The sequence below is a fragment of the Bos javanicus genome, chromosome 11 (assembly GCF_032452875.1).
Source record: "Bos javanicus breed banteng chromosome 11, ARS-OSU_banteng_1.0, whole genome shotgun sequence".
NCBI lineage: Eukaryota > Metazoa > Chordata > Mammalia > Artiodactyla > Bovidae > Bos > Bos javanicus.
This window is the reverse complement of record NC_083878.1, coordinates 93,418,214-93,528,171: the sequence shown is the minus strand read 5'-3', so window position 1 is coordinate 93,528,171 and position 109,958 is coordinate 93,418,214. Positions and strand designations below refer to the sequence as shown.

General features: G+C 40.6%; 6 protein-coding genes across 6 annotated transcripts; 3 read left to right on the top strand and 3 right to left on the bottom strand.

Moving 5' to 3' along the window:
- Positions 1–19,383: 19,383 nt before the first annotated feature.
- Positions 19,384–21,472, top strand: LOC133256570 (olfactory receptor 1B1). Its single transcript, XM_061431362.1, has one exon. The coding sequence runs from the start codon at positions 19,661–19,663 to the stop codon at positions 20,612–20,614; it is 954 nt and encodes a 317-aa protein (XP_061287346.1). The 5' UTR covers positions 19,384–19,660; the 3' UTR covers positions 20,615–21,472.
- Positions 21,473–34,091: 12,619 nt separating this feature from the next.
- LOC133256623 (olfactory receptor 1361-like) lies at positions 34,092–35,368 on the top strand. The gene has a single exon (XM_061431398.1). It carries the CDS (start codon positions 34,385–34,387, stop codon positions 35,366–35,368), a length of 984 nt encoding a protein of 327 aa, XP_061287382.1. The 5' UTR covers positions 34,092–34,384.
- Positions 35,369–43,058: 7,690 nt separating this feature from the next.
- LOC133256569 (olfactory receptor 1Q1-like) lies at positions 43,059–44,461 on the bottom strand. Its single transcript, XM_061431360.1, has one exon. It carries the CDS (start codon positions 44,001–44,003, stop codon positions 43,059–43,061), a length of 945 nt encoding a protein of 314 aa, XP_061287344.1. The 5' UTR covers positions 44,004–44,461.
- Positions 44,462–54,260: 9,799 nt separating this feature from the next.
- LOC133256568 (olfactory receptor 1361-like) lies at positions 54,261–58,170 on the bottom strand. Its single transcript, XM_061431359.1, has 2 exons — positions 58,161–58,170; positions 54,261–55,287 (listed from the first exon to the last, which is right to left on the bottom strand). The coding sequence occupies exons 1-2, from the start codon at positions 58,168–58,170 to the stop codon at positions 54,347–54,349; spliced, it is 951 nt and encodes a 316-aa protein (XP_061287343.1). The 3' UTR covers positions 54,261–54,346.
- Positions 58,171–71,824: 13,654 nt separating this feature from the next.
- LOC133256621 (olfactory receptor 1J4-like) lies at positions 71,825–72,769 on the bottom strand. Its single transcript, XM_061431397.1, has one exon. The coding sequence runs from the start codon at positions 72,767–72,769 to the stop codon at positions 71,825–71,827; it is 945 nt and encodes a 314-aa protein (XP_061287381.1).
- A 5,178-nt stretch (positions 72,770–77,947) lies between these two features.
- Positions 77,948–107,226, top strand: LOC133257507 (olfactory receptor 1J4-like). Its single transcript, XM_061433444.1, has 2 exons — positions 77,948–79,119; positions 106,184–107,226. The coding sequence occupies exons 1-2, from the start codon at positions 78,598–78,600 to the stop codon at positions 107,132–107,134; spliced, it is 1,473 nt and encodes a 490-aa protein (XP_061289428.1). The 5' UTR covers positions 77,948–78,597; the 3' UTR covers positions 107,135–107,226.
- Positions 107,227–109,958: the final 2,732 nt, after the last annotated feature.

The following is a 109,958-nucleotide window of genomic DNA, read 5'->3' as shown; positions in this document are numbered from 1 at the left end:
CTTTCCCATTACTGTTGTACATATATCCTTCCTGCCTCAGCAAGTTATTATTTGAGAAGAGAAGATGGAAACAGAGACACAGATCCAGCATGACATGGACAGAGAACGTCTTTATTTTATATTTTTTACTATATGCTAGGCCTCCACCTTGTGGATTCTAACACTGTTGTCTGTGTATGTGCAAATGTATTTATTTTTAAGTGTGAATTTGTCCCTAGAACTATATCAACAATAGACACAGATGCCCAACTTACCTGATCATTAAGAAACACTTCTTGAATCTGAGTGATTCCTTTGCGGGTATCTGCAGGGCTCTTCCCATCTGATGAACTATAGTGACAAGCTCCGTGCCTTTGTCCTGTGCCCTGTCTTCAAGTCCCTAGAGTTCAATTTGGAAAACAAGTAAAAGGCAGTCAATTTCCTCAATTATATTTGAGAAAGTAAGGTATTCCTCTAAGGAACCAAGCAAATGTTTCATGCTTTCTTCTCCAAGTAGCCCTGTCTGTCCCCATGTTTCTGAAAATCCTTGGCATGCCTGTACTTTTCTGGAAAAGGAAACAATCGACAACATGAAAGGCAATTTATGGAATGAGAGAAAGCATTTTCAGCCATATCTGATAAGGAATTAATATCCAAAAAATGTAAGAAACTCACAGAACCTAGTGGTAGAACCCCCAGATAACCCAGTTTTTAAATTGGCAAGAGATTTGAATAGGCATTTCTCCAAAGAAGTCATCCAAATAGACAACAAGTAGAAGCGCTCCACTACAATAATCATCAGTGAAATGCAGGTAACAAGCACAATGAAATATTACCTCATGCTTATTAGAATGGCTACTATCCAAAAGACAAATGACAGCTAGTGTTGGTGAGGATGTGGAGAGAAAGGAACCCAAAACACTTCTGGTGGGAATGTAAATTGATATAGTCTTTATGAAAAACAGCATGCAAGTCCCTTAAAAAGATTGAACAATCTCATTTCTGAGTATATGGCCAAAGGAAAAGAAATCAAAATCTCTGAGATGACTCATCACAAATGAACATTTCATGTTCATTTCAGATTTATTTACAATAGCCAAAATGTGGAAACAAACTAAATGTCCGTTGATGGATGAATAGAAAAAGAAAATGCTATATATATATATAGCTATCTCACATTTATGTATTTAAGTTAAAGTTGAAAGTGAAAATGTTAGTTGCTCAGTCATAATCAACTCTTTGTGACCCCGTGGACTGTTGCCCACAAGGCTCCTCTGTGCAGGAGACTTCCCAGTCAAGAATACTGGAGTGGGTTGCCATTTCCTTCTCCAGGGGATATTCCTGACCCGGGAATCAAACCTGGGTCTCCCACATTGCCAGCAGATTCTTTACAGTCTGAGCTCTCAGAAGCTCAAGTTACAGTTACATGTTCCTTCCTGATCCCCTATTGTACTTTATATACAAAAAGAGCTGAAAAAGTTTCTTCAGTGTTTTCAAAACAATTAGCCTAGGAGATAAAAGTGAAAAGCAGTGGAGGACTTGGAAAGATGAAGAGATTTTATGGAAGATAAGAGGGATTGGTACCTTCTCTGAGGATGTATTTCCAGGAAGGATATAGTTGTAAGATATATAAGGAATTTGGTGGAATTTCAGAACAAAAACATTGTCAGAACCCCAAGAAATTGACCTTGTCTGGTTAGAGCAGAGAGAAAAGGAATATTCTTGAACTAGCAGGACACTGAATTCCCATGTGGAAGATAATGATTTAGTGGAGAAATTGGATTCAGACTGACGTTTTGAGCTAGTATCAGCATACTGTCTCCAAACTGGGAGGCAGGAATGAACCTCTTCCTTTTTATAGTTTCAAACATCCATATGTTCAGTTCAGTTCAGTCGCTCAGTCGTGTCTGACTCTTTGTGACCCCATGAACCGCAGCACACCAGGCCTCCCTGTCCATCACCAACTCCCAGAGTTTACCCAAACTCATGTCCATTGAATCAGTGATGCCATCTAACTGTCTCATCCTTTGTCCTCCCCTTCTCCTCCTGCCTTCAATCTTTCCCAACATCAGGGTCTTTTCAAATGAGCCAGCTCTTCACATCAGGTGGCCCAAGTACTGGAGTTTCAGCTTCAACATTAGTCCTTCCAATGATGCAGAATAATGCCAATGAAACTCCCCTCATTTGTAACTGTACTTCTCTTTTAATTACATGACACTTGACATTATGTTTGATCTTTAATCCTCACTAGAATGGAGGATCTATTAGGGGTACAATTCATTATTTTTCACTGGTATATCCTTAATACTCATCAGAATGCTTTACACGTAAGTGAAAGTGAAAGTCACTCAGTCATGTCCAACTCTTTGTGACCCCATGGGTTATACAGTCCATGGAATTCTCCAGGCCAGAATACTGGAGTGGTAGCTGTTCCCTTCTCCAGGGGATCTTCCCAACCCAGGGACCAAACCCAGGTCTCCTGCATTGTAGGTGGATTCTTTACCAGCTGAGCCACCAGGGAAGCTCATCCCTACACATAATAGGTTATCAATTTAAAAAAATACAAGAATGAACAATAAGGTCCTACTGTAGAACACAGGAAACTATATTCAATTTCCTGTGATAAACCATAATGAAAAGGAATATGAAAAATATATGTTTATAACTGAGTCAAATTTCTGTACAGCAGAAATTAACACAACATTGTAAACTGACTATACTTCAATAAAATTGAAAACAAAATGTCAAGATGAGTGAATCATTTAGTCCATAGTCGAAGTAAGTAGGTTTTCAGGTAAATGAGAGCTGCTTTTTCCTTAATTTCCAAGAGTATCTTGAGCATGAGTAAGTTGAATAATGTCCTTATGACCAAGTCTTTATATTTAACAAGAATAGATTCCTTTAAAAATTAGTAAGAGAAAGATTGGGAAATTGGAGAAATATGTTCTTACAACTTCACTTAGCACAGTCATAGGAAAGAGCTAAAGTTGGTGGTTAAGAAGATAGGTCTGGTTTCAGATATGCTAAGAACTGAATTGTTAAAATTTAACAAAGACATTTATTTATATAGCAAAGAGTAAAGAAATAATTAATAGTAAGTTTATTAGTAAATTTATTAGCATATTATTTTAACTCTACAATTTTAATGGAGCTACAAATTAAATTCAAACCAAGAGTTGTAGACACATTTCAAATAAGAACACTCATTAAAAGACATACGGTGTTTCAGTTCAGTTCAGTTCAGTCACTCAGTCATGTCCAACTCTTTGTGACCCCATGAATTGCAGCATGCCAGGCCTCCCTGTCCATCACCAACTCCCGGAGTTCATTCAAACTCACGTCCATAGAGGCGGTGATGCCATCCAGCCATCTCATCCTCTGTCATCCCCTTCTCCTCTTGCCCCCAATCCCTCCCAGCATCAGAGTCTTTTCCAATGAGTCAACTCTTCGCATGAGGTGGCCAAAGTACTGGAGTTTCAGCTTTAGCATCATTCCTTCCAAGGAACATCCAGGGCTGATCTCCTTGAGGATGGACTGGTTGGATCTCCTTGCAGTCCAAGGGACTCTCAAGAGTCTTCTCCAACACCACAGTTAAAGAGCATCAATTCTTCAGCGCTCAGCTTTCTTCACAGTCCAACTCTCACATCCATACATGATTACTGGAAAAACCATAGCTTTGACTAGATGAACCTTTGTTGGCAAAGTAATGTCTCTGTTTTTCAATATGCTATCTAGTTTGGTCATAACATTCCTTCCAAGGAGTAAGCGTCTTTTAATTTCATGGCTGCAGTCACCATCTGCAGTGATTTTGGAGCCCCCAAAAATAAACTCTGATACTCTTTCCACTGTTTCCCCATCTATTTCCCATGAAGTGATGGGACCAGATGCCATGATCTTCATTTTCTGAATGCTGAGCTTTAAGCCAACTTTTTAACTCTCCTCTTTCACTTTCATCAAGTGGCTTTTTAGCTCCTCTTCACTTACTGCCATAAGGGTGGTGTCATCTGCATATCTGAGGTTATTGATATGATGTTGTTTAAATGAAACCAAATGAAAATGGTGGCACTAATAGTGGAGATTTTAAATTTAGGTCCAGTTCTGAATGTCTGTGAAGACTGTGGAGAACCTCAATTATCTACTTTTGAAGTATTTCAACAGGAATAAGAATTCTTAGGTACTGCTTCCTGTGATTAAGGACTTGTTTTAAGCACTTTACATAATCTCATTGATTACTAATTAATGACTTCATGAGGTATGAACTGTTATTACCCTCATTTACTGTTGAGAAAACTGAAGTCTGTATAGGTTAGAACATTTGCCCAAGATCACATAGTTGGTAAGGGATAGAGGTGGGGTTAAAAGTTCCCAGTCTATTAGCCTAAACACTAAGCTACCTTTCATAGTACTAACCCCAAAGTGCTATTGTGAGTACAAAATGAACAAAATACGTAATAGTTTAGCATGGTGTCTGTCACATAATCAATACTCAACATATTAACCAGTATTTTGTTATTATTCTGGTGGTTTATTTGCTAAGTCATATCCAACTTTTTGTGACCCCATAGACTACAGCAGACAGGCTCCTCTGTCCTCCAATATCTCCCGGAGTTTGCTGAGATTCATGTCCATTGAGTTGGTGATACTATCTAACCGTCTCATTCTCTGCCACTCTCTTTTCCTTTTGCCTTCAGTTTTTACCAGGATTTTTTCCAATGAGTCAGCTCTTTGCATCAAGTGGCCAAAGTATTGGAGCTTCAGTTTCAATGTTATTATTATCCTCTCACAGAGCCTTTTCTGTCCTTGAGAGATATGTTCCTTTTTCACCTTGGTCAACTTACAACATGTCATCAACCAACTCTTCTCCAGCACCCATCCTTCACAGACCTGATGATCAGTCTCCTCTAGCTTGCCCGAGTTCTGAGTTTCTTTCTGGCTGTTTTGACCACAGGAATGCTGGACTCAAAGTGAGTCCCAGTTTGTGGAAATTACAGCCTAGTGTAATGGACACCGAGTGTAATTTTCGCTTGGAGCAAGTTTTTGACTTCTGCATGGTGATCACAAGCTATATAGCATGTTCTACAACTTGAGGAAAGAAGAAATGTATATTAGCCCCTGATATCTTTCCAGTCCCCAGGGATTTAAGCAATATACATTAATCTACTGATGGTCACTTTTGGATCACTTTTTGGTAAATCATCTAAAACAGTAGTCATCAAACTTACGCAATATACAAATTCCTTTCAAATGAAAAAATTCTCTTGGAATCCCTGGGTTAACATGTTTTGTTGTATCAGCATCATATGAATGAACAGAAAACTATAAGCCTTAATGCTGCTGCTGCTGCTGCTGCTAAGTCGCTTCAGTCGTGTCCGACTCTGTGCAACCCTATAGACGGCAGCCCACCAGGCTCCCCTGTCCCTGGGATTCTCCAGGCAAGAATACTGGAGTGGGTTGCCATTTCCTTCTCCAATGCATGAAAGTGAAAAGTGAAAGTGAAGTCGCTCAGTCGCGACCGACTCCCAGCGACCCCATGGACTGCAGCCTACCAGGCTCCTCCGTCCATGGGATTTTCCAGGCAAGAGTACTGGAGTGGGGTGCCATTGCCTTCTCCAATAAGCCTTAATAAATATACTAATATACAGTTTTAACTTTAAAACTTCAACACAGATACAAACTAAATTTAAGCCAAGTATTGTAGATACATTTAAAATAAAAGGACTAATTAAAAGACATATGATGTGTTATTTAAGTGAAACTACATCAATAATAGGGGCATTATCAGTGGGGTCTTAAATTCAAGTACGGTTCTGAACTTAAATCTTCCTGGTTTTTAATTTTACCAATACTGTAAATGCAGATAGAGATTTTTATATGACAAAATGATATTAATAATTTCAAATCTTTATACTAGTTTCAGATAAAACCAGGTGCTTAATTAAACTTTCTAGTAATCAATCATATAAAATCAATTGTAATGAAGGTCAATCGACAACTTTTAGTGGAAGGTAGGTATGGGTTGCACTATTACATAAATCCACATTAAATAGTATCCAATCTAGTTATTTCTGAAATCACAGAAAATAGCATCTGGTTTTATCTTTATTTATGGAAGATACTGAAAAACACTTTCAATTTCAACATAAAATTTTCTAGTTGACTCTCAAATGAAATAAATAAATATTAGAAATGGTAACAAAAATTAACTCATAACAAATTAAAATTCTTATAATTATTTCCCTTTTTCTTTAAATTGGAATGTGTAAACTAGGAAATACCTTTTTTACTAATAGGTTCAGAAGAGTAAAAGTTGTGAATTAATTTCTGTCACTCTAAATTGCTTTCTTAATGCTAAATCAAAATTTGAATGACTTAAAAAAAGTTAACATTAAGGACTTATTTTATAAAATGTGTTTCAATTCCAATAGTTCAGTCTTTAAACTTAAATTGTTCAACAGCCATACTATTAAAGATGTTGGGCAATTATTTCATGCTTACATTGGGACAAGCCATTTTAACGGTATGTAGAATTACTTAACAACATCAAAATTGGGTGACCTCATTTTTATCTTATTTTGTTGTAATTTCCATTAGAAATAAATAAATGAATACAAGCTCTGGAATTTCATTAGTTAGGCTTCTAAAAAGAGGCCTCCAGAGTCCAGTACGTTGCTTGCTGCCAGAGATCAAAGCCCGGTCCTGAGTCTCCGACTCTAATGATTTAATCAAGTGGGCATTGTGTCTGTTCTGTCTCACTTACATGAAAAAGATTAAAGCACCATGAAAGTGTGTGACTGTGTATTTTATTATTATAAAAGCTTCAATAATACACTGATTCCTCTTTCTTATGGATTATGGATGTTTAAGTAACTTAGTAATAAGATTGGAGAATGAGTTAACTAATTCTTTGTGAAGGCAGAGGAAGTAATGAGAAAAAAATTCCTTAGTCCCATCAATATTTACTCTTGGTAAATACTCTGTTGGAGAATGACAGGCAAGATAGGGCATTTTTTTTTGAGGGGGGGGGAGGGTGTAGGGAACCAGGGTGAATGAGAGAAGAATTGTCACTGGCTGGTCATTTATCCAGCCACTCTTTCTTGAGTACTTGTTTTGTGCCAGATACCATGCTAGACACTGGATACAGAGGTGAATTAACCACAGCCCTGTCCTTCCAGGAGCACAAAATCAAATGGAGGAACTGAGGTTTTCAAAGTGCATCCTACCAGCCTGGAAAACCTGAATTCACTTTGGTTGTGTAACACCCACAGTGATTGTAGCAGTAGTGGTGGTGGCAACAACAAGAACAATTATTATTTGAGCTTTTTACTACATGACAATCTCTATAATCAGAACTTTATATATAATATTTCAATCTTTAAAGCAATCACTTACTTAAAAATTGGGTGTTATTAGCACTTTCTACGGAGAAGGCAATGGCACCTCACTCCAGTACTCTTGCCTGGAAAATCCCATGGACGGAGGAGCCTGGTAGGCTGCAGTCCACGGGGTCGCTGAGGGTCGGACACGACTGAGCGACTTCACTTTCACTTTTCACTTTCCCGCATTGGAGAAGGAAATGGCAACCCACTCCAGTGTTCTTGCCTGGAGAATCCCAGGGACTGGGGAGCCTGATGGGCTGCTGTCTGTGGGGTCACACAGAGTCGGACATGACTGAAATGACTTAGCAGCAGTAGCAGCACTTTCTACATAAATAGACTAGATTTAGTGAAGTAAAGTGAAAGTCGCTCAGTTGTGTCTGACTCTTTGTGACCCCGTAGGCTGTAGTCCATGCAATTCTCCAGGCCAGAATACTGGAGTGGGTAGCCTTTCCCTTCTTCAAGGGATCTTCAAACCTAGGGATCTAACCCAGGTTTCCTGCATTGCAGGCAGATTCTTTACCAGCTGAGCTATCAGGGAAGCCCATTCTTTGAAGAAATGCTTATTCAAATTTCTTGCCAATTTAAAAATTGAGTTATTTTGGGGTTTTGCTACTAGGTTTTGTGAATTTCCTATATTTTTGGATTCCTTACCAGCTGAACCACAAGGGAAACCCAAGAATACTGGAGTGGGTAGCCTATCCCTTCTCCAGTGGATCTTCCTAACTCAGGAATCAAACTGAGGGCTCCTGCATTGCAGGCAGATTCTTTACCAATTGAACTATCAGGGAAGCCCAGACTAGAGTTAAGAAGTGTTAATAACTGCAAATGCACAAAGTTTGTAAGTGGTATATCTCAGAAATATAGTTACTTCTATTTGTCTCCAGTAGGTGCCCAATATGCTACTGGAGATCAGTGGAGAAACAACTCCAGAAAGAATGAAGGGACGGAGCCAAAGCAAAAACAATACCCAGCTGTGGATGTGACTGGTGATAGAAGCAAGGTCCGATGCTGTAAAGAACAATATTGCATAGGAACCTGGAATGTCAGGTCCATGAATCAAGGCAAATTGGAAGTGGTCAAACAAGAGATGGCAAGAGTGAATTAGACATTCTAGGAATCAGCGAACTGAAATGGACTGGAATGGGTGAATTTAACTCAGATGACCATTATATCTACTACTGCGGGCAGGAATCCCTCAGAAGAAATGGAGTAGCCGTCATGGTGAACAAAAGAGTCCGAAATGCAGTACTTGGATGCAATCTCAAAAACGACAGAATGTGCCGAGGTCCAGCCCCGGCTGATCCAGGGAGTTCGAAGTGGGGACAGCATCAGCGAATACACTGGCTTTAATTAGATATTAATTAGAGATATAAAGAGTAGTCAAATGAGGATAGCTCAGCAGGAAAATTCAGTGGAGAAAAGAGGCTGAGTAGCTTGGTTTACGCAGGAAACCAATAAAACTTCAAGACAAGAAGTTTGCACCACTTACGTAGGCCGCAGGCGTCCTTCCGTTCTCCCGAAGGAGAGGAGACACTGAGGCCTCCCCAGTCGGATCTTAGAAGCCCAGGCATAATTAGTAAGCATGGTGGGCTCTGCACTCCAGATGGAGACTCAGCCAGAGTTTGAGAGAGAAAGACATGGGGAGACCAGTATTTCGAGGAACTGATCCCAATTCTTTATTTTCCAGGGTCTGTTTTTATACACTGAGATGTTATACAAAAGTCACACAGGGACAGCAGTCCTGACTTTTATTAAAGTCAGGTGCTTCATACAAATGTACACAGAGGTCTTAGGGGTGTTACATCATCTTCTGGCCAGGGGGGCCTGCTGACAATTTATGACCCTCTCCTTGTGACAGCAGTCAGTCAACCAGGACACTATTTCTCCAGGGGTGATTATTCTTAAAACAGATGCCACCCAAATAAAGTTACATTCCTATAAGGTGAGGGTGTAGTGGGTTTTAATTAAGGAAAGAATTTACTTAGCCTAAGGTCCAACGTGATTAATATCAAAGGTTAATACTTATTTCTTCTATATATTCATTACTGTGTATAAGGGCAGGGTATGTGGAGACTCAGCAGTAAACATTGGCTCAACAAATGAAAAACCCTTCACCAATACAATTTCTAATCAGCCCACTATACTTATACTAATATTTTTCTAACTTCTCTAAAGAACCTGTTTTTAGAAGGTTTAAAGCATCTCGTGCCTCTCACAGTTGGGAGGCTGTGAGCAACCACATGTGGCTGGACAAGCCTGTCAGGCAGGCTAGAGAACCTTCAGAGGAGTTTGTAGGTTGAAACACTCCTATCATACCCAGGAATTATTATTAACTGGAGCTCTGAGTTAACTCCTTCTCCAAAAGAGGTGGTGGGGGACAGCCCCCCGTAAAGTCAGAGGTGTAGGTGAGCACAAAGTAGTAAAGTAGGCAGGCTCTGGTTATGGGGGTAGATGCTTGAGAATTTCCAGGGGGACTCCTGAGGCTCGATTCCGCCTTTGCGTATGTTGAGCCTCCTTCCTCATGACCTTTGCCACGGGCAGAGTGCCTCACGCTGGCCCCCAACAAGAATGATCTCTGTTCGTTTCCAAGGCAAACCATTCAGTATCACAGTAATCCAAGTCTATGCCCCAACCAGTAATGCTGAAGAAGCTGAAGTTAAATGGTTCTATGAAGACCTACAAGACCTTTTAGAACTAACACCCAAAAAAGATGTCCTTTTCATTATAGGGGACTGGAATGCAAAAGTAGCAAGTCAAGAAACACCTGGAGTAACAGGCAAATTTGGCCTTGGAATACAGAATGAAGCAGGGCAAAGACTAATAGAATTTTGCCAAGAAAATGCACTGGTCATAGCAAACACCCTCTTCCAACAACACAAGAGAAGACTCTATACATGGACATCACCAGATGGTCAACACCGAAATCAGATTGATTATACTCTGCAGCCAAAGATGGAGAAGGTCTATACAGTCAGCAAAAACAAGACCAGGAGCTGACTGTGGCTCAGACCATGAACTTCTTATTGCCAAATTCAGACTTAAATTGAAGAAAGTAGGGAAAATCACTAGACCATTCAGGTATGACCTAAATCAAATCCCTTATGATTATACAGTGGAAGTGAGAAATAGATTTAAGGGCCTAGATCTGATAGATAGAATGCCTGATGAGCTATGGAATGAGGTTCGTGACATTGTACAGGAGACAGGGATCAAGACCATCCCCACGGAAAAGAAATGCAAAAAAGCAAAATGGCTGTCTGGGGAGGCCTTACAAATAGCTGTGAAAAGAAGAGAAGTGAAAAGCAAAGGAGAAAAGGAAAGATATAAACATCTGAATGCAGAGTTCCAAAGAATAGCAAGAAGATATAAGAAAGCCTTCTTCAGCGATCAATGCAAAGAAATAGAGGACAACAACAGAATGGGAAAGACTAGAGATCTCTTCAAGAAAATCAGAGATTCCAAAGGAACATTTCATGCAAAGATGGGCTCGATAAAGGACAGAAATAGTATGGACCTAACAGAAGCAGAAGATATTAAGAAGAGATGGCAAGAATACACAGAAGAACTGTACAAAAAAGATCTTCATGACCCAGATAATCACGATGGTGTGATCACTGACCTAGAGCCAGACATCCTGGAATGTGAAGTCAAGTGGGCCTTAGAAAGCATCACTACAAACAAAGCTAGTGGAGGTGATAGAATTCCAATTGAGCTATTCCAAATCCTGAAAGATGATGCTGTGGAAGTGCTGCACTCAATATGCCAGCAAATTTGGAAAACTCAGCAGTGGCCGCAGGACTGGAAAAGGTCAGTTTTCATTCCAATCCCAAAGAAAGGCAATGCCAAAGAATGCTCAAACTACTGCACAATTGCACTCATCTCACATGCTAGTAAAGTAATGCTTAAAATTCTCGAGGCCAGGCTTCAGCAATATGAACCATGAACTTCCTGATGTTCAAGCTGGTTTTAGAAAAGGCAGAGGGACCAGAGATCAAACTGCCAACATCCACTGGATCATGGAAAAAGCAAGAGAGTTCCAGAAAAACATCTATTTCTGCCTTATTGACTATGCCAAAGCCTTTGACTGTGTGGATCACAAGAAACTGTGGAAAATTCTGAAAGAGATGGGAATACCAGACCACCTGACCTGCCACTTGAGAAACCTATATGCAGGTCAGGAAGCAACAGTTAGAACTGGACATGGAACAACAGACTGGTTCCAAATAGGAAAAGGAGTATGTCAAGGCTGTATATTGTCACCCTGTTTATTTGACTTATATGCAGAGTACATCGTGAGAAACGCTGCATTGGAAGAAACACAAACTGGAATCAAGGTTGCTGGGAGAAATATCAATAACCTCAGCTATGCTGATGACACCACCCTTATGGCAGAAAGTGAAGAGGAACTAAAAAGCCTCTTGATGAAGGTGAAAGTGGATAGTGAAAAAGTTGGCTTAAAGCTCAACATTCAGAAAACGAAGATCATGGCATCTGGTCCCATCACTTCATGGGAAATAGATGGGGAAACAGTGGAAACAGTGTCAGACTTTATCTTCTGGGCTCCAAAATCACTGCAGATGGTGACTGCAGCCATGAAATTAAAAGACGCTTACTCCTTGGAAGGAATGTTATGACCAATCTAGATAGCATATTCAAAAGCAGAGACATTACTTTGCCAACAAAGGTGCGTCTAGTCAAGGCTATGGTTTTTCCTGTGGTCATGTATGGATGTGAGAGTTGGACTGTGAAGAAGGCTGAGCACCGAAGAATTGATGCTTTTGAATTGTGGTGTTAGAGAAGACTCTTGAGAGTCCCTTGGACTGCAAGGAGATCGAACCAGTCCATTCTGAAGGAGATCAGCCCTCGGATTTCTTTGGAAGGAATGATGCTAAAGCTGAAACTCCAGTACTTTGGCCACCTCATGCGAAGAGTTGACTCATTGGAAAAGACTCTGATGCTGGGAGGGATTGGGGGCAAGAGGAGAAGGGGACGACAGAGGATGAGCTGGCTGGATGGCATCACTGACTCAATGGACATGAGTCTAAGTGAACTCCGGGAGTTGGTGATGGACAGGGAGGCCTGGCATGCTGCGGTTCATGGGATCACAAAGAGTCAGACACGACTGAGTGATTGATCTGATCTGATTTGTCTCCAGAGCTATAATTTAGGCCCTTACATCATGCTTATTATATCACAGGAAGAAAATACAGTGATGACTGAGTGAGTGATTTGGGTGATGAGACACAAGAGTCTGCCGTTTGTGTTGCCTGAACATTGATCAAGTTGTCTCCCATCCCATCAGGATCAGTGGCATGAAGTTGTTGCCAGGGACTTGAAGTGCATTTAGCCTTCCCTTGAGAGTATGTCCATACTTTCTTGCTCTCTGCAATGGCAGGGAATATACCTCACTTCCCCCAGGTGGCTCTAGAGGAGAGGTCTCTAGGGCCCCAGAATCTCTAAATCCCACCTCACCTCCCTAGTCCTGACTTCCAGCCCCATACACTGATCTGTTACTCAGCACCATGGCCAGATCCCTGATCTCTGACAGAAGGCTGAAGCCACAAAGTCCAGGGTCAAAGTCCTTTCTTGCCAGGTGACTGTGTGAGCGGGAAAACTAGCCCGTTTTCTCCTGATCAATTCTTATCTTTCTATATCAGTAACCCCTCTCTCACTCTGGACACATTCTGTTTAACATCATCCCTTTTCCTTTATGTTCTCACAGCCATTCCCTTCTCTCCTCACCATGACAATCTCTCTCACTGGCCCTCCTTTCTGTTCATTCCCACTTGATGTTCCGTTTCTCACACCTGCCTACTCTTCTCTTTCATTTGAACCATTTCATGACCCCCCTCCATTCTGCTCTTCTATTCTTTTCACATTTCCACCCTTCTCCTAGTGGTCATCCACATGTCTTCCTCCTTTCTCCTCCAAATCTTTATTTTTGCTCGTTATCTCTGTCCCAATCATTAAAAAGTTTCCCCTCCTTAATTGTGTTTCTCTCTCTTCTCATTTCAAAAGTTCTTCCTCTTATTTCCTCATTTTCTTTCCATTCACCCATTCACTCTGTACACTCTTTCCATCTTATGTTTTCATCCTCCCTTTCCCACTACTTTGCATTCTTACTTTGTTTTCCATTCCCATTAATTCTTTCCTCTATTGCGTCTTCATTTCTATGTCTCTGACACTTGGCATTCCTTTCAATCATCTCTTCATGGAAACCACACAATTATTTTTAGAACTATGGAACGTCAAGGAACAAAAGTTTAGAAGAAACTCCAATTTGAGAGTAAATTCTGCTTTTCAATAATTATGTTCTGACTTTTTGTCACATACATGAAGCTTATATACAACATGCATGTATGTACCCACACATGCACACACATAGTTACTTATATCACATTCACTTTATTCATACAGAATGCCAGCTGTTCACTGAGTAAAATGGAGGACAGTTTTGGTATCAACTAGAAGAGGCTTCCCAAGTGGTGCTAGTGGTAAAGAACCCACCTGCCAGTGCAGAAGACATAAGAGACACAGGTTCTATCCCTGGGTCGGGAAGATCCCCCGAGGAGGGCATGACAACCCACTCCAGTATTCTTGCCTGGAGAATCCCATGGACGGGGGATCCTGGCAGGCTACAGTCCATAGGGTTGCACAGAGTCAGTCATGACTGAAGTGATGCAGCATGCAGAAGAGTTTTTATGTTACACCCTGCTATGATTTTGCTAACTCCTAGGAATCTCTTCTTCACCTCAGCCCATTCCTGACCTCACCTAAGGCTGAGACCGGACCTGCTCCAAATAAGCACCACAAGCCCCTTTGCTTATGTTTGTCACTTACCACACTGCTTTTCATCCAATATTGGTCTTACTTCCTTTCCATACTGTGGTTTCTTCATGACAGAGCCTGTGTAGCTTGTCTTAATGTCCCATCAGAGCAAAGAAATATTTCTATAATACCCAAATTAATCAATGAGTGGATGATAAGTAAATGATCTTCTGGATCATGTGATTACCTTCTTCCTTTGATATAGCCAAAATTATTTCCTGGGAATTACAGGAAAATTCAGGTATTCAGATGAATCTTTTAAAACCCAACTCTTCTGTTCTCTCTCTTCTCAGACATTTCCAAAGACACAGATTACAGTTGCCCATCATTGTTTAAAGTAACAACTGTGCTTTGTGAGAAAAGTAGTCTTGGCAATTGCTATTATAAATTATCAAAAGTCTCCAATGTGGATGATTTGTAGTAATTTGACCTGTATTTTATTCCCTGTTCCATATACCCCCTCATTTTGTGCTTTTTTTGAATGGTTCTTGTGTCTCATGTTCTCTTCCAATCCTCACTGTTCTCTCTAGTTCCTTCATCTATATTCTTAGTCCTCCCTATATACTCTGCTTCATTATGAACATGATTTTTATCAGAACTATAGCGTGGCTCCTCTAGCTCTTTACTGTAGCAGTGAGGTCAGCTAGGTTTGGAGACATGGATTTATGAATAGTCAGTATTAAGTTGGTCAATAAGGCTCTAGGACTAGACATGTTTTTTCAGGTTTGTTCTTGGGGACCCTTTCTGGTGAAGGGAATGGGAAAAGAGAAAACAAGTAGATAGAAAAGAACCAACCATTGAGAGAAGCAAGATGAAATTCATAGTTTTGCAGCAGTAAGATTAGAAGAGAACAAATGCCAAGAATATGGGGGATGGATAGTAGTTAATAATGCCATAAGTAGAGAAGGAAAATAAAGAAGAGTTGAGAGAAGCAATAGTCAGGATGTCCGATTCTCTGTGTTAAAATTTCAGCTCTGTCATTGAGTAGCTGTGGAGCATTAAAGCTAGTTTACTTAATTTCTCTGCCTCAGTTTCCTCATCTGTAAAGTGAGGAATAAAATAGTGTCTAATACAGTACATATTTAATAAAATCACACATGTAGAGTGCAGTGTGCTGTTTGGCATATAGCAAGGACTCCAGACATGTTACTTATTATTCCCACTATTACTACTAACACTAACATTGTTAAATATCATTGTATATGGTGAAGATTGTTCACTGATAACCTTGGCAGCAAAACTTTGACTGAATTATTTTGTAGGTAGACTATAATTATACTAAATGTATGACATGGAGCAAATAGTTGATAGAGCATAAGATATGAATTACAATTTAAAAACACTAATTGGCATTTTATCATATTCTAACAACTGTGCGAACATAGTTTCTATGTCTATTTTGTGGTAAAGGAATCTGAGACTTGGACAAGACTTGGACAAGTCAAGACACCTGGTCATGTAAAAGAGTTAGTAACTTGGAGCACAGCAATATAAACTTCTGTCAGCCTAGGCCCATACTCTGTATAGCAGAGGCAAATACACATCACAGCAAATGGTTAAATGCATCGTGGTGTATCCACACAAAAGGCTGTTACGTAGCAATGAAAGACAAATGAACAGCTATAGCCAATAATTTTGGTGAATCTAAGTAATATAATATTAAGGCATAAAATCAGATAGCCACAACTTACTTAAAGGTTTTTACTCTTTTACCAATTTCAGATCATCTGAAACTTAATAATATTCTTCCTGGAATACTTATAGCAGATATATAGCAAATATAAGCATATATTAACAAAAGAAAGAGGCAAGAGGAGACGGGAGTGACAGAGGATGAGATGGTTGGATGGCACCCCCGACTCAATGGAGATGAGTTTAAGCAAGCTCTGGGAGATGGTGAAGAGTAGGGAAGCCTGGTGTGCTGCAGTCCACGGGATGACAAACAGTCAGACATGACTGAGCGACTGAAAAACAACAACAAAAGCCATGTTGGTTAGATGAGGAAAGAAGTGGGCAGATTTGAGCAGGCTGCTTTGGAGTTGAGATTCAGGAGGTTGGTTATCTTAGGTGAAGAGTGACAAGAAGAGGTGATGGATAATGTTCATAGAAGTAAGTATGATTCATCATCAATATTCTAGTTGCTGTGTTGAATAGTAAGTTAATGCTCATTTAATCATACTCAAAGCCAAAGGAGCAAGCAAGAATGTGATGCTCAGACCAATGAATAGGCTATAGCATCAACCAAATGTTATGATTAACCTAGTCCTGAGTTCCTGATGCCAGACGAACATAGGCAGTGATGATTCCTCTACCTGAGTTTCTTACAATTTGGCTAAAGATTTCTCCCCGCTATTATAAGAGTCCTGCCTAAAAATTTTCTCTCACTCTAGATCTCTAGAATCAAACTCTAAACAAAGAGCTTCAATCAGAAAATCACTGTAGAACTTATTAGAGTGAGAAGAGAAATAGGAATGGTAATTGGAAACATGGAATATACCTTAGATTGGGGAAAAACAATTTGGGGAAACTTTGTGGTTCATTGGCTTATTGTAGGTCTGACAGTTACAGTGCACATGTATTGTGACATCTTTTTTTTCCATAAGGTTTTGGAAAATTATTTTGAAGCTAAACCTGAGTCTCTCAGTTCTAAGATGAATATTACCCAGTTTTGGATTCTCCATGATATACTGGCTTGAATGTCCTGATGCTGAGTGTGTGATTTGACTACGGTGGATGTTATTTTGAGTAGAATGATGTGCTTAGTCTTACGATGGAACGAATAAAGAAAATATAGGAAAATACTCTCATATCTCAGTTGTTATCCTTGCTTTTACTCTTTATATTTTCAATTGGAAAAGTTTCACAATACAGAAAAATATAATGAGACCAAGACAATGAAGTACATACACTTAATATCTAACTTTAACAAAGCTTAACATTTTCCCTTTTTGGTTTCAATTCTTATTTTGAAAATATCAACTGTTATGGATACAATTAAAACCCATACTACTTGTTTATGTTATCCTCTATCCTTCCTCCTTCCCCAAACAAGGCACCCACTATCCTAAATAAAGTAGTCATAATATATATTATATCTGTTTTACAAAAATAACACAGTATTTTCACATTTGAAAAATTCATATCTGCCGTACTTTTCTAACATCCTGAACTGGCAGTTTTCAGTTAATACATGTTGAAGACTTAAGCTTATTGATGCATGGGTTCTGGTTTCAAGTGCTGTGTAACATGAGTAGACCACAATTTAAAAAATATATATATATATAATATGCAGAGTACATCATGAGAAATGCTGGGCTGGAGGAATCACAGGCTGGAATCAAGATTGCTGGGAGAAATATCAATAACCTCAGATATGCAGATGACACCACCCTTATGGCAGAAAGCAAAGAAGAATTAAAGAGCCTCTTGATGAAGGTGAAAGAGGAGAGTGAAAAAGTTGGCTTAAAACTCAACATTCAGAAAACTAAGATCATGGCATCTGGTCCCATCACTTCATGGCAAATAGATGGGGGAACAGTGGAAATAGTGGCTGACTTTATTTTCCTGGGCTCCAAAATCACTCCAGATGGTGACTGCAGCCATGAAATTAAAAGACGCTTACTCCTTGGAAGGAAAGTTATGACCAACCTAGATAGCATATTGAAAAGCAGAGACATTATTTTGTCAACAAAGGTCTGTCTAGTCAAAGCTATGGTTTTTCCAGTGGTCATGTATGGATGTGAGAGTTGAACTATAAAGAAAGCTGAGCACCGAAGAATTGATGCTTTTGAACTGTGATGTTGGAGAAGACTCTTGAGAGTCCCTTGGACAGCAAGGATATCCATCCAGTCCATCCTAAAGGAAATCAGTCCTGAATATTCATTGGAAGGACTGATACTTAAGCTGAAACTCCAGTACTTTGGCCACCTGATGCAAAGAGCTGACTCATTTGAAAAGATCCTGATGCTGGGAAAGATTGAGGGCAGGAGGAGAAGGGAATGACAGAGAATGAGATGGTTGGATGGCATCACCAACTCAATGGACATGGGTTTGGGTGAACTCTGGGAGTTGGTGATGGACAGGGAGGCCTTGGCGTGCTGCGGTTCATGGGGTCGCAAAGAGTCTGACACAACTGAGTGACTGAACTGAACTGAAAATATATATACATATAGTACAGTATTTAGCTGAATAATCCATCATTCACTGAGAATGCCTTTTCAATTCTAAAAATTATGAGTTTGTTTTGGGGCCACTTTCTGTATTCCATAGGTCCAGTTAGCCACATTTTATTTCACAAAGTGAGTCTCAAAATGCTTCTAAGAACTAATCTCATAGAGATTTAATTATTTGGTCACAATGTTATATTAAAAATCGATAATGAAAAGATAGTTTAAGAAAACAAGTTTGGAAATGAAGATACATCTAAAAATGTTATTTAAGGCCTTAATGAACATTTGGGGAGGGTCCAAGTGCAATTCCTGCCAGTGCATGGAGAACAATTTGAGAAGGCTGTATTTCCAGAATATGTTGGAATGAGATTATGAGTTTTTCTTGGGATAACTGGATCCAAGGAGGGTGCATGAGCTGTGTTATCTTGAAAGGCTTCTAGTTTGGATTAGACAGTCTTAGACTATTAAATCTGGAGGGGTACAGTCTAATGTCAGTCCTGAGGGGGGGTTCCAAGGGATGAGCAAGGGTTTGAATTAGTCTTTTCTGGGAAGAATGCAGCAATCGTTACCTGTGGCTGCTCTCCGGTGGGCTCATATGATGCTCCAAGAGGAAGATTTTATAGGTAGGTGATTACTGTAAGGGAAAAGAACTCAAGGAGTGATTGGATATGGGGAGATGATGGAGACAGTCCCCCTGTTTTTGGTTTGGTCCATCAAATGGATGAAAATGATGATGCTGTTAACCAACCAAATCAAATAAAAGGGAAAAACAAGTTAGTTCATGACAACCTGAAGCAATTTTGCTACAAAAACCAACTACTTATAAAGATTCATTTCTTTATATGTTACATATTAAATAATACATTATGTTCCTTACAGGTTCATACAAAGAAATCATGAAGATGGCCAGGTGATGAAGTGTGACTAGAAGATGAGGAGCTAGAGACAGTGAGTATAGAAATTTTTTTGTGAAGTTTGTCACTGGAAGGAGATAAATAGTAGTTGGATGAAAAGATAATATTGAATGAAGGGTTTTTATAGTACAAGGAACTTTATCAGGGTATGTGGATTACGTAGAAGAACCCATTAGAGTGGACGGCAAGGAAGAAGTAAAGGAAAAAATGCTATAACAAATTCAGGGAGTAAAGTCATAGACTTAGTAAGGGCTATAGTGCTCAGTTGAATTTAAGTCCTTAAGGAGCTTGAAGAATGTACATAAATTAACTAAAATTGTTATGAGCTGTAACCTATGACCCACGACTTGGTTTTTGATTCAAACTCTTTCAGGTGGGCTCTTTGTCATTCATCATGGGCTGTGCCCCTAATGCTTCACATTCTCCAGTTTTCTTGCTTCTCATGTTCTCAGGAGCTGAAGTCCCTCCCATTGTCCTCTTTGTCCTGTTCCTGGCTATTTACCTGACCACTATGATGGGGAATGTGACTTTAGTGCTGCTCATCTCCCGGGACTCCAGGCTCCACTCACCTATGTACTATCTGCTCCGTGGTCTCTCAGTTATAGACATGGGGCTGTCCACAGTCATTCTGCCCCAGTTGCTGGCCCATCTGGTCACTCATGACCCAGCCATTCCTGTTGCCCGCTGCCTGGCCCAGTTATTCTTCTTTTATGTGTTTGGCGTTACAGACACACTTGTTATTTCTGTCATGGCTCTGGATCGATACATGGCCATCTGTGACCCTCTGCACTACCATTCAGTGATGAATCGCCAATGCTGTGCCCGCTTACTGGCCTTCTGTTGGGTGGTGTCTGTGGTGCACACCATGCTGCATGTGGGACTCCTGTTGCCTCTTTCCTGGGCTGCGGATGCCGAAGGCAACGTTCGCCTTCTCCACTTCTTTTGTGACCACTGGCCACTTTTGCGAGCCTCTTGCTCTGACATCCATCGCAATGAGCTGGCCATATTCTTGGAGGGAGGCTTCCTCATGATGGGCCCTTGTGCCCTCATTGTACTCTCCTACATCCGCATTGGGGCCACCATCCTACGTTTGCCCTCAGCAGCTGGTCGCCACCGTGCAGTCTCCACCTGTGGGTCCCATCTCACCATGGTTGGCTTTTTCTATGGCACCATCATCTGGGTCTACTTCCAGCCTCCTTCCCAGAACTCTCAGGATCAGGACATGGTGGCTGCTGTGATGTACACGTCCATTACGCCTTTGGCCAACCCTTTTGTGTACAGCCTTCGCAACAAGGATGTCAAGAGTGCATTCCATAGGCTGCTTAGAGGAGAGAGGGTGGCCTCCTGATTAGCCTGATGCTTTTGAACTGCAGTGTTGGAGAAGACTCTTGAGAGTGCCTTGGACTGCAAGAAGATCAAACCAATCAATCCTAAAGGAAATCAACCCTGAATATTCATTGGAAGGACTGATACTGAAGCTGAAGCTCCAATACTTTGGCCACCTGATGTGAAGAGCCGACTCATTAGAAAAGACTCTGATGCTGGGAAAGACTGAAGGCAGGAGGAGAAGGGGGTAACAGAGGATGAGATAGTTGGATGGCATCTCTGACTCAATGGACATGAGTTTGAGCAAGCTCTGGGAGATGGTGAAGGACAGGGAAGCCTGTCATGCTGCAGTCCGTGGGATTGCAAAGAGTCAGACACGACTGAGTGACTGAACAGCAACAACAAAGAGCCGTATTGATTAGATGAGGAAAGAAGTGGGCAGATTTGAGCAGGGCTGCTTTTGGAGTTGAAAGCAGGGAGTGGCCCGGGCAATTTACGGAACTCCAGTTTTAGTTCTTATTGGTCTGATGCTCTGACAGCTGTGAAAACTCCCACATTCATGCCACACATGCTCAGGGCTTCCTCATCAGCAAACCTCCAGAATTTTCCTTCTGGCCATTTATCTTCAGAGGATAGAAATGTGTCACTAAGTCTGAGTTATGTAATTCCAGTTGCAGAAATATGGGAATAATGTTGTGAAATTCTGAGCTAAAGCAAAGACAGTGAAGTTAATTATAGTCACATTGAATTCCGTGAGCTGGTTTGTGGGGCGTAGGTTGGTGTATGTGAGAAAGTTAGTGGAAGAGAAGTTTAAGTAAATAGAGATGTCAATTTCTTACCTTTTTCATTAAGTGAGCAAATATATGCCCAGAAGTGAGTGTGAAACGGGGGCTATGATTCTATTATTCCACACGTGAGCCCCAGTTTCCATGGGCTTCTCATGGTATGAATGTCTTATTCTGATGTATGTGAATTCTGTTCTGTATATTAATATTTTCAGTTAATTTTAATTTACATTTCTTAAAGTAAAATATATGAAGAAAATGCAAGCTAAATACTTTGCTGCATAATACAAGAAACAGTGAACTATTTCAACAATAGATAAAATAAATTGGTTGTACTTAGATTTTTGAGAACTAGACATTGACCTCTATTTTGTGATCTCTTAAATTTACAGTGATAAACAAAACACTTAAAATTGATATATAATTAACATATGGCATTGTGTAAGTTTAAGGTGTATAATGTGTTGATTTATTACATTTATATACTGTAGTTTGATTACCAGTATAGTTACAGCTAACCCCTCTAGCATATAATTATCATTTCTTTTTTGTGGTGGGAACGATTAAGATCTAGTTGCTTAGAAATTTAGAAGTTTATGATACAGTATTGTCTATATTTAGTCTGCTGTGCATTATTTCCAAGACTTATTTATCTACTAGTTGTAAGTTTGTACCCTTAAGCAACATCTTCCCAATTCTACCCTTACGCCCAACTCCTGGTAACCACCATTTTACTCTGTTTTTGTGATTTTATTTTCTTTAGATCCCACAAATAAGTGGTATCATACAGCACTGTCTTTCTCTGACTTATCTAATGTAGCATAATGTCTTCATTGTTCACCTGTGTTTCCACAAATAGGATTTCCTTCTTTCTCATAGCTGAGTAATATTCCACTGTATATTTGTATCACATTTTCTTTACCTGTTCATCCATTGATTGACACTTAGGTTGTTTCCCTATCTTGGTTATGTCGAATAATGCTATAATAAACATGGGAGTTCAAGTATATACCCAGAAGTGGGATTGCTGGATTGCATGGTAGTTATATTTAAATTTTTTTTTGTTTTCCATAGTGGCTATACTAATTTATATTTCCACCATCAGTGCCCAGGAGTTTCCCTTTTCTCCACATCTTGGCCAACACTTGTCTTTTTGATGATAGCAATTCAAACATGTGTGCGGTCCTGCTTCGTTGTGGGTTTAGTTTGTATTTCCCCAATGGCATCCCTGATAACTCAGTTGGTAAAGAATCTGCCTGCAATACAGGAGACCCTGCTTCCATTCCTGGGTCAGGAAGATCTGCTGGAGAAGTGATAGGCTACCCACTCCAGTATTCTTGGGCTTCCCCTGTGGCTCAGCTGGTAAAGAATCTGCCTGCAATGCAGGAGACCTGGGTTCGATCCCTGAGTTGGGAAGATCCCCTGGAGAAGGGAAAGGCTACCCACTCTAGTATTGTGGGCTGGAGAATTCCATGAACTGTATAGTCCATGAGGTCACAAAGAGTCGGACACGACTGAGTGACTTTCACTTTCACTTTCAATGATTAGTGATGTTGAACACATTTTCATGTACTTTTTGGCCATTTGGATGTCTTTTTTAAAAGAATCTACTCAGACCTTATGCTTATTTCTTAATCAGATGTTTTTGGTTGTTGATATTGAATTCTGTCAGATTATGGTTTGCAAATATTTTCTCCCATTCTGTACATTGACTTTTCATTGTTTCTTTAGCTGCACATAATCTTCTTAGTTCGATGCAGTCACACTTGATTTTTTACTTCTGCTCTTTGTGCTTTTGTTGTCATATACAGTTGCCCAGATCAATGAAGGACCTTCTTCCCTATTTTCTTCTAGCAGTTTTACGGTGTCAGGTCTTATGTTTAAGCCTTTAATCCACTTGAGCTAATTTTTGTGCATTGTGATGGATAAGGCTTCAGCTTTATTATTTTTTAATATGTGTTTGTTCAGTTTCCCCAACATCATTTGTTGAAGAAATGATCCTTTCTCCACTGAGTATTCTTCATTCTCCTGTCAAAAACCAATTGACAGGGATTTCCCTAGTGGTCTAGTGGTTAAGAATCTGCTTTGCAATGCAGGCACGGGTTTGATTCCTGATTGGGGAGCTAAGATCCAACATGCCATGGAGCAACTAAGCTCTTGGCAACTACTGAGCCCATGTGCCACAACTAGAGAGTCTATGTACTGCATCAAAATGCCCTGCATGCTGCACCTAAGATGCATGCAGACGAAAGGAAAAAAAAAATCAATTGAAAAGATAAATAGGTCTTTTCTAGACTCTCAACTATATTTTATTGGCTTATATGTCTATCATTTTGTATGTATCATATTCTTTGTTAAATGTATTTTTCACAAAGTGTTTATTTATTTAAATTTTTAGCTGCATCAGGTAGCTTGTTTGGGATCTTAGTTCCTGGACCAGGGATCAAACCCAGACCTTTGGCAGTGAAAGTATGAAGTCTTAACCACTGGACTTCCATATTATTTTCATTGCTGTAGTTTCAAAATAAATTTTGACATAGGAACACATGACTCCTCTGCCTTTGTTCTTTAGTTTTTTTTCAAGATTGTTTTGGGTACCCATGGTTCTTTGCAAGTCCATATGAATATTAGATTTGCTTTTCTCCATTTCTACAAAATAGTCTGTTGAGATTTTTATCATTGATTTTATAAGCCAATCTGTGAAGACTTGAATAAAATTGCATAATTCGTTGGACGATGGGTCAGGTTGCGATGAAGGACAAGCACTGTAAGCCAGGAGACTTTGAATGCCAACAGAGGCATTTGGAACAACAACAAAAAAGAAAGAAAGAAAGAGGATGAATCTCCAGGGGCAGTTTCTCCTTCAAAACATGAAAAAACTGGCAAATATTGATTTGGCCAAAACATTCATTTGGGTTTTTCAATAAGATGTTACAAAAACCTAAATGAACGTTTTGGCCAACCCAATGCCATCAGAATCAACCTTTTCAGAACTCTAGTAGGTGAAAAAGATCTTCACGACCCAGAAAATCACAATGGTGTAATCACTCACCTAGAGCCAGACATCCTGGAATGTGAAGTCAAGTGGGCCTTAGGAAGCATTACTACGAACAAAGCCAGTGGAGGTGATGGAATTCCAGTTGATCTATTTCAAATCCTAAAAGATGATGCTGTGAAAGTGCTGCACCCAATATGCCAGGAAATTTGGAAAACTCAGCAGTGGCCATAGGACTGGAAAAAGTCAGTTTTCATTCCAGTCCCTAAGAAACGCAATGCCAAAGAATGTTCAAACTACTGCACAATTGCACTCATCTCACATGCTAGTAAAGTAATGCTCAAAATTCTCTAAGCCAGGCTTCAACAATACATGAACTGTGAACTTCCAGATGTTCAACCTGATTTTAGAAAAGGCAGAGGAACAAGAGATCAAATTGCCACCATTCGGTGGATTATTGAAAAAGAAAGAGAGTTCCAGAAAAACATTTATTTCTGCTTTATTGACTGCCAAAGCCTTTGACTGTGTGGATCACAATAAACTGGACAATTCTGAAAGAGATGGGAATACCAGACCACCTGACCTGCCTCTGTATGCAGGAAGCAACAGTTATAACTGGACATGGAACAACAGACTGGTTCCAAATAGGAAAAGGAGTATGTGAAGGCTGTATATTGTCACCCTGCTTATTTAACTTATAGGCAGAGTCAGTTCAGTTCAGTTCAGTTACTCAGTCATGTCTGACTCTTTGCAACCCCATGAATCACAGCACACCAGGGGTCCTTGTCCATCACCATCTCCAGGAGTTCACTCAAACTCATATCCATCAAGTTGGTGATGCCATCCAGCCACCTCATCCTCTGTCATCCCCTTCTCCTCCTGCCCCCAATCCCTCCCAGCATCAGAATCTTTTCCAATGAGTCAACTCTTTGCATGAGGTGGCCAAAGTACTGGAGTTTCAGCTTTAGCATCAATCCTTCCAAAGAAATCCCAGGGCTGATCTCCTTTAGAATGGACTGGTTGGATCTCCTTGCAGTCCAAGGGACTCTCAAGAGTCTTCTCCAACACTACAGTTCAAAAGCATTAATTCTTCGGCACTCAGCTTTCTTCACAGTCCAGCTCTCACGTCCATACATGACCACTGGAAAAACCATAGCCTTGACTAGATGGACCTTTGTTGGCAAAGTAATGTCTCTGCTTTTCAATATGCTGTCTAGGTTGGTCATAACTTTTCTTCCAAAGAGTAAGCGTCTTTTAATTTCATGGCTGCAATCACTATCTGCAGTGATTTTGGAGCCCCAAAGATAAAGTCTGACACTGTTTCTACTGGTTCCCCATCTATTTCCCATGAAGTGATGGGACCGGATGCCATGATCTTCGTTTTCTGAATGTTGAGCTTTAAATCAACTTTTTCACTCTCCTCTCTCACTTTCATCAAGAGGCTTTTTAGTTCCTCTTCACTTTCTGCCATAAGGGTGGTGTCATCTGCATATCTGAGGTTACTGATATTTCTCCCAGCAATCTTGATTCCAGCTTGTGCTTCTTCCAGCCCAGCGTTTCTCATGATGTACTCTGCATATAAGTTAAATAAGCAGGGTGACAATATCCAGCCTTGACGTACTCCTTTTCCTATTTGGAACCAGTCTGTTGTTCCATGTCCAGTTCTAAAAAAGTGTTGCTTCCTGACTTGCATATAGGTTTCTCAAGAGGCAGGTCAGGTGGTCTGATATTCCCATCTCTTTCAGAATTTTCCACAGTTTCTTGTGATCCACACAGTCAAAGGCTTTGGCATAGTCAATAAAGCAGAAATAGATGTTTTTCTGGAACTCTCTTGCTTTTTCCATGATCCAGCGGATGTTGGCAATTTGATCTCTGGTCCCTCTGCCTTTTCTAAAACCAGCTTGAACATCTGGAAGTTCACAGTTCACGTACTGCTGAAGTCTGGTTTGGAGAATTCTGAACATTACTTTACTAGTGTGTGAGATGAGTGCAACCGTGTAGTAGTTTGAGCATTCTTTGGCATTGCCTTTCTTTGGGATTGGAATGAAAACTGACCTTTTCCAGTCCTGCGGCCACTGCTGAGTTGTCCAAATTTGCTGGCATGTTGAGTGCAGCACTTTCACAGCATCATCTTTCAGGAATTGAAAGAGCTCAACTGGAATTCCTTCACGTCCACTAGCTTTGTTCATAGTGATGCTTTCTAAGGTCCACTTGACTTCATATTCCAGGATGTCTGGCTCTAGGTGAGTGATCACACCATCATGATTATCTGGGTCGTGAAGATCTTTTTTGTACAGTTCTTCTGTGTATTCTCGCCACCTCTTCTTAATGTCTTCTGCTTCTGTTAGGTCCATACCATTTCTGTCCTTTATTGTGCCCATCTTTGCATGAAATGTTCCCTTGGTATCTCTAATTTTCTTGAAGAGATCTCTAGTCTTTCCCATTCTGTTGTTTTCCTCTATTTCTTTGCATTGATCACTGAGGAAGGCTTTCTTATCTCTTCTTGCTATTCTTTGGAACTCTGTATTCAGATACTTATATCTTTCCTTTTCTCCTTTGCTTTTCACTTCTCTTCTTTTCACAGCTATTTGTAAGGCCTCCCCAGACAGCCATTTTCTTTTATGCATTTCTTTTCCATGGGGATGGTCTTGATCCCTGTCTCCTGTACAATGTCACGAACCTCATTCCATAGTTCATCAGGCACTCTGTCTATCAGATCTAGTCCCCTAAATCTATTTCTCACTTCCACTGTATAATCATAAGGGATCTGATTTAGGTCATACCTGAATGGTCTAGTGGTTTTCCATACTTTCTTCAATTTAAGTCTGAATTTGGCAATTAGGAGCTCATGATCTGAGCCACAGTCAGCTCCCGGTCTTGTTTTTGCTGACTGTATAGAGCTTCTCCATCTTTGGCTGCAAAGAATAGAATCAATCTGATTTCGGTGTTGATTATCTGGTAATGTCCATGTGTAGAGTCTTCTCTTGTATTGTTGGAAGAGGGTGTTTGCTATGACCAGTGCGTTCTCTTGGCAAAATTCTATTAGTCTTTGCCCTGCTTCATTGCGTATTCCAAGGCCAAATTTGCCTGTTACTCCCGGTGTTTCTTAACTTCCTACTTTTGCATTCCAATCCCCTATAATGAAAAGGACATCTTTTTTGGATGGTAGTTCTAAAAGATCTTGTAGGTCTTCATAGAACCGTTCAACTTCAGCTTCTTCAGCATTACTGGTTGGGGCATAGACTTGGAATACTGTGATATTGAATGGTTTGCCTTGGAAATGAGCAGAGACCATTCTGTCGTTTTTGAGATTGCATCCAAGTACTGCATTTTAGACTCTTTTGTTGACCGTGATGGCTACTCTATTTCTTCTAAGGGATTCCTGCCTATAGTAGATATAATGGTCATCTGAGTTAAATTCACCCATTCCAGTCCATTTTAGTTCGTTGATTCCTAGAACGTCGACGTTCACTCTTGCCATCTCCTGTTTAACCACTTCCAATTTGCCTTGATTCATGGACCTAACATTCCAGGTTCCTATGCAATATTGCTCTTTATAGTATCAGACCTTGCTTCTTTCACCAGTCACATGCACAGCTGGGTATTGTTTTTGCTTTGGCTCCATCCCTTCATTCTTTCTGGAGTTATTTCTCCACTGATCTCCAGTAGCATATTGGGCACCTACTGACCCGGGAGTTCCCCTTTCAGTATCCTATCATTTTGCATTTCATAGTGTTCATGGGGTTCTCAAGGCAAGAATCCTGAAGTGGTTTGCCATTCCCTTCTCCAGTGGGCCACATTCTGTCAGGCCTCTCCACCATGACCCGCCCATCTTGGGTGGTCCCACAGGGCATGGCTTAGTTTCATTGAGTTAGACAAAGTTGTGGTCCTAGTGTGATTAGATTGACTAGTTTTCTGTGAATATGGTTCCAGTGTGTCTGCCCTCTGATGCCCTCTTGCAACATCTACCATTTTACCTGGGTTTCTTTTACCTTGGATATGGGGTATCTCTTCATGGCTGCTCCAGCAAAGCTACCCCACCCCAAGGAGCGGTGGCTGTGCGGGCGCAGGAGGGCCAAGAAGAGCTATATGCTGAGTACATCATGAGAAATGCTGGGCTGGATGAAGCACTAGCTGGAATCAAGATTGCTGGGAGAAATATCTATAACCTCAGATATGCAGATGGCACCACCGTTATGGCAGAAAGTGAAGAAGAACTAAAGGGCCTCTTGATGAAAGTGAAAGAGGAGAGTGAAAAAGTTGGCTTAAAGCTCAACATTCAGAAAGGAAAGATCATGGCATCCGGTCCCATCACTTCATGGCAAATAGATGGGGAAGCAGTGTCAGACTTTATTTTTGGGGAGCTCCAAAATCACTGCAGATGGTGACTTTAGCCATGAAATTAAAAGATGCTTACTCATTGAAAGGAAAGTTATGACCAACCTAGACAGCATATTAAAAAACAGAAACATTACTTTGCCAACAAAGGTCCATCTAGTCAAGGCTATGGTTTTTCCAGTAGTCGTGTATGGATGTAAGAGTTGGACTATAAAGAAAGCTGAACACTGATGAATTGATGCTTTTGAACTGTGGTGTTGGAGAAGACTCTTGAGAGTCCCTTGGACTGCAATGGGATCCAACCTGTCCATCCTAAAGGAGCTCAGTCCTGGGTGTTCATTGGAAGGACTGATGTTGAAGCTGAAACTCCAATACTTTGGGCACTTGAAATGAAGAACTGACTGATTTGAGAAGACCTTGATGTTGGGAAAGATTGAAGAAGGGAGGAGATGGGGACAAAAGAGAATGAGATGGTTGGATGGCCTCACTGACTCAATGGACATGAGTTTGAGTAAACTCTGGGATTTGGTGATGGACAGGGAGGCTTGGCGTGCTGCAGTCCATGAGGTCACAAAGAATGGGACACAACAGAGCAACTGAACTGAACTGAACTGGACTGAATAGGTGAAAATGAAAGTGAAAGTCACTCTGTCGTGTCCAACTCCCAATAGATTATATAGTGCATGGAATTATCAAGGCCAGAATACTGGAGTGGGTAGCCATTCCATTCTACAAGGGATCTTGTCAACCCAGGGACTGAACCCTGGTCTCCTGCATTGCAGGCAGATTCTTTACTAGCTGAGCTATCAGAGAAGCCCCGAATAGGTAAAGGTTTACATCAACAAAAACACATCACCAGGAAAAAAATCACTGAAACAAGATAGAAGATCTTTATGGAATTTTTTTTTCCATTTTTTTTAATTTAATTTTTTTAATTTTTTAATTTTTTTTTTAAATTTCAGGTATACACGTGCTCCCCATCCTGAACCCTCCTCCCTCCCCCCTCCCCATACCATCCCCCTGGGCCGTCCCAGCGCACCAGCCCCAAGCATCCAGCATCGTGCACTGAACCTGGACTGGCATCTCGTTTCATACATGACATTTCACATGTTTCAATGCCATTCTCCCAAATCTTCCCACCCTCTCCCTCTCCCACAGAGTCCATAAGACTGTTCTATACATCCTTTATGGAATTTTATAAATTTCCCAACCCAACCCATGGTTGGTCTTGGTCTCAACAGTCTGCATTCCCAAGAATCTCCCCAGTATTCATCTCAGACTTTCCATTATGGTGCTCTACATCATTCTGTTTTTTTTGTACACACAAATGTGTTTAAATCAAGTATTCTGAGGCTGAGAATTCTGAAACAGAGAGCAAAGTGGCTAAATGAAATCCATCAAAAGAATGCAATCAGGTGAGGGCAGGAACTGAGAAAGTCATTGATGAGCAGAATGGAGCCATTATAACAATTGAAGTTGTCCCACTGCTGTATCATAAAGCCTCATGTCTTGCCATTAATTCAGCTGAGTTAAAATGTTGGAATTAATAACAAACATTCGATAATTATAGAGAGGCTAGGTTAGGAGAGATGGCTTCTTGAGATGCTGATATGGGAATCGAGTTCCCCTTAAGGTTTTCCTTGTCTAACTGTTGATGTGATACAAGGCTACTGCGCCCCCTAAGGGGTAGACCTTCCCTACAGACACAGTTGTTTTTAGATGCTTTATGGTCTTAGCCTCAGTGAGATTTAGATATAAGGAAGAAGGAGGAGCCACCTGTGCTACCATCCCAGTTGATAAAGGGAGATACAAGGGCTCAGCCCATTCTAAATAATATTTCATCTGAACAAAATTGGAGTCTCCTGGGGTTGGCAGAATCCCAGAATGAGTGCATGTAAGTGGTGCTGCCTCACTGGGATGAGCTGTTCTATAGAAAAGCTTTTATGAAAAATGACAAAAAGGGAATCCCTAGTTTTATGAGAATGTGGAGAAGAAACACAGTTTCACCCAAATTTTCTAACCTGAGTGTACATTAGGTACAGAGAAAAGGTGAGATTTAGGTTACATTGTGCCCTAAGAGTAAACAGAAAGAGAATAGGAAATAAGTAAACACATAATCCTCTTGTAGAAAGCAATGTGATTCTGATACCCCAAATACCCAAGAATAGAGTGAGGTTCAAATGTCGTAGTCAAAAAAAGCAATGAGATGGAGGAATTGACAATGATGACACAGAAAGATATGTTTTTGAGTGAAAATAATAAGGCTTAGCAGAGAAGGCAATGGCACCCCACTCCAGTACTCTTGCCTGGAAAATCCCATGGATGGAGGAGCCTGGTAGGTTGCAGTCCATGGGGTCGCGAAGAGTCAGACACGACTGTGTGACTTCCCTTTCACTTTTCACTTTCATGCATTGGAGAAGGAAATGGCAACCCACTCCAATGTTCTTGCCTGGAGAATCCCAGGGATGGGGGAGCCTGGTGGGCTGCCGTCTCTGGGGTTGCACAGAGCCAGACACGACTGAAGTGACTTAGCAGCAGCAGCAGCAGCAATTAAGACTTAGATGGAGAATATAGTCATGTAATTGGAGAGGGTATGGACAGACATTTCAGCCCCCAGGTGCAAGAAATGTGGGACAGGGGACCTAATTTATTTTGTGAGAATATTGAAGATATATTCTTGGGACAGAGAAAAAGAGGTTCAGATTTATACATCTCAGATTCAACCTTTGTGATTCAACACAGGGGAAAAGACTAGAAATAGAATTTAAATCAAGAAGATATTATGTAAAACATATCTGTAACATTCAGATGTTGATAAAACAGGGAAGACTATATGTTCCTTGGTACTTTCATTAAAGAAGAAAGACAAGAATAGCACAATTGGAGTTTGACACTCTAGCTCTCTCCTTTCTTCAGGACTCTGTATGTTCCTAAAGTACAGGTGGGAACTGGGAAATCTGAGATGTTTTTCTGTCCCATTCCAGGAATTCTCCCTTTTGTTTTGTTTCTCTCCCAAACTTCAGTTTAGTTTGGTTTTGAGTTGTTTAAATCTATATATGTGTATTTCTTCACCTCTCTCCTAAACAAACTACTCCTCTCTGTGTCTTCTAGAATCAGCATCCTTGATAACTCCAAGTTGTCTGAACAGGATCCACAGAGCTCAGATTCTGATGAGAATAATGTTAAAATACTGGAAAATAACCAAGATATAGAGATGAGTATTGAAAAAGTCAGAAGAATACTACCACTGCTTATGACTGTTTTTGCATATAATCGGTTTTCAGATACAGTTTTGCTTTGCTTGAGAGAAAATGGACTCTATATTATTACATTTTAATCCTCATGATGGATAAATTTATACTCTTTGACACTCTTTCCTTCTCAAAGATGATTTTCTGTCACCCTTTCCCCATGAAGGGACTTTTTCAATACTTCTTCCTTCCCATATTTTTTTTTTTTCTCTCACCTTCTTCTATACCTCTAGTAGGTGTCTATGTGTGATCACTGGCTTGAATGTATAATAGAATGATTAGAGCATATAGTTTGAGCCATATCACTGACATGGAAAAGGATAAATGGATAAATAAAGACAAAAGAACAGACACTGGAAAACATAAGTTTTCTTTATCTTTTAAGCTCCTGTGAGCTTTTCTTTAAAGAAAGCACCAAGAGAGATGCCCTTAAAATGGTTTTGGTTCTTTATCTTAATGTTAGGGATATTATCTTTTGGTGCATGGAACACTGGACTCACTAAAGAATAAATGAAACCATTACACATGATTTGGCACTGCCATGATAAATATTTACACAGTTATACTAATCTTAATGTTGATACTGATTTTTAGCATTTTTGGAAGACTTAACTATGCCTACAACCCATAATTTGTATGTTTTCAATCTTGACAATATGCAAATAAAGATATAGCTTTCCAAAGTTTGGAGAGGGGTGCAGAGGTGAGGAAGATAAGTGGAGTCTGAAGTTGATGGACTGTCGATTGAAGCAAATCATTTAAAAGCAGAAAAGCAACAAATTGAAGAGCTAAAATATCATCAAAAAATCAAGGAAAAGAAGGAAGAGTGGTAATAATGTAAATAAGATAAAACTTTGTCTTTTATGATAAAGAGCCAAAAGATTATCTTTAATTATAAAACTGGCACATAAGTTATGTACCACTTTATTTAGAAGCAGAGAGGTGTGAATCACCAGAAGAGGTCAAACTAAATACACATGTGTGTAAATATAGGGTAAGAGACCTCTGCTTTTTAGTATATGTTCTCTTGCACTCTACTATTTTAAAATTATTTTATTCACATTCATGAGAAAATGCTGAAAATATATAAATATATCCTTGCCTCCTAAACAACCTCAAAATGTTACCTCTTTGATGTACTGCATAAATCTACCTATAGGAAAAACCTGAGCTGAAAAGTCACAAAAATCTCATCCACTAGCAGATTATATTATTCCTTGAAAATAAATCATTAACAAAATCAACAATTATATTTATCATTGCATCTCATCCCAGGTAAGTTCCTTTGACTTAATGGAATAAGCGCTCTCCTGTGGGGGGAAAAAAAAAGTTGGGTTTCTGGACATGCAAAGCTAGGACCAGATCTTAACTTCAGTGCCCCAGCAAAGATGTAGAGACTCAGACATCTGACCAGGGTCTGAGGATCTTTCCCTTCTCCTTCCAACTCTGAGAAATGAAGTGTTGAGGCTGATAAAACTACACAGTAAGTTCCCTGCATATGAACCTTTAAGCTGTGAACTTTCAAAGATGCAAATGTGCATCTGGTTCCAGCAAGGAACCAGAACTTGGGCCATCAATGTCAGGCGTGAGTGAAATTGCAGCATGCCCTCCATCTCCTGTTGCTGATGATCCTTCTGTTCTTCATCTCCCACCTCATCTGCCTCCTCAAGCCAGTAACTCTTCTTCCTGTTCAGTTGATGCCAGCCCTTGTATGCTAGCTGTTGTACTGTACTACTACACTTTTTAAGGCGCTGTATTGTAAGATTTAAAATGTTTTATTTATTTATTTATTTATTTTAATGTATTACCAACCTATTGCAGTGCAGTGTTAGGTAGCCAATTGTGTTAGTTGGGTATCTAGGCTATGTTGAACTTATAAATGCATTCTTGGAAGGGAACTTGTTTGTATATAAGGGGCTTACTGTACAGGATTAAGTCCAGGCTTTAGATCACATAAGACCTTCAGTAGAGTATTCTTTTGGCTTTAACTTTCTCACCTATAGTTAAGTGGCTGAAAGCAGCTTCTACCATGAGTGACTGTTGTGAGAATCAATTGCCTGATATTTAGAATGCACACAGCAAGCACCAAAGACATTATACGTTCAGTGATGACTTACTTGTTATACAGTGAAGTTCAAAAAGTCCAGGAATGTGTGTGAGTTATCCTGTTGTCATTAGTATTAGTCAAATTGAGAGACTGTAAGTGGTCAATACATGAACATGGAATACACTAAAGAATGGGTAGGTGAGTGGATGAATAAGAAATAATGGCCTGGGAAAAAAATTAAAGAGAAAAAAATTCATTTTGGAAAACTAGGGACATCTGCACAAGAAAAGATGTTTCCTGCAAGCTATCTCTGAGTAAATTTCAACCTTATCTGATCTTAACACTTGCTCTTTGTGGGTGATGTGGATTGAGTCTTATGGCCGCTAGAAACAGGACAGAAGTAACAGAATTTGTTTTATTGGGCCTGTCCAACTGGCCAGAGATGCAACCAGTCATTTTTGGGACTGTCCTTCCCATGTACCTCGTGGCAGTTATGGGCAATGCTCTGTTAATGATTGCTGCCCTCTCAGACCCTAAGCTTCAGACCCCCATGTACTTCCTGCTAAGCCAACTTTCCTTCATTGACATCTCTCTGACAACCATCACTGTTCCCCAGATGCTGGTGCACACGCTGTCTGTGAACAGAACCATCTCCTTTAACTGCTGCATGCTCCAGCTCTTCTTTTTTATGGCTGTGGGCAGCATGGAAGGCCACTTGTTGGCTGCCATGGCCTATGACCGCTATGTGGCTATCTGTGACCCCTTAAGATACTCTGCCATCATCAGCCATCGCCTCTGCTTACGCATAACGTTGACCTCGTGGGTGGTCGTCAGCCTCAACAGCCTTCTTTATAGTGTGTTGGTCACCCGCTTAACTTTCTGTGGCAACCAGGTCACCCACTTCTTCTGTGACATCACACCCTTGCTGAAGCTCTCCTGTACCCGGCCAGTGGTCAATGAGATGTTAATATTTACTGAGGGGGTAGCCGTGGTGGTCAGCCCCTTCTTCTTTATTTTAGGTTCCTATGCCCGCATTGGTGTGACCATAACGCACATGCAGTCAGTTGCTGCCCTGCGTAAAGCCCTGTCCACCTGTAGCTCCCACATCCTGGTTGTGCTGCTCCTGTACGGCTCTGTGATCTGCGTGTACCTCCGGCCATCTTCCAGCTACGACTTGGACCAGGAGCGTCAGGTGGCCATCTTCTACACAGTTGTAACCCCTATGCTAAACCCACTGATCTACAGCCTGAGAAACCAGGAGGTGAAGGGTGCCCTGCGAAGGCTTTTCAGGAAGCTCTGTATCCCAAGCAACTTCCAGCCTGGTTCCCAGGCAAACAGGGAATGGCAGCACAGCTCCTGAACCCTTTATGTAGTATGGATATTTTAACAATATTCATTCTTTCAATCCATGCACATGAGGTTGTTCCTTTGATTTGTGTCTGTTTTCTTTCATCAATGATTTATGGTTTTACTGTACAGATTTTTCAGCTCCTTAGCTAAATTTATTCCTAAGTAGCTGGTTCTTTTTGTTGTTATTATAAATGGGATTGTTTTCTTGTTTTTCTTTTCAGATAGATTGCTCTTGTTGTAAAGATACACATCCCTTTGAGAGATAAAGGAGGTAGTATCCATAATTACACTGAAACAATAGAATCAAGGAGTTCTTTTGTGCAAACCTAGATCTCTCAGAAATTATTTTCCTTAAAGAAGTCAGAATGAAATAGAGTTCAAAAGCCCAAGGGAAAATGCTAGAGCTTGTTCGAAGGTAGTATAGTGTAAGTGCTTAAGGGAGTGGATTTTGGAGACAGAGTGAATTTGTGTCTCAGCTCTGTCATTACTTCTGTGGGATTGTTTTGTGCCTATGATAACCAGTGAGCTGGTCAGGCCCTTTTGATTCTTACTAGGATTGTAAGGCACCCTCAGCAGCTCTTTGGGGAAATTTGGGGAGAGGAAATGTTTATTACTCACAGGTCCTGGAAAGGACAAGCACATCTTGGGCCACCCAGTGAGGTTGTGGATAGAGGGAGAGAGTGTGGGCTTGGAGTTCTGCTTTTATTGTGGATGAAAATAAGGGATTCATCTTCAAGGTTCACTGTTTAATGGATGGATTTAAAACCCAAGAGTTGGAATTTCAATCACAGGAAGAATAAAATCAAGTGGCCCAAACAAACAGTTAATCTGAATCAACCAAGATCTCTAAACCAAGGAGGTGGGTTTGGCTGGCAATGTGTGAGGTAGCCTTTGAAATGCATGCTTCCTCAATCAAAGCCTATGTCAGGCTCTTGCATCACAAAAAGAAAAACACAGTGTTTATTTGTTTATTTTTGTTTGTTTTTTAAAATTAATTAATTAATTAATTTTACTTGAAAATATTGTATTGGTTTTGCCATACATTGACTTGAATCTGCCATGAGTGTACATGTGTTCCCCATTCTGAACCCTCCTCCCACCTCCCTCCCATCCCATCCCTCTGGGTCATCCCAGTGCACCAGTCCCAAGCACCCTGTATCAAGCGTCAAACCTGGACTGGCGTTTCATTTCACATATGATATTTTACATGTTTCAATGCCATTCTCCCATATCATTCCACCCTCTCGCTTCCCACAGAGTCCAAAAGACTGTTCAATATGTCTGTGTCTTTTTTGCTGTCTTGCATACAGGGTTATTGTTACCTTCTTTCTAAATTCCATATATATGCGTTAGTATACTGTATTGGTGTTTTTCTTTCTGGCTTACTTCACTCTGTATAATAGGCTCCAGTTTCATCCACCTCATTAGAACTGATTCAAATGTATTCTTTTTAATGGCTCAGTAATATTCCATTGAAACACAGGGTTTAAATGCTTATCATCTTTGGCAATTATTCAATTACTCTCTGCCTCAGCTATCCATTTATAAAAAGAGAAATAGTATGTATAATTAAGGTTTAGGGTTCATAAGGATTTGATGAGTACAATATATGCAAAACACCATAACAATGACCAGTCCACATTAACTACCACATATGGGTTTTCTATCATTATTATTATTACTTATTATTAATAGCATACACATGAAGAAATGATGGGAGAAAAGGACAAAGAATGGCTAGATAAGGGTTTGCATATCTGTATGTATCCAAAGACTTTATGAAATGAGAGAAAGGCCAGAAAGTAATCTGCTCCAGTTTTTTATAGACTGCACAGCAATTCATAGTATATGTGTTGAATTAGTTTGGATTTCCTTCAAAGTCCTAAATAAGAAACAATCCTAAATCTCAGTGGCTTATAACAACAGGCTTTTATTTCCCAGGCAAAAGTCTGGAGGCTGAAAGGGCCAACCATGCTTTAGACCCCAGGTCAAGTTCAGGTCTGTTCAATTTATTTCTTATCCTGAGATCCAAGCTAAGTGGCCCTAACTACACAGGGTGAGCTTTTCTTTTTATGATGAAAGCAGAGCTCACGAGGGCAAACCAAATCTTCTAAACCCATTCAAAGCTCTTTATCTGAAGAAGCATTTGTTATCCCTGTTCATAGACTATGGGCTAAAGTAAGTCCATAGTCAAAGGGATGGAGATGTGTATTCGGTTCTCAGTGAAGCCAAGGCAAGGATATGAAGGGAAGGAAGAAGAGATAGATACTATCTAACTACTAAACATGATAGTGTTACTGTTAGTTGCTCAGTCGTGTCTGACTCTTTGCGACCCCATGGGCTGTAGCCCACCAGGTTCCTCTGTCCATGGAATTCTCCAGACAAGAATACTGGAGTGGGTAGCCATTCCCTTCTCCAGGGGATCTTCCCAAACCAGAGATCGAATCCAGGTCCCCTGCATTACAGGCAGATTCTTTACCATCTGGATCATGAGGGAAGCCCCAATATTCATTGGAAGAACTGATGCTGAAGCTGGAGCTCTAATACTTTGGACACCTGATGTGAAGAGCCAACTCATTGGAAAAGACCCTGATGCTGGGAAAGACTGAGGGCAGGAGGAGAAGCATGTGACAGAGGATGAGATGATTGGATGGCATCACTGACTCAGTGGACAAGAATTTGAGCAAACTCCGGGAGATAGTGAATGACAGGGAAGCCTGGCTTGCTACAATCCATGAGTCACAAAGAGTCGGACATGACTTATCGACTAAATGACAACACTGGACATGACAAAACAAAAATTCCATTAGTATGCATGAAGATTGTTTCTAATTTTTTACTATCATAGATAATAATATACTGAACCTAAATATATGTGTGTATTTACACATAAAATATATGTTTATTCATTACATATGCTTATCTGTGTGATAAACTCCTAGAAGAGGAAGATATCTAAATACAAAATTTTTGATGGAATTGCCCAATTCTCTCCATTTCTTCAAAAATATTGTTTAATTTACTCTCTTGACCATCTCTTCATCTTAAGAAAATTCTTCCCATGGGAGCAGGGGGGATTCTTAGAAGAGGTTAGAGTGCTAAAAAGTGAGGCTAATCCATGGGTAAAGAATGGAGATTAGTAACAAAACTAAAGGCAGAGAAGGAGGAAGGTGGGGCTGGAAGGCAGGAAATGGAATTCAGAAAAAAATTTTTGGGGTATATAAGATACTTACTGGCAAATGTTAGTTAACTAACCACAAGTTGGCTTTATCTTTTATCATTTTATAAGTGCCACGGCTCTCAAAATCACTGCAGATAGTTACTGCAGCCATGAAATTAAAAGATGCTTGCTCCTTGGAAGAAAAGTTATGACAAACCTAGACAGCATATTAAAAAACAGAAACATTACTCTGCCAACAAAGGTCTGTATAATCAAAGCTATGGTTTTACCAGTAGTCATGTATGGATGTGAGAGTTGGACTATAAAGAAAGCTGAGGGCTGAAGAATTGATGCTTTTGAACTGTGGTTTTGGAGAAGACTCTTGAGAGTCCCTTGGACAGTAAGGAGATCCAACCAGTCCATCCTAAAGGAAATCAGTCCTGGGTGTTCATTGGAAGGACTGATGTTGAAGCTGAAGCTCGAAAATTTTGACCACCTGATGCAAAGGACTGACTCATTGGAAAAGACACTGATGCTGGGAAAGATTGAAAGCAGGAGGAAAAAGGGACAATAGAGGATGAGATGATTGGATGGCATCTCTGACTTGATGGACATGAATTTGAGCAAGCTCCGGGAGCTGGTGATGGACAGGGAAGACTGATGTGTTATAGTCCATGGGGTCGTAAAGAGTTAGGCACAGCCGAGTGACCGAACTGAACTGATGGCTCCCATTACCTTGGAAGATTTATTATCCTGGTGCAAAGACTAAGGCGGTATACCTTCTCCATCCCATTTCAATGGTGTAAGTTTTGACCAAGCCTTATATATATATATATATATTTTTTTTTTAATAAGAAGCCCTTATTCTAGCTCATTACACAAAAATTATTACAATTTTATTTCCTTCTTGACTTTGTGCCTATAACAATCCATATTCTATGATAGAAACTTTATCTAGACAGATGGATTAAATTGACTTGTATTTGTGACATCTGCTTCATGTCATGGGAGGCCACTTTCACTTTTCCTTTTGATCCTATACCCACAAAACTGAAGAATCAATATTACTGTTGGCCACACCATGCATCATGTGGGATCTTAATTCCCCAACCAGGGATTGAACTCTGGCCCCCTGCCTTGGGAGCACAGAGTCTTAACCATTGGCCCACCTGAGAAGCCCAAGAATCAACATACTGGTAGACATCTTGGCTCTTGGACCTGTTCCCCATGTCCAGCATTGATTGGTCAGCAAAAACATCGTTGTTGTTCAGTTGCTAAGTCATGTCTGACTCTTTGCAATCCCATGGACTGCAGCACACCAGGCTTCCCTGTCCTTCACTATCTCCCAGAGTTTGCTCAAACTCATGTCCATTAAGTCAGTGGTGCCATCCAATCATCTCATCCTCTGTCACCCCCTTCTCCTCCTGCTTTCAATCTTTCTCAGCATCAGTCTTTTCCAATGAGTTGATCTCATCAGGTGGCCAAAGTGTTGGAACTTCAGCTTCAGCCTCAGTTCTTCCAGTGAATATTCAGGACTGATTTCTTTTAGGATTGACTGGCTTGATCTCCTTGTGGTCCCAGGGACTCTCAAGCGTCTTCTCCAACACCACAATTCAAAGGCATCAATTTTTCAGCACTCAGCCTTCTTTATAGCCCACCTCTCACATCTGTATATGGCTACTGGAAAAACCATAACTTTGACTATATGGACCTGTGTCAGCAAAGTGAATGAAACTGGAACACTTTCTAATACCATACACAAAAATAAACTCAAAATGGATTAAAGATCTAAACATAAGACCAGAAGCTATAAAACTTTTAAAGGAGAACATAGGCAAAACACTCTCCGACATACATCACAGCAGGATCCTCTATGACCCACCTCCCAGAATATTGGAAATAAAAGCAAAAATAAACAAATGGGATCTAATTAAAATTAAAAGCTTCTGCACAACAAAAGAAACTATAAGCAAGGTGAAAAGACAGCCTTCAGAATGGGAGAAAATAATAGCAAATGAAGCAACTGACAAACAACTAATCTCAAAAATACACAAGCAACTCCTACAGCTCAATTCCAGAAAAATAAATGACCCAATCAAAAAATGGGCCAAAGAACTAAATAGACATTTCTCCAAAGAAGACATACAGATGGCTAACAAACACATGAAAAGATGCTCAACATCACTCATTATCAGAGAAATGCAAATCAAAACCACAATGAGGTACCATTTCACGCCAGCCAGAATGGCTGTGATCCAAAAGTCTACAAGCAATAAATGCTTGAGAGGATGTGGAGAAAAGGGAACCCTCTTACACTGTTGGTGGGAATGCAAACTAGTACAGCCACTATGGAGAACAGTGTGGAGATTCCTTAAAAAACTGGAAATAGAACTGCCTATGATCCAGCAATCCCACTGCTGGGCATACACACCGAGGAAACCAGAATTGAAAGAGACATGTATACCCCAAAGCTCATCACAGCACTGTTTATAATAGCCAGGACATGGAAGCAACCTAGATGTCCATCAGCAGATGAATGGATAAGAAAGCAGTGGTACATATACACAATGGAGTATTACTCAGCCATTAAAAAGAATACATTTGAATCAGTTCTAATGAGGTGGATGAAACTGGAGCCCATTATACAGAGTGAAGTAAGCCAGAAAGAAAAATACCAATACAGTATACTAACACATATATATGGAATTTAGAAAGATGGTAATGATAACCCTGTAAGCGAGACAACAAAAGAGACACAGATGTATAGAACAGTCTTTTGGACTCTGTGGGAGAGGGAGGGGGGATGATTTGGGAGAATGGCATTGAAACATGTATAACATCATATAAGAAACGCATCACCAGTCCAGGTTTGATGCTTGATATGGGATGCTTGGGGATGATGCACTGGGATGACCCAGAGGGATGGTATGGGGAGGGAGGTGGGAGGGAGGTTCAGGATTGGGAACACATGTACATCCGTGGTGGATTCATGTTGATGTATGGCAAAACCAATACAATATTGTAAAGGAATTAGCCTGTAATTAAGATAAAAAAAAAAGTGATGTCTCTGCTTTTTAATATACTGTCTAGGTTTGTCATAGCTTTCCTCCAAGGAACAAGCATCTTTTAATTTCATGGCTGCAGTCACCATCTGCAGTGACTCTGGAGCCCAAGAAAATAAAATCTGTCAGTGTTTCCACTGTTTCCCCATCTATTTGCCATGAAGTGATGGGACCGAATGCCGTTATCTTTGTTTTTTGAATGTTGAGGTTTAAGCCAGCCTTTTCACTTTCCTCTTTCACTTTCATAAAGAATCTCTCTTTTTCTTCTTCACTTTCTGCCATTAGAGTGGTATCATCAGCCTTGTGGCAAAGGACTTTTCATAACTCAGTGAGGTTATTAATCATGCCATGTAGGGCCACCCAAGATGGACAGGTCATAGTGGAGAATTCTGACAAAATGTGATCCGCTGGAGAAGGGAATGGCAAACCACTCCAATATTCTTGCCTCAAGAACCCCATGATCCATGAAGCAACCCCTTCATGGATCACAGCAAATACATAGTAATAGACTAATTCCACATTTCAACTACAGAAAAGATTAGGAGAACCCTGAGACAGAAAGAGGTTAAGTAATCCCAGAATAATGCAGCTCATCAAGGTTAAGGAAGTGCAAGTTGGAGAGCTGTGACAGGTGATCAGTTCTGAAGCAACTGTAACTCCCGGCCCTACAGTGGACATTTGTCACTACGTCCCTCTTCCGATTCCAGAGGAGTTCCCCCATTTCTTTTGTCTTGGTGGGAAGCAGAACCTCCCTTATTTTTATGGAAAATAAAAGTAGCAGTATTTTTCCAGTTCCCTCGGGAATTAGAGCTTGGGTGAGTGACCAAGACTTGGCCAGTCAGACGCACCACTTTATATTGAATCTAGAGGTGTTGATGCAGAGAATAGGAAGTGAATGCTCTTTCTGGAGGTGATCACATCTGATTTTCAGGCCCCTAAGGGCTAGGCCAGTGACTATTTCTGGTAATGTTGGTGGGGATTCAAGTGGCATTGAACAGAGTTTGGTAGCTACAGTGGTGACCTCATCATACCAGTTCTGGGATGTGATTTTGACTATGGTTCTGCCTGTGTGACCTTTCTTATTCTTGTCCATTTTGCTGAACTTATTGGCTTAGCCTTCTTGGAAATTCATGAGTTTCACATATGCTTTCAATAAACTTGTTTCCTCCACGAATAACCAGAATTAGTTTCTGTTGCCTACATCTAAGAACTCTGAAAGTTACAATCCTGGTGTTAGATATCATGCCCACAGAACACCATCAGCTGTAATTAAAATCATGTCACTGATTTACACTAAATACATAGCTCCATGTACTTCGGGTTTAAGAAATATTTCTAGGCAATATCCATTGAGAAAACTGTGATACATACCTAATATTTCTGGGAAGTTCTAAAGGAAACAGACATTTGAAGGACGAAAATCTTTCATAGATAAAGCTTGAACTCATAGATAAAACTTGAAACTGTGTTTTGGGGTTTTATCTAAATGAAGAGGTCCAGATCCTGTTCATCCATTTCCTGAAGGCTCCCTTGACATCCTTGTTCCTTAGGCTATAAATGAAGGGGTTCAACATGGGGGTCACTACTGTGTACATGACAGTCAGGATACGACCCCCGGGCACTGAATAGCTGGTAAGGGGCCGGAAGTAGACCCATGTGAGGGTCCCATAGAATATAGCCACCACAGTGAGGTGGGAGCCACAGGTAGAAAAGGCTCTCCACTTGCCTTTGGCTGAGGGGCTCTGGAGGACTGCTGAGATGATGCAGGCATAGGAGGCCATGATGATGGCCAAGGCTCCATTGATGACAATGACTCCTTCCGTGTGAATCATCAAGGTGTTGAGGTGGGTGCTGGAGCAGGAGATCTTCATCAGAGGGTAGAGGTCACAGAAGAAGTGGGGGATCCTGTTATCTGCACAGAAGATCAGTCTGCTCACGAGAAAGGTGTGCAGCAGGGCATGAAGATGGGAGAGGATGTGGCACATGACCACCAAGTGTGAACACAGCTTCCTGTTCAGAATCGTACAGTAGTGGAAAGGGTGGCAGATGGCGATGTATCTGTCATAGGCCATCACAGCCAGGAGGAAGTTCTCCATAGCTGCAAAGCAAATGAAGAAATAAGTCTGTGTTAAGCAACCCATGTAGGAAATAGCCTTGGTAGAAGAGAAAATGTTCTGCAGCATCTTGGGGACTGTGGTGGAGGTGAAGCAGATGTCTGCCAAGGCCAAGTTGCTGAGAAAGACGTACACGGGAGTTTGGAGGCGTGGAGCAGAGATAATCAGGATGATGATGACAGAGTTGCCAGAAATGTTGATGGTATACATGAACAGAAAAAGAAGACAGAGAGGGATCTGCTCTTCCTGGTGGGGAGAAATGCCCAAGAGAACAAAATGGGACACACTGGTCCGGGTGGTATTGTCCATCTATTACCATTAAACAAACAGGATTATTATTATTTTTATTGAGATGTAATTCATATATAACTTTATATTAGTTTCAGGTGTACAACATAGTGATTCAATAAGTGCATGCATTATAAAATGATCACCACAGTAAGTCTAGTTATTATCCATCCCCATACATAGTTACAAAATTTGTTTTTTCTTATGATGAGGGCTTTTAAGATTTATTCTCTTAGCAACTCTCAAATATGCAACATGATGTTATTAACTGTAGTCACCAAGCTGTATATTACATGCCTATTATTTATTTATTTTATTAACTGGAAGTTTGAGCCTTTGAATCCCTTTCACCCACCTTGTCCATCCCCTCACTCCCCTGCTTCCAATCTTTTCTCTATGAGCTTGTTTTTTCTTTAATTCCATGTATAAGTGAGACCACAGAGTGTTTGTCTTTCTCTGTCTGACTGTTTTACTTATCATAATACCCTCAAGCTTCATTCATGCTGTTGCAAATGGCAGGATTTCTTTCTTTTTTATTGCTGCATAGTATTCCACTGTGCATGTGTTTATGCCCTCTTTATACATTTACTCAATGATGGACAACAAGTTGTTTCCATGTCGTGGCAACTGCAAATAATGTTGCAATGAACCTGGAGGCTGCATATATCTTTTAGAATTAGGGTTTTTGTCTTCTTTGGATAAATATCCAGAAGTGGAATTGCTGAATGATATAGTATTTTTAATTTTTAAAGGAGCCTACATACTATTTTCCAAAAAGAATTGTTTTTATAGACCTGGATATCTAAGCAGTCTGTTTAGTTACTTTTAGTTTTGTGCTCCAGGGTAAACTACACATGAGTAACTTGGTATTGATAACAGGATCAAGTGCTTAATTATTTTCCAAAGTAATGAGATTTGAATTTTTCATTATCAGTATCAAGATCACTATCATCATAGATAACATTTATAGAGCACTTACTTTGAATCAAGGACTTTGCTACATTATCATATTTGATTCTTACAATAACCCCATGAGGCAAATATTATTATTATTATCATATTCATTATTATTCCAGTTTTACAAACTAGAAAATGGAGGCATAGAATGTTTAAACTCATAAAGGGCAAAATCAGAACTTAAAGTCATATTTGTCTCACTCCAGAGTATGCTAGTGACAAAATATAATACGACTTCCCAAATTAAAACTAAGACATCCGAGATGGCTAACAAACACATGAAAAGATGTTCAACATCACTCATTATCAGAGAAATGCAAATCAAAACCACAATGAGGTACCATTTCACACCAGTCAGAATGGCTGCGATCCAAAAGTCTACAAATAATAAATGCTGGAGAGGGTGTGGAGAAAAGGGAACCCTCTTACACTGTCGGTGGGAATGCAAACTAGTACAGCCACTATGCAGAACAGTGTGGAGATTCCTTAAAAAACTGGAAATAGAACTGCCTTATGATCCAGCAATCCCACTGCTGGGCATACACACTGAGGAAACCAGAAGGGAAAGAGACACGTGTACCCCAGTGTTCATTGCAGCACTGTTTATAACAGCCAGGACATGGAAGCAACCTAGATGTCCATCAGCAGATGAATGGATAAGAAAGCTGTGGTACATATACACAATGGAGTATTACTCAGCCATTAAAAAGAATACATTTGAATCAGTTCTAATGAGGTGGATGAAACTGGAGCCTATTATACAGAGTGAAGTAAGCCAGAAGGAAAAATACCAATACAGTATACTAACACATATATATGGAATTTAGAAAGATGGTAACAATAACCCTGTGTACGAGACAGCAAAAGAGACACTGATGTATAGAACAGTCTTATGAACTCTGTGGGAGAGGGAGAGGGAGAGGGTGGGAAGATTTGGGAGAATGGCATTGAAACATGTAAAATATCATGTATGAAACGAGATGCCAATCCAGGTTTGATGCACGATACTGGATGCTTGGGGCTAGAGCACTGGGACGACCCAGAGGGATGGTATGGGGAGGGAGGAGGGAGGAGGGTTCAGGATGGGGAACACATGTATACCTGTGGCGGATTCATTTTGATATTTGGCAAAACTAATACAATTATGTAAAGTTTAAAAATAAAATAAAATTTTTAAAAAAAGAAAAAAAAACTAAGACGTCTAATTCATGGCAATAAAACTTGCTAATGGGCTACATAACCTTGTTAAAAGAGATTTCAAAGGGCGTTTGGTTAAGTAGTGTCTATTATGGGTAATGCATACCCTTGGTAGTACCCACAAACTTCTCAGAGTACACAGACATGGTTTTAGGAGAATCAATCTCTAGATTCCCAACTTATTCTCTTTACTAAAATCATTTTGTCTTCAATATGTCACCTCATGCATTATCCTGTCTCTCACTTGCCAAATAAAAGACTTACTTTCATCCATCACAAATCTTATTAGATGTATTAACTCAGGAAATAAAAACTTCAAATAAGTTAAATGAAGCGATAGTCAGCAATATTAAGAAAATGAATGGCTTTTTGGACCAGATAGCAAGTCTATTTTGAGATCAGGGAGCTTCCAGTTCTTTGCTCTCAAAAAAATTAAAAAAGGAGAGATATTGAAGGAGACCTAATCTGCTTGTCAGTAGATTTAAAATAATTTTTCCATTTCTTTCAGTATTGTTTTTTTATTCAGAAATAAGTATATTTATATTCCACATGTAAGCGAGGTCACATAACATTTGCCTTTGTCTGACTTAACTTCACTCAGTGTGATAGTCTTTAGGTCCATCCGTATTGCTGTCTGTGTAGCCCCAAAAGATTTGGGGCACAACTTAATGACTAAATAACAACAAAGCAGAAATAAGGCACCCAGAATAGAGATGAAGAAAATAAAACTTTTGTTTTTAAACAAAACTATAAATGAATATTTTAATTCAACAATCTTCATCCTTTATTTATATAGTCAAAATATAGCACCTGTACTATACAATCTTTTTCCAGAAAATAGAAGAGGAAAAAATACTTTCCAGCTGAATTTCAGACAGCATTATCCTAATACCTATCAGAGAAAGATATTACCAGAAGTGAAATAAAAAATCAATAACCCCTCATAAGCATACCATATCTCCCTATGATGTAAGAAAATAAAACTTTTCTGACTCAAAAAAAAAAAATTTTGTTAGTATGTGACACTAACTTCTGTCATATTACTTGCACAGCGTTTAGTCCTCCGGAATCTCAAAGAACAAGTCTATTATTCTTTGACACAAAAAGTCCTTAAGAAATCTAAAAACTAATACAATTATGTAAAGTTTAAAAATAAAATAAAATAAAAAAAAGAAATCTAAACATGAGTTAACAGAGGAAGCACTGCATGGTGGGTTTTAAAGCCACTGGACTAGAACCTGGCTCTTCCATTTAATTGTTCTATGACCTAGAGGAATTTGCTTACCCTCTATGAGCCAACTCTTCTCATCTGTAAAATGGGGGGAATGGTAATAGCACATTACTCATAAAATTGTTCTGAGGATTAAATGATAGTTTCTGGTCCCTGGCAAGTGTTCAGTAAATCATGACAATTATTCTGATCAATTTTTCAGACTTGTTCTGCGCCGAGTCAATGGATTTTTCTAGGAGGACAGTGTGCTGCCAACTGGGTCCCTCTACCTAAACCTACTCTACTTTGTCACTGTCTTTGTTTTATTTTATTTTTAATATTTATTTATTTATTTGACTATGCCAGGTCTTGGTTGTGGCACGTAGGATATAGTTTCCTGACCAGGGATTGAACCTGGGTCCCCTGCATTGGGAGTGGAGAGTGTAGCCAACTGGATCACCAGGGAAGTCTCTGTCACTATCTTCAAAGTGTGGTTTCCAGAACTGAGCAAAATTCTATGAGTCTGGATTCTCATCACAGGGTAAACATAATGATTCAGTCTGGCCATCATTCATAGCTTTTTGGGTGGAGCTCAAAGTTGGCAGTCCACAAGCTAGCTGTGTCCATGGCTAGCCCATGAATTTTTAAGCTTCACAATTCAGTTGTTGGGAGAAAAAGTGCAAAGAGTTAAGAGCTGCCTGGTGGAAGGCACTTTCACATGCTTTATCACATGTAACATATAGTAATCCCAACATACTTGTAGCCACACCAGTCATTTATTATCCTCATCTCACAGATGAGTAAACCAAGGCTTAGAGAGGTATAACAATTTGCTCAGCATCACTCAGTGTTAAGTGGTTCGACTGGACTTTATACTTGTGTCTGGACACCTTGAGTGCTCATATGTGTAAGGCTCTACCACACCGCCCTTTCATTGCCTAAGCTTCTGCCCCATGAAAATGGATTTATTCATCACTCCTGGTCTATCTGCTTTCATATCCCAAATTAAAGGATGTCACCATGGAAGCACTCAAGAAAGTAAACTTTAGATGTTTCAATGACAAAAATGTGGAAATTCATAATATGCCATTGAATCATCCTGAATTGGTTTCAATAGGATATGATGATAAATGAGAACTACAAGTTGTAGCCACATTGACTGAGCACTAACTATAAACCAGGAAGTGATCTGAGAGCTTTATATGTGTGTTTCTCATTTGGTGATCACAGCAAGTCTATGATCAATTGAAGCTCAGAAGATTCTGTGAGATGCTCAAAGACACCGAATTAGTAAGCAGTAGAACAGATATTTGAATTCAGTTCTAGCTGACCTCAATGTCTATGCACTTAACCTTGGGCTGTGCCATCTCTTAAATGTCATCTTCCCATTTCAATTCCCACTTTTCTCTTTGTTCCTTCCTTTCCCACTGTGCTGTCTTACACACTTGGCCAGTGATAAATGTCTACCCCCCCTTTTTTTCCTAGTTTAATCCTCATTATTGAACTTGAGAGTAGATATTACTGTTCCTACTTTCAGATCAGGAAAATAAGGGCTGGGGGATGAATTTGCTTTCCCAGGGACACAGGGCATAGAGTTGGAGTCAGGCTGATTATAGATCTGTCCCACTCAAAAGCAAGGCTCTCTCTACCCCACTTCACCCATTTACACCTATGTTTTTTTCTGTTCCTGCATTTGGGTCCCTTTTGTTAGTCTGTCACTGTAATTGAACTCTCCAGATTGAATCAGTGGTCCTGAGTCATGACTTAGGAAACAGGGGAGGGCTGGAGAAGGGACTGAGCTGTACTTGACAGTCAGCAAGCTATGGCCGGTACCTGGGGCAATGTCCATATAGCTCCTGTGACAGCTGCTCAGAAGCTAGAGAGAGCCCCAGAGGTGGGGGCAGAGGGACTTCCTGGAGCCTTGGAGTCCTTGCTCTCTGGCTGGCAAAAGTCATTCTGCCTGACCCACAGTGCAGCATGTGAGCTCCTGACATGTGGTGTGGGGCATGGGGCTGTGCAGTTGAGACTGGGGAACTACAAGTGAAATGTCTTGCTTTATAGAGAAAGATGTAGACAAAGAAAAAGTAGGGTGGGGCACGGGAATGGGTCTGGTGTCAGAAATTGAAAGATTTGGGCTTTGGTCCCAGGTCTCTCATGAACACTCTGAGATCTTGGAAAAAATCACTTCATTCTTGGAGACCTCAGTTTCTTCATCTGGGAAATGGGATGAATAATACCTGCTTTTCATGCAGAAGCTCTGTAAAATAACAGAGGAGACTATGGACATAACAAGTCCTTTAACAAGTCTTATGAGACAGGGAGAAGTTTGTTTTACGTTTCTACTTGGAACTTGGTTTCTGTCTAGCATAGATCCCCATAACTTCTGACAGTCTGATCCACGGACTTTGGTGATAATAAAGCATTTCATTCTAAAGAGACCTAAGCATTTGGATAATGTGACCGTCTATTCTCTGAGTTTCTCTGTTGGAATATTAATGCCCAGATGTGAAAAGAAATGTCTGAGTCAGTTGTTAAGCAAGACAAAGTAGACAGCCTTGAACAGGGGCAGATTTTTGGGTCACTCAAGGGTAATTACCTACAATCCTTCCCTACCTGATTGAGGTCTCTGGAATTCCATTAGATAGTTTCTTTTTTCACTCAAGAAAATTTTCCTCAAAGGAAACACTTTTGGCTATGTAAATCCATTCACTTTTGTGGTTCTGTTTTAATGAGGGGAGGAGAGAGAGTTCACCAAGACCCAGAATATCTGAGGATGGCATAGGGAAGAGACACCGTGAAGGGAAAGTAAAGGGCAAAGATGACCTGCGGAGTCAAAGATGAACATCACAATGCACACAATGCTGCGTGAAGGATCAAATTTGAGAAAGATGATCCTCCCTCCAGAATTTACAGGGAGCCTGTGTAGGAACTGTCTGAGGGGCTGTGTGAGTGTGGGGTCCTCAGCACACACTCACCTCACTGTGGACCCGCTCTGGGCTGGAATGGGCTGGGCTTGGCACTTCCATCAACCCTCAGCAGACACTCACCTCACTGTGGACCCGCTCTGGGCTAGAATGGGCTGGGCTTGGCACTTCCGTCAACCCTCAGGTGACATGTGTTGTCCTGTTGTGACAGCAGCTCGGATCTGTCTGCTCAGGGAAGACAGAGCAAGTTGCCCAGCATGGAAGGAAGAAAGACCTTAGAGAAGGGCTGACGGGGTTGAGCACCAAGACTCCTGGGAGGGTGCTTCTGCTTGGCAGGGGCAGGAAGGCACATCTGGGAAAAGCGTCGGGAGGTTTTTTTATTGCATGCTTTTGGATGAATTCCATGGCTCCCACCACCTCATAGTTCCAAGTGCATCATCGTCCAAACTCACTGCCTTCTCTGGGGACTGGGGCCCATGAAGCAGTGCTTCCAGGATTAGTGGGAATATTAGCATTAGTGACTGTTGCTTGGCAGCTTGGCTAATCCCAGGAGGGGAGGCCAGAACTTAGGGGATCATCCTGGACATGGAGTTCTCTGATCTGTGCTCCAAAATTCGACTGTGAGGTGGAATCTCAGAAAAACCCAGGTATGGTCAAGGCACAGATGGGTGTCTCCTTGCCCTGAGTTCTTGAATGTAGCCTCAAGTTTTACATTTCTTTCAGGTAACATACTTATTTTAAAAAATATTTAAGGACCTCCCTGGTGGTCCAGTAGGTAAGAATTCACCTTCCAGTGCAGGAGACATGGGTTTGATCCTTGGTCAGGGAACTAAGATCCCACAGGCCCTGGAGCAAGTAAACCACGTGCTACAACTGCTGAGCCCTCGTGTTACAACCTGAGAGAAGCAGCAAAGAGCCCAGACACCGCAGCTAAGGCCCAACACAGCCGAGTAAATAAAGAAGTAGGGAAAAGTACTCAGCACTGAGACATGTATCAAATGAAAAGTGAGAATCTGTTTCTCATCCTTCCCATCTCTCTCCAGGGGTAATCACTGTTAGAGTTTTGACCTGTACACTTTCAGATACTTTTCTATGCACATACATATATAGGTAGCGGAGAAGGCAATGGCACCCCACTCCAGTACTCTTGCCTGGAAAATCCCATGGATGGAGGAGCCTGGTAGGCTGCAGTCCATGGGGTCGCTAAGAGTCGGACACAACTGAGCGACTTCACTTTCACTTTTCACTTTCCTGCATTGGAGAAGGAAATGGCAACCCACTCCAGTGTTCTTGCCTGCAGAATCCCAGGGATGGGGGAGCCTAGTGGGCTGCTGTCTATGGGGTTGCACAGAGTCGGACACGACTGAAGCAACTTAGCAGCAGCAGCATATATGTAGAATTTTGATTTTACAAAAATGGGATCATTTGTTCTGGAGCTTTCTGTGTTTCTCTCACCAATATATCATGGACCTCCTATATTACCATGGGATCTACCTCATTATTTTTTAAAGTATTTAATAGATTAATAGATGTACCATTAGTAATACACATTTCCCTACTCATGCCACTTACCTATCTCCTTTTTTTTTCAGGGGGTAGGGATGGTTATTACAAAAGCGATGCTGCATGGATATTTTACAGGCATTTTTGTGTACATATATTTTCTAGAAATGGAAACGCTAGATGGAAGTATTAATGGAGGAATTAAAAAATACTTTTCAACCATTTGAGTTTCTTATTTAAAAAAAAAATTTCCAGCTATATTGTTGCCTCCTTTTCCCTATGTCATTGCTATGCTTTTATTATTGATTTGCAGGAGTTATGCTTTGATTATGAAATATTCTCAAGTTTTCCTTCTTGACCTAACTTACAACTCTAATTATTCTCAATGTCCAGCTCAAATAGACATTTTCTCTTTTACTTACACTTTCTGTTCATTCTGGAAACATAAATCATTAGTTTCCCTAGAACATGAAACAGAACATTTCTTATCATCTTTCATTTTTGTCAGCTCTCAAAAATCTGAGACTCACATGGACACAGACGTAACTGAATGCATATAGTTAGCAATAATAACAGGTTATATATGTTGAGTGTTTACTGTGTGCCAGGCATTCTGTTTAAAGTGTTCAAATGTTTTTATATCCTTCAGTCCTTTCAGCAGCTACATTAATTATCCTCATGTTCATTGCAGCGTTATCCACAATAGTCAAAATATGAAAAAAACCCTAAATGACTGTCGATAGAGAAAAAGAGGTATATATAAACAGTGGAATATTACTCAGTTATACAAAAGAAGAAAATTCTGCCGCTTGTGACAACACGGATGGACTTGGAGGGCATGATGTTAAGTGAAATAAGTCAGACAGGAAAAGATAAATACTGTATGATCTCACTTACGTGTGAAATCCAAAAACGCCAAGCTCAAAGAAACAAAGAGCTGATGTCCAGGTGTGACGTGTGATGTCCGGGGTGTGGGTGAAATGGGGAGAGTTTGGGATAATGCTATATATTTCCATTTATAAGACAAATAAGTTCTGGGTAAATAATGAACAGTATGGTGACTGTAGTTAACAATTCTGTGTCATATACTTTAATGTTGTTAACAGTGTAGATGCTAAATGTTCCTAACTCCCATACCCACACACATAGAGCATAACTATGTTGGGGTGATGGATGCGTTAACTGACCTTTATTGTAGTCGTGATTTCACCATGGGTGTATACCAAATCATCAAGTCCTATACCTTAAACTTCCACAAACATTATATGTCAATTATACATCAATAGCACTGGAAAATTTTTTTTAAAAATTAAAAATGGGCAAAACCAAACTATAATGTTTAAGCACACATGTGTATGTGGAAAAATTAAACAGAAAGCAAGGAAGGGAAGTAATTGACATAAAAAGTCAAAGAATAATTTTTACCCTTATGGGGAAGAGAGGAGTAGCACTTTGGTAGAGGCACAGATAACTATTTTATGATGTCATTTATATGTGGAATCTAAAAAGTAATACAAATGAATCTTTATACAAAACAGAAATAGACTCACAGACACAGAAAGCAAACTTATGGTTACCAAAGGGCAAAGTGAGAAGGGGAGGTATAAATTAGGAGTATGGGACTAACATACAAACTACTATGCATAAAATAATTAATAGAAGTTTACTGTATAGCACAGGGAACTATATTCAATATCTTGCAATAACCTATGATGGAAAAGAATCAGAAAATTATATAAGTAAAACTGAATCACTTTGCTGTACACCTGAAAGCAAAACTCAGAGAAAGAATATTCCTAAAGTTATACAGTGTGAAGTGGTGGACTTTGGTTCTGACTTGTAACTTCTGACGTGGTCTTGCATTCTTGTTACTCTAGCACTACATATTATTAGAACTGGGAACATGTATGCAGGGGCTTCAGCTCATATAACACAATCACTTTATTTTACAAAAAGGGAAACCAAGGCTCAGAGATGTCAAGTGATTATCCAGCTGTCATACAATATATAATGTCAAAGCCAGCAATGGAACCCAGAACTTATAGCCCCATCCTTATTCTTCTATAGATCACTGCTTGGTTAAGATAAAGCTTGTTTAAGATTATATCCTTTGTATTTCATTCTACCAACCACAATCACTCCTGTATTCTTGGACTAGAGATATCCTCCATAGTTCCTTTGTGACTTCAGCAAAATAAGATTTTCACTTTCATTTTCATGTCATACATATACAAATGTATATATATATACATACATATATATATATATATATATATATATATATATACACACACACACACACACACACACACACACACACAAGCCCCCTACCTGTGGACTTCAGGTAGGCATCTAGTAAAAATAAGCAAGAACCGTTTTGAAAGTGAGTAGTAAACTGCTCAGAGCATGGACACTTCACAGGGATGATTAGTGCTTACAGGTGTCAGTGTTCCCTTCCCTGAAATGTAAATATGAGGAAAAGAGAAGTCTCAGGTTAAGGGACACTATAGTGGTTAGGCCCTTAAGAGACCATTTTTCAGCCCTCAGCTCCGAGTCTTGGAGACTTGGACCTTTCAGTCCCAAGAAAGAGTGTTAAACATGTTTCTTCTCAGTATTTTCCCCAGTGCCCCCTTTATATCCCTGTTTCTCAGGCTGTAGATGAAGGGGTTCAACAAAGGGGTCACCACCGTGTACATTACTGAGAAGACCCGGTCCTTTCCACCTGAAGGGGATGATGGAGGACATAAATAGACCCCAATAGCTGTGGTGTAAAACAGAGAGACCACAGAGAGGTGCGAGGTGCAGTTGGAGAAGGCCTTTTGCTTACCCTTTGGGGAATCGATTCCTAGGATAGCCAATGCAATGTAAAAGTAAGATGTAAGGATGCAGACAAAGGGTGCAATTAACAGTGTTCCTGCCACAAGGATGAGCACCAGGTCATTGACATGAGTGCTGGAGCAGGCCAGCTTTAGGAGTGGGACCAGATCACAGAAGAAGTGGGGGATGACATTGGGGCCACAGAAGGAAAGCCTGGTCACCAGGAGGGTGTGCACTAGGGCATGGAAGGTAGTGACCACCCATGACCCAGCCACCAACAGGATGCAGCGTTGGGAATTCATGGTAATGGCATAATGGAGAGGTTGGCTGATGGCCATGTAGCGATCCAGTGCCATCACAGCCAGGAGAAAGTTGTCCAGATCTGCAAACAGGCCAAAGAAATAGAGTTGTGTCAGGCACCCGCCATAAGAAATCCGTTTACTTCCTGAGCCAATATTATTGAGCATCTTGGGAATGACTGTAGAGATAAAACCAATGTCAGAGAAGGACAGGTTGGCCAGGAAGAGGTACATGGGGGTGTGGAGGTGCACGTCAGAGCCAATGGCCAGGATGATAAGCAGGTTCCCCCAGACGGTGACCAGGTACATGCCCAGGAAGAGCCCAAACAGGAGAGGCTGCTGCTCTGGGTGCTCAGAGAGGCCCATGAGAAGAAATTCATACGTGCCTGTCTGGTTTCCTCTGTCCAAGTCTGGAATTCTGTATGAAATAAATGTTATTATAAATAGCAAGAAAGTAAAATAATGCTGTGTCGGAAGTACTCTGAACCCCTGTTTAAAAAAATAAACATGGTTTGACAATTCTGTTTTGGTAAAGCTTAGATTTATAATTGTGCACATTTAAAAAGACAATTTGGATTAGACTCTATAAAGTTATGGATGGATGTCAGCACTTGATCAGATATCCAAAGCTCCTTTGAACTGTTTCAACATCCCCATGAAACATGTCAGGTACCATGTGAAAGTGTTCTTTGAGTTGCACTTTGCTTTTGTTTTTTTAATATATTACTTTGCTTTTTTCACTGAGTAGTAGCACAATCAAGCAAACAATATTTAACTTAACAAAAAAATTAAAATAATGTTTATAACACAATAACATGTAATAGTTATAAATAAAATAATTATATAATTAATTACCAATTTTAAAAGGTAGAATTTCAGAATAGCATGTGTATTTATAACTATTTTTGTAAAATTGAAACACACATGTTGATATATGAGTAAAAACAGTGAAAGAGCACATGTTAAAGCCCAATAAGCCATCTAATACAACTCGCATTTTATGAATGAGAAAATGATAGACTCTTAAAAAGTTGCTGTAATCTGCTGAAGACCCACACTACAACTGGTACCAGAAACAGGTTTCCTACAACTATTTCCAGCAGACCACTCTGTTTCCCTCAACTGACCAAGAAAGGGGACGTATGGCCAATGACTTACTGTCTGTCCCGAGGTGGGCCAGGAAGGGTCATCATTTCTCACGTTAAGACAGAGGTTTGACTCTTGGGCTCTCAGTTCTCCCTTGTCAAAAGTGGAGAAGCCATATGTGATGGCCAGATGAAAAGACAGCCTCCTCCCCTCTGTTTAAGGAGGGGACAGGAAGCCCTCATCTGCTCCAATGAAGGAGAAAGGAGGGCAGGCCACTCCAGATCCTTAGTTAACCAGACTGAAGAGAAGCCCAGGAAAAGAGAAGTTATCTGCGTGTAGTGTCTGTCACAATCCCTAGAGCTGCCTGTTGGAAGCAGCAGAGACATCTGGGAATACCGGTCCCTAAAATACCCATTGAGGGAAAAACCTTGGTTCCTTGCCCAGTCCCAATCCTCAAACTCTAAATTAACTTACTCTGTGACTCAAAATTCTCTTATCCTCTCTGAACTTTGGTTTTCAGGTAAATAAGTCAAAAATATTCTCCCCCTCAAAAAATAGTCTCCCAAAATAGAAGTACATTTTTGCCATTCTGTAATAAAAGTACATGAAGTGGTACCTCATTTTGGTTTTACTTATCATCCTTCCAATTCTTAATAATGTTGAACACATTCTCATATGCCTATTAGTCATTCTTAAATCTTCTTTTTAGAAGAGTCTGCCTATTTTTATTGGGTTGATTATCTTTTGATAATGATGTATAGAAATTTTAATACTATTTATAAGGGATATACTTCATAATTTTTCTTTTAGCTCAGCCCTTTTAAAAAAGCCTAATTTTTTTTTTTTTACTTTACAATATTGTATTGGTTTTGCCATACATCAACATGAATCCGCCACAGGTATACATGTGTTCCCCATTCTGAACCCCTCTCCCACCTCCCTCCCCGTACCATCTCTCTGGGTCATCCCAGTGCACCAGCCTACTGGAAATAAAAGCAACAATAAACAAATGGGACCTAATTAAACTTAAAAGCTTCTGCACAACAAAGGAAACTATAAAAAAGCCTAAATTTTAAAGAAATATTTGACCTTTTTTTGGCTATCAAGAGGATATTTTTGCCTATGTTCTCCTCTACGAGTTTTATAGTTTCTGGTCTTACGTTGAGATCTTTAATCCATTTTGAGTTTATTTTTGTGTATGGTGTTAGAAAGTGTTCTAGTTTCATTCTTTTACAAGTGGTTGACCAGTTTTCCCAGCACCACTTGTTAAAGAGATTGTCTTTAATCCATTGTATATTCTTGCCTCCTTTGTCAAAGATAAGGTGTCCATATATGCATGGATTTATCTCTGGGTTTTCTATTTTGTTCCATTGATCTATATTTCTGTCTTTGTGCCAGTACCATACTGTCTTGATAACTGTGGCTTTGTAGTAGAGCCTGAAGTCAGGTAGGTTGATTCCTCCAGTTCCATTCTTCTTTCTCAAGATCGCTTTGGCTATTCGAGGTTTTTTGTATTTCCATACAAACTGTGAAATTATTTGTTCTAGCTCTGTGAAGAATACTGTTGGTAGCTTGATAGGGATTGCATTGAATCTATAGATTGCTTTGGGTAGTATACTCATTTTCACTATATTGATTCTTCCAATCCATGAACATGGTATATTTCTCCATCTATTAGTGTCCTCTTTGATTTCTTTCACCAGTGTTTTATAGTTTTCTATATATAGGTCTTTAGTTTCTTTAGGTAGATATATTCCTAAGTATTTTATTCTTTCCGTTGCAATGGTGAATGGAATTGTTTCCTTAATTTCTCTTTCTCTTTTCTCATCATTTGTGTATAGGAATACAAGGGATTTCTGTGTGTTGATTTTATATCCTGCAACTTTACTATAGTAATTGATTAGTTCTAGTAATTTTCTGGTGGAATCTTTAGGGTTTTCTATGTAGAGGATCATGTCATCTGCAAATAGTGAGAGTTTTACTTCTTCTTTTCCAATTTGGATTCCTTTTATTTCTTTTTCTGCTCTGATTGCTGTGGCCAAAACTTCCAAAACTATGTTGAATAGTAATGGTGAAAGTGGGCACCCTTGTCTTGTTCCTGACTTTAGAGGAAATGCTTTCAATTTTTCACCATTGAGGATAATGTTTTCTGTGGGTTTGTCATATATAGCCATAGGCAAAACACTCTCTGACATACATCACAGCAGGATCCTCTATGACCCACCTCCCAGAATATTGGAAATAAAAGCAAAAATAAACAAATGGGACCTAATTAACCTTAAAAGCTTCTGCACATCAAAGGAAACTATCAGCAAGGTGAAAAAACAGCCTTCAGAATGGGAGAAAATAATAGCAAATGAAGCAACTGACAAACAACTAATCTCAAAAATATACAAGCAACTCCTACAGCTCAACTCCAGAAAAATAAACGACCCAATCAAAAAATGGGCCAAAGAACTAAATAGATATTTCTCCAAAGAAGACATACAGATGGCTAACAAACACATGAAAAGATGCTCAACATCACTCATTATCAGAGAAATGCAAATCAAGACCACTATGAGGTACCATTTCACACCAGTCAGAATGGCTGCGATCCAAAAGTCTACAAATAATAAATGTTGGAGAGGGTGTGGAGGAAAGGGAACCCTCTTACACTGTTGGTGGGAATGCAAACTAGTACAGCCACTATGGAGAACAGTGTGGAGATTCCTTAAAAAACTGGAAATAGAACTGCCTATGATCCAGCAATCCCACTGCTGGGCATACACACTGAGGAAACCAGAAGGGAAAGAGACACGTGTACCCCAATGTTCATCGCAGCACTGTTTATAATAGCCAGGACATGGAAGCAACCTAGATGTCCATCAGCAGATGAATGGATAAGAAAGCTGTGGTACATATACACAATGGAGTATTACTCAGCCATTAAAAAGAATACATTTGAATCAGTTCTAATGAGGTGGATGAAACTGGAGCCTATTATACAGAGTGAAGTAAGCCAGAAGGAAAAACACCAATACAGTATACTAACGCATATATATGGAACTTAGAAAGATGATAACAATAACCCTGTGTACGAGACAGCAAAAGAGACACTGATGTATAGAACAGTCTTATGGACTCTGTGGGAGAGGGAGAGGGTGGGAAGATTTGGGAGAATGGCATTGAAACATGTAAAATATCATGTATGAAACGAGTTGCCAGTCCAGGTTCAATGCACGATACTGGATGCTTGGGGCTAGTGCACTGGGAAGACCCGGAGGGATGGTATGGGGAGGGAGGAGGGAGGAGGGTTCAGGAGGGGGAGCACATGTATACCTGTGGTGGATTCATTTTGATGTTTGGCAAAACTAATACAATTATGTAAAGTTTAAAAATAAAATAAAATTAGAAAAAAAAATTCTAAAGAATCCCAAAACAAACTATGAGAACTAGTAATAAGTTCAAAAGATTGCAAAGTGCAATATACAAAAATCAATGGTATTTTCTACACATTAGCAAGGAACAATGAAACTGATGAAACAATTCTACTTACAATAGCACCAAAAGAATAACATGCTTATGAATAAATTTATCAAAATCAGTGCAAAATTCATTGTCTGAAAACAGCATAGTATTGTAGAAATAAATTAAAGGTATAAATATACCTATGTTCATAGCTTAAAAGCTTAATATTGTTAAGGTAGCAAGACTCCCTAAACTGATCTATATATTCAATATAATTTCTGCCGAAATCTCAGCTGGCTTCTTTGCAGAAAATGACAAGCTGATCTCAATCTACATATGCAAATTTAAGGAATCCAAACTAACAAAAAATATCTTGAAAGAGTAGAACAGTGCCAGGATTCATAAGTTCTGATTTCCGATTTTAAAACTTTATATAAAACTGTGGTAATCAAGATAGTATGATGCAGGTATAAGGATAGATGTGCAGATCACTGGAATGGAGCTGAGAACCCAGAAGTAATCCCTTACATTTATATACATTTGAATTTTGATAAGGTGTCAAGACAATTCAGCGTGGGAAAGAAACGCCTTCTTAACAAATGGTGCTAGGAAAACTGAACATATACAAAAGAATAAATTTGAGCTCCTTTTCCCCTATATACACAAAATTAACTCAAAATGGACTGTATTCCTAAAAGTTAGAGCTAAACTATAAAACTATTACAAGAAACATAAGACTAAACTTCCAAGATGTTGAGTTTGACAAAACCTTTTTAGGCCTGACACAAGTACCAAAAGAAAAAAAAATTAAATTTCATGAAAATTAAAGCCTTCATGCTTAAAGTAATATGATCAAGAAAATGAAAAGTCAGCTTACTTTTCATGGGGGTGAGAAATGGGAAAATATTTGCAAATTATATATCTGATAAAGGACTTGCTTCTAAAGTATATATGTATAATTTTTACAACTTGTTAGAAAAATCCAGCTTAAAAGTGGACAAAGGATCTGCACATTCATTTCTCTGAAGAAGATATAAAGAAGGCCAATAAGCACATGAAAAAGATGCTCAGCATCTTTAGAAAACTAAAAATCAAAACTACAATAAGATACCACTTCAATCTTGCTAGGATAATGAAAACCAAGAAGGAAAACAATTTCAAGTCCTGGTGAGGATATGGAGAAATTGAAACCTTCTTATATTTCTGGTGGGAATGTAAAATGGTGTGGCTACTTTGGGAAACAGTCTGGTAGTTCCTCAGAAGTTAAATATAGACTCACCATACAATCCTTCAACATCCAATCTTAGGTATATATCCAATAGAAATGAACACAGGCCCACAAAAATTTCTGCACAAATGTTCTGAGCAGCATTATTCAGAATATCCAAAAAAATTGTAAAGGAATTCAATGTCTAGCAACTGAAGACTGCATAAATAAAACATGTTTTGTCCATACAATGAAATATTATTTGTCAATGAAAAAGAATGTAATACTGTTTGTATGCTACAGTTTTCTCACTTTAAAGATGATAGTTCTCCCCAAGCTGTTTCATACGTTCAATGACCTCCCAAATAAAATAACAATAATTTGGTTTTGGTTTTTCTCAAGCAGAATCTAAAATTTAAATGAAAAGAAAAAATAATTAAGACAACATATTCAGTCATTTGATTTATGATAAAAATGATATAATGATTTTGTAGTTTTAGTGGAGAAAGGATGTAATTTTCAGTAAATTCTTGTGTATCTATTGTATATCCATATGGAAAAAAATTAATCTGAATCCATATCCAAAACATATATAAGAAGTGAACCCAGATGGATTTTAAATAAAGATATCAAAGAATATTAAAACAAGAAATTTAAAAGGAAAAATCTTAGAGTAATATCTTTATGAATTTTTTTAAAATTTTATTTTATTTTTAAACTTTACATAATTGTATTAGTTTTGCCAAACATCAAAATGAATCCACCACAGGTATACATGTGTTCCCCATCCTGAACCCTCCTCCCTCCTCCCTCCCCATACCATCCCTCTGGGTCGTCCCAGTGCACTAGCCCCAAGCATCCAGTATCGTGCATCGAACCTGGACTGGCAACTCGTTTCTTACATGATATTTTACATGTTACAATGTCATTCTCCCAAATCTTCCCACCCTCTCCCTCTCCCACAGAGTCCATAAGACTGTTCTATACATCAGTGTCTCTTTTGCTGTCTCGTACACAGGGTTATTGTTACCATCTTTCTAAATTCCATATATATGCGTTAGAATACTGTATTTATGTTTTTCCTTCTGGCTTACTTCACTCTGTATAATAGGCTCCAGTTTCATCCACCTCATTAGAACTGATTCAAATGTATTCTTTTTAATGGCTGAGTAATACTCCATTGTGTATATGTACCACAGCTTTCTTATCCATTCATCTGCTGATGGACATCTAGGTTGCTTCCATGTCTTGGCTATTATAAACAGTGCTGCGATGAACATTGGGGTACACGTGTCTCTTTCCCTTCTGGTTTCCTCAGTGTATATCTCCAGCAGTGGGGTTGCTGGATCATAAGGCAGTTCTATTTCCAGTTTTTTAAGGAATCTCCACACTGTTCTCCATAGTGGCTGTACTAGTTTGCATTCCCACCAACAGTGTAAGAGGGTTCCCTTTTCTCCACATCCTCTCCAGCATTTATTATTTGTAGACTTTTGGATCGCAGCCATTCTGACTGGTGTGAAATGGTACCTCATAGTGGTTTTGATTTGCATTTCTCTGATAATGAGTGATGTTGAGCATCTTTTCATGTGTTTGTTAGCCATCTGTATGTCTTTTTTGGAGAAATGTCTATTTAGTTCTTTGGCCCATTTTTTGATTGGGTCGTTTATTTTTCTGGAGTTGAGCTGTAGGAGTTGCTTGTATATTTTTGAGATTAGTTGTTTGTCGGTTGCTTCATTTGCTATTATTTTCTCCCATTCTGAAGGCTGTCTTTTCACCTTGCTAATAGTTTCCTTTGATGTGCAGAAGCTTTTAAGGTTAATTAGGTCCCATTTGTTTATTTTTGCTTTTATTTCCAATATTCTGGGAGGTGGGTCATAGAGGATCCTGCTGTGATGTATGTCGGAGAGTGTTTTGCCTATGTTCTCCTCTAGGAGTTTTATAGTTTCTGGTCTTACGTTTAGATCTTTAATCCATTTTGAGTTTATTTTTGTGTATGGTGTTAGAAAGTGGTCCAGTTTCATTCTTTTACAAGTGGTTGACCAGATTTCCCAGCACCACTTGTTAAAGAGATTGTCTTTAATCCATTGTATATTCTTGCCTCCTTTGTCGAAGATAAGGTGTCCATATGTGCGTGGATTTATCTCTGGGCTTTCTATTTTATTCCATTGATCAATATTTCTGTCTTTGTGCCAGTACCATACTGTCTTGATAACTGTGGCTTTGTAGTAGAGCCTGAAGTCAGGTAGGTTGATTCCTCCAGTTCCATTCTTCTTTCTCAAGATCGCTTTGGCTATTCGAGGTTTTTTGTATTTCCATACAAATTGTGAAATTATTTGTTCTAGCTCTGTGAAGAATACTGTTGGTAGCTTGATAGGGATTGCGTTGAATCTATAAATTGCTTTGGGTAGTATACTCATTTTCACTATATTGATTCTTCCAATCCATGAACATGGTATATTTCTCCATCTATTAGTGTCCTCTTTGATTTCTTTCACCAGTGTTTTATAGTTGTCTATATATAGGTCTTTAGTTTCTTTAGGTAGATATATTCCTAAGTATTTTATTCTTTCCGTTGCAATGGTGAATGGAATTGTTTCCTTAATTTCTCTTTCTGTTTTCTCATTATTAGTATATAGGAATGCAAGGGATTTCTGTGTGTTGATTTTATATCCTGCAACTTTACTGTAGTCATTGATTATTTCTAGTAATTTTCTGGTGGACTCTTTAGGGTTTTCTATGTAGAGGATCATGTCATCTGCAAATAGTGAGAGTTTTACTTCTTCTTTTCCAATTTGGATTCCTTTTATTTCTTTTTCTGCTCTGATTGCTGTGGCCAAAACTTCCAAAACTATGTTGAATAGTAATGGTGAAAGTGGGCACCCTTGTCTTGTTCCTGACTTTAGAGGAAATGCTTTCAATTTTTCACCATTGAGGATAATGTTTGCAGTGGGTTTGTCATATATAGCTTTTATTATGTTGAGGTATGTTCCTTCTATTCCTGCTTTCTGGAGAGTTTTTATCATAAATGGATGTTGAATTTTGTCAAAGGCTTTCTCTGCATCTATTGAGATAATCATATGGTTTTTATTTTTCAATTTGTTAATGTGGTGTATTACATTGATTGATTTGCGGATATTGAAGAATCCTTGCATCCCGGGGATAAAGCCCACTTGATCATGGTGTATGATCTTTTTAATGTGTTGTTGGATTCTGATTGCTAGAATTTTGTTAAGGATTTTTGCATCTATGTTCATCAGTGATATTGGCCTGTAGTTTTCTTTTTTTGTGGGATCTTTGTCAGGTTTTGGTATTAGGGTGATGGTGGCCTCATAGAATGATTCTGGAAGTTTACCTTCCTCTGCAATTTTCTGGAAGAGTTTGAGCAGGATAGGTGTTAGCTCTTCTCTAAATTTTTGGTAGAATTCAGCTGTGAAGCCGTCTGGACCGGGGCTTTTGTTTGCTGGAAGATTTTTTATTACAGTTTCAATTTCCATGCTTGTGATGGGTCTGTTAAGATTTTCTATTTCTTCCTGGTCCAGTTTTGGAAAGTTGTACTTTTCTAAGAATTTGTCCATTTCTTCCACGTTGTCCATTTTATTGCCATATAATTGTTGATAGTAGTCTCTTATGATCCTTTGTATTTCTGTGTTGTCTGTTGTGATCTCTCCATTTTCGTTTCTAATTTTGTTGATTTGATTTTTCTCCCTTTGTTTCTTGATGAGTCTGGCTAATGGTTTGTCAATTTTATTTATCCTTTCAAAGAACCAGCTTTTGGTTTTGTTGATTTTTGCTATGGTCTCTTTTGTTTCTTTTGCATTTATTTCTGCTCTAATTTTTAAGATTTCTTTCCTTCTACTAACCCTGGGGTTCTTCATTTCTTCCTTTTCTAGTTGCTTTAGGTGTAGAGTTAGGTTATTTATTTGACTTTTTTCTTGTTTCTTGAGGTGTGCCTGTATTGCTATGAACTTTCCCCTTAGGACTGCTTTTACCGTGTCCCACAGGTTTTGGGTTGTTGTGTTTTCATTTTCATTCGTTTCTATGCAAATTTTGATTTCTTTTTTGATTTCTTCTGTGATTTGTTGGTTATTCAGCAGCGTGTTGTTCAGCCTCCATATGTTGGAATTTTTAATAGTTTTTCTCCTGTAATTGAGATCTAATCTTACTGCCTTGTGGTCAGAAAAAATGCTTGGAATGATTTCTATCTTTTTGAATTTACCAAGGCTAGCTTTATGGCCCAGGATGTGATCTATCCTGGAGAAGGTTCCATGTGCGCTTGAGAGAAAGGTGAAATTCATTGTTTTGGGATGAAATGACCTATAGATATCAATTAGGTCTAACTGGTCTATTGTATCATTTAAAGTTTGTGTTTCCTTGTTAATTTTCTGTTTAGTTGATCTATCCATAGGTGTGAGTGGGGTATTAAAGTCTCCCACTATTATTGTGTTATTGTTAATTTCTCCTTTCATACTTGTTAGCATTTGTCTTACGTACTGTGGTGCTCCCGTGTTGGGTGCATATATATTTATAATTGTTATATCTTCTTCTTGGATTGATCCTTTGATCATTATGTAGTGACCTTCTTTGTCTCTTTTCACAGCCTTTGTTTTAAAGTCTATTTTATCTGATATGAGTATTGCTACTCCTGCTTTCTTTTGGTCCCTATTTGCATGGAAAATCTTTTTCCAGCCCTTCACTTTCAGTCTGTATGTGTCCCCTGTTTTGAGGTGGGTCTCTTGTAGACAACATATGTAGGGGTCTTGTTTTTGTATCCATTCAGCCAGTCTTTGTCTTTTGGTTGGGGCATTCAACCCATTTACGTTTAAGGTAATTACTGATAAGTATGTTCCCGTTGCCATTTACTTTATTGTTTTGGGTTCGAGTTTATACACCGTTTTTGTGTTTCCTGTCTAGAGAATATCCTTTAGTATTTGTTGGAGAGCTGGTTTGGTGGTGCAGAATTCTCTCAGCTTTTGCTTGTCTGAAAAGCTTTTGATTTCTCCTTCATACTTGAATGAGATCCTTGCTGGGTACAATAATCTGGGCTGTAGGTTATTTTCTTTCATCATTTTAAGTATGTCTTGCCATTCCCTCCTGGCTTGAAGAGTTTCTATTGAAAGATCAGCTGTTATCCTTATGGGAATTCCCTTGTGTGTTATTTGTTGTTTCTCCCTTGCTGCTTTTAATATTTGTTCTTTGTGTTTGATCTTTGTTAATTTGATTAATATGTGTCTTGGGGTGTTTCTCCTTGGGTTTATCCTGTTTGGTACTCTCTGGGTTTCTTGGACTTGGGTGATTATTTCCTTCCCCATTTTAGGGAAGTTTTCCACTATTATCTCCTCAAGTATTTTCTCATGGTCTTTCTTTTTGTCTTCTTCTTCTGGAACCCCTATGATTCGAATGTTGTAGCGTTTAATATTGTCCTGGAGGTCTCTGAGATTGTCCTCATTTCTTTTAATTCGTTTTTCTTTTATCCTCTCTGATTCATTTATTTCTACCATTCTATCTTCTAATTCACTAATCCTGTCTTCTGCCTCTGTTATTCTACTATTTGTTGCCTCCAGAGTGTTTTTAATTTCACTTATTGCATTATTCATTATATATTGACTCTTTTTTATTTCTTCTAGGTCCTTGTTAAACCTTTCTTGCATCTTCTCAATCCTTGTCTCCAGGCTATTTATCTGTGATTCCATTTTAGTTTCAAGATTTTGGATCAATTTCACTATCATTATTCGGAATTCTTTATCAGGTAGATTCCCTATCTCTTCCTCTTTTGTTTGGTTTGGTGGGCATTTATCCTGTTCCTTTATCTGCTGAGTATTCCTCTGTCTCTTCATCTTGTTTAAATTGCTGAGTTTGGGGTGTCCTTTCTGTATTCTGGCAGTTTGTGGAGTTCTCTTTATTGTGGTGTTTCCTCGCTGTGTGTGGGTTTGTACAGGTGGCTTGTCAAGGTTTCCTGGTTAGGGAAGCTTGTGTCGGTGTTCTGGTGGGTGGAGCTGTATTTCTTCTCTCTGGAGTGCAATGAAATGTCCAGTAATGAGTTATGAGATGTCTATAGTTGTGGGGTGACTTTGGGCAGCCTGTATCTTGAAGCTCAGGGCTGTGTTCCTTTGTTGCTGGAGAATTTGCTTGGTATGCCTTGCCCTGGAACTTATTGGTCCTTGTGTGGTGCTTGGTTTCAGTGTCGGTATGGAGGCATTTGATGAGCTCCTGTGAATGAATGTTCCTTGGAGTCAGGAGTTCCCTGGAGTCAGGGTTTGGACTTAAGTCTCCTGCTTCCGATTATCGGTCTTATTTTTACAGTAGTTTCAAAACTTCTCTTTCTATACAGCACCATTGATAAAACATCTACATTAAAGATGATAAGTTTCTCTACAGTGAGGGTCACTCAGAGAGGTTCACAGGGTTACATGGAGAAGAGAAGAGGGAGGAGGGAGTTAGAGGTGACCCAAATGAGATGAGGTGAATCAATAGTGGAGAGAGTGGGCTAGCCAGTAGTCACTTCCTTATGTGCACTCCACAACTGGACCACTCAGAGATGTTCACGGGGTTATACAGAGAAGAGAAGAAGGAGGAAGGTAACAGAGGTGGCCAGAAGGATAAAAGGGGGAATGAAAAGGAGGGAGACAGATCCAGCCAGTAATCAGTTCCCTAAGTGTTCTCCACCGTCTGGAACACACAGAAATTCACAGAGTTGGGTAGAGTAGAGAGGGGTTAGGGAGGAGACACAGGCGACCTGGTGGAGAAAAAGGGGGGTCCAAAGGGAGAGAGAGCAGTCAAGCCAGTAATCTCACTCCCTAGTGAAAAATGGGTCCTGAAGATTGGGTCCTTAAAGGTACAAAATTGGTAACAAATACATAAAAGCAAAAATTAAAAATCTAGAGTAGAGTTTGGAATTTCAAAAATACGATGTTAAAGAAAAGAAGAAGGAAAAGAAAGAGAGAAAGAACGAACAAACAAAAACAAACAAGGTCGAGAAAATTATAAAGAAAGTACAGGTACAAAATTGATAACTAATACCAGAAAGCGAAAATTAAAAATCTAGAGTAGAGTTTGGAATTTCAAAAATACGATGTTAAAGAAAAGAAGAAGGAAAAGAAAGAGAGAAAAAACGAACAAACAAAAACAAACAAGGTCGCGAAAATTATAAAGAAAGTACAGGTACAAAATTGATAACTAATACCAGAAAGCAAAAATTAAAAATCTAGAGTAGAGTTTGGAATTTCAAAAATACAATGTTAAAAAAAAAAAAAAAAAGAAGAAGAAAAATAAAGAGAGAAAACAAACAAACAAATACGAACAATGTCACAAAAATTATACAGAAAATACAGGTACAAAATTGATATCAAATACCAAAAAGCATAAATTAAAAATCTAGAGTAAAGTTTGGAATTTCAGATATACAATGTTATATAAAAGAAGAAGAGAAAGAAACAGAGAAGAAGAAAAAAAAAAAGTCACAGAAATTATATAAAAAAAAACTATAGGTACAAAATTGATAACATATACCAAAAAGCAAAAATTAAAAATCTAGAGTAGAGTTTGGAATTTCAAAAATACAATGTTAAAGAAAAGAAGAAAAAAACAAAAACAAACAAACAAAAAAAACAAGGTCAAAAAATTATAAAATATATATATATGAAGTTTGCTGAAGAAGAAAAAAATAGGGTCTTTTTTTTTTTTTGGCAAAGTAATAGGTTATAAAAGTGAAAATTAAAGGAACAATAGAGGACTTAAAATTTTTGTTTTTTTTAATTAAAAAAAAAAGAAAGAATGATCGTAAAAATAACAAAAATATATCTAGGACTTTTTTGTTTGTTTGTTTGTTTTTTTTGTGGGTGTTGTGGGTTCAGTTCATTTTTGGCTAGTTCCTTGGTCAGATTTATATTTCTCAAGATCTATAGGCCCCTTCCTATGTAGTCCGTAGTAACCACAGGGTTTTGATCTATTGCCTGTAGCTTCCAAGGCGTTTCCCTCTGTTATATCTTCTTCTGTTTGCTAGTCTCTTCAGTATCTGGTTTCCGCCCTGACTCAAAGGGCACGGTGGAGGACACTTTTTTTTTTTTTTTTTTTTTTAGGCTTACTTGTTCAGTCGCGCTGTGGGGAGGGAGGGAGGGAGGGATGCTGCAAACAAATAACACCGGCGTGGGCTCGCAGTGCCTCAGCCACCCTGGGTCTGCCCCTGCTCACGGCGCGTGTAGCCTCCCTGTCCACACTGCTCGGACTCTAGGCTGTTCCGCCGGGAACAATCCGAGGCTGGCCCTGGGCTGCATGCACCTCCCAGGTCCAAGCCGCTCAGGTTCAGGCACTCGGGTAGTCCTCAGAGGCGCAGACTCAGTTGGGCCTGCGTTTTGTGCTCTTCCCAGGTCCGAGCGCCAATTTGCTCTTCCTAGGCGAGCGCCAATGCTGCGACTTATCGCCTCCCCGCCACTCGGTTATCTGGATGTAAAACCGGCGCACCTTCTCAGGCAGATGTTGACCGTCCAGACCCCCAAGAAGTTTTAGTTAGCAAAGAAGCCTGCTTACAATTTTATAGATAATGTCTCTCTGGGGCTGCGATTGCCCCCTTCCGGCTCTGGCTGCCTGTCACCGGAGGGGGAAGGTCTGCAGCCGGCTATCTCTGTTCAGTCCTTTGTTCCGTGCGTGGGCCTGGCGGTCTTAGGTTAGGGCTGGCTTTTCGCATGGTAGGTATCCCACAGTCTGGTTTGCTAGCCCAAATTATTTCGCTCAGATAGCGCTCAGGGTATTCAGGCCAGATTCTTACTCTCAACGATGCAGCCCACACCGCGCCTCCCTGCCCAGCCCCGGTTTGCTAATGGCGGATGCAGGCGTCTGCGCTGCTTCTCTGCTGGGGGAGTTACCGTAGGGCTCGCAATCTGCGAGTTTTAAATTGTTTATTTATTTTTTCTCCCTGTTATGTTGCCCCCTGTGCTTCCAAAGCTCGGCACAGATTCGGCAGTGAGAAGGTTTCCTGATGTTTGGAAACTTCTCTCTTTTTAAGATTCCCTTCCCGGGACGGAACTCCGTCCCTCCCTCTTTTGTCTCTTTTTTTTGTTTTTAATATTTTTTCCTACCTCCTTTCGAAGAGTTGGGTTGCTTTTCTGGGTGCCTGATGTCCTCTGCCGGCATTCAGAAGTTGTTTTGTGGAATTTACTCGACGTTTAAATGCTCTTTTGATGAATTTGTGGGGGAGAAAGTGTTCTCCCCGTCCTACTCCTCCGCCATCTTGGCTTCTCCCCCTTTATGAATTTTGGATAGACAAAAATTTCTTCAACAGAACACAAACAGAATTAACTAGATTGGAAAAATATCTATTACATTAAGATTAGAACTTCTGTTTGACAAAAGAATCATTAATACAGTGCACAAACAAGCAACATAATGGAAGAAAAAAACTCTTTCTCTATAAATATATATATATATATCCAAAAAAGGAGTAATAACTATCATATTTAAAGAATTCCTGGAAAGTAATTTATAAAAGTAGACTACCCAATAAAACAGCAGTAAAGAACTGGGAAGAGGTCCTTTGTAAGAGAAGATACCCAAATGATTAACAAGCAGAGGCAAAGGGGACAAATTATAGGAGGTATCAGACAAATGTAAATTAAAATCATAACACAGTTCTGCAAACCCATAAAAATGTATGCAGTGGAAAAGACGGATGGTATAAATGTGGTGAGGAAGTAGACTAGTGTTTCACATGTTACAAGGATGATCGGTACAAACACTTTCATTTTCTGATGCAAACTATTAAGGCTGAAAATATGCATTCATTGTGAACCCCAAACTCCATTCTTAGGTATATACACAAGTCCCAGCTGGAAACAATCCAAATATCAGTGAAAACTAGAATGGATGAGTACATGAAGGCATATAGACACATTAGAAAACTACAAAGCCTTTAGACTGAGTTAGCCATAGTGCTGCTGCTGCTGCTGCTGCTAAGTCGCCTCAGTCGTGTCCGACTCTGTGCAACCCCAGAGACAGCAGCCCACCAGGCTCCCCTGTCCCTGGGATTCTCCAGGCAAGAACACTGGAGTGGGTTGCCATTTCCTTCTCCAATGCAGGAAAGTGAAAAGTGAAAGTGAAATCGCTCAGTTGTGTCCAACTCTTAGCGACCCCATGGACTACAGCCCAGCAGGCTCCTCCATCCATGGGATTTTCCAGGCAAAAGTACTGTAGTGGGTTGCCATTGCCTTCTCCAGCCATAGTGATACTGAAGCAAAAAAAGTGGACAACAAAAGAGTATTTATTGTATACTTTATATAAGGACAAAAACATCCAAACTGGTAAACAGCGTTAGAGATCAAGATAATGGCAATAAAATAATCTGATTAAACACATGGTTTTAAAGCCATACGTGTCTGAGACATGTAAGTAAGGGCAGTTACTTACTTGATTTCTCTGGACTTCTGCGTGTGTGTGTGTGATAATTCGCTTCAGGTGTGTCTGACTCTTTGCAACCTTATGGACTGTGGCCTGCCAGTCTGCTCTGTCCATGGGATTCTCCAGGCAAGAATAGTAGAGTGGGTTGCCATGCTCTCCTCAAGGGAATCATCCCCACCTAGTGATAGAATCTTTGTCTTGTATGGCTCATGCATTGGCAGGTGCCATGCATGTGCCATCTTACCACTAGTGCCATCTGGAAAGCCTGGACTTTTCTTTGCTTCTCTGTAAATTTGGAAAATGTTAGCATCCTTATAAGAGGATGGTGCTGAGGATTAAATAAATTGCACGTTAAAATTGTATATTAATTAATGCCAGCTGTAATTGATACCATTCCATAGATAAACCAGTTTGGTAACTTCTTCTGAATTCCTCACACATGAAATAAGAGAAATTTGGTGGTATTAAGAAAATTCATATGACTATGTGTTGATATCAGTACAAGACAAGAAGATTACTGAAGAAAAATATGGAGACAAGAAAACTAAAATCTCAGGGAAGTGGATTCAAAGTCTCACAGCTTGCAGTGACCATCATAGAAGTGGTTGGAATTTCAGTGCAGAAACATTAATACATAGAATTCAGAGAGCAGATAGGGGGAAAAAATCAGGTTAAGAAAAAGATGAGAGAAAATATAAAATGAGACTGAGAGAAAAATGGTGTCAGCAATAAGATTTGTCCAAGTTACAACTTCTAAAGGAAACATATTTTACAGCCTCATGAGTGCCCATGACATAGGGAAGGAATTAACGATAGCCAGGGGTGCCCACGGTCCTGAAAAATTTCTGAAGAGCATGTTTCATATCCTTATTCCTCAGGCTGTAGATGAAAGGGTTCAGCATGGGGGTGACCACCATGTACATCAATGAAGCAACTATGTCCTTGACTTTGGAGTTGCCTGATGAGGGGAAATAGTACACATCTGCAATTGTCCCATAATATAAAAACACTACAAAGAGGTGAGAACCACAGGTAGACAAGGCTTTGAAGATTCTTGTGAAGGAGGGGACCTTCAGGATGATGGCTGCCATGCGGATATAGGAGCCCAGAATACCACCCAAAGGCAAGGTGAAGATCAGTCCTCCTTCAGTGAGGATGAGCAGCTCATTGAGGGAGGTGTCGGAGCAGGAGGATTTGAGCACAACAGCGAGATCACAGAAGAAGTGAGGGATGACAGTCCCTGCACAGAAAGTCAACTGGTCCACAAGGAGGGTGTGCAACAGAGCCTGGGCACAAGCGGCGAGCCAGCACCCAGCCACTAGGATGATGCAAAGCTCATCCCTCATGATGGCAGTGTAGTGGAGAGGGTGACACACAGCCACGTACCTGTCATAGGCCATCACGGCAAGAAGAAAACTGTCAAGGCAACCGAAGAATATAAAGCAATACACCTGTGAAATGCACCCTGCATATGTGATAGCTTGGCATCGTGTCTGCATGTTCATGAGCATCTTAGGGAGGGTGACAGATGAAAAGGAGACGTCAGTGAGGGCCAAGTGGCTGAGGAAGAAGTACATGGGGGTGTGGAGGCGAGGGTCCAGCCTGATGAGCAGGAGGATGAGCAGGTTGCCCAGCACCGTGGTCAGGTACACGCCCAGAAACAGGGCGAAGAACACACCCTGCTGCTCTGGCCAGATGGGGAGTCCCAGGAGGAGGAACTCGGACATGCTGCTCTGGTTCTCAGGTCTCATACCGTGCTGGGGATAAAGAGGGTTTAGGAACATCAGGACGAATGGTAGGGATATATTCTGAACTGCATTTTCTGAGAAAACAATGAATTTTTAACTATCTTCCTATTCATTTCTAGCCCCTGTGGATGCATGCATCCTTGTTCTATCCCAGTCTGGATCCAGGAAACATCACACCCAGAAGTAGCCAACAAGACCTCATTGCACAAAGGCCAGAGGATGTTTGCTGTTTCATTCAACCATTTATTGAACATTGAGTATGAACCCTGCCATCTACTCATGATTGAAAACGCAGCAGTGAAGAAGAAAGGCAAGGTCCCTTTCTTCTGTGAGAATATTTTCTATAAACATGCTGGGATAGTTTATGCCAATGAGATGGAGCCAAACCATAATACTTCACTGTGGCAGAAATAGTAGATGAGTCTCTATAAACTGATCTCAGGTGTTTCTGGGCTGAGGTGGTGGTGTTGGAGCCTTGTGAAACACCTCCTGGGACCCTGGTTAGTGCCGTTGACCTATAGCTATAAACTCATTGGTCCTCTAGAAATGGCTTAACACCACTTGATGCCAGGATAGCTCCCCAAACAAAATAGTCCACAGACTATCTTTCATAATGATAGTGAACACTTAGCGGATTATACTATGTTACCAGCACTATGCTAAGGGTTTTTCATACATTATTGGCCTTCCCTGGTGTCTCAGATGGTAAAGAATCTGCCTGCAATGCAGGAGACCTGGGTTTGATCCCTGGGTAGGGAAGATCCTCTGGAGAAGGAAATGGTAACCCACTGCAGTATTCTTGCCTGGAGAATTCCATGGACAGAAGAGCCTGGTGTGCTACAGTCCATGGGGTAGCAAAGAGTTGGACACGACTGACCAACTAACACTTTATATACATTTACTAATTAAATTCATATGTCAGCCTTATAACAAAATCTTTATGGTATTAAGAATTAGTGTTCTTTCTGCTTTTAAGCTTTTAGGAAATGACAACATAAATGATATAAATTTCACAGGCATGTAGCTGATGTAGCCGTCAGAGATGGGATGCATATATATTCACATATATATGGTAATGTGTGTTTATATATACATACATAGATGAACTGTATAAAAACATATATGGAACCTGGGGCATATACATATGTGTATATATCCCATACAGATATAGATTGAACTATATTCATATACATACATACACATGAACATATGTATAGGAATATACAAATAAGAATATATAAGAATATATATGTATTACACATATAAAATTGCCTTTTTCTGTAGGTTAAAAATGATCAACTATTAGTTACTTCATGTAGTTCAGTCTAATACTATTCATGTGATCAGATTCTGTGCCTTTAATATGGAAGCATCTCCTTTCATTGTCATGGATGCCAGACACTCTGTGTTATTTGAGGGCTGCAAGGAAACTGAAGCTGTCCTGAATTCTCTTAGTGCTCTGTCTAGATAATTCCTTTCATTCATAATTCTATACTTTCCAGATGCCAAAAGGCTCTCACATACATTAGCTTATGTTTGCTGCTGCTGCTGCTAAGTCGCTTCAGTCGTGTCCGACTGTATTCGACCCCATAGATGGCAGCCCAACAGGCTCCCCTGTCCCTGGGATTCTCCAGCCAAGAACACTGGAGTGGGTTGCCATTTCCTTCTCCAATGCATGAAAGTAAAAAGTGAAATTGAAGTCACTTAGTCGTGTCTGACTCTTAGCGACCCCATGGACTGCAGCCTATCAGGCTCCTCTGTCCATGGGATTTTCCAGGCAAGAGTACTGGAGTGGGGTGCCATTGCCTTCTCCATAGCTTATGTTTAAGCCATCGATAATTATTGAGAATTTGTGAGCTTCCATTTATGACCACCTAGATAGCATATTCAAATGCAGAGACATTACTTTGCCAACAAAGGTCCATCTAGTCAAGGCTATGGTTTTTCCAGTAGTCAAGTATGGATGTGAGAGTTGGACTGTGAAGAAAGCTGAGCGCCGAAGAACTGATGCTTTTGAACTGTGATGTTGGAGAAGACTCTTGAGAGTCCCTTGGACTGCAAGGAGATCCAACCAGTCCATTCTAAAGGAGATCAGTCCTGGGTGTTCATTGGAAGGACTGATGCTGAAGCTGAAACTCCAATATTTTGGCCACCTCATGCGAAGAGTTGACTCATTGGAAAAGACTCTGATGCTGGGAGGGATTGGGGGCAGGAGGAGAAGGGAACAACAGAGGATGAGATGGCTGGATGGCATCACCGACTCGATGGACATGAGTTTGAGTGAACTCTGGGAGTTGGTGATGGACAGGGAGGCCTGGTGTGCTGCAATTCATGGGGTTGCAAACAGTCGGACACGACTGAGCGACTGAACTGAACGGAACTGAACTGAAACTGAAATAAAAGAATTAAGTGGCCTTCCAAGGTATTGCACCCATTTTTTTGGTGGGGGGGCTCCTGCATTCTAACTTCACTCAGCAGGGTGCCTAGTGTTTCTTTGCTGGGACATTAAATGAAGCAAAGAGATACAAAACTTTGAGACACTCAGTCACTCTCAGGTGTCTGAAAACGAGGGCGGTTCCTTTACAGGAAACAGTCACTTGGAGCATTGGTTATATCAGTTGATGTTACCCTAGAAGAAGGTCACATAAGAAGATACTTGAGATCATGGATGCAAGTCAGTGAGTCAGTCAGTTCAGTCGCTCAGTCGTGTCCGACTCTGTGACCCCATGAATCGCAGCATGCCAGGCCCCCTGTCCATCACCAACTCCCGGAGTTCACTCAGACTCACATCCATCGAGTCAGTGATGCCATCCAGCCATCTCATCCTCTGTCATCCCCTTCTCCTCCTGCCCCCAATCCCTCCCAGTATCAGAGTCTTTTCCAATGAGTCAACTCTTCGCATGAGGTGGCCAAAATATTGGAGTTTCAGCTTCAGCTTCATTCCTTCCAAAGAAATCCCAGGGCTGATCTCCTTCAGAATGGACTGGTTGGATCTCCTTGCAGTCCAAGGGACTCTCAAGAGTGTTCTCCAACACCACAGTTCAAAAGCATCAATTCTTCAGCGCTCAGCTTTCTTCACAGTCCAACTCTCACATCCATACATGACCACTGGAAAAATCACAGCCTTGACTAGACAAACCTTTGTTGTCAAAGTAATGTCTCTGCTTTTCAATAGGCTATCTAGGTTGGTCATAACTTTTCCTCCAAGGAGTAAGCGTCTTTTAATTTCATGGCTGCAATCACCATGTGCAGTGATTTTGGAGCCCAGAAAAATAAAATCTGACACTGTTTCCACTGTTTCCACATCTATTTCCCATGAAGTGATGGGACCAGATGCCATGATCTTCATTTTCTGAATGTTGAGCTTTAAGCCAACTTTTTGACTCTCCACTTTCACTTTCATCAAGAGGCTTTTGAGTTCCTCTTCACTTTCTGCCATAAGGGTGGTGTCATCTGCATATCTGAGGTATTGATATTTCTCCTGACAATCAGGAGTCCTCAAACACACATAGAAATCTCTCTCTCATGCACACACACACACCCTGCTGATCTGAGGATTCCTGTCATCTGTGTCTGAGACTCATTCCAGGGGAAGGATAACCAGTCTGTGGTTCAGATCGTAAACACTCGTATATGTACAAGTCATAAATAACACACAAAGCAAGACATATACAATGCACAATCATGTGTCATCCAACAATACACTCACAACACACCACTGGCACAGCAGGACACACCTTATAAAATACATAAACACACTGCATACACATAGCTCATCACTATACATACACACCATCAAAAACATACAAGGCCAACTACAAATCAAAAATCTTACAAGACACACAACAACAACACACAAGCACACCCAGTCGTGCACTCACTACAAGCAGCACACACACTCCCTTAACTGAGGTTTGCTTGTGCCCCAAATCCTTGCGAGGTGAAGGCAGTTAGCATGGGTAGGCTAAGCCTATTCACCACCACCACCAACCTGTGCCCTTCGTGACACACGCACAGACAGAAGCAAACAACACACATTCCTGCTCTCACTCTCAAGTGTGTCACCCACAAACACAGGTTGGACACACACTAAGCTCTGGCTGCCGAGTGGAGGTTGAGCCCTGTCTGACCTTGGTTCCTTGGTGAGGTCGGGCATCTGCTCCAGCAGCCCCGATGCTGAACCCTCACCCTGAACTGTAATGCCTGCCTGCTGGGGGACATGCCCCATCATGACAACAGGAGGCAGATATTTAAGATGATGGGCACCACTCAGGAGCTGCTAATTGCACGTTAAGAGGCTGACAACTAGATCTCTGTGTGCTAAAACAGGCCTGGACTGGGTCTAACTCAGGAAGAGAATCAGGCTGAGTCAGGTACAGAGGACACACACATACACGACTATCAAACAACACATACACAATCATACACAGCCCACACACACAAACTACCAAGCAACAAATACACAAGCATACATGATACACACATGCTTATCAGACAACTCGCACACAAGCATACACACATACACACTCATGAACACAGACATACTCACACTCAAACCCAAATAGATCCTTCGGCAAGTGTGGATTTCCAGCTCCTTCTGACCTGTGCTTGTCATGAGTTCAGACACCTCTTTCAGACTGTTGCTTAAATCCTCAGCTTCTCTTCATAGTACAGGAGGAGCTCCTGTGGATTAATCGGCCAATTTCTTACTACCATTTTGGGAGTAGCATGTCCAGGAGCCAGAGGGGACTGGAGGAGTCACAGGGGAGAGTGTCTCTAATGCCAAGGCTGACTGGCATTCCTTTCTTCTTGGGCATGGTTCCAAGCTCAAACTTACCTTGGGCAGAGTTCCAGCTGGGACTCAGAATTTTTTAATTTAATTTTTAAATGATTTCAGACTTAGAAAAATGTGTGTAAAGGTGATAAAATGAATTCCTGTATGCCCTTTGCCCACATTCCAGAAAGACTAACATTTTACCATGTTTTGCTTTATTATTAATATGTGTGTGTGTATCAAATATTCACACTGCAAATCTTTGATAGGTATACACAGCACATGTATCAGAAGGCATATGATTTCGTTCAGATGTCAGAGACATCTGAATAACTCAGGACAGGAAGATAATTTAAGAGAAAGTGGATTACTCACACTAAAGGACTCCTGGGGAGAGCTGGGTGTGAGCAAGCAGGTTGGCTTTGACAGAAGAGAGAGAGGGTTGGGGAACTCTCATTGGTTAAGGAGTGGGAGGGGGGAAAATGTTCTGCTGGAAGGACAGACCATGTGCTGTGCTCTCTGATTAACTCTGTGTTGTGTAGTCACATACTGCAACATGTACCCTTCAGGGGACAAATGCCTGCTTGGCTGATGGCAGATAATCTAAGGGATTGTCAGCAACCACAGTGGCCAGTGAGCACTGTCTTTCAGTCAGGGCTTCAAGGGTGGTGGCAGGCAAACAGTATATTCAAATATTATTTTGGATATTTCTTGGTTGGTATTGATTATTTTATTTTGTTGTGCAATATTGTGGGTTCCACAGCAACACTGGTGACCCCCATGTGGTCAGCAGAATAAAGCAGTTGGCAAGAATATAACATACTTGGTGGTGAGAAGGTGGTTGGTGAGCTTTGTTTATGGGCAGGAACCCAAAATGCAGATAGTGCAAGTTAGATTATGAGGAGAAGCCTGAGTAAGAGGCCTAAATCAGATGAAGAGGGGACAATAGGCACCATGTGGGAAGATCCAGGACTTGGGATGTGTGCATATATGAACTGGATGAGGGGGGTCTCTTTCAAAGAGAGTTAGAAGTACCACCTTTTGTATAGTCTCTGACATGTCTGTCTTCTCTCCCTTCAGAAGGTGTGGTGGCATGGACCAGAACAACCAGTCCAGTGCCACTGAATTCCTCCTCTTGGGTCTTTCTGAGAGGCCAGAGCAGCAGCCTCTCCTATTTGGCATCTTCTTGGCCATGTACCTGGTCACCATGCTAGGAAATCTGCTCATCATCCTGGCCATCGGCTCTGACCCCCACCTCCACACCCCCATGTACTTCTTGGCCAACCTCTCGTTGGCTGATGCCGGCTTTTCTTCCACCATGGTTCCCAAGATGCTGGTGAACATTCAGACTCACAGTCAGACCATATCCTGTGGGGGATGTTTGTCCCAGATGCACTTGTTCATGACATTCTGGGCACTGGATGACTTCCTTTTGAGGGGGATGGCCTATGACCGCTATGTGGCCATCTGCCGGCCCCTTCTCTACTCCACACTCATGAGTCCTCTTGTGTGCGTGCTCCTTTTGGCATCGTGCTGGGTTCTCACCAAGCTTGCTGCCCTCTTACACATCCTGCTCATGGCCAAGCTTGCTTTCTGTGCAGACAACACCATCCATCACTTCTTCTGTGACGTGATCCCTCTGCTGCAACTCTCCTGCTCAGATACTAGCATCAACCAGGTAACCCTGTTCGCTGTGGGCTCCATGATACTGACTGGTCCTCTCTCCCTGATCATACTGTCACACACACATATCATCTCCAGCATCCTCAGGGTCCCATCTGCCTCTGGCAGGCAAAAGGGCTTCCCCACCTGTGGGTCCCACCTCATGGTGGTCTTCTTGTTCTATGGCATGGCTACTGGGGTCTAACTGTGTCCTCCTTCATCACATTCTGGGGGTGAGTATAGGCACTGTAATGACACCGATGTTGACCCCCTTCATTTACAGTCTCAGGAATAAGGAGATGAAGGTGGCATTGGGCAGGCTTTTGGAAATTCACACACTGTCTTCTCAGGGACTTTAATCCTAAATCCATATTTTGCAGTTTCACTCTGTAGAACCCATGTGTTTATAAAGGCATACCATCCCCTACTGTATTGACTTACATTTTGAGAAAAGTGATCTCAACATCATTCACTTAAGCCCCCAAATCCTACAATGTGAACCATCTGTGTATTTTATGAATGTCTTATAAACATTGGGCACAGAGAGAAATATTAACAGACTTTGTTAGGTTCCTCTCTGTCTACTACCACTAGTTCAAACCGTGGTGATCTATGGTGATGGCTCCCCTCCTGGAAAAGGTCCTCTGTCTACTTTATTTTAGGGAGTTCTGGGAAAGGTCGAGGTTCTTCCTGAGTCCTTTAGGCCTTAATTGTCATCAACTTGAACTAAATGACAAGTCAAAGAGATACTTTGGGGTGGCAAACATTGCTCCACGAGTCTAGTCTTTCTCATCAGAACCGTGGATTCAGAACAGGAGTGGGTGTGATTTGCCAGTACATGCTGTGCTTTGGCTGGTTTCTTTAAATACTTATGTGGAGCCATTTGGCTTTAATATCATGCCTTTAGTGGCTAGCTGTCCATGCTGTCAATTCTTGTCTTTCATTAGTATATCTAGTTCGGTTCACTCCAGTTCAGTCTCTCAGTTGTGTCTGACTCTTTGCAACCCTATGAACCACAGCACGCCAGGCCTCCCTGTCCATCACCAACTCCCAGAGTCCACCCAAACCCATGTCCGTTGTGTCAGTGATGCCATCCAACCATCTCATCCTCTGTCGTCCCCTTCTCCTCTTGTGCTAAATCTTTCCCAGCATCAGGGTCTTTTCAAATGAGTCAGCTCCTTGCATCAGGTGGCCAAAGTATTGGAATTTCAGCTTCAACATCAGTCCTTCCAATGAATACCCAGGACTGATCTCCTTTAGGATGGACTTGTTGGATCTCCTTGCAGTCCAAGGGACTATCAAGAGTCGTCTCCAATACCACAGTTCAAAAGCATCAATTTTTTGGTGCTCAGCTTTCTTCATAGTCCAACTCTCACATCCATACATGACTACTGGAAAAACCATGGCCTTGACTAGATGGACCTTTGTTGGCAAAGTAATGTCTCTGCTTTTTAATATGCTGTCTAGGTTGGTCATAACTTTTCTTCCAAGGAGCAAGTGTCTTTTAATTTCATGGCTGCAATCACTGTCTGCAGTGATTTTGAGCCCAGAAAAATAGTCAGCCACTGGTTCCACTGTTTCCCTATCTATTTTCCATGCCATGATCTTAGTTTTCTGAATGTTGAGCTTTAAGCCAACTTTTTCATTCTCCTCTTTCAGTTTCATCAAGAGGCTCTTTAGTTCTTCACTTTCTGCCATAAGGGTGATATCATCTGCATATCTGAGGTTATTGATATTTCTCCTTGCAATCTTGATTCTAGCTTGTACTTCTTCCAGCCCAGTGTTTCTCATGATGTCTGCATATAAGTTAAATAAGCAGGGTGACAATATACAGCCTTGACGTACTCCTTTTCCTATTTGGAATCAGTCTGTTGTTCCATGTCCAGTTCTAACTGTTGCTTCCTGACCTGCATATAGGTTTCTCAAGAGGCAGGTCAAGTGGTCTGGTATTCCCATGTCTTTCAGAATTTTCCATAGTTTCTTGTGATCCACACAGTCAAAGGCTTTGGCATAGTCAATAAAGTAGAAATAGATGTTTTTCTGGAACTCTTTTACTTTTTCGATGATCCAGTGGATGTTTGATCTCTAGTTCCTCTGCCTTTTCTAAAACCAGCTTGAACATCTGGAAGTTCACAGTTCACATATTGCTGAAGCCTGGCCTGGAGAATTTTGAGCATTACTTTACTAGCGTGTGAGATGAGTGCAATTGTGCGGTAGTTTGAGCATTCTTTGGCATTGCTTTTCTTTGGGATTGGAATGAAAACTGATCTTTTCCATTCCTATGGCCACTGCTGAATTTTCTAAATTTGCTGGCATATTGAGTGCAGCACTTTCACAGCATCATCTTTCAGGATTTGAAATAGCTCAACTGGAATTCCATCACCTCCACTTGCTTTGTTTGTAGTGATGCTTCCTAAGGCCCACCTGACTTCACATTCCAGGATGTCCGGCTCTAGGTGAGTGTGAGTGATCACACGATTGTGATTATCTGTGTCGTGAAGATCTTTTTTGTACAGTTCTTCTGTGTATTCTTGCCATTTCTTAGTATCTTCTGCTTCTTTTAGGTCCATACCATTTCTGTCCTTTATTGAGCCCATCTTTGCATGAGAAAAGGGATCAAAAGTGAACTAAATTCACAATCCTCAGATTTACCTTTGGCATTTATCTTTTAAAAAAAATTATTGAAGTATAGTTGGTTTACAATGTTGTGCTTGATTTTCTACTGTATAGCAAGTGACTTAGCTATTCTTTTTCAAAGAATTTGTCTATTTCATCCAGTTGGACAATTTTGTCCATATAAAGTTTACTACCACTGATCAGTGAGAATTCCTCCTCCTATGATATATTCAACTTGCTTTCTCTCATTTTTCCTAACTATCTGGTAGCTGTTTATCAGTTTTGCTGATTCTTCAAAGAATCAACTTGTTTCTTTTTATTTTCTCTATCCCTTATCAATACTGTGTTCCAGTACTTCTGTATTTATTTTTATTATGTCTTCCTTCTACTTCTGGTATCTTTTATCCTGCCTTTTATAGCTTTCTAAGGTAGAGCATTTTGTTATTTTTGTTGATGTTTTTTATTCTGTTTCAGTGTAAGTATTTAAAGTGATAAATTTCCCCTTAAGCATTGCTTTATCTGAAGCTTGTCATTGTTGATATGTTGTCTTTTCTACATCTTGCAACTTAAAACATTATCTTATTTCCCTTGTTCTTTTATTTTTTGACTGGTGATCTCTTTTTAGAAGTATGGTGGTTAATTTATGGGTTCCTACATATTTCATTATTATTTATTATTTTAAAAATTTTTTGTGTTTAATTATTTTACATTTTTAAATTATGAAATAGTTTTAGACTCTCAAAATAGTGCAAAAATACTGAACAGTATTCTTATATACCTGATAACCAGTTTTCCCAATTACTCTAGAGTGCTTATCAAAATCAAGGTATTAATATTGATAAACTTCTATTAAATAATCAGTAGACTTTTTTCAAATTTTCTTACTTATCCAAGTAATATCCTTTTTAAGCTAGGAGCCAATCCAGGGTCACACATTATATTTCACTGTTAAATTTCCTTTAATATTGTATAGTTCTTTTGTTTTTTATGTCCTTGATATATATGAAGACTACTGGACAGTTATTTTGTAGAATTTTATCCCTCATTTGGAGTTATTAGATGTTTCTTCATGATTGGACTGAGCAGATACCACTTTGACATATCACAAAAGTGCAAGTGTCTCCTTATTACATCCTATCAGGAAGTGAATAGAGTTGGTATGCTTTTCTCTCTCAGTTTAAATGCTGTTTGTCTTTATTTGTGACAGACATTGTAAATATCTTTCTTTTTTTTTCCAGTTTGTCAACTGTCTTTTACTCTGTTTATAGGATTTCTTTGTCATGAAAATTTTAAGTTTTTATATGATCAAATTTATTCAATTTGTATTACCTCTTGATTATGAATGAAAGTTATTCTCAATATTGATGTTAAAGAGGAATTTACCATGTGTCTTCCTAGTACCTGTATGACAAATGGCAATTCACTTATTCTAGGACATTTATTAAACAATGCATCTTTGTACAAGCATGGAAGTTCTATCTGTATGTACTCTAAATTTTTATTTCCGAGTATTCTACTCTGTTTTGTTCTATTCACTTGCCTATTCTGAAGTTCTATCTGTATATATTTTAAATTTTTATTTCTGAGTATTCTATTCAATTCACTTGCCTACTTGTTGATTCATTCACTAGTTCCACACTCTTTAATTACTGCATTTAAGACACACTCCAAACGCTGGACTGGAAGAAACACAAACTGGAATCAAGATTGCCGGGAGAAATATCATAGGAAATGACAATCATATTTCGATATTATTTGTATTTTACACAGAATTTTCAGATTATAAGTATCACTGTGGTAAGCATTTTATGTGTTATCATTTATAGGGATTGTCACAGCAGCCTTAGATGATAGTTACTGTAGTTGCTATCAAATACTATTCATGTATTTATATTTGGAAGCAGACTCAGAGATGTTGAGAATTTGTTGAAAGTCACACAGACAGTGAACAGTAAATCTAACTTACAAACCCAAGTATTTCTGATACTAATGTAAGTTTTACTTTCATTTAAAAACTATTTTAAAAACCTGAGTTTATCAGTGAGATTTCAGTAGAATCTGAGTTATGTGGGGAAGAAATACAGAGTGCAATACAGGTTCCAAACTTCCGCATACATTTTATTAAAAAGTCCTCTGCACATTGTTAGGATATATCCTTAGCAGGATCCTTAGGGGGGGATGAAATAATGAAATTGATAGTTACATTTTAAAGCAGATCTAACATGGACTGTTGCCATATTGCTGAAGAAAGATGATGGTTTCATGAAAGAAACTTGGTAAGAGTCTCAAACAATGTGGTCCCAAGTTCCCTTCTCTCTGATCATGTGGCTTGATTCACAAGTCATTGCAGGATATCTAAGTAAGGGCTTATGCTTAAGCAGAGGGTGTGCATCCCTGAGGAGAGAGAATCTCTGGGCCTGTTTCACACTCATTCTCCAGCTTCTTATTTGCTTTACCTTGTTTTCAAATCATTTGCTCGTATTGGGAGAAGTTGTTGATTAGAACTGTGTATGTGAACAATGTGAAGGAAGAAAAAAAAAAGAGAAAGCTAGAAACTGAGAAGAATATGTGTATTTCATGTCCATTGAACCAAATGTATGCATTTTGGAATCAGATATCTCAGTTCAAATTCTGACTCTGCCACTTCCTGTGGTAATAATTAATTATTTCAGGTATATAATTTAGCCTGTTTGAACTTTTGCTTTCTCTTCTGCACAATATTTGCCTCAAAGTCTCATGTTGTCTATTGCTGAAAATAATGAAGATCTAAATAAATTTACACAACACAGAGTACTTGGAGATTGATATATGCAAAGAATTCACCTGCCAATGCAGGAGATGCGGGTTCTATCCCTGGGTTGGGCAGATCCCTGTAGAAGGAAATGGCAACCCACTCCAGTATTCTTGTCTGGAAAATGCCATGGACAGAGGAGGCTGTCAGACTACAACCCATGGGGTCGCAAAGATTCGGACATGGCTGAGCAACTGTACACACCCACCCATTTAAAATAGATAACTAACAAGGACCTACTGTATAATACAGGAAACTCTGCTCAATATTCTGTAATAACTTAAATGGGAAAAGAATTTGAGAAAGAAGAGATATATGTGTATGTATACCTGAATCACTTTGCTGTATACCTGAAACTAATACAACTTTGTAAATCAACTGTACTCCATTATAAAATAAAAATGAAAAAACTCAAATGATGATGTACATAATAATGAACTTTCCTAAGAGTTTACCATAAAAAATGAATTTGCATACATACACATTTTTTTTCTTGTAACCTCTCCAGAAACCCTGCATGATAGAGAATGTTTTATTACCTCCTTTTACAAGTAAGAGGAGAAGGCAATGGCACCCCACTCCAGTACTCTTGCCTGGAAAATCCCATGGACGGAGGAGCCTGGAAGGCTGCAGTCCATGGGGTCGCTTAGAGTCGGACACGACTGAGTGACTTCACTTTCACTTTTCACTTTCATGCATTGGAGAAGGAAATGGCAACCCACTCCAGTGTTCTTGCCTGGAGAATCCCAGGGACGGGGGAGCCTGGTGAGCTACCACCTATGGGGTTGCACAGAGTCGGACAGGACTGAAGTGACTTAAAAGTTGCAAGTAAGGAAATTGTGTCTCACTAAGACAGGGAGGCCTGGCATGCTGCGATTCATGGGGTCACAAATAGTCAGACATGACTGAATGACTGAACTGAACTAAACTGAAGGTTATTTAATTTGCCCTGGGTTTGAAAGCTAGCAAGTGGCAGATACAGAATTTGAATGGAGGCACCAAGATAACTCTATAAGTTGATTTCCCCTGAATTCCCCCAAATGATGTGTTTGACCTCATGGAGATTGCAGTGCCCTTCTGCTCAGGAATCTCTTCAAGGCACTCTTCATGTCTCTGTTTCTCAGGCTGTAGATGAATGGGTTCAGCATGGGAGTCACCACGGCATACATCACTGCTGCAATCCTGTCCTTGCTGGCTGAATCTGCAGAGGAGGGAATGAAGTACACCCCAATAGCAGACACGTAGAACAAGCAAATTGCTGAGAGGTGGGAGCTGCAGGTGGAGAAGGCTTTCCACTTGCCACTCGCTGAGGGGATGTGCACTATGGCAGCCACAATGCGGGCATAGGAAATGACAATCAGCAAGGGGATCAAGATGGTTAATGCCCCTCCCCAGTATGTCAGCACACACCTGTTGGCATAAGTATCAGAACAAGAGAGCTTCAACAGGGGGAGAAGTTCACAAAAGAAGTGGGGGATGATGTTGTCAGTGCAGAAGGATATCTGAGCCAGGAGAAGGGTGTGGGTTAGAGAGTAAGCCTGAGCAAGGATTAGGGGCATGACTACCAGCAGGATACAGCATCTGGGACTCATGACCAAGGTGTAGTGAAGAGGGTGGCAGATGGCTACCAGCCGGTCATATGCCATCACTGTCAGGAGGAAAACATCTAGACCAATGAACCACAGGAAGAAGTAGATCTGAGACAGGCATCCAGCATAGGTGATGGTATGCCTGTGAGCCTGGATGTTCACCAACATCCTGGGGACCGTGGTGGATGATAAACCCAGGTCAGTGAGGGAGAAGTGGGCCAGGAAGAAGTACATGGGGGTGTGGAGGTGAGGGTCAGAGACAATGGCCAGGCTGATGGCAATGTTCCCCACCACGGTGATCAGGTACACGCTCAGGAAGATGCCAAAGAGAAGAGGCTGCTGTGTCTGGTGCTCAGACAGGCCCAGGAGGAGGAATTCAGAGACACTGAATGTGTGGTTTCCAGGTTTCATCTCACTGGTGTAAACTAAGGAATAAAATGAAGGATGATGCTTCCAAAACTTTTCTTGCTCTCATATTGTCTATATGTAAACAAAAGTATAAAACAAAGATGGAATCAGGATATTAATAGCTGTGCATTATCTCATTTAAACCTAAACAGATCTGTGAGATTGTTATTATTATACTCATTTTGTTGATAAAGGAATGAGTTTCTTTGAAAGAGAGGTAAAGTTTAAACCTGGAGATTCTGATTTTAGAGTTTGTGATCTTAACCTCCTTACCAGTCTCCCTCTGATTTGGTACCCAGAACTCATTCATTTATTCGTTCCACATATTCAGTGAGTACTGACTATAACTAACTACCAGAGAAACAATGGTTCCTGCCTTTCTATGGATAGCATGCTAGTCAAAGGAGTCCTGTAATATACAAAGACTTTTATAAAAAACAAAGAAGAGTTAAAATGAAGCAGAATATAGCTATCACTAGCAGATTGCTTTAAATTTTGTGGTCAGCAAAGAACTCACCATGAATGATTAAAAAGGAGTCAACCAAGTAAAGAATTGTGGGAAAGAGTGTTTGCAGGAAGTGTAAACAGGGCAGGAGCATATATATTTGGAGGAGCAGAAGGAGGGCAGGTGGGGCTCAAATATGGTAGGTGGAGAGGGGTAGGAGAAGGGAGAGGGTTGAGAGAGGGGATGAGGGGTGGGAGGGGTGTATAGGGGTAGGCAGAGCATGTACACCATGGAGTGAAGATTCCCAGTAACATTGGAGACCTGCTGGCATGGGTGGCTCTTAAAACAGCAGACAGGATCCATCATGGGATCTGTGGAAGGATCATTGTGCTACTGTGGGGAGAAGGACTGTAGGGGCAATAATGACTATATAGTACAAGGAGACCAGTTAGAAAATTCAGGGACTTCCCTGATGGTCCAGAGGTTAAGAATCCACCTTGCAATGCAGGGGATGGTGAATTAGATTGCACATGCCTCAGGAAAACTGAGCCCTACATGCTGCAATGAAAGATCCCACATGATGCAGCTAAGATCAGAAGCAGCAATAAATAAATAGATAGATAGATAAGTTTTTTTTTTTTTTAAGGAAAAAATTCATATAGGACCCAGCCAGGTATAGAGACAGGATGAAGTAGCTGGATTTGGGTGATGATTTAGAGTTGGTGATGAAACCAGAAGTGGTAGACAGAGATATGGAGTAGATTAAGGCTTTTCACTCCCCCAGCTGCACTCTTAGAGGTACAAGTGGTAAAATTCTCTGAAGTAAACAGGAAAGGATTAAGGTGATTTCTTTTATCAATGGAATCTGTTTAAAATTTATATAGCTTAAAATATCCAAGACATGGTCTCAAATGGCAAAAATCCCTGTAATGACCTGGAAACATTAATGGAAATTTCCTGTTAGTTTTCTTTGCCCTTCTTGAGAAAATTATTATTGTTACAGTTTAGCCAGCAATATTTACTCTTTTACTCTGTATTTATTTAGTCTCAGCATTTGTCTTTACTGATTGTATTCTGTGAAGCTTTTTAGTTGTATTACTTCTAGTACTTTCTAGTTTTTTAAGGTGATCACTGATTTGTTTTCAAACTTTGTTTTTTAATTAAATATTTTATTTATTTTATTAAAATTTTTATTTTTATTTATTTTTATATGATATTATACATGTTTTAATGCCATTCTCCCAAATCATCCCTCCCTCCCTCTCCCACAGAGTCCAAAAAGACTGTTCTATACATCTTTGTCTCTTTTGCTGTCTCACATACAGGGTTGTTGTTACCATCTTTCTAAATTCCATATATATGCGTTAGTATACTGTATTGGTGTTTTTCTTTCTGGCTTACTTCACTCTGTATAATAGGCTCCAGTTTCATCCACCTCATTAGAACTGATTCAAATGTATTCTTTTTAATGGCTGAGTAATACTCCATTGTGTATATGTACCACAGCTTTCTTATCCATTCATCTGCTGATGGACATCTAGGTTGCTTCCATGTCCTGGCTATTATAAACAGTGCTGCGATGAAATCTTTTAAAGTAAAAAAGAAAAGAAAAGAAAAGCAGAGTTCCAGTGATACAGATGACTCTGAATTATTCCCAGAAGAGAGAGAATTAAAAAGGCAAAGTCTTCAGGGACCATTTGCAGGACTGTGGATAGATATATAAATCATTTCTGATGTGTTTCCTATGTGACAGTGACTTCTATCATTTAATCCATACCACCTGTATGCCATGCATCTTTACCCTGCATTTCCAGATCAGGAAAGCTCAGAGAGGCTAAGGGACCAGATTAAGATCACACAGCTATAAGGGAATAAGTCAGTATTCAAACTAAGATCTCTCTTCAACCAAATCTGGAAATTGGTCCATCATGCAATTCTACCTCCTAAGGCAGGCCTTTATTTTCTCATGGGTACTAGAGAGGGACTAAAGTCTCTGATGCTGGTAAAGATTGAGGGCAGAAGGAGGAGAGGGCATCAGAGGATGAGATGGCTGGATGGTATCACCGATGCAATGGACATGAATTTGGGCAAACTTCGGGAGATGGTGAGGGACAGGTAGGCCTGGTGTGCTGCAGTCCATGGGGTCACAAAGAGTCAGACATGACTGGGTGACTGAACATGCACTAGAGATATTTATTAACTACTTTTTAATCATGAGAAATAAATCCAACCTTTAGAATACCTCCACATTGGGTCTGGGGAGCCATGTTTGTAATTTTTCATGTATTCAAATATTTATTGATTGCCTGCATTATACCAGGAATGCCTCTGGGCATGAGATATTTAAAGTCATTTGAAGCAGGCACAGTCTCTGCATGTACAGTCTGATTGGAGAGACTGACAACAAACAAGTGAACAAGAAAATACATAGTCAAAACTCTGCTGAGTATGAAAAGGAGAGATACAGGGGTGACACTGAGAACATATAATTAGAGGACCTAATTGAGAAAGGAGTTCAGGGAAAACTTCTTTGAGAAAACCAGGAGTAGAAGAAAGAAGAGGAGGGGAGGAAAACTTTCCAGCACATGTGGTGGTCTGGATGAGGGAAAGGGACTGGTCGGTAGAGGAAAAGCAGTGTTACTGGAGTATAGTGAGCAGGCAATGAGCTGCATGTAATACAACCTCTTTGGCCACAGGTGGTTGAACCATGGAATTGGATGAGTCAAACTGAGTCAGGAGAATTGTCATTTAAAACTCGGAGTTAGTGATACAGAGACTTGAACCATTAGTTTTGGGCTCTGAAAATATAAATCCCTGTGTGTTCATGGGGGTGTAAGTCTCTCAGTCTTGTCTGGCTTTTTTTTTAACTCTTTTTTTACCACCAGGCTCCTCTGTTCATGGGATTCTCCAGACAATAATATTGGAGTGGGTTGCCATACCCTCCTCTAGGGGATCTTCTTGATCCAGGGATTGAACCCTCTTCTCCTGCAGTTCCTGCATTAGCAGGCAGATTCTTTACCACCAGTGCCACCGCAGATGACAAATGCCCTTGTTGTTGTTGAGTTACTGGACAATGTTCTTGGCAAGTGCCAATTTGTAGTTGACATTACACAACATTGTAAAGTAATTATACTCTCAAGAAATATGTTCATCCATCTGGAGTTTTCTAGGCAAGAGTACTGGAGGAGGTTGCCATTTCCTACTCCAGGGGATTTGCCCAACCCAGGGATCAAACACCTGTCTCTTGCATCTTCTGCATTGGCAGGCAGATTATTTACCATGTACCACCTGGGAAGCCCATTATATAGGATTCATTACATAGGACACTGACCGATGGATGTGAGTTTGAGCAAACTCCAGGAGAGAGTGAAGGACAGGGAAGCCTGGTGTGCTGCAGTCCACGGGGTCACCAAGAGTCAGACGAGACTTAGGAACTGAGCACATCATTACACTGGAATCATTGATTTAAATCATTGGCCACTGGCTATTCACTCAACCTCCAGCCTCTCCCCTCCATGGGAGGTCACCTGACAACCAGCATCCTACCTTGGGTGGGGTCCAAAATTCACCTCATTGACATAACAAAAGCAAACTGAAAATAAACTGATGTTCCAGTTTATTTTCACTCTTCTGAGTCTTTCCCACCCCACCCCAACCCTCAACGAGAGGCAGAATGACTTAGTGCTCAAGAGGGCAGACTCTAGGGTAAAATGGACCTGGCAATCAATTTCTTCTCTCATCTGTGAGCCAGGGATAAATTACAAAATATCTCAATGATCACAACAACAGCAATAGCAAGAATAACAAGTATTGATTCATCCTGCCAGATGTTGAACTAAAGTGCTTTGCTTCTCTCACTGTGGTATTTTCACTCTGATTAGATGAACTCTCTATTTTTCAGATGAGGAAACTGAGATGTAAAGAGGTGAAGCAATTTGTCCCAGATGAGGTGGCAGGTGAGTAGTAAAACCCAGACTTGAACTGCAGGGTATCTGATTCAACACTTACCCAGCTGATCTCAAGCCAACCTCAGCTGTTACTCAGCATGGAGTTCTACACTCGAACACTTTCTCCTTGGACAGTGGCAAATTCACATCACAGCCCCATTAGGAGACTCAGCCTCTTCTCCTTGTGTAACGGAAATGAAACCCAGTGTTTTTGGCAACTATGGAGTAGATTTCTAGAGTCACAATAAATGGAACTGAGAGGGCCTGAGGGGATTCATGCTGGGAATATTTTCCAGGTTTGGAGACCCCAGTGACCTCATTAGTGGGAATAAAGACTAACTGTCTCTGAATCCCTAAAGAGATGAGGAGCACTGCTCTTTCCAGTTGGGATTCCTGTTCTACACGCATGCTCTTAGAGAGCGTTCCTCTTGTCCATCACCTGGGGAGGCAATGTTCTGGGCTTGCTACTGTTGCCCTGTTCTCTTATATCTGTGACTCAGAGGAAGAACTTGGGTGAACAGTCTGGGCATAATGTAGTTCTTCATTTGGACTTGACATGGTCTTAGCCCAAGTATCTTGACAAATATTTCAACCCTTCTATATGTTATTCTCCTCATCAAGGGCAACTAGGGTGTCTTTTAAGGAACAGAAATTCTTTAGTTTAATGTAGACCAATTTATCAGTTTTGTTTGATTTATTTTGCTCACCAAATTTATTTTGTTTGTGAGATTCATCACTGTTTAGTGTGTATTTTATTTATTCTCATTCTGTTTACAATTCCGTTATACAAATATACTACAACTTTTAATCCATTGTAACATTGATGTAATGTTCCCTGGTACTCAGGTGGTAAAGAATCTATCTGTCTGTAGTGCAAGAGACCTGGTTTTGATCCCTTGGTTGGGAACAATCCCTGGAGAAGAGGATGGCTACCCACTCCAGTATTCTGGCCTGGAGAATTCCATGGACAGAAGAGCCTGGTGGGCTATAGTCCATGGGGTCAAAAGAATTGGACATAACTGAGCAACTAACACACACACACACACACACACACACACAATGTAGATGGACATTTAAGATTTTTTTTTCCAGTTTGGGACTATTATGAATAGGGCTGCTGTGACTTTCTTGTAACAATCTATTAATATGCATATATATGTAACTCTTTGGGGGCACATACCCAGGTATGGAAATGCCAGGTTACAGGGAACACGTGAAAAGATACCACCCAATGGTAGTCCAGGACTTCCCTAGTGGCTCAGACAGTAAAGCACCTGCCTACAATGTGGGAGACCAGGGTTCAATCCCTGGGTTGGGAAGATCTCCTAGAGAAGGAAATGGCAAAAGGTCGGACACGATTGAGCAACTTCACTTTAGCTTTCAATGGTAGTCCAGAGGGTACAGAGTATGTACTCCCATTTGTAGCATAAGATGGTTTTAGTTGCTCCACAACCCCAGCAAGACTCAGATTGTTAGTCTTCTAAATTTTAGTCATGCTGATGGGTGTGTGATAATATCTCATGGTGGTTTTAATTTGTATTTATTTGACATTAAAAATTGAATTTGAACACCTTTTGGTATGTATGTTGTTCATTTGGATATCTTAAGTAAAGTAGTCATTCAAATATTTTACTTATTTTTCTATTGCATTTTATCCCCCTTTTTTCCCATTGATATAAAGAATTTTTTATATAGTCTGAATCTGATTTCTTTGTTGAAGAAAGGTAGGTAGCTAGCTTTACAGACAGGTGCATATATGGATAGATAGAATCTTTTCCTACTCTGTGAGTTGCCTTTTAACTATCTAAATGATATATTTTGATGAACAACAGATCATAAATTTAAGGTAGTCAAGTTTGTTGATTAGTTCCTTTATGATTTATACTTTTTGTGTTTTTAAAAATATGGCCAAATATATTAAAATACCCTTGTATATTATTTCTAAGAAGCTTTTATTTTTTACCATTCACTTTTAGATCTATAATCTTCTGGAAGTAATTTTTGTCTATGGTGTGAATTATAATTCATTTTTCTTCTCCATGAATATTCAACTACCCTAGCACCCTTTGTTGAAAATCCATCTTTTCTTTGTGGCGTTTCAGGATCACCTTTGTCACATGTATTAATATATGAATATGTGCATAGCTGTGTGGGCTTGCCTGGTAGCTCAGCTGGTAAAGAATCTGCGGGCATGCAAGAGACCCCGCTTTTGATCCCTGGAGAAGGGATAGGCTACCCACTCCAGTGTTCATGGGCTCTCTGGTGGGTTAGACAGTAAAAAACCTGCCTGCAATGTGGGAGACCTAGATTCAATCCCTGGGTTGTGAAGTTCCCCTGGAGGAGTGCATGGCAACCCCCTCCAATGTGCTTGCCTAGAGAATCCCCATGGACAGAAGACCCTGGTGGACTACAGTCCATGGGGCCGCAAAGAGTCAGACACGACTGCCTGACTAAACACAGCACAGTGCACATAGCTGTACATTCAAATCTTTGTGCGAGAAATTTATATTTCTTTTGCATAAATCCCTAAGTGGAATTGCAGGGCCAAGGGTGTATTTAATTTCAGGAGAAACTGATGAGAGGGTAACAGGCAGGAAGGCCAGGGGTCTCCAAATAGAGGAAATAGCCTGCAAGTGTCAGACATTTTTATCTCTCTTAAGCGGCAGGAGGAAACAAACTAGCAATATTTTTTCCTTCTCTATACAAATTTAAAGGGAGGTTTCTCTTAAAATATTGTGTTGCCATAATGACACCCGGTTTCGCCTGAAGTTAGCTATTCTCGAGTCTAGAGATAACCAATGCCTTTTTCTTATGGAAATGTTTGTCTTAAACTATGCTAATGTACTATGCCTTTACCCCAAACTCTGTCTCCAAGTCGGTTCCGCCTCTTGGCCCAGAACCTACTTGACAAACCAGTATGGATATTGTTCCCCTAATCTATGTAAATGAAACTATTTGTATGGTGGTCTGCCCTTCTTCAAGATTCAAGTTAATCATTTTATGGCCCAGGATAAACCATTTATCCCAAAATGCATCTTATGGGTGAGGGGCCTGGTGCCATTCTGAATTTTAAGACATTCCTTTCTTTCATTAACAGACTGCTAGTGACTATATAACATCCAGCTAAACACTAGCAGGGGGTACTCTTTCTGCCCCCTTCTGATGCCTATGTCAGAAGCTTTCTCTATCTTCTTTATACTTTAATAAAACTTTATTACACAAAAGCTCCGAGCGATCAAGCCTCGTCTCTGGCCCCGGATTGAATTCTTCTCCTCCGGGGGCCAAGAATCCTGGTGTATTCGCGTGATTCAACAACAACCTTTCATCTTGGGGGCTCGTCCGGGATCCTTCAGGACAAGGTAAGGATGCTTGGAGCTTTAGTTCTTTGTTCTCTTAGCGAACACGTTTTCTGCTATGCTTTACTAACTCTACCGTGTGCTTGTGTGAATGAATGGCATGCCCTGCGTGAAACAAGTAAGGAGCCCTGCTCTGCGGTTCCACGGTGATCTCATACGGCTCATGGCAGAAACCTGTCGGGGCGTTATACCGACCTGCCAATGCCAAGAGGCACCCAATGTCTTCTTCGGGAACCGACCAGAAATGGGCAAAGCGTGTGGACCGAACTCTCCTTTCTCGGTCAAACTTTTCGGTCTCTTTGACCATTTCATAACTCCTTGGGAATTAGAAGTACTAACCTAATCTATCGGATCATAGACTTTCAAGGGACTTGTGATCTATACTGTTACTGTGTACTGTGGCTTAGGTCCCAAACTTGGATTGGTAGTCAAGAAAGTGTCTAGCCTCGCTAGGAATCGAAAGTTCGGAAGCTAGATGGAGCTCTAGCTCCCAGAACATCTCTGAGGTTAAAGGTTACTCAGATTGGGACTGCGATGGGTTTTTTTTTCCTTTGGTAATGCCGGCTCTTAGTGGATCAGAGGAGGCTGTTATACTGGTGTGGTGATGCTTGAAAAGAACATCTCAGTTTAATGTTCGCGTCGGTCTTATTGTGGTCAGGAAATACTCAGGGTCGTGCACAGGCACTCAGGTGACGAATGTTTCCTACAGCGGTCTTAGCTTGGGAGGCATTCCGGGAGGTTACTCTGATTCACCCCGGGTGACATCAGAGGCAAGCAAGGTTAAGGGTGAAGAGCTGGACGTCAAGTAGGGATGCTATCAAGTCTACCCCTGGTACATCCCCACCCCATCTCGGTGGTAGAACCGGGAGGGACGAGTACGGCCCCTGCGTCGGTAAGGGACAGACTAAGTCCGACCAGGAAGGAAAAGCTTTTGGTGTAACGTCTGTCTACACCCCCATCTAGAGCAGGGAGGGACGCCTCCGGTAGAAAAATGGCGCTGGTCGCTAGATGGGAGCTAACAATTCCAGCCTCACTCCTTTGAACTGTATCCTGAAAAACTGGGATAGATTTGATCCCCAGGGCTTAAAGAAGACACACCTGGTCTTCCTATGTGATACTGCATGGCCACGGTATCCATTGGAGGACGGCGAACGGTGGCCAGTTGGAGGGTCTCTTAAGTATAATACTGTTCTACAATTAGACCGGTTCTGTAAGGAACAAGGGAAATGGGTAGAAGTAGCATATGTGTTGCCCTTTTTCTCTCTGCGAAATATGCCAGACTTATGTCCTAAGGGTATAGATTTGGGTGTGAAACCTTCAGCTCCTCCCTATCCTCTTCCTTTGCCCCCGTACCTGGGACTCCAAACTGGGATTCAAATTGCCCACATGGAGGTCCAAACAACTCCTGTCTCAGTACGACCTCAGACTACTCTGGTTTCAGTAGAAACTCAGACCATCGAAGTAAGCGATGAGATGGAGGACAGGAGACAAAGAGAAGAGGAAAAACAGGTTTCTCCAATCTATCCCTGGGATCATATGCGCAGAGCAGCCAGAGAGACTGAGGAACAGCCACACAAGCTGTTGCCTCTTTATGAAACACCCACCGGGAGAAATAATCAGTCCATGAGAGTTAATAAGCCTTTTTCTTATCAAGAAATACAAAGAATCAAGGAGGATCTGGGAGACTATTTAGAGGACCCAGAAAAATATATCAGAGCTTTTAAAGGTGTTACTTTGCTTTATGATCTCACTTAGAAGGATGTGATGTATATCTTGGGACAAACGCTGACTCCTGAGTCAAAGACTCGAGTTTTGGGAAAAGCGGTTGCTTATGGAGATGAGTGGCTTGGTAATGAATCAGTAGGGAAGAGGGAGAACGAGATAGCGGCCCTCCCCACTGGGAATCAGGCGGTCCCAACTATAGAACCAGACTGGGACTACAACACAGCTAAAGGAAGATGGGATCAGAGTCATTTTGTTAGATGTATTCTTGAAGGACTTAGGCAGGCGCGTTCTAAGCCTTTAAACTATGGCAAATTGGCAGATATAGAACAAGAAGAGAAAGAAGCTCCTGGTAAATTCCTAGATAGACTGAGAGAAGGCCTTCGCAGATTCACTGAGATTGATCCCGAAAGTGAAGAGGGAAAAGTGATCTTAAAGGATAGATTTCTCACTCAGTCGGCTCCAGATATCCGCCGTAAGCTATTAAAACAGGCGTATGGACCAAATCAGTCTTTAGATACTCTGTTACAACTGGCTCAGACAGTCTATTATGGTAGGGAATATGAGGAAAAGAAAGAAAGGCAAAAAAGACAAAGGAAAAGGCGGAAGCCTTCGCCATGGCTATGAAAAACGTTCTTAAACAGCCTGAGAAAAATGCCCAGAGGGGCCCAGGTGAAAAGGGATGGGCTTGCTACTGCTGTGGGAAGGAGGGGCACCTCAAGCGGGATTGCCCTCAGGCATCTAAGCCGCCCCCGGCTCCATGTCCGGTCTGCAAAGGACCACACTGGAAGAGAGACTGTCCCCAGAGGCGTAGGTCTCCGGGGTCGGACTCTCAAGACAATCAGGACTGAAGGTGCCCGGGGGTCCCCACACAAGCTCCCGTCCTAATTACACCTGAGGAACCCCGGGTATTAATAGTTGTGGGGGGCCAATCCGTCGATTTCCTTTTAGATACTGGGGCAACTTATTCTGTGCTTACTGAAGCCCCTGGCCCACTTTCTTCCCGATCCGCTTCCGTAATGGGACTGTCTGGACAAGCCAAAAGGTATTATTTCAGTTATTCTTTATCTTGCAACTGGGATTCTGTGCTGTTTTCACACGAGTTTCTGATTGTGCCAGAATCTCCCTCACCCCTTTTGGGAAGGGATATACTGAGCAAGGTCCATGCCTCTGTTTTCATGAATATGGAGCCCTCCCTTTCTCTCCCTTTAGTTGAACAAAATATAAATCCTAGAGTACGGGCTGATGGAAAATCTGTGGGTCGAGCACAAAATGCTATTCCTGTAGTTGTTAAGCTCAAAGACCCGCATGTATTCCCACATAAGAAGCAGTATCCATTGAAACCTGAGGTTAAGGAAGGGTTAAAACCCATCATCGAAAATTTAAAGGAACAGGGACTATTAATTCCCTGTAACAGTCCTTGCAACACTCCTATTTTGGGTATAAAAAAATCAAATGGTAAATGGAGACTAGTTCAAGATTTACGAATAATAAATGAGGCTGTAGTTCCTTTACACCCCGTGGTGCCTAATCCTTATACTCTATTGTCTGAAATTCCTGAACGGGCCAAATATTTCTCAGTAATTGATTTAAAGGATGCCTTCTATTCAGTGCCTTTGGCGGAAGAAAGTCAATTCCTATTTGCCTTTGAAGACCCTACGCAGCCAGCTTCTCAGTTAACCTGGACAGTTTTGCCCCAGGGATTTCGTGACAGTCCTCACTTATTCGGACAAAGTTTGTCACGGGATTTACAAAACTTTAATAGCTCTGAAGCAGTGGTGTTACAATATGTAGATGATATTTTGCTCTGTGCTGAGACAGAGGAAGCTTGTTCGCGAGCCTCAGAAGATTTCTTAAACTTTCTGGCAGGCTGTGGTTACAAGGCATCAAGAGAAAAGGCTCAGCTTTGTCAACAATCGGTTAGATATCTGGGCCTAATCATATCAGAAGGGACTAGGGCCATAGGCCCTGAGAGAATTAAACCTATACTAAATCACCCCCTACCTATGACTTTAAGACAATTGAGAGGATTTTTGGGAATCACAGGTTACTGTCGCATTTGGATTCCGGGTTATGGAGAACTTGCCCGGCCTTTATATAAACTTATAGCTGAAACTCAGCAGGCCCAAACTGACAAACTGGTTTGGTCTCCAGAAACTCAAAAGGCTTTTAAGGTTCTTCAGACTGCTCTCCTGCAAGCTCCAGCTCTGAGCTTGCCCACAGGGTCAGAATTTAATTTGTTTGTCACTGAAAGAAAAGGTGTGGCATTGGGAGTTTTGACACAACCCCGAGGGCCTCACCAACAACCTATTGCTTATCTAAGCAGAGAATTAGATGTAGTTGCAGGTGGGTGGCCCCACTGCCTAAGAGTAATTGGGGCAGCGGCTTTATTAGCACCTGAAGCTTTAAAAATAATTAATGGACGAAACCTTACTGTACTGACTTCTCATGATGTGAGTGGAATCTTAAATTCTAAGGTTAATATTTGGATAACAGACAGTAGGCTTCTTAAGTATCAGTCATTGTTGTTAGAAGGACCAGTAACTAAGCTTAAAGTTTGTGGAAATTTAAATCCTGCCACTTTCCTTCCTGAGAAGGAAAATGAAACACCTGATCACGATTGTTCTCAATTCCTAACTTTAAACTATGCAGCTCGGGAGGATCTAAAGGATACCCCATTAGACAATCCTGACATGGAAATATTTACAGATGGCAGTTCTTTTGTTCAGGATGGAAAGCGTAAAGCAGGTTACGCCGTGGTGACTGCTGAACAGGTTTTAGAAGCAAAATCTCTCCCCCAGGAAACTAGTGCTCAGTTAGCGGAGCTTGTGGCCCTGACCCGAGCTCTAGAGTTAAGCAAAGGGCAGCGGGTAAATATCTATACAGATTCTAAGTATGCTTATTTGACTTTACATGCTCATGCTGCAATATGGAAAGAGAGACACTTTAAAACAGCAACAGGAGAACCTATTAAGCATTTCAGAGAGATCGAGAGACTTTTAACTGCTATATATTGTCCTAAAGAAGTAGCTGTTATGCACTGCAAAGGGCACAGCAAGGATGGGAGTAAAATAGCCGAAGGTAATCATCTGGCTGACTGTCAAGCCAGAAAAGCGGCACTTTACGAAACCCCTTCACTACAGACGCCTTTGATCTGGACAGGTCCTGTGGAACAGGAAAGACCACAATATACTGAAGAAGAATTAGAAAGATATGAGAAACGAGGAGCAAAGATTACTGATAAAGGATGGTTACAGTCCGAGGATGGACGATTAATAATTCCTGAAAATGCTCAGTGGAAAATTCTTAAGGGTTTACATCAGAGTTTTCATTTGGGTGCTGAGAGTACTTACCAAATGGTTTCTCGTTTGTTTGAAGGTAAAAATGTAATGAAAACTTTAAAGAATATTATCAAAAGGTGTGAGATTTGTCAAAAAAATAACCCAAAGACTGAAAAGCTAGCAAAATCTGGATTACAACGAAGTGGGAAGTATCCTGGAGAGGATTGGGAAATTGATTTTACTCATATGCCAAAAGCTAATGGATATTCTTGCTTACAAGTTTGGGTAGATACCTTTACTGGATGGATTGAGGCTTTTCCCTGTCGTAGTGAACAGGCTAAGGAGGTTATAAAGATTTTAATTCATGAAATTATCCCCAGGTTTGGGCTGCCACGGAGCCTTCAGAGTGACAATGGCTCCGCCTTTAAAGCTGCTGTAACTCAGGGGGTATCTAAAGCTCTAGGAATAGAATATCACTTACACTGTTCCTGGAGACCACAATCCTCCGGAAAAGTTGAAAAAGCTAATGACATTATCAAAAGGCATCTGCGCAAATTAACTCAAGAGACGCAGGACAAATGGATTAAAGTCCTACCCATAGCTTTAATGAGGGTTCGAACTACTCCCAAAAAAGAGGGACTGTCCCCCTTTGAATGTATTTATGGAAGGCCTTTCTTACGCACAGACATTGTTATAGACCCTGAAGCCTTGGAATTAACTAATTATGTAACTCAGCTCTCAGCTTTTCAACAGACATTAACAGAACTCCGGGAGAAGACTCCTGACTCAGCCTCCGAGTCAAGCAGGCCTCTATTTGAGCCAGGAACCGAGGTCCTCATAAAAACAGTGGGATCTGGGGGCCATCCCTCGAGCCTCTCTGGGAAGGTCCTTACCAGGTTATTCTTTCCTCTCCCACAGCTGTCAAAGTGCCAGGAATTGATTCGTGGGTACATCATACTCGAGTTAAGAGGTGGCACCCTGACCAAAATTAAGTGACTTCATTTTATGTCTTTACTTTCTATGCTCTGACTTTGTACCTTTTAGATGGGCCTGATAACCTATGTGAGCTTACTTCTGCTGACTCCAAATATCCTGAGTCTGCCGTTGGATCCTCAAGACAATGTCTTCCTGTCCTGGGCTCACTCCTATGCTGCATTCCACAATCGGTCTAACTGCTGGGTCTGCGGAGCGCTCCCTCTTCGTCAGTGGAAGGCTTCCCGTGGTGGACATCCCCACTTCAAGGAAAAGACTTTCTCCAAGTCTGTGAATACCTTCGACAACAATCACATGCGATGCCTCTTCGTCATCTGATGACATCTACCAACCCTAAAATGGACTGGTGCAACACTTTGTACTCTAACTATGGACATAATGTGACTTTTAATTTTGATTATACATTGTCTCGGTTCAATGACTATTTTGCTACATATAAGGTAAATAGGTCTAGATCTAATGGCTTTTTACCTGACGTTTATCAAATATGGGATGAGGTTACATGGCTAACTCCTGAAAAAGGACGTTTAATATCTACTGCCTCTATATGCTGGGAACAAACAGAGCCGTCCCCAAAAGTTAGCCAACAACTTAATTACAATGATTGGAAACAAATGGGATATTTGTCTCGGGAAACATGCAATGTAATCATTCCCGTGTTTTCCAATCCCAGTTCAGGTTCTCCCTTTGTCTGGCCAGGCACGAATTGGGACTGGATATCTCAGTCGCGCTGGCTTGCTCCAAACGGAACTTATTGGATATGTGGCTCTTACCTATGGGCATGGCTTCCCCCTGGTTGGATAGGGAGATGCACCCTGGGTCTAGCCTTTACTCATGGCTTTATATTTTCAGAGCTTCCAGAAAAGCCTGCTAATTTACCCCACCTTAGAACTCGGTGGGCAAGGTCTGTATTTTATTGGTATGATTATTTGGCTGCAGCGTTTGTTCCCTCTTTGGGAACTACAGATGTTATGTTACGAGTGGATGCTTTGACTAATTTTACTCAACAGGCATTACAAGATTCTCAAAAGGCTATTTCAGCTCTTAATGCTGAACAAGCACAAATTAGAAAGGTGGTTTTACAAAACAGATTGGCTCTAGACATTCTGACAGCTGCACAAGGAGGAACTTGTGCCATTATTCATACCCAATGCTGTACATATATACCTGATATGAGCACGAATGTTACTCATTTTACTAACCACATGAACAAGATGATTAGGGCCATGGACACTCCTGAAGCCTCAATTGCTTCACTTTGGAAAACGTTAACTAATTCCCCATGGTGGACAACTATCTTAATTACGATAATTCTGGTTGTTTTGTTCTTGCTGTTTGCTCCCTACATCTGTAATTGTATAACTGGATTTGTTTCTAGCCGCATGAAAGCTTTTAAGTTACAAATGGTTGCTCAAACTCCTGCTACTACTGTAGCTACCTCCAGCTACTATTTGGGGCCCCTGGATCAGATATCCTCAATATGAGGATTAGGAGAATATGTTGCCTCACCAATTTAGGGACAACGCCCCTTGTCAGCTCGGAAGTAGTTATGGAATGAAAACGACGCCCCTTTTCCCTAGGCAACATAATTCTCCTAAAAGAAAAGGGGGAATGAGAGGGTAACAGGCAGGAAGGCCAGGGGTCTCCAAATAGAGGAAATAGCCTGCAAGTGTCAGACATTTTTATCTCTCTTAAGCGGCAGGAGGAAACAAACTAGCAATATTTTTTCCTTCTCTATACAAATTTAAAGGGAGGTTTCTCTTAAAATATTGTGTTGCCATAATGACACCCGGTTTCGCCTGAAGTTAGCTATTCTCGAGTCTAGAGATAACCAATGCCTTTTTCTTATGGAAATGTTTGTCTTAAACTATGCTAATGTACTATGCCTTTACCCCAAACTCTGTCTCCAAGTCGGTTCCGCCTCTTGGCCCAGAACCTACTTGACAAACCAGTATGGATATTGTTCCCCTAATCTATGTAAATGAAACTATTTGTATGGTGGTCTGCCCTTCTTCAAGATTCAAGTTAATCATTTTATGGCCCAGGATAAACCATTTATCCCAAAATGCATCTTATGGGTGAGGGGCCTGGTGCCATTCTGAATTTTAAGACATTCCTTTCTTTCATTAACAGACTGCTAGTGACTATATAACATCCAGCTAAACACTAGCAGGGGGGTACTCTTTCTGCCCCCTTCTGATGCCTATGTCAGAAGCTTTCTCTATCTTCTTTATACTTTAATAAAACTTTATTACACAAAAGCTCCGAGCGATCAAGCCTCGTCTCTGGCCCCGGATTGAATTCTTCTCCTCCGGGGGCCAAGAATCCTGGTGTATTCGCGTGATTCAACAACAACCTTTCACTGACAAACTATTTCCTAAACAGTTCTATATTATGCAATACTGCCTGTAATGTATGAGAGTTCTAACATCCTCACTACCACTAGGAATTGCCATTTATCTGAATTTTGGCCATTCTAGTGGGTTTGTTGTGCTATATCATTGTGGTTTTCATTTCCATTAATCTAATGACTAATGAGGTTGAGTGTCTTTATATATGCTAATTTGCTATATATCTTCCTTTGGTGAGATATCTGTTCACATTTTTTCACATTTTTTTTTCAAATAATTGGATTGATGGTCTTTTGTATATGTTCTGGATTCAAGTCTTTATCAGAAATACATTTTGAGAATATTTTCTGCCAGTCTGAAGCCTGTCTTTCTACTTTGAATTTCCTTTGAGTTCAGTTCAGTTCAGTTCAGTTCAGTCACTCAGTTGTGTCCGACTCTTAGGGACCCCATGGGCTGCAACATGTCAGGCTTCCCTGTCCATCACCAACTCCCTCAGTTTACTCAAACTCATGTCCATTGAGTCGGTGATGCCATCCAACCATCTCATCCTCTGTTGTCGCCTTCTCCTCCTGCCTTCAATCTTTCCCAACATCAGGGTCTTTTCTGATGAGTCAGTTCTTCACATCAGGTGGCCAAAGCATTGGAGTTTCACCTTCAGCATCAGTCCTTCCCTTTTTTTGTGTGTTAATATACAGTATTTGTTTTCCTCTTTCTGACTTAGTTCACTCTGTATGACAGTCTGTAGGTCCATCCATGTCTCCTCATATGGAACAATTTTGTTCCATTTTATGGCTGATTAATATTCCATTGTATACACGTGCCAAATCTTTATCTACTCCTCTCTTGATGGACATTTACTACTATGTATAAAATAGATAACTAATGAGAACATACTGTAGAGCATAAGGAACTCAGCTCAATGCTCTATGGTGACCTAAATGGGGAGGAAATCCAAAAAAAGAGGAGTGTATGTGTGCATATGGCTGATTCATTTTCCTATATAGCAGAAAATAACACAGCATTGTAAAGCAACTGTAGTCCAATAAAATTTTTTTCAAAAAGGTTTGTTTTGAAGAACAGATGCATTTTATCATGTATTGAAATGCATAGAAATATATATACAATTATTATAATAAATTACATTAGGAAAAGAAAACTATAAATTACCATATAAAGTAAACTTCATTTATGGAAATATGTATACCTATGGCTGATTCACAGAGAAGGCAATGGCACTCCACTCCAGTACTCTTGCCTGGAAAATCCCATGGACAGAGGAACCTGGTAGGCTGCAGTCCATGGGATCACTAAGAGTTGGACACAACTGAGTGACTTCACTTTCACTTTTCTCTTTCATGCATTGGAGAAGGAAATGGCAACTCACTCCAGTCTTCTTGCCTGGAGAATCCCAGGGACGGGGAGCCTGGTGGGCTGCCGTCTATGGGGTCGCACAGAGTCGCACATGACTGAAGTGACTTAGCAGCAGCAGCAGCAGCAGCATGGCTGATTCATGTTGATGTAAGGCAAAAACTATCACAATATTGTAAAGTAATTATCCTCTAATTAAAATAAATTAATTTAAAAAGCCATCTTAGAAGGATAAATAAATAATGGATGGGTGAAGTACTTTGACTTTCTCCTTTGTTTTCATGTCTATGTTATTGTATTTGGATTCCCATCATAAAGCAGAATTAATTTTAGAAGCATCAAATCAAAAAGGAATTCCCACTTGGGAGAAAAAAATCTATCCCTATATCCAAGCTATGACCTAACTAGAGGAAACATTCAGCCGTGGGGAAGGGGCAGTAAGGAGATTTTTCCACATCTCCTTTGGGCTCACACCCACAGGGCATCACCCTGATGTTCTTCCTCAGGACAGTGTTTCCTCAATGGGCCCTTAGGTCCATGTACCTCAGAATTCCCTGGCCCTGGAGCTCATGAATGAGCATCACTGGAGGTGGAGCTGGGATCTGCATCTTTAACAAGCTCCCAAGGGATTCTGGGAAATGTTGAAGTTTAGGGACCACTCTCTGGGAGCATCTTCTCTGAAGGGAGTATAAAGAAAACTGAGTAATTAATAGATGTTTAATGCATGTCTCTAGCCAAGAACTTGGTGCCCAGTCCCTGTGGTCCCCTCCCTGGTGGGCAGAGCATAGTCTTCATATTTTCATTTCTGAAACTGTGGATTGAGGAGTCTGCTTATTTCACCCTGATGCTGGTGAGAGGTTCAGGACCACAGAAAGTAAGTGAAAGTAAAGTCGCTCACTTGTGTCAGACTCTGCAACCCCATAGACTGTAGCCTACCAGGCTCCTCTGTCCATGGGCTTTTCCAGGCAATAGTACTGGAGTGGATTGCCATTTCCTTCTCCAGGGGATCTTCCCAACGCAGGGCTCGAACCCGGGTCTCCCACATTGTAGACAGACTCTTTACCATCTGAGCCACCAGGGAAGTCCCTGGTGAGAGGTTTGGGACCACAGAAGTGGTGGCTAAATCTGGTCTTGGAGTATCCTACCGAGAAGCTGAAGCCATTTTGTCCGACTCTCTGTGACCCCACTGGCTGTAGCCACCAGGCTTCTCTGTCCATGGAATTCTCCAGGCAAGAATACTGGAGTGGGTTACCATTTCCTTCTCCAGGGGATCTTTCCAACCCAGGAATCGAACCTGGGTCTCCCCCATTGCATTGCAGGTAGGTTCTTTACCATCTGAGCCACCAGGGAAGGCCCAGAGAAGCTGAGAAACCAGTCCTTATTCCCTGAAGCTAGATCACTTGAGCATAAAGTTCAGAGTAGAACTTAGTCTCTTTTAACCAAAAGCAAGTGTATGTGTGTGTGTGTGTGTGTGTGTGTGTGTGTGTGTATGTGTGTGCACAGGTGGTCATCACCTCTGTGCTCTTGGCTCATGTCATTTCTTTTTATTAGTTTCTAAAGATGGCGGTGGGGGAGAAGACATATCATGGTTTATCTCTTTGACACCTATTGACAACAGCCCTTTTTACTATGAATTGTGGATGTTCAAGGGGTCATGGGAACTTGTTGGATCAGGAGGAGACTGGAGAATGGAAAATATGATTACTAGTAAAAAATATGTAACTGCCAGTAATAAGTTTGCTTTGTAAAGCAGTGATATTGCAAGACTGAGCTCTAAGGCACTCTGAGTTCAATCAACAGATAAGCTTATTTTTCCTTCAATCTTTATACATAATGGAAACTTTGACTATTTATTTTTGATTCACTTGCCTTTGAGAATTTGTTGTTGAAGCTTCCTCACTATACTTACTAAAGGATTTTGAAGTCAGATTTCAAAAGTTCATATGTCACAACCTAAAGGTCAAACTTTATGACTGATTTTAAAGGTACAGAAACAAAATAGAAATGAGGTAGATTTTAGCTTAACATCCCTCTGCTATGCTAGGGATTCATTTTGATCTGCCTGATTGTTAGTTTCTGCTTCTTTCAACTGTCCTTTCACCCCCAGCAGACAGGAGAGGAGCATGACGAGGGAGAACCAGAGCAGTGTGTCCGAGTTCCTCCTCCTGGGGCTCCCCATCCGGCCAGAGCAGCAGGCTGTGTTCTTCGCCCTGTTCCTGGGCATGTACCTGACCACAGTGCTGGGCAACCTGCTCATCCTCCTGCTCATCAGGCTGGACGCTCGCCTCCACACCCCCATGTACTTTTTCCTCAGCCACTTGGCCCTCACTGACGTCTCCTTTTCATCTGTCACTGTCCCTAAGATGCTGATAAACATGCATACTCGGGATCAATCGATCCCCTATGCAGGGTGTGTAACACAGATGTATTTTTTCATATTTTTTACTGATTTGGAGAATTTCCTGCTCAGTTCAATGGCCTATGATCGGTACGTGGCCGTCTGCCACCCTCTCCACTACACCACCGTCATGGGACAGGGGCTGTGCACCTTACTAGTAACTGTGTCCTGGATTCTCTCCTGTGCCAACGCCCTGTGTCACACCCTCCTCCTGACCCGGCTGTCCTTTTGTGTTGACCTCAGCATCCCCCATTTCTTCTGTGACCTTGGTGCCCTGCTGAAGCTCTCCTGCTCAGACACATCCCTTAATGAGCTGGCCATATTCACAGCAGGAGTGGCCGTCATCGTCCTCCCATTAATATGCATCCTGATCTCTTATGGATGCATCGGTGTTGCCATCCTGAAGGTCCCCTCCACCAAGGGGATCTGCAAAGCATTGTCCACATGTGGCTCCCACCTCTCTGTGGTGTCTCTGTATTATGGAACAATTATTGGACTGTATTTTTTCCCCTCATCCAACACCTCCAGGGACAAGAGCACCATTGCCTCTGTGATGTACACAGTGGTCACTCCACTGCTGAACCCCTTCATTTATAGCCTAAGGAACAGGGACATGAAGGAGGCCCTGGAGAGACTCTTGCACAGGGCAAAAGTCTTGTCTCAATGACATTTGCTCATCTTATAACAGACACATGTGTTAACAGAACCCCAGATCCTAGCATGGAATAAATCCTCAGTTAATATTTTATAACTTGGATTGCATCCTACGACATTTATTGTCTATTTCCTTACAATTCATTAGAATAAATTGTTATTTTTGAGTTGATATTCTTGATTATAAATTTTGTGTATTAAACTGAGAAATTGCATAGCTGGCAGTACTTATGTCTCTCCTCTCATTTCCTGGGAATTTATTAGTCCCCTTAAAAATATTTTATTTAATTTTGTTTTTTATTTATTTTTAATTGGAGGATGATTGCTTTAGAATGTTGTGTTGGTTTCTGATGTACAGCAACACGAATCAGCTGTAAGTATACATGTATCCCCTCCCTCTTGAGTCTGTCTCCCACCACCCAGCCTTTCCACCCATCCAGGTCATCACAGAACACTGAGCTGAGTTCCCTGTGTTATATAGCTGCTTCCCACTAGCTGTCTATGTTACACATGGTAGTGTATATGTGTCAATCCTAATCTCCCAATTTGTGCTACCCTCTCCTTCCCTGGTGTGTCCATATGTCTATTCTCTGCATCTGTTAGCATCTCTATTCCTGACCTAGAAATAGGTTCATCAGTACTGTTTCCAGATTCCATACATATGCATTAATATATGATATATTTTTTTCTCTTTCTGACTTACTTCGCTCTATATGACAGTCTGTAGGTCAGTTTACATCTGAGAAAATGGCACAATTTGATCCATTTCTTGGATGTGTAATGTTTCATCGTATATATGTGCCACATCTTCATACCTCTCACCCTCTCCTCCCCTCTCCCCATGTCCATAAATATGTTCTCCATGTCTGTTTCTCCATTGCTGCCCTGCAAATAAATTCTTTGGTGCCATCTTTCTAGATTCCATATATATTCATTAGTATGTGATATTTATCTTTCTCTTTCTGTCTTACTTCACTCTGTATAATAGGCTCTAGGTTCATCCACCTCATTAGAACTGACTCAAATGTGTTTTTTTTTAATGACTGAGTAATATTCCATTACTGGCTGGGAGGAGCTACCCCACTCCCGAGGTCAGGGCGGTGGCTGAGAGGAGCTGCCACATGTCTAAGGAGTGGTGGGTGCGTGGTGCAGGAGGACTGAGAGGAGCTACTCCATGCCCAAGGTCAGGAGGGGTGGCCGTGAGTAGATACCCCTCGTCCAAGGTAAGGAGCAGCAGCTGCGCTTTGCTGGAGCAGCCTTGAAGAGATACCCCATGTTCAAGGTAAGAGAAACCCAAGTAAGATGGTAGGTGTTGCAAGAGGGCATCAAAGGGCAGACACACTGAAACCATAATCACAGAAAACTAGCCAATCTGATCACATGGACCACAGCCTTATCTAACTCAATAAAACTAAGCCATGCCGTGTGGGGCCACCCAAGACAGGAGGATCATGGTGGAGAGTTCTGACAGAATGTGGTCCACTGGAGAAGGAAATGGCAAAGCACTTCAGTATTCTTGCCTTGAGAACCCCATGAACAGTATGAAAAGGCAAAATGATAGGATACTGAAAAAGGAACTCCCTGGGTCAGTAGGTGCCCAATATGCTACTGGAGATCAGTGGAGAAATAACTCTAGAAAGAATGAAGGGATGGAGCCAAAGCAAAAACAATACCCAGTTGTGGATGTGATGGGTGATAGAAGCAAGGTCTGATGCTGTAAAGAGCAATATTGCATAGGAACCTGGAATGTCTGGTCCATGAATCAAGGCAAATTGGAAGTTGTCAAAGAGGAAAAGGCAAGAGTGAACATCGACATTCTAGGAATAAGTGAACTAACATGGACTGGAATGGGTGAATTTAACTCAGATGACCATTATATCTACTACTGTGTGCAGGAATCCCTTAGAAGAAATGGAGTAGCCATCATGGTCAACAAAGAGTCTGAAATGCAGTACTTGGATGCAGTCTCAAAAATGACAGAATGATCTCTGTTCATTTCCAAGGCAAACCACTCAATATCACGGTAATCCAAGCCTATGCCTCAACCAGTAACGCTGAAGAAGCTGAAGTTGAATGGTTCTATGAAAACCTAGAAGACCTTTTAGAACTAACACCCAAAAAAGATGTCCATTTCATTATAGGGGACTGGAATGTAGAAGTAGGAAGTCAAGAAACACCTGGAGCAACAGGCAAATTTGGTCTTGGAATACAGAATGAAGCAGGACAATGGCTAATAGAGTTTTGCCAAGAGAATGCACTGGTCATAACAGATGCTCTCTTCCAACAAAACAAGAGAAGACTCTACACATGGACATCACCAGATGGTCAACACTGAAATCAGATTGATTATATTCTTTGCAGCCAAAGATGGAGAAGCTCTATACAGTCAGCAAAAACAAGACCAGGAGCTGACTGTGGCTCAGATCATGAACTCCTCATTGCCAAATTCAGACTTAAATTGAAGAAAGTAGGAAAAACCTCTAGACCATTCAGGTATGACCTAAATCAAATCCCTTATGATTATACAGTGGAAGTGAGAAATAGATTTAAGGGAATAGATCTGATAGATAGAGTGCCTGATGAACTATGAACGGAGGTTCATGACATTGTACAGGAGACAGGTATCAAGACCATCCCCATGGAAAAGAAATGCAAAAAAGCATAATGACTGTCTGAGGAGGCCTTACAAATAGCTGTGAAAAGAAGAGAAGTGAAAAGCAAAGGAGAAAAGGAAAGATATAAGCATCTGAATGCAGAGTTCCAAAGAATAGCAAGGAGAGATAAGAAAGCCTTCCTCAGCGATCAATGCAAAGAAATAGAGGAAAACAACAGAATGG

What these genes read in the sequence shown, in the direction of transcription:
- LOC133256621 (XM_061431397.1), bottom strand. Translation starts at nt 72,769, where the DNA reads ATGAGACCTGAGAACCAGAGCAGCATGTCCGAGTTCCTCCTCCTGGGA.
- LOC133256623 (XM_061431398.1), top strand. Translation starts at nt 34,385, where the DNA reads ATGGCCGCTAGAAACAGGACAGAAGTAACAGAATTTGTTTTATTGGGC.
- LOC133256570 (XM_061431362.1), top strand. Translation starts at nt 19,661, where the DNA reads ATGGGCTGTGCCCCTAATGCTTCACATTCTCCAGTTTTCTTGCTTCTC.
- LOC133257507 (XM_061433444.1), top strand. Translation starts at nt 78,598, where the DNA reads ATGTCTGTCTTCTCTCCCTTCAGAAGGTGTGGTGGCATGGACCAGAAC. An exon ending in TCTTACACATCCTGCTCATG is followed by an intron (nt 79,120 to 106,183) that starts GCCAAGCTTGCT and finishes CCCAGCAGACAG; the next exon opens with GAGAGGAGCATGACGAGGGA.
- LOC133256569 (XM_061431360.1), bottom strand. Translation starts at nt 44,003, where the DNA reads ATGGACAATACCACCCGGACCAGTGTGTCCCATTTTGTTCTCTTGGGC.